Consider the following 120,648-nt stretch of genomic DNA (forward strand, 5'->3'; position numbering starts at 1 on the left):
AAGTTCGACTGAATTCATCCAGAAACAGGCTGACACAAACCAATCTGACTAATAAAACTTGACTGCTACTGTATTAATTTAACATATAAAACTACAGTGATCACCATCTGGAATATTCAATTTGGCATGATTAGTTTGTTCTCTCCCTATCAGCAAGGAATTAAAACAAGAAGAGTTAAAAAATGTGCCTCGGTAATATAGCCTGGGGGACTCCTATCCACCACAGGCAGCTATTGCCTTGCCAAGAGACACAGTATGCAGATTATCAGCTGAAATAACAAAAAAAAAACAAAACAGGGTGTGGTGAAGCATTCACTAATGAAGGTGTCAAAAAAAGCATTCCCTCATGATGGCGTCCATCTAAGCACTGACTAGAGGAGTGGGTAACCCGACACACCGGCATGAATACTGGCCTCCCTGGCAGAAGCCTCACAATTGTGAAGATGGTTGGACCAGGCTACCTGAATCACATGCCTTAAGACAGTTTAGTAACATAAACTTCCCTTGGCCTATTTTCAAGCTTACCAAGGAATCTTCTGATAAATTGACCTTCCCCTTGCCTGCCTATAAGAAGATAATGTACTGGTACAGCTACTGCAAACACCCCAGACTACTTCATTTCTAAAGCAGAGCTACTGACAACAGCTGAAAATCATCACACAACAGGGCAAACCCGTTCCACTTCACTATATTCTCCAACCGCACCTAGGCTTTCAACAGTATCCTCATGTGATATTAGGAGGGTGTACTCCTGGTTGGCTGCCTCTCTCTGTTCTCCACCTCAGCTATTTTCACCATCTTATTACTTTTTACTAGAATAGCTTGTATCTAATCACAGAGAAAAAAAATAGCATCCAACAGAAACTCTCTTAACTCCCTGTCTACCAATCCCTTTTTTATCCTTCTATACCTCTCCTCCCTTGTATACCTACTTAGCTCCAGATTCTGCTGAAAAGTGTTGTTGTTGTCTTTTACCTCTATTTAAACTAATCCTTGAACCTGTGCTCCCTTCCTTTGGGACCTCATCTATCAATTAACCACACTCTCTTCTGTAACTCTAATCTCAACTCCTCAATTAGCTCTTAAAATAAAAACGTACTCAAATGCTACCTTTTAAAAAAATCAACTGCAAGGAGTGGATGTGGCTCAAGCTGTTGAGTCCCAGGTTCATACCTGGGGCCTCCAAAAAAGAAAAAACAAGCAAACAAATTAAAAGAACAACTCAGGGGAGCTGACGTGTCTCAGTGGTTGAGTGCCAGCTTCCCAAATACAAGGTCCCAGGCTGGTACCTCAAACAAAAACAAAACAAAACAAAACCAATTGCTTTCCCTCAATACTACATCTCCTCTGGCTACTGTACATTCTTTCTCCTTCCCTCCACAGCCAAACTCTTAACCCATTGCATTCTGGCTTCTGCCATTATCTCCAAACCTACCATTGCCAAGGTCATCAATAACCAGTCTTTATCTTATAAAGAGGAAACATCCCAAATTGTGTTTAGGACAGCATAATCTTACATGGCAAATAAATCACATGAACATAAAATTAGAGGACAATCCCACTCATGAACAAATTGTAAAAATCAAATTTAATATAATAATTTTTTTTAAAGATTTATTTGTATTTATTTAATTCCCCTCCCCTCCCCCAGTTGTCTGTTTTCTGTGTCTTTTTGCTGCATCTTGTTTCTTTGTCCGCTTCTGTTGTCGTCAGCAGCACAGGAAGTGTGGGCAGCGCCATTCCTCGGCAGGCTGCTCCTTCCTTCGCGCTGGGCGGCTCTCCTTATGGGTGCACTCCTTGCGCGTGGGGCTCCCCTATGCGGGGGACACCCCTGTGTGGCACGGCACTCCTTGCGCACATCAGCACTGCGCATAGGCCAGCTCCACACGGGTCAAGGAGGCCCGGGGCTTGAACCGCGGACCTCCTATGTGGTAGACGGATGCCCTAACCACTGGGCCAAAGTCCGTTTCCCTAAAAGAATTTTTTTAAAACAATCAGGTTGGCTTATTCCAAGAATGCAAGGTTACTTTAACATTCAAAAATCAATGTAATTTCACAACATTAAAAAAAAAAAGGAAGCAAATCTTCTCAATTCATGCAGAAAAATAATTTCATAAAGTGCAATCATTATTAAAAACTAGCATCTGCTATAAATAGATGGGAATTTTCTTAATCTGATAAAGAATATCTACAAAAAACCCACAGCAAAAATCCTACTTAATGGTGAAATGCTGACAGCTTTACCTCTTATATCAGGAATGAGATAAAGATGGCTACATTCACCACTTCCATTCAAAATTATACTAGGCATTCTAATCTAGACGTTGCAATATGCAAGATAAATACTTAAAAAGTGCCTAGGTATTAAGAATTTAAAATTTCATTATTTGCAGACATTATTGTATAATAGAACATTTTAAAAATCCACTAATTCCCTACCTCACTACATGTACAAAAATTAATTCAGGGAAGCAGACTTGGCCCAATGGATAGGGCGTCCGCCAACCACACGAGAGGTGCACGGTTCAAACCCCAGCCTCCTTGACCTGGGTGGAGCTGGCCCATGAGCAGTGCTGATGCGCGCAAGGAGTGCCGTGCCATGCAGGGGTGTCCCCCACGTAGGGGAGCCCCATGCGCAAGGAGTGCGCCCCGTAAGGAGAGCCACCCAGCGCAAAAGAAAGTACAGCCTGCCCAAGAATGGCACTACACACATGGAGAGCTGACACAACAAGATGATGCAACAAAAAGAAACTCAGATTCTCGGTACCGCTGATACGGATAGAAGCGGTCACAGAAGAACACACAGAGAATGGACACAGAGAGCAGACAACTTGGGGGGGGGGCGGGCGGAGAGAAGGGGAGAGAAATGAAAAATAAATCTTTAAAAAAAAATTAATTCAAAATGAACAAATAACCTAATGTAAGAGGTAAAATGATAAAAACTCTTAGAAGGAAATATAGGGGAAGTTTTGTGTGGTATAGAATTACAAAACAGTTTCTTAGCTATGACACCAAAAATACAAGCAATCAAAGAGAAAAATAAGTAAATTAGACCATTGAAATTAAAAACTTCTGTGTGTCAAAGGACATTACCAAGAAAGGGAAAAGACAACCAATAGAATGGGAGAAAATATTTGCAAATCATAAGTAAGAAACTTGTATCTAGAATATATAAAGAACACTTACAACTCAACAATAAAAAGACAACCCAGTTAAAAATAGGGCAAAGGGAAATTGTGGGAAGATGGAGAGTAGGAAGCTCTAGATTTCAGTCCTTCCTAGAACTATTAATCAGACAGGAACTAGGAACAGTCTAAAACAACTATTTTGACATTCTGGAAGCCAAAAGAACATTGTACGGCATCCAGGGAAGAGTGGAAGGAAGAGGGTGGTGAATTACAGTAAAGACCAGTAAATTGCTCTCTCAGGGCTGAGGTTACTGGCACCCAACCCCCACTTTGGAGGCAGACTGCTCTGGGGTCCAGCCTCTAGCTAGCTTGCTGTGACAGAAAGGGATGTAAAAATCCTCTTCCCCAAGCCCAGGGGTGGGCACGGCTGATCATGGCTTTTCATCAGCAACTTTGGATCACTAGCAGCCTGACTCTGAGGGCTGCCATTGTTCCAACCCACCCTGGACAAAGGCAGCATCAGAAGCAGCTCAAAAATGCTATGCTTCCTCAGGGCTGTGGAGGACAGTAAGGACTGCATTTCCGGGGCAGGTCAAGAAAGCTCAGCTTTGGGGACCCATGGAAAAAGTTCCTGGTGTCATTCCTGATCCCCTCCCCAGGGTAATTTAGAGCCAGTGTGAGCTCCCTTCATAGGCCCCTGGTCCTGTTTCATCTGGGAAAGACAGAATTAGGAAACTTATCTCCGGCATACCCTCCCCTCCCAGAATTTGCCCTCTAGGTGAAAGCAGCTTGAGACAATGAAAGGAGTGTAAGAAACTCTAGAGGCTGGCCCTACATATCAAAGGCTTGCCTGCTTTAAATGCCTGAGAGAGGGAGGTCTGTCTCCTTGAAAATAGAGGGAACATTTAACTCCCATAAATGGGGGAACCCCCAAACAACTAACAAGCACACGACACAGGCTCAGAAAAGACAGGGAGGACGCTCCACACTGCATTTGCCTTGAGAGGTCTTCCTGATAGGAAGGCTGAAGCTCAAGAAAATCTCCCTTATCACCAGCTAGTTATAAAATCAATAATAAATCCCACAGTCAACATTTTAAAATATTAAAATGTATCATGTGCAACAAAAGAGTATAAGGCAAACAAAGAAATAGGAAATGATGGCCCCTCCAGAGAAAGAGCATGAAAATCCAGAAAATACCAACAAAGACCATAATGTAGATGTACCAAACAAAAGATTTTTAAAAAGTGATCCTAAAAATGTTCAAGGAGACAAAGGAAAATACAGAGAAAGAAGAAAAGGATATCAGGAAAACAAAGAAAGAGCAATAAGAAAGCCTTAATAAAGAAATAGAAAATTTTAAAAGGAATCAAGACTATAGGAGTTAAAGCCTATGATAACTGAAATGAAAAATTCCCAGGAGGGTTTCAACAGCAGATTGGAGATGGCAGAAGAATCAGCAACAACAAAGACAAGACAAATGAAATGAGGCAGACTGAGGAGCAGAAAGGAAAAATAATTATAAAAAGCAAAAATAGCCTAAGATACCTCAGAACACCACCAAGTGTACCAATATATGCATTATGGAGTCCCATAAGGGGAAGAGAGAACAATGTAGAAGTAATATTCAAAGAAATTTTGACAGAACTTCTCAAACTTAGCAAAAGATGTGAATATGCACATCCAAGAAGCCCAAAGAACACCAAACAGGATAAAAATGAAGAAAAGTATACCCTATCATGTACTGATCACACTATTGAATGCAAAGGACAAGGAGAGAGCTCTGAAAGCTGCAAGACTAAAGCAACATGTTATGTACAAGGGAGTTCCGATTTACACTGAGTGCTGATTTCTCATCAGAAACAACGGCGGCAAGAAAGCAGTGGGCTGAAATACTTAAAGTGCTGAAAGGAAACAACTGCCAATGAAGAATTTTATATCCGGCAAGATTCTTTCAAAAATGGAAATGAGATTAATACATAAAAGCCGAGGGAGTTCATCACCACTAGACAAGCCCTACAATCAATGCTAAAGAGAGTTCTTCAGACTGAAAGAAAGGACATTAGACAATGTGGAATAAAGAAATAAAGCCTAGCAAAATCAACCATTTGGATAATTACAATTGCCAGTATTACTGTATATATTGTTTTGTATGCAACTCCACTTCTTACTTCCTACAGGTGCTAACATGCAAATGCATAAGGCGTAATGATAAATATATGGTTTTGGACATTCAGTGTACAAAGATAAGTAAGAGGGGAACAAGTACAAAAAGACAGGGGGAGAGGCAAAGCAGAACGAAAAGTATATGTATATGCCATTCAAGTCAAGTTGGTATGTTAAACCAGTCAAAAGGCAGAGATTAGCAGAATGGATTTTTTAAAAAGCATGACCCAAATATATGCTGTATATAAGAGACCCACCTTAAACTCAAAGAAACAAGGAAGTTGAAAGTGAAAGGATGGAAAAAATATATACCATGCAAGTAGCAACCAAAAAGAGAGCTAGAGTAGCTATACTAATATCAGATAAAATAGACTTAAGTCAAAAACAGTCACAAGAGACAAAGATGGTCATATATACTCTTTAAAAGGCCACTTCAATAAGATGTAGCAATTATAAATATTTATGCACCTAACAGCTGAGCCCCAAAATATATGAGGCTAATACTAACAGATTTGAAGGGAGAAATTAAACATTGTACATTACATTAATAGTGGGAGACTTTAATAAACCACTTTCAATAATGGATAAAACATCTAGTCAGAAGATCAGTAAAGTAATACAAACCTTGAATGATACACTAAACCAACTACACCTAACGGACATATAGAATGTCTACCACATGGGAAGTCCTGGGTTCGGGTCCCTGTGCCTCCTAAAAAAGATGACCAGACGCTGCCCCTGCCACAACAAGCAGATGCCGCAATCCAGCAGGCATTGCAGCCTGCAGGGAGCAGATACGGCTCAGGCTGTTGGGCACTTAGCTCTCATGTGGGAGGTCTGGGGTTTGGTTCCCGGTGCCTCCTGAAGAAAGTGAGCAAACAATGAGTAGACAGACAAGACAATCACTGGGGGGGGGGGCACAGATAAATAAAGAATAATAAAGTAAATAAGTAAAAAAAAAATTTTAAATAACGTCATTGGGGAGCTCAGTGGGTGAGCACCTGCTTCTCATTCATGAGGTCCTGGGTTCAATCTCTGGTACCTCCTTTAAAAAAAAAGAAAAAGAAATATCTTGAGGCAAATGAAAATGAAATACACATACCAAAATTTATGAGATGCAACAAAAGCAATGCTAAGAGGTAGATTTATAGATCTAAATGCTTATATTAAAAAAGAAGAAAGATTTCAAATTTATGGGATGCAGTAAAGGCAGTGCTGAGAGGTAGATTTATAGCTCTAAATGCTTATATTAAAAAAGAAAGGTTTCAAATCAGAGACCAAATCTCAAAACTGGAAGAACTAGAAAAAGAGCAAACTAAATCCACAGCTGAAGGAAGGAAGAAATAAAGATTTGAGCAAAGATAAGTGAAATAGAAAACAACAAAAAATGATAGAATCAACAAATCCAAAAGGTGGTTCTTTGAAAACACCAATAAAATTGGCAAACCTTTAGCCAAACTGAAAAGGAAAAAAGAGAATACAAATAACAAAAATCAGAAAGGAAAAGGGGGGGCATTATTATCAACCCTACTGAAATAAAGAAGACTGTAAGTGAATACTATGAACAACTGTGTACCAATAAATTAGATAACCTAGATGAAATGGACAAATTCTTAGAAACACACAAACTACCTACACTGACTCAAGAAGATATAGAAGATCTCAACAAACCAATTACTAGTAAAAAGACTCAATCAGTCGTCAAAAACCTCCCAACAAAGAAAAGCCCAGGACCAGGTAGTTTGATGGGGGAATTTTATGAAACATTCTGCAATTCTGACGAAACACTTCCAAAAAATTAAAGAGGCAGGAACACTAGCCAAGAATGTAAAAAGACTCAAATGTAAAACACTGCTTAAAGAAATCCAAGAGTTAAATAAACAGGAGGACATTACATGTTCATGGATTGAAGGACTAAATACGGCAATACTACCCAAACAACTTATATTCAGTAAAATCCCAATCAAAATTCCAAAAACCTTCTTTGCAGAAATGGAAAAGCCTATCATCAACTTTATATGGAAAGGTGAGGGGCTCCAAATAGCCAAAGCCATCTTGAAATTGATTAATAAATTTGGAGGACTCACATTTCCCCATCTTAAAACTAATTATACCACTCAGCTAACATGGAGGTGAAGAAGGTCAACCACCACACCAGGGAGCCAAGAGTGCCTACAACTGAAAGGAGAATTGCATCCAGGATCCATGTGGAATCTAAGCCCCCTCTTGATATAGATGTGGAGTGGACACACCATTCTAAGGTCCACAGGATGGAGGAATAGAGTATGGATTAGAGTGGACTTACTGATATTCTATTCATGAACTACTGTGATTAGTAATAGAAGAAAATGTGGCATTGGTGTGGAGAAAGTGGCCATGGTGGCTGCTGGGGGTAGGGAGTGGGAGGAATAGATGTGATGTGGGGGCGTTTTTGGGACTTAGAGTTGTCCTGGGTAGTGCTGCAGGGACAGTTACCAGACATTGTATGTCCTTCCATGGCCCACTGGGTGGACTGTGGGAGAGTGTGGGCTATGATGTGGACCATTGACCATGAGGTGCAGCGGTGCTTAGAGATGTATTCACCAAATGCAATGAATGTCTCATGATGATGGAGGAGGTTGTTGTTGTGGGGGGAGGAGTAGGGTAAGGGGGGTGGGGGGTATGTGGGGACCTCATATTTTTTTAATGTAACATTAAAAAAAAAAGACAAAAAAACACTAATTATAAAGCATGGTATTAGCATGAGGACAGACATATAGACCAATGTCTAGCAGTTTTTCATAAAACTAAACAAGCATGTGACTCGGAATTCTACATCTAAGTATTGCCCAAAAGTAATGAAAACATGTTCACAAAAAGACTACTACAAAAATGTTCATAGTAGCTTATTAAGAATAGCCCCAAACTAGAAATATCCAGATTTGTATTAATAGGATAAACTGTGGTATATTCAAACAGTAGAATATTACTCAGCAATGAAAAAAGAAGGAACTATAATACATGCACCAGGCTGAATGAATTTCAGAAACATTTTGCTGAGGGGAGTGGATATGGCTCAAGCCATTGAGCTGTGGCCTCCCACATGGGAGGACTCAGGTTCGGTTCCCAGTGCCTCTGAAAAAATAAAAACAAAGAACAAGCAAAACAAACAAAAAAACCAACTCAGGGAAGCTAATACGGCTCAGTGGTTAAGTACTGACTTCCTACATATGAGGTCCTAGGTTCAATCCCTGCCCCCCAGTACCTAAAAAAAAAAAAAAATTATGCTGTTTGAAAGAACTCTTACACAAAAGAAAACATATTGCATGATTCAATTTCTATTTTTTTTAAAGATTTCATTTATTTATCTCCCCTTCCCCCCACCCCCACCCCAGTTGTCTGTTTGTCTATCTGCTGCGTGTTCTTCTTTGTCCGCTTCTGTTGTTGTCAGCGGCATGGGAATCTGTGTTTTCTTTTGTTGCATCATCTTGTTGTGTCAGGTTTCCGTGTGGGCGGTGCCATTCCTGCACAGGCTGCACTTCCTTTTGCACTGGGCAGCTCTCCTTAATGGGGCGCACTTCTTGCGCGTGGGGCTCCCCTACATGGGGACACCCCTGCGTGGCACAGCACTCCTTGCGTGCATCAGCACTGTGCATGGCCCAGCTGCACACGGGTCAAAGAGGCCTGGGGTTTGAACCATGAACCGCCCATGTGGTAGACGGACGCCCTAACCACTGGGCCAAGTCTGCTTCCCTTCTATTAAGTTTTGGTGGGAGCAGATTAACTAAAAAGGGATTTCCTAAGCTGTTGGTAATGTCCTATATCTTAACAGGAGTTTAAGTTATATATTTCTATGCATTTCTCAAAACTCACTCAATACACTTAAGATTTCTATATAAATTTCACTGTATGTAAATTTTACCTTAAAAGACAAAAATGTAAAACCAAAAATAAACTCTGATAAAGAAATATGTGTTGAAAACTACAGAGTGAAATTGTACATAGGCAAATAAATTCAATAATTTGGGGGGGAAATATAATTTAATGCAAGTATATGAAGTAACGGTCTGGACCCTTAGTGCACTTACCCAGATATCCACACGGCTGCTCCCTAGGCTTTCTTCAGGTCTCTGCTAAAATGCAATTTTAACAGAAAAGCCTTCCCTAGCAATCCTATTTTAAGTCATCCTCAACCCCTTCTAGCCTAGTGTTTTGCTTAACATTTTTTCACAGCCTTTATCATCACCACAGAAACTCATTTTTTAATTGCTTGTCACTAGAATGTATATTCCCAAGAGAGCAGGCCCTTCATTTTGTTTACTGTATCTTCCAAGTCTGATATCTTCAGAGCCTAGGGCCATAGCTGGCATTCAATGTTTGAGTAAACAAATAAATGACCACCACCAAGGAGGTAAATTATACCTGGGGCAAATATTACAAAGGACTTTGGGAATAGCATTCTTTGAACACATTATTTCATTTCCAACATACCATGCAATTTTAATCAACTGTGATTTGAGGTAGATTTTAATGGAAAGGTATTGTCTCCCTCCTTCTCTCATCTCTCTATTTACTAGATTCAGCCAACAGGCTAAAGTTTCCCCTGAAATTCACCTACACTGATTTGGTCTCTCTCCAGCCCTTACATAATTCCCCCTGGGGAAGGAAGAGTGATTTATCTTATAAATCAGTTTGATATTCTTTTGGGCCACATTTACTAGATTGTGTGATCACTGAGTTAACCTGGCCTATCTTCTAGTCAGCTTCTTGTCTCATTAAGGAGACCTGTAGATCTTGACTTTCTCATTGCCACCTATGCTTGGCTATGTGAAGCAGGTGTATAGGTCCTCCCATGCTTCTGGTTTAGTAATAAGTCCTAAGCTTTGCAAATCCAGTCAAGTCTCTGCAGGCAAGACTGAGCAGATTCAGGGTGGGAGGTTTCAGGCCTAAACCATGTTCTTGAGTCCAGCTTTACCTAAGAACCTCAAATTGAAGGTTACAGGATGCTTGCACAGATTAATAAAATTTGTACTCAAGTCCCATTTGGAGAGTAATCACTGAATACTGTAACAGTCAAAACACCCAAGGAAAGAGAGATCCACGATGGTAGAGTGGGGAACAGTAGGCTGCACTCCTCCTCCAGAAATTGTGGGAAGGTGGGCAAGTTTACCTGGCAGAAGGAAATCCACGGGACCACGGGGACAATCAGAGAGGGCAACTAGAGAGGGGAGACCCAGTTGGCTGGGGGAGAGGGAAGCCATGGGAGATAGGGCAGGCAAGTCAGTGCCCTGCCAGCTCAGAGAGGGAAGCTTAGGAAATGATTTGGTTTGAAAAGCAGTGCTCAGCCAGCTCAGAGTGAGGAAAGCCACCAGGCAACCAGGGGTACATCCTGGTGCCCAGCAGGCCCTCGGGGAGGGGGAGCTGCAGGGAAAACAGGTGTGGGGACTGGTACCCAGCCGGCTCAGGGGTAGAGAGGAGTGTTGAGAGAAAGGAGATAGGGAAGGTGAATTGGAACTCGGCTGGTTCTGGGAATAAAAGAGATACCAGCTGGCACTGAAGTGGCTCCAGGGAGAGGGGAGTGGGTAGCTGATCAGGAGGACTGTCATACGAACTCACCCTGGGAGAGAGGGGAAGTATTAAGTGGGGGGGAGGGACTGAAAGGCAGTCAACAGCCCTTGTAGAGGGGAGCCAGGAGAGGCAGCCAGTAAGCCATCAGATGCCCAACCAGCTTGAGGGAAAGGAGGGCAGGGAGGACAGCCAGCGAGCCGTCAGGTGCCCAACCTGCCCAGAAAAGAAGGGAGCTAAGATCAATCTAGTCAGCTGTCAGACACCCAGCTGGCTCCCTGGGGATGTGGGAGCAGGGTACAAGCAGCCTTGTAACAGGGAGCTTAGACAGATATTTTTGTTTTATTTATTCTTTTTTTTTTTTTCTCTACATCCAGTACCTTACCTGCAGTACCTAGGAATAAACTTAACTAAGGATGTAAAGGACTTATACACAGAAAATTACAAAACATTATGAAAGGAAATAAAACAAGGCCTAAACAAATGAAAGGATATTCCATGTTCATGGATTGGAAGACTAAATATCATGAAGATATCTGTCACAGAGAAGCGGATTTGGCTCAAATGATAAAGAGCATCTGCCCACCACATAGGAGGTCCAGGGTTCAAACCCAGGGCCTCCTGACCTGTTTGGTGAGCTGGCCCACGTGCAACACTGACATGCACAAGGAGTGCCGTGCCACACAGGGGTGTCCCCCGAGTAGGGGAGCCCCACGCGCAAGGAGCGTGCCCCTGAAGGAGAGCACAAAAAAAGCACAGCGTGCCCAGGAATGGTGCTGCACACACAGAGAGCTGACACAGCAAGATGATGCAACAAAAAGAGACACAGATTTCTGCTGCTGCTGACAACAATGTAAGCAGAGGAACACACAGCAAATGGACACAGAGAGCAGATAATGGGGGAGGGGGGAATAAAAAAATAAATCTTTGAAAAAGAAAAAAGATGTTTATCATACCCAAACTTATTTACATATTTAACACAATCCCCATAAAAATTACAACAGTACTTTTTACTGAACTGGAAAAGCCATTACAAAATTCTGGAAGGGCAAGGGGCCGGCCCCAAACAGCCAAAATCATGTTGAAAAAGAAAAACGAAATTGGAGGAATTACATTACCTGGTATTAAAGCATAATACAAAGCTACAGTGGTCAAAACTGCATGGTATTGGCACAAAGACAGACATATTGAGTAACTGAACTGAACTGAGAATTCTAATATAGACCCACACATATATGCCCAAATGATAATTCGACAAGGCCACCAAGGCCATTCAACTGGGTCAGAATAGACTTTTCAACAAATGCTACTGGGAGAACTGGCTATTCATACCCAAAAAAAAAATGAGGATCACCATCTCATGCCCTATAAAAAATTAACTCTTTCCAGGGCCAAGCGCAGCCTGCCCAGAAGTGGCACTGCATACACCAAGAACTGACGCAGCAAGATGACACAACAAAAAGAAATACAGATTCCCAGTGCTGCCTGACAAGAATGCAAGCGGACACAAAAGAACACACAGTGAATGGACACAGAGAGCAGACAATGGGGGCGGGGGGGGAGGAGAAATAAATAAAAATAAGTCTTTAAAAAAATTCTGCATCTTGAAAATAAAAAGACAACCCATTTTAAAAATGGGCAAGAGATCTGAATAGATACTTTTTCAAAGAGGAAATACAAAGGGTTAAAAAGCATAATGAAAAGATGCTTATCATCACTATTAGGGAAATGCAAATCAAAACTACAATGAGATATCATCTTGCCCCTTATAGACTGGCTGCTATTTAAAAAAACAGAAAACTACAAGTGTTGGAGAGGATGTGGAGGAATGAGACTTGTTCACTGCTAGTGGGAATGCAGAACAGTGCAGCCATCGTGGAGGACGGTTTGGCAGTTCCTCAGGAAGCTAACTATTGAACTGCCATATGATCCAGGAATCCACTACTAGATATATACCCAGAATTGAAAGGAGGGATACTAACAGATAGATGCACACCAATGTTCATAGCGGCATCATTCACTATTGCCAAAAGCTGGAAGCAACTCAAGTGTCCATTAAAAGATGGATGACTAAGCAAAATGTGGTATATACATACAAAGGAATATTACTCAACTCTAAGAAGGAATGAAGTTTTCACACATGCAACAACATGGATGAATCCTGAAGCCCTTATTTTGAGTGAAGTCAGCCAGTCACTAAAGGATAAATATTTCCTGACCTTGCTTCCATGACCTAAGCATATGACTGGGTACCGAGGGATTAATATCAAGCACTAGCCAGCGAGGCATTTGGAAAATGACCTTGACCAAAAGGGAGAAACACCAAATGCCAAAGAGTTTTTACAGATAAGAGCTTTCAAAATGAGTCGGGAGGTCATTTCAGAGGTTACGCTTATGCATGTGTCAAGCCGATCTTACTAACTGCCACTGTGAACAAAGCCTCAAATAGGGGTACCCCTGAGGGCTCTAAAGCCATCCAGACACAACAGGCACACAGTCCCTTGAAATCAGCACCCTGTTGGTGAGCCTTACCTTGAAATATATGACAACCTATTTCCCCAATGTAACAACAGAGTTAGATTCACTTATTATCCTTCTACCACTTTTATTTGAGCCTATAATGAGCACCCATTAAATACATATCTCAGAGAGTTAAACCTCCGTCTGTGCCAGATGAGCCAGAAGAGCTGCAGCCAACACCTATGCTCCAGATCATCAGACTCAGGACAACAAAGAAAATTATGATGGTGAACAAACCACATTCCAAAAAAGAGTGTGTGTCAACTACCGCAAGGAAGAGTTCCTTCCAACTGCCCCATAAGTTCTAAGCCCCCTCTCAGTCTGAGGCAGAGCAGGCATCTCCATCCCAAACTCCTCAAAGTTGAGGAATGTACAAACATAAGGGGGAATGCAACCAAAGACAAAGTAAACTTATTAATATTGTAGTAATGGAAGAACATGTAATATTCTTATAAAGATTGTGGTTACCAGAGGTTCTGAGGGGAGGGGAAGGGAATAAGAGTTAGAGCATAGGACATTTTTAGGGCATTGAAGTGTAAACCACAATGTAAATTATAGACCTTGGTTAGTAGCTATGCTTCAATTTTTATTCACCAATTGTAACAAATGTACCACATAATTGAAAGATGTTATTAATAGGGGAAGATGTGGGAGGAGGAAGGGAGGACTATGGGAACCCCTTTCACTGTAACTTTACAGCCAAGGAGTTCTGAACTCCTAAATCTAGAAAAACAGGAAAAAGATAAAATCATGTTAATACTCCATTAGTGCTAAATAATGTATTTTAATAAGTTTTTCATCAGTCCAAGCATAAGATTAGATCTCTACTGTTTCAACAACAGTTAAACCCAAACTTTAAAAATAAATCAAGGGAGCAGATGTGGCTCAAGCAGCTGAGTGCCTGCTTCCCACATGGGAGGTCCCAGGTTCAGTCCTAAGCCCCAGCACCTAAAAAAAAAAAGTCAATACTCAGTAACATGTTAAAATTGAGAAGTTTTTTTTTAAAATATTTGTTTGTATTTATTCTCTCCCCCTGTCCCCCAAGATGGCTCCCTCATCTGTCTGCTTATTCTCTGCTTGTCTTCTTTAGGAGGTACTGGGAACTGAATCCAGGACGTCCCATGTGAGAGTGCCCAACCACTAGAGCCACCTTCACTCACTGCCGATTGTGTCGTCTGCTGGTTGCGGTGTCTGCTTGTTGTGTTTGCTCGTTGTGGCGGTTGCAGCATCTGCTGGTTACAGCATCTACTTGGTTGCGGCGTCTGCTGGTTGTGGCGTTTGCTTGCTATGGCATCTGCTTGTTGCAGTGTCTTGCTGGTTGTGGCATCTGCTCATTGCAGCATCTACTCATTGTGGTATCTATTCATCTTTAGGAGGCACCAGGAACCAAACCTGGGACCTCCCATGTGGGAGGTGGTGCACAATTGCTTGAGCCACATCTGCTCCCCAAAAAGTTATTTTTAAGAATATAAAATATGATACAGAACTCTTCAAATATTCAATGCTTTCTGTCACCATATTTAAATTAAACTTCTAGCATTCTAAGGCTACCAAAGATTCCTCAAAAAAAAATCTCCTTTTTTTTTTTAACAAGTATAGTACCTGATTGTCATTATAGCTATGAAAAAATTTTTTTAAATAAATTTTAAAAAGCAACAACTTAACTTGAACATGATTTGAATACTTCTAAGCTATCCAGAAATGCCTGGTACTTACTTACTCTTTGCAGGCAGTAGATTCAGGGTCTTGGAAGAAATCATATCACAGAATTTTAAAGTTATAATCACAAATGAAAGCAAGAAAAATCTAACATTACTTAGTACTTTTTCTTGTTTGTCTTATTTTTGTTTTGCCAATAAGGAATCAAACTTAATGTCATCATTTTTCATTCAAATCAACTACCATATGAGGCTTTGATTTCTTGTTTCTTCCTCATTAGCTGGTTACTATTTACTGTCAAAGGACAATTCTCATGAGAGCTGAGCATTTTCACATAAAGATACTTACTTTTATTCTATAATAAAAGTAATAGTATATGTACATGAAGATTAAATATATCATAGCCACAAGCAAGCTAATGAGAGACATTCAACTAGAAAACTGAAAAAGTACCCACTTAGAAAAGAGACATAGAGGGGAAATTTAAAGTTGAGATGATACTTTTTGTTGAATCATTAAAATATCTACCACAAAGGTATTCAGAGCAACTAAGATCAAAGAGAAGTTTGGAATATGTGAAATGCTGAGAAAAATAATTTCTCCTATAACTAAAATAAATGTTTTAAGGGCAGATGTAAAAATAAGGTCCTAAAATGAAAAGAAACAAAACAAAACAAAACATGGGATTAGTAATTTATTATACATTATATCCCTGATTTTCTTTTAAGGAAAAAAACCCAGCAGCTTTTTTAAACAAGGGCATATCAAAACTCAAACTAATATTCTGGTCTCACTGAAAAATAATAACTCCAGAAATAAAATGTCAGGTATTGTCCATTTAATGTGGGCAAAAATATAAGGTTTATGTCTGAAATATAAACTAATAATTGATTTTCATTAATATAAAGTATTTGAGGAAAAGTTTATTCTTTTCAGTGCTCAAAATTAAATAGGAGGGAGTGGGTGTGGCTCAAGCAGTTGAGCACCCACCTCCCACATGGGAGATCCCAGGTTCAGTTCCTAGTGTCTCCTAAAGAAAAAACAGACATCAAGCACAAACAACGATCAAAAACAACAAGCAAAAACAATGAGCAAACAATGAGGGAGCCTTCTCAGAGGGTTAAAAAAAAAATTAAATAGGAATTGTTTTCCATACCTAAGATAATAATGGTAATGTGAAATATACACTTAATTCTGCTGACTAAAGCACAGAAAGATTCAAATAGAAAATATGTATGAAAATACCTAAAAAAAACAAAAATCTTTTAATTCTTATTTTGCAATGATGTAGGATTTACTTTTTCTATCATTTTAAAAAATCTAGCCTTATTTTATCAATATAAAACTATTAAAAATAATTACAATACTCTTATATTTAACTTTGAGAAACAATTTCACATGATACACTCACAACACCCAAGAATTACAATCCAGAAAGGGATAGTCTCCTTGAAACAGAAAGAAGTTCTTTCTTTCTTTTTATCACCTCCATTCCTTATATAAAATCTTTATTTCACATCATCTACATAGAAATATTTATCACAATCTGACAGGTAGAAAATAAAATCTTTTTTTTTTTCTTCTGGAGCTCATCAAGTTTATTCAGTCTTCTTAGTGTGTTGCTTTTTAACTTTTTCTGAAGTATCAGCTGTAGGTTTTGAGGTGGATGAATCAGTGCCATTGAAAGATGACTTAATTTCACTTTTCTTCTCACACGACAAAAATCGGTGCTGCCAGCCAAAGAGCATCCGGCCCAATATGTCCTCCAAAGGAGCAAAAGGTGTAGCAGAAGTCGCTGTAAGCATCATGGTTATCTGGTGGGAAGAAAGTTCAGTTATGATTTACGTATAAAGTTTTCCATTTCTTAGAATTGAGAAGGAAAAGTAAGTTCAAAAAGATCAAAAGTACATTCTTAAATTTAATCTGCCAGAAGCAAATTAAGCTAGGTTCTGGGCAAATCTCTGTTCTCAATAAATGGAAAAGAACATAACTCACTTAACGTAACACAAATACCACATTTTAGAGTGCCAAATAAGCAATATATTCTTTCCACAAAAATACATTTAGTAGTTAAAGGAAATATGAAGATAAAATACCATCTACCATCTACGCCAAACAACTATGTATGTGTTTACCACATGCTAAAATTGTGATGTGTTTTATATTTCCTTATTCACTTAAATTTAATCCATCTACTACTTTATTATGACCCTCATCATACAGATATAGAACTGAGGCCCTGACAAGCTGTGACTTGCCCACCGTCACAGAACTAATAAATTGTAAAGCAGTTTGAAACCCTCAGATTTTGAGTTCAATTACTAAATATACTGCATGCTATCATCTAAAGTCACAGTTTGGTGAACACTACCCCTAGGAGGGACTGAAAAATGCCTCTTGTTTTACATTTAAGGCAATGAGACCCTGAGAGTGCTCCCAATCCTTTACATGGCAAATGCACAATGTCCAAAGATGTTTAGATTTACTCAAGAAATTAGACTGGTGCCAAAATGGATCTGGGTGGAGAACTTTAAGGCCTAAATAGTTCTGTAAAATACAGGAATTTCCAAGAGTATTCTTCCAGCAGACCTCAGATAATAAATCAAACTAGAAACTTTTAAAATCAAATTTCCAGAAGATGCCCTTATATAATTCACTTACTTGAGGAAAATGGATGATTTCACTAATATGAATAATTATAATGAGAAAACTCATGGATATAGGTTACTAGGAGATAGAGGAGGGTAGAGATTAGGGAGCTAATGCTTAATTTGTGAAAAAGCTTTAATAAGGTTTATTGAGAATGTTTGGAAATGGATAGACATGATGGTAGCACCTTATTATGAATGTAACAGCACTGAATTATATGTGTGATTGTGGTTGAAAGGGGAAGTTTAGGGTTGTGTATATCACTAGAAGTAAATGTCATTTATGTCATGTATGTTTTGTGTTTTGTGCATGTCACTGGTGGATGAAACACGGGACTGCGTAACATGGTGAACAATGAATGTCATTAATAGTAGAAATATAAGAATGTTCTTCCACGAACTGGAACAAATGTACATCACTATTAAAAGGTATTAATAAGGTGGGATATGGAAAAAATACATCTAATACAAATCAGGGATTATAGTTAACAGTAATAACTTAATATTCTTTCAACAATTATAATAAAGGCATCACACCAATGCTAAGTATTAATAATAGGGGGGATAAGGGGTAGGGGTTTGTTTTTTTTTTTGAGCAATGAAAATGTTCTAAAATTGATTGTAGTAATGAATGCACAACTCTGTGATTATACTGAGAGCCAATGATTATATACTTTGGATGGATTGTACGGTGTGTGAATAAAACTGCTTTACAAAAATAATAGATTAAAACAATGTAATTGAGTAAAAAATAAATAAATAAATTCCTATTACTTGCAACACAGTCTAGGTAATGGTAAGTTGGAGCTAAAGTAGATGTCTATCAACTAGAGAAATAAGTAAAATGTATATTGTGCAACAATTGAAAGTAATGAATTAAGAAATATAGAAAGATTTTTAAAACATACTGTTCAGTGAAAATGAGATGTAAAACAAGATGTACAGTGCACTATAATTTATATAAATTAAAAATATGGGCAGGACACACAACACTTTGAATGCACTAAGAGCCACTGAATTGTATACTTTAAAATGGTTAAAATGGTTTAAAATGGTAAAATGGTTAATTTTGTATCTTCACCTTTGTCATATTCTATGAGCTAGAAGCCCAGGTCCTGCCCACATTCAAGGGGTGGAGATTATACAGGCCATGAGTACCAATGGGAATCCCGGGTCCACAGTTGTGATCCATCTGCCACATTTTCCTTTGGCTTAATCTCATCTTGACTTGGGGCTTGGGTAGCTAAATTCTACAGGTTGAATGATTTACACTTCTATATATGAAAATATACACAGCATTAAAGCTTTCCCTTAAGTGTTCAAAGGGTACAAGACGTATCAGTTTGTATGATGTGCATTTCCATGTATACTATACATGGACTGTTCGTGCTTGCTTCTTTTCTCAGCTCCTCCTAACTCCCAGAAACTTTACATTCACAATCCTGCAGCTCTCCCTTACAGAAGCCACTGCTCCTGGGAGCTATTATTTGGAATCAAAGGAGACAGGCTATAAGGGGCTGTATCATATCAATATTAAGATGCAAACTTTTCCTATGTCGAACTTTTTCTGTGTGTGAATTTTTTTAAAGGATTGTTCTTTTTGAAGTTATCTGACTGTGAAGTGACGCATTTATAGTTGGGTATGATTTCTTAGCAATCGTTGTGTGTATATGGGAATTCTTGAGGAATGAAAAAAAACCTAACCTTATTGTTTTCAAATTAATGAAACTGATTCTAAGTTTAAAAACTAATGAAGTGTATGTATGACTTTAATTAAATATTTAATTTTCTTAAAAAAAGTTTAATTCTGGGTACAGATGTAGCTCAGTGGTTAAGTGCCGGCCTTCCATGTATGAGGTCCTGGGTTCAATCCCCAGTACCGCCTAAAAAAAAAAAGTTTAAATTTATGCTATGTGAATTTCACCTTCATAATAAATAAATAAAGAAGCAAGGAAGAAAGCATGCACATAGACTTCAGAACAGCCATGCCTAAATGGCTTATATCATACTCTGTCTCTATCATAATTAATATAAAAGACAGAAACATATGAAATATTAAAAGACTAGAGAGAAACCAATACAGACAGAACCTAATGGAGCTATATCCCTAATTTCCTTAAGGAAGCGGAACAAGGTAAGGGCTGTATTCACGCTGGCTTTTTCTTTTGAAGATATATGCCAATTCACCACCTAAGGGACTAGAAAGCAGCAGTTCCACTGGGCTGAGACAGAGGTTAGAGTCTGAGAAGACCAAAACATCTGGATCTTAAGGGGCAATATCCCAAAGGAGGAAACCACATGGAAGTGAGCCCAAAAATCTACGTGTAATCTGTACTCAAAGAATTTACCAACTCCTAAATTGCACCTGCACATGGAGAGATTTTAAAAACCTAGCAGGAAGCAACAACTAGAAGGCCAAAGGTGAGCTGAAACTTCGGCAACCAGTTACATGGTGCACTCAAGAAACTTTTCAGACTAGTCAGAGACAGTCAAGTAAATCAGTAATTACAGAACAGTAAAAAAAAGTTCTGTAGGGGAAACAGATGTGGCTCAAGCAGTTGGGCACCCACCTTCCATATGGGAAGTCCCAGATTCAGTTCCCAGTGCCTTATAAAGAAGACAAGCAAGACAGCAATGTGATGCAACAGGCCAGCATGGTGAGCTGACACAACGAGCTGATGCCACCAGTTGAAGCGACAAGAAGACACAATGAGAAGCATGAGAAACACAACAAGCAGAGAGCAGATGTGGCTCAAGTGACTGGGTGCCTCCCTCCCACATGGGAGGTCCCAGGTTTGGTTCTCAGTGCCTCCTAAATGAAGACGAGCAGACAAAAAGCACACAACAAACAGACAGAGAGAGCAGATAGCAAGCACAAACAATGGGTGGAGGGGGAAGGGAATAAATAAATTAGTCTTTAAAAAAAAGAAAAGTTCAGAACCTCCAAGTTTATGCCATTATCAGGCAAGATCTAAGAAGAACTTCCTTATATTAAATTATTCTTTAGAATCAACAGTTACAGTGAGATGTACTAGCATAATTATCTTGGGAACAGCTTGACTTAATGGATTGGCAATGAAAGATACAAGAATTCACATGGGAAAAAATGGTCCATTGTCATGGGAGACCAGCCATGTCCTTTCACAAAACCCAAAAAAGAAGAGGAGTCTAAAACATTTCCTGAGAACATGAAGTATATTATGTATTTTTCAAAGTCGAGTGTTTTAATAGCATCTCCACTCTCAGTAGACTCATCACTCTGCTGAGAAGTATTGCTGGCATCAGAAATTACAGCTGAGATAGACTTAGGAGTTTCAGGGACAGACTTCCGTGATTTCAGCCTCTTATCGGACCTTGCTTCAGCAAGGTGACACAAATATTGTGACAAATGGAATGAGCCTTTATTCTTTTACAAAGAAAACATAAAACAGTATCCTTATTTAGCAATCTAATAAAAAGCATATTACCTAAATTAAATAGCATTTAACTTCATGGTCTCTTGTTTAACAAGGAAACAAAAAATGTAGACATCCCAAAAATAATTTGACATTTTTAACACACCGTAAAACAAAAAATAATTTGGGTAAAGATATTGTTTAAAGCACTGCCACATTCTTTACATAACATCTCAATTTAAACCATTTCAGAAATGTCTGAAAATTTAGCACTCGATATATTTAAGGACAGAGATACTTACATACTTTTATATTCTCTATAGTGCCTAGCACTGAGAACACAATGAAGGAATGAGCGTAACATTGACCTCACATGAATAATTCAAAGATTATTTATATAAAATATAGTGTACAAGTCTCATATTCATTTTTCAGACTGTATTATCTTGAATTTGAGCTTTATTCAAAGTTTGTATGCCCAATTCAAGTATCCCCCAAAGAGCCTAAGATAGTGACCATTTGCGCATGTATTCAACAATATATAATCTGAACACAACTTAAAAGGCACTCAGCACAAATGACCACTCCATCCTTTTTAAAACCATCTACTAGTCTACCTCTTACTTCACTGGCCACTCCTTCTCAGTCTCACCTTCTGGATCTTCCTTTTCTAAATACTGGATTCTCCACCTCTAAATACTGGAGAACCCCATGGCTCTGGCTTCAATCCTCTTCTCCCTATATGTAATATAACTGCCTCCCTAAGTTATTTAATACAATCTCAATAAAAATACCAAGCTATTTTATGGAGTTAGACAAATTCTACTGAACTTCATATCGTTTCAAGAATAGCTAGGGAAAAACCTGGAAAAGAAGAAGCATGTAAGAATATTCAAAAGCACTGAAAAAAAAAAAGAGCTACAAGAGTACCTCTCCATGGCTTCATCCAAAGAATGTGTTGCCAGACTTTTAAATTTTTGTCTAGTAAGTGAGAAATGGTATCTCCACATTATTTTAATTTGCATTTTAATATGTTTGAGGGACATTTCCATAGCTTTTTTGTGTGAATTATCCATTTATGACTATTTTTCATTTTTCTTTTAGGTTTTTTATCTTTTATCTTAATTATTAAGAAGTAGGAATATCAATCTTTGTGATATATTTTCACTTTTCTCTGGTGTTTTTTACCAAGCAACTATGTCTTCTTATAGTACTGTATGATTTTATTTTTTACATTTAGATCCCTAAAATTCACTTGGAGTTTATTTTTATGTATAGTGTGAAGTATGGATCTAATTTTACCTTTTCCATATTGGCTACACCCAGCTGCTCCACCATCATTTACTGAAATGTCCATCTTGCCACTCTCCAGTTATTTGCAATTCCACACTTATCTCATACTAAATTCCTATAAGTACTTGGATTCTATTTTGGGGTGACCATGGTTATATTTGTCTATTCATGTTCCAGTAGCACAGTTTTTTTTAAATTTTAATTAATTATTTTTATTTTTAAGGAGGTTTTAGGTTACACAAATGTTATGTTACAAATATTAGTGATTCCCACATGCCCCACTCCCTCCCCCTCCCACACTTTCCTACATTAACGATATCCTTCATTAATGTGGTACATTTGTTACAACTGATGAACCCATATTGACGCATTGCTACTAACCATTGACTACAGTTTACATTCAGTTTACACTCTTTCCCCCACTATTTTGTTGGTTATAAGAAAATATACAATGGCCTGTATCTATCAATGAAATGAATGCAGGATAAATCCAATGTCCCAAAAATATCCCCATATTACACTTATTCTTCCCTCTCCTATTTCTCAGAATCTCTGGTGACCATTGCCTTTACCTCAATGATAAGAGTTCTTCCATTGCTAGAATAATAAGTCTATAGTAGAATAATAATAAGTCTACTTTAGTCCATTGTTCATTCCCCAATTCTGAAGATTTGGGGATGGTAATGTCCACTCTCCTTCTAATTTAGAGGGTGCTTAGATCCCATGGGACAGATGGATGAACCTATCTTGCTTGCAGTTGTAGATACTCTCTGTTCCTTGGGATGGGAGGTGTCCAACATCACCTCCTTGTTAGTGGAACTGGGTAAGTCCAATGAACTAGAGAGTAGGTGTTGCAACTCTGCTGAAATTCAGGGCTCAACCAGCACATGAAGAGACCAATGATTTAAGTCTCTGGGACATACATTTATCAAGTATAGTGCTAATTATAGGTTCAAATAAAAGGGGCAGAAGAACCACGTGTAGACCTATAAATGAGCCTAATTCTGTTACACAGGGAGCATAAATTCCAAAGTAAGGTCCACTGACAGGGTGCCAAATTCCTGAGCTATATGCCCTGCTTATAGTGTCTGGATATTTCTAGAGCCCTCAGAAGCTTAAGCTATCTGAGGCACTGTTTACTGTGGCAGTCAATGAGATCCTCCTGAGACATACATAAGCATAACCCCTGGAATGACCTCCCAACTCACTTTGAAATCTCTAAGTCATAAAAACTCATTTGTATTTACCATTTCCCCCTTTTGGTCAAGGTCCTTTTCCAGATGCACTGCTAGCTGGTTCTTGGTAATAATCCCTTGGTTCCAAGGAGGCTCATCCCACGCTGTGGGGAAGATAGTGTGTTTATATGCTAAGTCTGGCTTAGTGAAAGGCCACATCTGAGCAACAAGGAGGCTTTTAGGAGGTAACTCTTTGGCAGTACACTCTTTCCCCCACTATTTTGTTGGTTATAAGAAAACATACAATGGCCTATATCTATCAATGAAATGAATGCAGGATAAATCCAATGTCCCAAAAATATCCCCATATTACACTTATTCTTCCCTCTCCTATTTCTCAGAATCTCTGGTGACCATTGCCTTTACCTCAATGATAAGAGTAATACTAGGCTAAGTTTCAATTTCACAGAAAAGATTCTAAGTACAATCATCAATGTCAAAGGTCTGGCAAAATGAACTGTCTTCCTTCACTAAACATTGCCCTTGTACTCAGGGGATTCTTGCTACCCTATCAGAGAATGTAGCAGAATGCCCCAGGATGAGAATTTAATATTCTTTTGGTTATAATGTGGATCTCCACCCACTAAGACAATGCCCCATGAACACCTGAACATATTCATATGTCTTAGAAACATGCCCCATGTAAAGCCCTTCCCAAGCATCCCCACATCACTGACACCCTGCACCAGTGATCCTCCCCCACCATTGTTGTGACCCTTCTGTGATCCAAAACCTCTCCAAAAATGAAGCCAACAAAATAACTGAATAAAATTAATAAAATGAAATAATTTTAAATAACCAATAATATACAAAAAATTTTAAAACAATTCGATAAAAAAAAATTTAGACATTGTGTCTTTCATCACTGTAAGATGTGTTTTGTTGTCTTGTATGTACAGTGACATTTTCTTCCATATAGTCCCCCAATGTCTTATTTTTCTTTCATTTTATCTTCAAAGAAGCTTTAGAACACAGGAAAGTCACATAGAGAATATAGGGGATTCCCATATACCCAACACCCTACCCTTTTCCCCCTCTCCTTTATTAATAACATTTTACATGTGGATGGTACATTTGTTACAATTGATGTACAAATATTGAAGCATGGCTACTAACCACAGTCAATGGTTTACACATTATGGTTTACATTTCAGATTGTACACTTCTATAGGTTTTGACAAAATTTGAAGTGGCCTGTATCCATTATTGTAAGATCACAGTGAACAATTCTAATGCCCTAAAAATGCCCTACATTCCATCTATTCTAATCTTCCCTCCCCCTCCCCTCGGAACCTATGGTAATCACTAGGTTCAATTTTTAAAGAATTAGGTTCATAGTTACTTGCAATAATATTAAAGACTTGACACATTGTTCTGTTTTCTTCTATTAGGCACTGCCTATGTTTTGGAGGGATTCTTGTCCCTCTAATTGAGAACATAACAGGACTTCCCTGGACAGGAGTTGATTATTATGTGGCTCTCCACCCACTGATACAACACACTATGACAAAATGAACACTTACATATTCCATAGAAACCTACCTCAGATAGTAGAACAGTTTTAATTATAGAGGCTATATTGTTTGTTTTAATGTCTTGAAGGGCAAGCCCATCCCCAAACAACAGAATGTACAGTCTTTTAAACTGCAGGTGGAATATTTATCCAAACAGAACATAGGCTGGTGCTGAAAATAAATCTCCACAAATTTAAAAGGATATATATTATTGTGGATAGACTCTAACCAGACAGAATAAAATTAAAAATCAATTACATGAAAATATCTGGAAAATTAAATAATATGCATCTAAATAAACCCTGGGTCAAAGAAAGAGACCAGAAGTAGAATTAGAAAATATTTTGAATAATATGGAAACTCAGCATATCAAAATTAGTGAGATACAACAGTACTTAGAAGAAATCTGTAGCTTTAATGTTTATATTAGGAGGAAAAAACAGATAAAAAATAAAGATCTAAAATTGTACTTTAAGAAGCTAGAAAAAGGACAAAGTATGCCCAAAGTAAAGAGAAGGAAGGACATTTAAAAAAGCAGAAATGAACAAGATATAAAACAGAAAAACAATGAACCAAAAGCTGATTCACTGAAGTAAATCAATGAAATTGATAAACCTCTAGCTAGACTGATTTAAAAAGAGAAGGCACAAATTAACAATATAAGGAATGAAAGTGGGGACAAATCTTACAGGCATTAAAACTATAATAAAGAACTATTAACAATTTTATGCCAACAAAATTGAAAACTTGGATGAATTAGCAAATTCCTTGAAAAACACAGCTTACCAAATAGACATAAATAAAAGAGAAAATCTGAATAGCTCTATATCTAGTAAAGAAATTGATTTTGTCATCAAAATCCTACCCTCAAAGAAAATTCCAGGCCCAAATGGCTTCACTGACAAATCTATAAACAATTAAATAGGTACTAATAACAATCCTACACCAACTCTTTCAGAAAGTAGGTAAGACCTGAACATCTCAACTTGCTTAATGAGCCCTGTTTTACACTGATTAGAAAGGAAAAATAAATAAATACAAAAGAAAACTACAAGCCAATAGCCCTCATGAATACACAGGGGAAAAAATCTCTGAGAATTACTAGCAAATTGAACCCAGCAATATATGAAAGGGATATGGCATCATTACCAAGTGAATTTATCACAGAAATGAAAGGTTGACATAACATTTTTAAAAATCAATCAGTGTAATCCACCATATTAACAGAATAAAGGAGAAAAAACATAAGATCATCTTAACTGATGCAGAAAAAAAAATTAAATAAAATTCCACACCCTTCTATAATAAAAACTCTCAGGAACTTTCTCAACCTGATAACAGGCAACTGTAAGTAACTTATAAGTAACATCATATTTAAAGAAAAAGGCTGAACATTCCCCCCTAAGGTCAGGAAAAAGACAAAGATGTCCAATATCACCACTTCTATTCAACATTGTACTGGAGGTTCTAATCAGGATAATAAGGCAAGAAAAAGAAATAAATAGCATCCAGATTAAAAAAGAAGAAGTAAAACTGTCTTAAGACAACATGATCTTCTAGATAGACAGTGCTATAGAACCTACACAAAATCTACCAGAACCAATAAATGAATTTAGTAAGGTAACAGGATTTAAGAATAATATACAAGAATCAACTGAATATCTACATATGACAATGTAAAATTTAAAATTTAAATTTTAAAAATTATTCTGTATTAAGGCATCCAAAACATGAAAAAGTTCAGGATAAATTTAAATTTAACAAAATATGTGCAAAACAATGAAAATTACCAAATATTACTGTAAATAATTAAAGACTTAAATAAATGGAAAGATATACCACATTCATGGATTGGTAAATTCAATATTATTTCTCCCCAAATTGAATACAAACCCAATTCTAAAAGGCTTCTTCTGATAGAAAGTGACAACCTAATCATAAAATGTTCATGAAAATCTAAAAGACCTAAACTATCCAAAGAAATCTTGAAAAAGAACAAAGTAAAGGACTTATGCTGCCGGATTTCAAGATTTACTACAATTACAGTAATTAAAATAGCTTGGTATTGGTTAAGGACAGATAAATGAATCAACAGAATAGAACAGAGTCCACAAATAGACCCACACATGTAAGATCAATGGGCAAACATGCCAAGGTAATTCAAGAGAGGAAAGGAGTCTTCTCAACAAATGGTACTGTATCAACTTCATATTCACATGGAAAACAATAAACCTTGACTCTTATCTAATGCCATTCATTTTACTTTTAAATGGGCCATAGAGCTCAATGTAAAAGCAAAAACTTTTAAACTTCTGGAAGACAAAATGGGGCGGGGGGGGGGAGAAAGAATCTTTACAACCTTGTAGCAAGGAAGAATTTCTTACATAGGATACAAAAAGCAAAACCATGAAAGGGATATTTGATAAACTAAACATCATCAAAATGAAGAGAGACATTGTTAAGGAAATAAAAAAGGAAAGCCACAAACTGGAAGAAAAATACTTGCAATACATATATCTGAAAAAGAATTCGTGTCCTGAATATTAAGAGAATGATCACAACTCAGAAAACAAACCAAGTTTTTTAAAAAGGCAAAAGATTTGAAAAGACACTGCTCAAAAGACAATATATGAATGGCCAATAAATACATGAAAAGGGGTAGTAGACTTGGCCCAATGGATAGGGCATCCGCCTACCACATGGGAGGTCCACGGTTCAAACCCCAGGCCTCCTTGACCCATGTGGAGCTGGCCCATGCGCAGTTCTGATGCACGCAAGGAGTGCCCTACCACGCAGGGGTGTTCCCCGCATAGGGGAGCCCCACGCACAAGGAGTGCACCCCGTAAGAAGAGCCGCCCAGCACGAAAGAAAGTGCAGCCTGCCCAAGAATGGCGTCGCACACATGGAGAGCTGACGCAAAAAGATGGCGCAACAAAAAGAAACACAGATTCCCAGTGCCGCTGATAAGGATAGACGTGGTCACAGGAGAACACACAGTGAATGGACAGCGAGAGCAGATAACTGGGCGGGGGGGGGGGGGGTAGAGGGGGGAATAAATTTAAAAATTAAAAAAAATATATATACGAAAAGATGTTCAACTCAGTAAGTGAAAAATAAAACTATAATGAGATGACAGTCCATACCTATAAACTGGCTAAAATTAAAATGACATACAAAACCAAATATTAGCAAGGATGTAGGACAACTGGTACTCTCATCAGTTGCTGGTGGGAATGTAAAATGGTACAAATTTTGGAAAAGTTTGTCACTGTTTTCTTAAAAAATTAAACATATGTTTTCCATATGACCCAGCAATTCTACTCCAGTTATTTTAAGAAGAGAAATAAGAATATATGTCCACACAAAGATTTGTACATGTGTTCATAACAGCTTTATTCACAATAACCAAAAGCTGGTACCCATCAACAGGTAAATGGTTAAACAAACTGTGATATGTAATGCCACTAAACAATAAAAAAGAAAGATGCAACAACATGAATGAACCACAAAAATATTGTTGAGTAAAAAAAGCGAGACACAAAAGAGTACATATTGCATAATTCCATTTATATGTAACTGAAGAAAAGATTAATCTACAGTGATAGAAAGTACACAAGTGGCACCTTAATAAAGTACATACGCAGTGGTACCTTGGGTGGTGGCTGGAATTTACTGGGGTAGAGCACAAGGGAACCTTCTGAAATGATAGAAACGTTCCCTACTTGTGGTGGTAGTTATACAGATGTATATATTTGTCAAAACTCATTGAAATGTCCCCTTAGAATGAGTATATTTTATTGTTTATATCTTAAAAAAGTTGATTTTTTTGAAAGTTTAAAAGTGAAGGAGCCCATTCCTAAGTAAGTTTCTTACAAATGAATGTAAAATATTACTTGGCTAAAACATGTTTAAAAAGCAATTGTGGTGAAGTTGGGCCCTGTACTACACCTTGGGAAATAACTGCTGTCAATTATACCTACAAATGGAACTGCTGCATCACAAGGTAAGTAAATGTTCAACTTAGTCAGATATTGTCAAATTGCTTTCCCAAGTTGTTGTTCCTGATAATAGTTTAAACAGTCATCATGTCCTCTTATTAACCTCAATCCATTACAATCATTTTTCTATTCCCTATCAGCTGAGGGAAACTGCTTTTACCAAGTTCACCAAATACCTCTTAATTTCAAAATCTAATAGCCCTCTTTTCAGCTTTAATCATTCTTCACTATTCAATTCTCCTTCTGCTTCTTATGACACAACTCTTCTTTTTCTCATCCTCTTTCTAACACTTCCTTCTCAATAAATAAAATTAATAATAGAGCTAAAAATTTATTAAAGGTCTATTGCATGCCAGTCCTTGTAACTTAATACATATTTTCACAATAATTTTATATTACGGATACTGAAGAGCTAACAGATAATTTACAATTCTCAAACTCTTCTTGAATCACCTCTGATGGGAGCCCAAAATACCCAAAGATAAAATGTCATATTTTACCTTATTTTTTTAAATATATGTGAATTTTGAACTCTACTCTACAACTCTACTCTATTCATATTTAAAATGTTTTAAATTAATTACTATCAAGATCAACCAATGGCATAAAATACATCACATGTATATTATGACTTTGTACATCTAATGCCAAAAGCCATGTATCCCTTGGGGTATGTATAACACCTATGTTCTTATGTTAAGAAACATAAATGACTTGTTCAAAATGGTAAAGACTAGATTTCAACATAGGTCTGTGTGATTCCAAACTCCATGTGTTCCAAACATCTATATGGGATAGCATAACAAGTCTTCGGCTTAAGGGCTGGGATGGACATATGCAGAGTGAGGCTATCTGAGGCTTAAAACAGACCAGGTGTTATGAGGTTTAGATGATAAAGATACTAGATGTTAGGCAATGATGAAGCATTTACTTTGTGTTTTTCTTATGGAACACTATATTTAGACTTACAGCTATCTGTGTGCTTGTCTTACTTTTGGTAAGATACTCTCTTTGAGAACAGAAGTCATATTTATTAGCATCTTTATAAATACCAAAACACTGGATTTTATCCAAAGCAAACACAATACAAATGTACTGACTAAATAAATACATAGGAAAAGAAAGGACAAATTAAAAAATCACTGCCTTTTCCTCTGTGTATCCCTGTCAATTCATTCTTTTATACTTAAGAAAGAAGAAGCTACAGGTTACTGGGGAAGTCATGGATACACTTAGTAGCCATCTCCTAGCCCCACCACCTCCTTTTCCATTGTGTGCATGTTTCAATATGTTTCCATTCTGCAGTCCAGCGCAGACATTAGGTCTAACAAAGCAGCCTGACCATAGCTTAAACTGGAAACCAGGAACAAGCAGCCTCAGTTGCTTACCAGGGCCAGAACTCCCAATGGCAGGGACCCCACCCCCTGAGTTGTTTGAATACCCTCTCTCTGGCAGCACAGATTTGTCTCTCCTTTCTGATGCAAAATGGGGCATGTAGAGTTACCATCTAAAGTCCTAATCCGATAACCTAGCCTCCCTGGGAAACCAGCTCTTTTGGACCTTTGTGCCTTGTAAGTAATAAAGCAGTTACTTGCTGAAAATTTCTGTTGTGCCTGAGCCTGTGTTCCCACAATGAACCATTATAGCAACTTGCACCACACAGATAGCTACTCAAAAACACTTAAATGACACACCATTTTACATGAGTTTATGTCTAAGGGGATTTAGACAAACAGATGAGTTAAAAACGAATATTCTACTAGAAGTTTGTGGATATACTTCTAATTAGTAAATGTTGGGGAATAATTGAAAAAGGATTAAGATTGTATCCTTATCTTTTCTATTTTAAAGTTTACTTTTAATTATGACCTTGAGATGTGGTATTTAAATTGAGGCATTATGATAAAGAGGTAGATTTCAGGCAACAAATATAACAAAAAATATCATTTTCATTCCACGAATGAGACCTTGATACTTGTATTTCAAAAAACTTAACAGGCACCAGTGCTACCTATTTTTACCACACCCACAAAATAGGTTCATTTTCTTTAAAGATTAAAGTTAGAAGCTCTCAAAAACTATACAGCTCCCAACACTCTTTTACAATACAAAACATTCAAAGAATTAAGAATAAAAGAAACTAATTTTCTTAACTTGGTAAAAGGCATCGACAAAAAGCCCACAGCTAATGCCATACTTAATGGTGAAAGACTGAATGCTTTCCCTCTAAAATAAGGAATAGGACAAGGATGTCCACTCTTACCTATTTTATTCAACATGACATTAGAAGTTCTGACGAGGACAATTTGACAAGAAAAAGAAATAAAAGGCATCCAGATTGGAAAAAGAAGTAAAACTATCTCTATTCATAGATTTCATGATCTACATACAGAAAATCCTAAGAACGCTATAAAAAAAATAATCTACTAGAGCTAATAAATGAGTTCAGCAAGGTTGAAAGATATATGATTCATATACGAAGTCAACTATATTTCCACATATTTGCAACGAACCAGGAAATGAAATTAAGAAAACAATTCTATTTACAATAGCATCAAAAAGAATACTTAGTAATAAATTTAACCAAGGAAGTGTAAGACTTGTACACTGTAAATTATAAATCACTGAAAAACAATTAAAGATGACCTAAATAAATGGCAATAGATCAGAGACTGGAAAAAAGGGGTGGCAATGAGCCCAAAATTGATCTACAGATTCAATATAATCCCCATCAAAACCCCTCTCAAAAGAGGGGTCTTCTTTGCAGACATTATCATGTTGATCCTAAAAGGCATAGCAAAATTCAAGAGATCCAGAATACTCACAACAATCTTAAAAAAGAAAAACTAAGTTGGAGGACTCACGCTTCCTCATTTGAAAGCTTTATTACAAGGCTGCAATAATCAAGACTGTGGTACTAACACAAGGAAAGATAGAGATGAATGAAATAGAAGTTAGAGTCCAAAAACAAATCCTCACATTTATGGTCAATTCGTTTTTGACATGGGTGCGAAGGCAATTCAATGTAGGAAAGACTGGTCTTTTCAACAAATGGTGCTGGAACAACTAGATATTCACAGGCAAAATAATGAAGCTGGACCTTTCTCATACCATACACAAAAATGAACTCCAAATGGATCATAGATCTAAATGTAAGAGCTAAAACTAACACTACAAAACTCTTAGAAAAAAACATAGAAGTAAATCTTCATGACCTTGGATTTGACACCAAAAACACAGGCAACAAAGGAGAAAATAGATAAACTAGACTTCATCTAAATTAAAAACATTTATGCTTCAAAGGACACTGTCAAGAAATTCTGCAGGAAAAGGCATCCCACAGAATGGGAGAAAATATTTATCTGATAAGGGGTCAAATATTCTGAATATATAAAGAAACCTTACAATTCAGAATACATGAAGAATCCTTACAACTCAACACTAAAAAGAGAAATAACCCAATTAAAAATGAACAAAGAATCTAAACAGACATTTCACCAAAGTAGATATATAAATGCGCAATAGGCACATGGAAAGATGTTAGCATCATTAGTCATCAGGGAAATGCAAATCAAAACCACAATGAAATATCACCTAATACCCACTATGATGACTATAATAAAAAACTAAGATAATAAGCATTGGAGAGGATGTGGTGAAACTGGAACATACAAACACTGCTGGTAGGAATGCAAAATGGCACAGCCATTTTGGAAAATAGTCTGTCAGTTCCTCAAAAGGTTAAGCTAAGAGTTACCATAACACCCAACAATACCATTTCTAAGTGATAAACCCCAATGAAAACATACATGTACAAACAAAAACTTGTAAATGAATGTTTACAGCAGTATTAATAATAGTCAAAACATGAAAACAATCCAATAGTTCATCAACTGAGAACTGGATAAACAAAATGTGGTATAGCTGTACCATGGAATACTACTCACCCATCAAAAGGAATGTAGTACTGGTACATACAACAATATAGATGAACCCTGAAAACATTATGCTGACTGAAAAAAGTCAGACACACAAGGCCACCTATTGTAAGATGCCATTTATATGTCTAGAATAAGCAAATCTATAGAGACAGAAAATAGATTTTCTTTGGCTAGGACAGTTGGAGGAAAATGGGAAGTAACTGTTAATGGCTATGGGGTTTCTTTTTGGAGTGATGAAAATGTTCTAATATTGATTGTGGTGAAGTCTGTATAACTGTGAATATACTAAAAATCACTGACTTATATACTTTATATGGATCAACTATATGGTATGTGACCTATATCTCAAAAAATGTCATAAATAAATATATATTCAGCTTAAAATTTGAAAACTGGGAAGGGAGGGTTTATGGAAACATATTATGCCTAAGGTATTTAAAGTACTTGAATTATGGCTACAGATCACCTCCATTGCAAATTCCTAAATCTTAAATAAATGATCCCTATAATGACTTTGCTCTTTCTTAGCTATAAATTTATATATTATATATTGCATTCCTTTTAAGAATTATATGTTTGATTTTTTGGTCAAAAACATCTATCTAAGAGTTAGCCATAAAATGTGTCTAGGCTTAAATAATCTTAAATCAGCTGTTTACTTGTGAATAGGGAACAATGCTTAATAACGGTAATTAGAATTAGCTTCATGATACAGCTGCAAATGAAATTCGTAAGAGGTGTCAGACATAGTGATAAACGACATGCATCATCTCCAAACCACTCAACAATCTTACAATGAAGATGAGGAAATTTGCATATTCAAGGATAACAAAGCTAGGATTTGAACCCAAGCCTGGCTGTCTCTAATACCTATGCTCTTACACCATACTACCTCCACTTCAAGAAGGAACGACGGGGGAAGCGGACTTGGCCCAGTGGTTAGGGCGTCCATCTACCACATGGGAGGTCCACGGTTCAAACCCCGGGCCTCCTTGACCCGTGAAGAGCTGGCCCACGTGCACTGCTGATGCGCACAAGGACTGCTGTGCCACGCAGGGGTGTCCCCCACGTAGGGGAGCCCCACAAAGAGTGCACCCCAAAAGGAGAGCCGCCCAGTGCAAAAGAAAGTACAGCCTGCCTAAGAAAGGCACCGCCCACACAGAGAGCTGACATCGACAAGATGATGCAACAAAAAGAAACACAGATTCCCGTGCTGCTGACAACAACAGAAGGCGATAAAGAAGACGACACAGCAAATAGACACAGAGAACAGACAACTGGTGCAGGGGTGGGGAGGAAGAGGAGAGAAATAAATAAATACATCTTTAAAAAAAAAAAAAAAGAAGGAATGACGTTTCCAACCTGGCAACAATAATGGAGATCTGGAAAGCAGGCATGGCTGGGAAGTGGATGTGGTTCAACTGATCACAGCATCCATCTACCATACGGAGAGTCCAGGGTTCGATCCCCAGGGCCTCCTGAGCCGTGTGGTAAGCTGGCCCATGCACAGTGCTGCTACACAGGGGCACCCCTGTGCAGGAGTACCCCACACACAAGGAGTACACTCTGCAAGGTGAGCCACCCTGCATGAAAAAAGTGCAGCTCACCCAGGAGTGGGGCCACACACATGGAGAGCTGACACAGCAAGATGATGCAACAACAAAAAAAAAGACGCAGTTTCCCAGTGCCACCGGATAGTGCAAGTGGACACAGAAGAACACACAGCAAATGGACACAGAGAACAGACAACAGGGGGAAGGGAAGAGAAATGAATAAAATAAATCTTTAAAATAAATAAATAAATAAATAAAATAATGGAGATCTATCACACATATACTCCTAATATAAAATCTTGAAATTTTAGAGCATAGATGAACTTCAGAGAACATGTAGCCCAAGTACCTCATTTTAAAATGAGAATGCTCTGTCTTTGCAGTCTCTGATCAGCATTGGCCATCTCCACTACTTGCTGACCTCCAATATACTCCTAGGCTATCTACAAGTTTTTCTTAATAGCTTCTGCATTCAGCGGAAGAGCAAGCACAGAAAACCTATGTTTCAAAATTTAGAAAGTAACAGATTTTTCCAAATAAACTCCCCAAATTCATCTTTTTAGGTTCTAATAATTATAAAAATGAACTTTTTTCTGTTACATGCCTCATACACAGAATTCTATTAAAGGGGAACAGTTATACAGGATTTATAAAAAATTTATGAAAGCTACTTTGAACTCTTACCTTTGTGGTTACAAGAAAGATGGTATAAAAGAACATAAGATTATGCTTTGATATTGACAGATACTTGATGTGCTGGAATGTGAAGATAACTGATCCCAGCAGGGTCACCTTGGCAGGGCTGAAAATAAAACAACACATTTTAAGTTAGTAAGTAATATATATGATCTAGCTTGATAGTTTCCAAAGAATGCTCTGCAAAAAATTAATAATGGGTTATTAAAAGATGTAACAAAAGGGAAGCAGTTATGGCTCAATCAGTTGGGCTCCCACCTACCATAGAGGCGGCCCTGGGTTCATATCCCTGGGCCTCCTTGTGAAGGCAGGCTCGCCTGCACGCTACGGAGAGCCACTGGCCCGGGCGCCGCACAGCCCACAAGCACCGCGGAGAGCCGACTCAGCAAGGTGATGCAACAAAAAGGGAGAAGAGCAAAAACACAGAAGAGCGCACAGTGATGGACACAGAGAGCAGACAGCAAGCAAGCCACAGGGTGGGTGAATAAATGAAAATAAAATACAGACACAGAAGAACGCACAGCGAATGGACAGAGAGAGCAAACAGCAAGCAAAAAAGCCTCAAGGGCATTAAAAAAAAAGATGTAACAAAAACTGAGTTCTATGAAAGTACAAAATTTAGGAAATGCTGAGTTAAATAAAGTTAAATAGATTTCTTCACAGCATAAATTATCAGAGTTTATTTGTATATATTGAGACTCTAACGAGGAAAGGAAGTTTCAACATGCTATATTTCTGAAATATGTTTGACCATATAGTACTTTTTCACAAAGGATTTAAAAGTCTCATTTTCCACAGCATAATTTGGGAAAAGTAGATTACTTCTGAAAAACGTTACAGTGGTAAACCAGCTCTCCAGAGGGGGTAAGAAAAAGGAAAAGAAAGTCCTGATTTGTAGTAGTTGCCAATTTCCATGGTGTAAATGCTACCCTCATGATCAAAATTTTAGGCTGCCAGCACATCACTTCATATTGAAGTCAGAAGAAATGCACATGCTTGGCTCTTGTGAACAAGTATAGGCTGTTCCCCCATATCATTATTTTTAGCATGGTTAACATTTTAATATTAAACTTTTTAAGTATATAAATAAGATGCTAAGCTGAGAGCATTTTTTTCACATCATGTATTTATCATATATTAAAAGTATATCATTGTCTTTATGATCACAACGAGAAAAAGATAAATAATAAACCCTTAGAATGCTACATTTGCAAAATATGAAAAATGTTAAAATCCCTATAAGTCATTTTACAATGTGAAAAATAAGTGATTTATTTATTGCTCACTAATGAATGAATGGGGTTAGATCTAGGCAACAAGGGTTTGGAGCTCACATAATGTGACTGAACAAGATTCATATCTTAGAACAGCAATCTGTAAACTCTTGACTATATGTCCCTGATGATAAAAAAAATGTTTTAAGACATTCCCAATATATGTTTATCATCTGACATAAATTACATACATTTGCAACTATATTATAAAATGTACACAAAATCGTGTACATTTTGTGTACATTTCTACAAGGATGAGATAAAAAACAAACGAAATTAGACCTGTTGATGTTATTTTGCTACTGCTTTTCTAACACTTTGCTTCCTGTGACACAGTTATTAATCATAGGTTATCACCTTGGCATCCATACAATCCGTTCTGGGCAGCATTCTCTTACAGCATGAATTCAAAAGTCTTGAATCTAAGCAACAAGCATTTTGTAGACAATAAATTAGGGAAGAGAATAGGGGAAGGGCTGGAATTTAGGGAAAAGTGAATTTTAAAGCCATGCTATACCAAATTATTATAAACTTGCTGGCTTAAAACAACGGAAATTCATTTTTTTCACAGTTTTAAATGTCAAAAGTCTAAAATCAGTATCACTGAGCCAAAATCAAGGTGTCTGCTGGGCCAACCTCCCACCAGAGTCTCCAAAAGGAAAATTACTCCTTGGTTCTTCCAGCTTCAGGTGGCTGCTGGCATTCCTTGGCTTGTGGCTGCATCATTCTAATCCCTGCCTTTTATCACATTGCCTTCTCCTTTTCTATATGTGGTCAATTCTCCCTCTAACTCCCTCTAATAAGGATATATGTAACTGCATTTAGAGCCCACCTGAATTATAATACAGGATAATCTCCCATCTCATGATGCTTAATTTAATCACATCTGCAAAGACCCTGTTTCCATATAAGGTAACATTTAAAGGTTCCGGCGATTAGGACTTGGTATATTTGGGGGACATTATTCCATATACTCCATTCTATCCTCTGGCCCCCAAAGATTCATTTCTGTCCCACATACTATTACATTCACCTCAAGTCAACAACCCAAAAGTCTCACCCCATTATAGTATCAAGTTGAAATCCCAAATTTCATGTATACATCATGAGCTCAAAAGTCCCAAATGTCATCATATAAATCAGGCTTGGGTGATACTCTGGGTATGATCCATCTGGAACAAAATTCCTCCTCATCCCTGGACCTATAAAACTAGTAAACATGTTATCCTGATTCTAATACAATGGTAGGACAAACATGGAATAATAATAGATATTTTTATTCCAACAAGTAAAAAATGGAAGAAAGGAACAAAGTGGCCACTGATCCTAAGCAATTTTGAAATCTGGCAGGGCAAATTCTAGGAGGTTTCAGGCCTGGAAATAATCCTGTGGCTTGCGGCTTTGTCCTCTGAACTCTGTGCCTGTGGCTCCTACCTTGGGATCATTCTTCCTTTATTTGAAAGGCACCACACGTTTGCAGATGAGTCATTTTATCAGACTGTTTCTTGCCTGTAGAATTGGGGAAATCCAATTCTCTGCCCTTTCCAGTCCAAGCTGGCAAAGTGTTTCTGCTGATACAATAGTCTCAAAAATTGCATAGGTCTCTCATATATGTCACAGGGATCTATGCCATTAGATGAGACATAGATATTTCCTAAATAATCACATCTCTATTCCTGGCTTCTGTTGAGATGGCATTTCGGAGTCACAGACCATGTATCTTATTTCTTCAAGGTTGCCCGGGTACAACCCTTCCTTCTCTCTAGAACATGCTTTCCTAATAGAGATTATCTAGATTTTCACATCTTTTGCAATCTAGATAGGCAGGGAATTTCCCAAATCATCAAGTCCTGGTTTCTACTTAATAGTTATTCCCTCAATTCATCTCTTTCCTCTCATATTTTACTATAACCAGTAAGAAATTATGCATACTGTACCTTCAACCTTACAAATTCTGCTTTCCACGCAACTGTAAGACACAATTTAGCTAAGCTTTCTGCTACTATATAACAAGTATCACTTTTCCTCCAGTTTCCAATAACATGTCTCTCATTTCTGCTAAGCCCTTACCAGAAGTGCCTTTAAACATCCATATTTCTACCAACTGTCTATTTAAGGCAGTTTAGACTTTTTCTATCATATATCTCAAAACTCTTCTAGCAGTTTCTGAGGAGAGAGAAAAGGAAAAAATAGGTGTCATACGAGGGCATTTTTGGGACACTGCAATTGTCCTGAGTGACGCTGCAATGACAGATACAGGCCATTACATATTTTGCCATAACTTACAAAATTGTGTGGGACAGAATTTAAACTATAACATAAACTATAATCCACACTCAGTGGCAATGCTCCAATGTGTTCATCAATTGTAACGAATGTACCACACTAATGAAGGATGTTGTTAATGTGAGAAAGTGTAGGAGGGGTAGGGAGTGGGGCATATGAGAATTCCCTACATTTTTTATGTATCATTTATGTAATTTAAGTATCTTTAAAATTGTCTTAATAAATAAATAAATAAAAACTCTTCTAGCATATACCTGTAACACAATTCCAAAGCCGCTTCCACATTTTTAGGTATTTTTTTGTTACAACAGAACCTCACTTCTCAGTATCAAAATCTGTGTTAGTATCCTGTGGCTGCTTTAATAAATTACCACAAACCTGTTAGTTTAAAACAACAGAAATTTATTCTCTGACAGTGTGGAAGCCACAAGTTCAAAATCAGTATCACTGACACAAAGTCAAGGTGTCAGCAGGGCCATGCTCCCTCCAGAGGCTCTAGAAGAGAATCCATTCCTTGCCTCTTTCAGCTTTCTGTGATTACATTGCCATCTTCTTCTATGTACATAGTCAAATCTCTTTCTGCCTTCCTCGTATAATACATGTGATTGCACTTAAAGTCCATCAAAATAATCCTGAATAATCTCCCATCTCAAGATTCTTAAATTAATCACATCTGCAAAGACCCTGTTTCCACATAAGATAACATTTAGCAGGTTCCAGAGATAAGGACCCAATTTCATTAGGGAAGATTATTCAGCCTGCACACTTACATGAAAATGTATTTATCCAGAAAAAAAATATATAGGAAGAAATACACAGACTATTAACAGTATTAAACAATATTTGCTACTAAACAGTAAATTATGAATTATTGTTCTTTTATGTTGGCACTTTTCCAAAATTTCCATAATGCATACATTTTACTTTTCTAAGATTCAAAGAAAAAGGATTAAAAAAACTCTAAAATAGTTACTGTGTAAAGAAGTGAACAAGACTGCCTTAACTTCCCTCCAGTTTTCCTAAACTTCAAACAGGCTTCTCCCTAACTCTAGGCCCCTGACCTCCCTCTCACCCTAGCCCTTGCGCTACTCAGACCTGAGAAGTTTCTAGCTAGGTAGTTCCTTATCTCCCTCTTTCTCCCTCCCAGAAAATATTTAAATCCAATTGGTCCTAACTGCAACCTCAGTAAATCACTGATTCATTCTAGTGATCAAACTTCATTACTATCTTGCAGTGCTTTTCCTCCAGCCCATTTCCAACCCTTAAAAAACTAACTGACCTTTGTTTCAATGGCATAGACCTCTACTCTCTCTCCCCTGCAATAACATTTCTTGAATAAAGTCATCCTTGGCTGTTTAACATTGCCCAGTACAGTTTTTTCCTTGACAGGAAGAAGGCCTGACTGTCTTTTTGTAGGACCACACATTAAAAAACAATGAGAAGCGGTTGTGGCTTAACTGACAGAGTGCGCCTACCATATGGAGGGTCCAGGGTTCGATACCCAGGGCCTCGTGACCTGTGTGGTGAGCTGGCCCACGGGCAGTGCTGCTGCACACAGGGAATGCCGTGCCACATAGCAGTGTCCCCACATACAGGTGCCCCAAGCACAAGGAGTGCACCCCGTAAGGAGAGCCGCCCCACGAAAAAAAGCATAGCCCACTCAGGAGCAGCACCACACACAGAGAGCTGATGCAGCAAGATGATGCAACAAAAAAAGCAACACAGTTTCCCAGTGCCACATGATAAGAATGCAAGCAGACACAGAAGAACACACGGCGAATGGACACAGAGAGCAGACAATGGGGAAAGAAATAAATAAATCTTAAAAAAAAACAAACAACTGGGGGCAGATGTGGCTCAAGCAGTTGAGTGCCCACCTCCCATTGTGGAGGTGCCAGGTTCAGTTCTTGGTGCCTCTTAAAGAAGACAAAGCACAGACATCGAGCAAAAACAATGAGCAGATAGCTAGCAAAAAACAATGAGCAGAGAAACAGATGTGGCTCAACCAGTAATTTTTATTTTTTATTTTTTAAAAATTTTTTTTAATTTCTCTCCCCTTCCCCACTCCCTTCCCCTCCAGTTGTCTGTTCTCTGTGTCCATTCGCTGTGTGTTCTTCTGTGCCCGCTTGTATTCTTGTCAGCAGCATGGGGAATCTTGTGTCTCTTTTTGTTGCATCATATTGCTGCGTCAGCTCTCTGTGTGTGCGACACCACCCCTGGGCAGGCTATGCTTTTCTCACGCGGGTGGCTCTCCTTACGGGGTGCACTCCTTGCGTGTGGGGCTCCCCTACGCACGGGGCACCCCTGCATGGCATGGCAGTCCTTGTGCACATCAGCACTGTGCATGGGCCAGCTTTTCAGACAAGTCAGGAGGCCCTGGGTTTGAACCCTTGACTTCCCATGTGGTAGGCGGACGCTCTATCCATTGAGCCAAATCCACTTCCCAACCAGTGATTTTAATAGAAACTTCTCAAAAGAAGAAATACAAATGGCTAAAAAGCACATGAAAAGATGCTCAACATCACTAGCTATTAGAGAAATGCAAATCAAAACTACAATGAGATATCATCTCATACCCATTAGATTGGCAGCTATTAAAAAATAGAGGACTACAGGTGTTGGAGAGGATGTGGAGGAACAGGAATCCTTATCCACTTCTGGTGGGAATGTAGAACAGTGCAGCCATTGTGGAGAACACTTTGGTGGTTCCTCAGAAAGCTAACTATAGAACTGCCATGTGATCCAGCAATTCCACTGAAAGCAAGGACACAAACAGATAAATGCACGCCAATGTTCAGAGCAGCATTATTCACTTTTGCCAAAGTTAGAATCAACCCAAATGCCCATCAACAGATAAATGAATAAACAAATGATGGTATATACATACAATGGAATATTACTCAGCTGTAAGAAGGAATGTAGTATTAACACACGGTATAACATGGATGAATCTTGAAGACCTTATGTTGAATGAAGCAAGCCAGACACTGAAGGACAAATATTACATGACCTCACTGACATGAATTAAGTAAATTGAGCAGACTCACAGAGCTAGAGTCTGGAAGATAGGTTTACAAGAGTTAGAAAGGGAGAAGAAGATTGTGAGGCAATGCCCATATGGGCAAAAATCTATGGTAAGGTGGAGGTCCGTAGTTGTGCTGTGGAGGGGCAAGACAGTGGTACAGATACTTCTGGGTTGGGCAGTGCTGGTTTGTCAGGGCAGTAGGGTGGATAGGATGGGTTGGACTGTCCATAGAACTGGGGGAGGGTTTGGGGAAGGGGCAGGTAAACACTGGAGAATGAGCAGTACGTGGTTAAAACTACAATGCTGGGAATGTTCTTCTGACAACATGGCAGGGAAGGTTACCGGTTTAGGGTATTGGATGTGGGGGGCCATTCTGGACAGGGCACGCCTGCAGCAGGCATCTAGAGAGTGTGTGAGTGTTCATCTTGTCAAAAAGGGTTTTATCAGTGGGTATGCCACATCTGCTCCCTAAGCTCAAATTTTAAGATGAAACCAAGCAATTAAAAGTTTTATGAGGGAAACCGACTTTGGCCCAGTGGTTAGGGCGTCCGTCTACCACATGGGAGGTCCGCGGTTCAAGCCCCGGGCCTCCTTGACCCGTGTGGAGCTGGCCCATGCGCAGCGCTGATGCGTGCAAGGAGTGCCGTGCTACACAGGGGTGTCCCCCGCATAGGGGAGCCCCACGCGCAAGGAGTGCACCCATAAGGAGAGCCGCCCAGCGCGAAGGAGGGAGCAGCCTGCTGAGGAATGGCGCCGCCCACACTTCCCGTGCCGCTGACGACAACAGAAGCGGACAAAGAAACAAGACGCAGCAAAAAGACACAGAAAAAACAGACAACCAGGGGAGGGGAGGGGAATTAAATAAAAATGAAAATAAATCTTAAAAAAAAAAAAAAAAAAGTTTTATGAGGACTGAACTTTTAAATATTTTTCATGCCAAACCCTCAAAAGCCCAAAACTTCAATTTTTAATTTTATGAGTGTTGTAATCAGGTTATAGTCATAATAAAAGCTAAATCATTTTTAGCATAATATAAATGCCTACACAAATATTCACTTGGTGAACAATTACAATATCATGGTTAGCAAAAAATGAATTTCAACATTTTTTTAAAATCCTAATATTTTTAAAACTACTTTTAAACTTCAAAACCATATCATATAAAACATACTTTGGCTCATAGGACTTTTGTTTTGTTTTTCTTCTTTTTTCCTAGGTAAAGTTACATGAAAATAAAATTTGCAAAGATATACTGTTCTTAAGCTTTTTTGCTGCATTTTGTTGCATTCCTCTATGGGAGTACATGTGTGTGTATAATCACTTGAAGTCTCAGATTTCTTAGAGTATTATCAATGTGGTATAGTAGAAAAACATTGGTTTTAGAACCAGAAATCCTAGATTCAAATCCTAACTATTAGTTCTACTTCCAGCATGGGAAAAAAAGCTAAGACATTCACCCTCCCACAGTTAACAACTAAATCTATGAGCAAAATACAGAAACCAACTACTTTAAAGCTCTGGGGAGTAAAGAAAAGTAGGCAGATTTTGGGAGAGGAGTCAAAACTTAAAAGGGATAGGCACAGAAAGAAATTCCATGATAAGGCTTTAATCCAAGAACAAAACACAGTCATGGCATGCTACAGGGAGGCTATAGAAAACACACCACCTTTCTGGTTTGCAGAACCACAGGACAGAACCTAGGCAACCTCAGCAGAGAAAAGGCGAGGGAGAAATCTCAGAAAGGCAAGAATCAAAGAAAAGAAGCTCTAAATTGTGTGTATACGGTTTTCCCAAGACTTTGGCTGACCCCAGAACCATGCATATATGAAGTAGTTTCAGACTGTAGCTAAAGCTAAAAGATTAAAGATTAGAGTTGCCACTCACTGCAGGCAAGAAGGAAATCTGTTTGACTCCAACCAAGTTAATTGCCTGCTAAAACAAAAATATGAATATTTTTCAAAGAAATACAAATTTAACATAATCTTGTATATAATCCAAACTTATACAACATACAAAGAACCACCATAATATAACTTATTCTCAAGGTAAAAGAATCAACAGATACCAACTTAAGATGTTCAAGAATAAAGAAATTTAAGCCAGCTATTTTAACTATGCTAACAAGGTAAAAGGAAAAAATGCTTGTCATGAATGAAAAGATATAGAATATCTTAGCAAAATTAGGAAATATTTTTTAAAAATACAAAAGATATCATATATCTGAAAAACTACCTGAAAACAAAAATTCAATATATATATAACAGAGGCTACTACGGGCTGGAGTAGGTGAAACAGAGTTACTGCTTAATGGGTACAGAGTTTCTGCTTGGGGTGATGAAAATTTTCTAAAATAGATAGTGGTGATGGTTATACACCATTTTGAACGTGTTGAATTGTAAACTTAAAAATGGTTAAAATAGCTAATTTTGTTATATATATTTTTTATTCCAAGAAAAAATAATAAATTTTTTTAAAAAAGATTGTTAGTTTGTTAGAATAGATAAAAATGCAGGGTACAACTACATGCTGTCTACCAGGAATACTTTAAATGTAAAGATACATATAGTTGAAAAGTAAATGGACAGATAAAAATTAATACCATGGAAAATAGTAAACACTTGAAGGTTTAAAAGGTTCAAGGGAAAGAATACTACCAGAGATTAAAAAAAGGGGGGGGGAGTGGCGCGGGGCATTTCATAACAATAAAATAATCATCAGGAAAACATAAGATTGTAATTATAAAAGTCTTGAAACACATGATGCAAAATTAGAGAAACAGACAATTCCAAAATCAAAGCTGAATATTTTAACATTCCCCTCTCAGCAATTGATAGAACTTAACAACAACAAAAATTCGAAGAGACACAGATGATCTGAACACTACCAACCACAATGACTTGCAGAATACATTCTTTTCAAGTGCACAGGGTACATTCACCAAGATAAACTAGGCTGTAAAACAAACCTCAAAAAATTTAAAAGGACTAAAATTCATACAGAGTTACATCTTTGACTATTAGAAATCAATAGAAAACCCCCAAATTTTAGAAATAAAACTGTCTCTATTTACAGCTGATGATTACAAAATTTATAGAACACAAGATTAACATACATAAAATCAATTGTATTCTTACATATTTAGCAACAGTCAGAAAACAAAATTTTTTAAAAAGATTTATTTATTTATTTCTCTCCCCTCCCCCCCCCACCCCAGTTGTCTGTTCTCTGTCTATTTGCTGCGTCTTCTTTGTCCGTTTCTGTTGTTGTCAGCAGCACAGGAATCTGTGTTTCTTTCTGTTGTGTCATCTTATTGTGTCAGTTCTCCGTGTGTGTGGCACCATTCCTGGGCAGGCTGTACTTTCTTTCGCGCTGGGCGGCTCTCCTTACGGGGCACACTCCTTGCACGTGGGGCTCCCCTACGTGGGGACACCCCTGCATGTCAGGACACTCCTTGCATGCATCAGCACTGCGCATAGGCCAGCTCCACATGGGTCAAGGAGGCCCGGGCTTTGAACCGTGGACCTCCCATATGGTAGACGGACACCCTAACCACTGGGCCAAGTCTGCCGCCAGAAAACAAAATTTTTTAAACTTCCATTTATAACAGTTAAAAATCATAAAATACTTCAGTATAAATGTAATAAAACATACGCAAGACCTCTACACTGAAAACCACAAAATACTACTGACAGAAATTTTTAAAGCTCTAAATAAAGGGAGACATATACAATGCTCATGTTTGGAAGACCTTACATTGCTAAGATTTCAATTCTCCCTAAATTGATACAGAGATAAAATACAATCCCAATAAAACTCCCAGCAGGCTTTTTATAGACATTTACATGCTGATGCTAAAATTTGAAAATACAAAAAAGCTAGAATAGCCTAAGCAAAGAAAACAATAAAAGAAAGAACAAAATTGGAAGATTCACATTATCTGATTTCAAGACTCACTATAAAGCTACAATAACTGAAATAGTGTGGTATAGACATATAGAATAACGGACAAGAATATAGAGGTGAGAAATAGACCCAAAAAATACGGTCAATTGATTATCAAAAACTATAACAAGGCAATACAATGGGAAAAAGAAATCCTTTTCAAGGAAAAATTGGGCATTAGTAAGGGGAAAATAAACATTTAATCTTACATTATATCATATACAAATATTAACTTGAAATGGATCAGAGATTTAACTGTAAAAGCTCATGGTAGAAAACTTTTTGGAGAAAACAAAGGGGACTAGCTTAAGAATTTTGTGGAAGATAAAGATTTCTTAGAACACAAAAGTATGAAAACTTGTGCTCTTACAAAATGTTCATACAATGAAGTTAAGCCACAGAATGTGAGAAATTATTTGCAACACATACATTTGCCAAAGAATTGGAATCCAGAATATATAAAGAACATTTATAACTCAGTAATAAGGCAAATGACACAATAAAATAATAAGCAAAGATACGTACAAACACTTCTCTAAAGCAGACATACAAACGGCCATCAGGAACTTTCCCTTGAATATCCCTAATATCCTTACTTATAACATTATCAATCAAATCCCCCTTTGTTTCATTTCTAAAGTACTTCATTAGAGTTTTAAGGGATACTTTCCAAGTTAAATATCCTGGAATTTGTTGGTTCATTCAAACAGCATGAACATACTTCGTCATTCATACTGCTTTCCAACCTTCATTTTAAACCATTCTAATGAGTTTATTTTCACATAAAGTCTTTCATCACCCTGCTTATTTAGGTCTCTAGTCCCTAAGAATTTTCCTTCCTGAATTGTGGTAATAGTAACTATATCCCTCTTCATTTTCAGGGATAAATCTATGATTTATTTAGGATTGGGTCAGTGTCTTGAGAGAACACCTAATAATTAGATTCTCTTAAATGGACACAAAAGGTCCATCATTTAAGGCCTTTAAAGTACCGAGTGGGTTATTTCCTCTAATCTTTTTACTTTTATATGTAATAAAGTTCAGTTACTTTTTAAGCAACCCAATCCACAGGGCTTTAGGATAATCTATTGATTTGTTTCCATAGGCTTGATATTTTACTACCAGAACTATGTAAAATCTGAAAACTAGGTGATAACACAGTCATTAGCGAAAATGCCAAGAACCTGTACAATCAAATCAACTGCATCCAAAGAAGTCTGTTGCTACATGATTCTCTCTTCATAAACATACATCCTACCTACAATCTTGTAACTAACCCAGTGGTTTATTTTGTTTTCTGAGAGGGACCCACGGAGAAGGGACTCAGTATTTGTTTTAAAAGTATATTTGAGATCGCAGACTTTTTCAAAGCATAATGTTTGCTGGTTCTCAGCCCAAGTATTATTATTTGTTTTAGCAGCTATACTTCCTCCATTTTTAAAGTTCCCAAAATTGATAAGAATACTAAGGACAGAAAGCAAGGTCTCAGTATAGTTCATGCCAACTTACTAGGACAATTTCAGCCATTCTTCAGTTTCCGGTTTCCAACTTCCTTTTACCAACTGTTCAAATTTCGTGACAATGCTACCACCTGCACCTAAAAATAGAAAAAAAACAATATGTAGGTAAATTTTCTTGAGAAAATAATGGCAGTGGAATCAAAACTCTATCTCTTAATTTAAAATTCTAAGAAGACCCCAAAACACACTTTCTTGAGAAGAAGAAAAAAGTTGCCTTATATAGTTATGGTACTGGGACAACTATAATTTTTTTCCCTTCACCAGCATGGCAACTGTTTGTTTTACTGTAATTAAGGTTATAATTGGGGCCTCAAGTACACAGATCTGCCTAGAGATTTGTTTCAGGACTGGGAAAAATAAAGAAAAACAAAACAAAACAACAAAAAACACTTGCTTTGTCATTTCCTTCCCTGATGTGACTGGTTGTAGGTTCAGTACATTATATCTCCCTAACATGAAGTTAGAGAAATAGCTTCAACTTGCAGTACAAAACAACTCAATAATAAAGGCAAGTGATACAGCATGATTATGAACCCATAAACCACCATATTTACGATTTTTAAGTTATTCAGGAAGAAAAAATAACAGAAAAAACAGAGGAATAAGTTTTATCTACATGTACCACATAATTTCTTATATAAACTTGTTTCATTTATGGTAGACCACACTTAATTAACTCTGAATCCATCTGGTTCTAGAGTTTCTAAGCAAAGAGATCATAAAAATTTTATATCATAAGATAATCAGGCTCAAAATAATGACTGATGACAGTGAAAAATACAAATTTTGAATTAACTTTACTAGACAACAGAAATATAGTTTCTGACTTCCAAAAAGACTTATTAAAGTATATTGCCACCACCACTATAACTATAGAATTGTTCATTAGTTGTGGTACACCAATAACAGAATGCTCATGAACACATATTATTAACATTACCTCGGGCCCATCCAACAGCTATCATGACTATCCAGCCATTTTTGTAATAGTTATTAGCATGTGTGACTCCACCTACTATTTTCCAAGTTCTGGTCACTTCCTTCATTCCTGCAGCCAAGAGTTGAACAGGTAGGAAAGAACAGCCCTGGAAAACTAGGTCACATGGGCAAAAAAATATAATATACCTGAAATTAAAATTTAAATATTTTAATACGTGAATGGAATCAAAAGAACAGAAATAAAAATCCAGCATATCAGTAAAAACAATTTGGTAAAACACAACAAATACTCATATAAACATGGAATTTGACTTCCAGAAGAGAACAGATTTGGTAGAGTTGATTTTTTAAAATCACATGAAACAAATATATAATCTGCCAATGATCAGAGAAGAGTGCAAATTTTGGACTTAAAATATTTTAAATATGCACAAAGTATTTGCTAAGCTCGTAACTGGTGCCTATATTATTCTAGAAGATAAGTGCCAAATCCACTATAAAAAAGCAAATGGATAATCACTTCTAAGGTAGGGGTTCCTCTAGCAATACAATGTCTTTGCCTTCTGGGCAAAGAAATTAGAAAAAGATCCTTGGTAGCTGAATGAAGGCTGCACTTGAACCTCCAACATCTTCATCTGATGTTACCTAAATGGCAAGCCATGCAAAGACAGGTCATAACTCTAAAGAAGCCAGATTTATGTGAAGGAAAACACATTTTTGTACAGCTGAAGAACAGCTTGTTCTTTAGTTAAGTTCATAAACAAATAGCAATGTTAGTTTAAGAATAATTCGCCTTCCTAAGGTGAATTTTTTAAAAGCTTCATTTGTTCTAAACATCTGTTCAAAGTTTGCAGTAATATTTACTGGAAAATACACTACTTTTTTCTCTCCATTCCTAAAAACTCTCTTGCAGACAACTTTATACTTAAAGCAGAACATACCTTCTTTCTAATGGGGTGATATGGAATACACTGCATCAAAGAAGTACAGTGTATCTCTTTTAACAGAAGCTATTAATCTTATTGCAATTCATGATTCATAGTCAGAATTCCCAAAAGCATTCATGGACTATCAAATCTGTTTGCCAAAATACTGATTCAGACTCCAATACAAAATGCAACAGTTTGTTCAATCTGAACCACCTTTTCTTTTTCATCTCCACATAACAATTCCTTTCTATTTTTAAAGGTCCCACTCAAACGCTATCTTACCCATGGACTTTGTAGGTTTTGTTTTTTTAATCTTCTCAGCTGGTAGGTTCAACTAAAATACTTGGTTTCTGTGCTTCAACACAGCTCTTCCTACATTCTTCCTTATATAAAAGGTTGTAATACTCATAATAAATCATAATTATTTATATGCATCCTTAAATATAAATAACTTTAAATGAATGGAAAGAACCATTCATCTTGTAACTCTCTAACCTAAAATTCAGCATGAGGAAAATGAAAAGTGGCCCTGAATTCAATCATTTATTAGCAATCTGGAAGCAAAATACAAAAATGTATCAAATTTAAAAATTAGTTGATAATTAAAGAGTTGGAGAGAAATAAATTACCTACGAGTAGTAAAAGACTTTTTGGAAATGACCGATATGACTTTTAAAATTCATATGTTTATATAATATTTTGCAAGTATCTATATACTACTCTTTCTAAATATATAACTAATATTCAAGAAGTCAGGTACTGTGGAGAAAATGATACATACACTTAAATAATCAATGTGAAATATATTTTTAATAAAATATTTTGGTATATACTGTAAATAAGATTAAGAAAGGGGTACTTGGTTTCACTTTAACTATAATTAATGCTCAAGTAAAATATTCAAACAAAGAAAGAACAGAAACAAAAATACAAATGATTCCATTTTCATTGCCTAAACTGAAACTATCTTTAACATGAGTTAAAAACTCACTATTATAACAGCAATCTTTGTTTATAATGGCATATGTTAGAAAATTTGGAACTATTACTGCTATTTCAGAATAAATGTTTATTTTACTTAGTCAGATATATCTAAAGTATAACTACAATTAGGTAACATTTTAAACAGGAAACTGTTCTCATTTCGAATGTTTAATGGCCACCAGGAAAAAGAACAACTGCTTATTGTGCTCAGAAGACTTTTAAGTGAAGGTATTAGACCAATGGCTCCCTAAACAACCAATCCTGTTCTGTAATAAAAATCTTTTTTTTTTAAATTTCCTTAATGACTCATTCAACCAACAATCATTGAGTAATTAATCACCTTCTATAATATTTATTTCACCTCTAACTAAAATTGTAAGGTTAAAGATAACTTTAAATTGTAAAGTACCTAACAGAAACATAGAGAAAGAGAGAGAGGAAATGAAACAAGAAGACAATTGTTTTCTCATATAATTTTAAGTCATATAGGTTAGGTCAATGGAGAGGAAAAAAAAAGACAAAGAACAGTGCTAAATAACACAAGTTAGTCTACAACACGATACAAATGAAGGGCTAGGAAACTAACACAGATGAAAGCTAAACCAGTTCAGGTAGAAAAGGTAAGAGCAGAATTTAGGTTAATTCCAAGAGTTGAATGGAGAGACGCTTCCCACGGTTAGTTACTGAGAATTCAGTTTTTATTCTACCAATAATTCCACTCAGACTATAAAATAAAATATTACGTAACCAAGCAAAAACATAATGGTAAACTAGAGTTCATATTAGTCCTATATAACAACTTTTACTGTAGACCTATAAAACTGCTATACCTTTTCTTGTATTTTTATTCATCCAAACGTAGTTTGTTAAACAAATGTGCAGTATATAAAAATTGATACTTAGGAGTTTAAGGAAACTAAAATGGGGCACAAAAAGCAATACATAGAAGTATAAAGTATTTATTTCCCCCAGAAAGAACTTCTCAAAACAAAAATCAATCCTATGAAAGTGTCTTCCAAGCAATACTGTAGTGACATACCAAGTTATTGCTTCTCTTTACCAGTAGATGGTGCTTGTCTCCAGAAATGTGCCCTGAGCTATTCTGCTAAATAAAGATGACCTTTCCAACAAGCGCATTCATAGAATCCCTTCCTTCAGCTTGCTAGTTTTAAGTATATTCCAAATATTATTTCAACCCTCAAATAAAATCAAGTTAAGAAGCAATTACAAATTTATACTCAAAATTTTAAAAAAGAAAATGTTCAATTTTTTTTAACATGTTAGGGTTTCTGAGAACAAAGACCATTTTTGTGTTTCTAGTGAATAAAACAATACAAGGCATAAGCATAGACTTAAGAACTAGGTGACCTAGGTTTGAATTCTGGCTTCAACTACTCCGTAACTGGAGTGGTTATTTAATCCCTCTGTGTTTCAATTACATCATCTGTTAAGTGTGAATAAGACAGTGCCTATTTCACAGGAATCCTGTGAGGTTTAAGTCAGACTATATAAGTAAAGCACTTAGAAAAGTGCCTGAGATAGAGAGTAAATGCTATATGAGTCATTACTATCATCGTTGTTGTTGTTGAATACCTGGCAAAACACCTAAAACTAATACAAAAACTCAAAAGAATAAATAAAACATAGCCTATTTATACAATAGAGTATTATAGAGCAGAAAGAAGGAATATAATACAGCTATGTACAAAAACACAGATGAATCTTAGGAACATAATGTTGAATAAAAAAGTCAAGCACCAGAAATCTATACACAGTATATATATATCTCTCATTTTGAAATAGGTTCAAAAACAAGTAAAAATAAAAATCTACTGTTTAGATATTATATGTATGATACAATTTTTTTAAAGGCAAGATAAACACAAAATTCAGAAGAAAGGTTATCCATGAGAAAAAAGCAGAAAGATGAGAAAAAGGAGGAGAATATATGAGTATATGCTGTTATTGGTAAAGTCCAGTTCTTAGGTTATGTGGGAAATTCAACATGTTCTTATACTGAAAAAATAAAGAGGAACATCCATGACTGATGAATTACTGTGTCACGAACCAAAGATTATAATTATTCCAATTCTATGTCCATGAGATTTAAAAGAAAATTAAAGAGAGGAGGTCTAATATACCTTTCCCACAGTCTCTTTAACCAAGACGACCACATCTGCTGAAACCAACTGAAAGTTCTGAGTATAATATGAAAAACCTCATAAATCCATCCATAATCTGGACAAGAGCAAGCAATTCTCAGGTCGAAAATTAAGTGAAGGCACAAACTCACAGAGCTAGCAGTCCACTCAATCCAGTTTTCACCTTGAGAGTATTTGTTACATATGGTAAACTTAACTTCAACTTTCATGTCTTCAGACATCTCAAGAGATAAGAGACAAAACCCAGGGCCCACCTAAGGTAAGGAATCAAAGAAGAAAACTACCTCCAAAAAGCTACAAGTTCAAAGGTCTTATACCATCAATATAAGGATATATCATAAATTATTCACCCTAAGGAAGGCATAAAAATTTGTTCCTTGGGACCTTGGTACTAAGTGGAAGGGGGAAATAATCTTCCCTGGGAATTCATTGTCACAATGAAGAATTTTGTTTAAAAAGATTCCAAACTTCTACTTCTCCCAGGCAGTTAAGAGAAGCAAAATAAAATCCTCTCTAAAGAAATCAAGACATTCGACAGAGTCCTCAAAGAATTCTCATAAAGTTCAAAGCAAAATGTACAATTCACTATCAGAAATGACAAAATATACAATAGAAAGAGATACACAAAGATTCCAGGTATAGAATTTATCAAAAGAATACATTTACTATGTTTCAAGAAATAAAGGTTAAAATTTTAATTTTTAAAAAAATTAAATGAATATTTAACATTTCAATATTCATTGAAATGAATATTGAAATTCTAGAAATAAAAATACAAAAAACAAAAATAAAAACTCAATGGATGAGTTTAACAGCATACTAACAACATATGGAAAGTATCAGTAAACTAAAGGAAGTAATTTACGAAATTATCTAGGATACAAAGCAGAAAAGGAAAGAAATAGAAATATGATGACAATTAAGAGACACAGATGAAAGTGTTAGAAAGGAGGAAAAAGGATTACAGAAATAGTTGAAGAAATAATGGCAAAGAATTTTCCGAAACTAAAGAAAGATACCTGTCCATAGATTCAAAAAGTACAACAAACTTCAAGCAGAATAAAATGAAAATTTTACCTAGAAGCAACGCAGTAAAATGCAATTAGACACTGAATCAGAGACCAAGTCACTTCATCAATCTCTGCCTAGTCTTGCTCAGATCTAAAATGCAGATAGTAACAGAACAGTGCCTTCCTCATGGGGAGTTTTGTGAAGACTAAAAAGAGCTTGCCTACAAGGAGCAATGGCACAGGACCTCACTCAGAGCAGGTGCAGTAGCAATAATTGTCATCATCAGCCACTGTGGGCTGGGTGACACTATATGGGTCTCCTGTCCATTTATGAGCAAGTTGGCTGGCATAGTCTCCAAGGCATCTACCAGCTCTCACTTTCAAGGATACCAGTCCAGTTCTCAAGCCACCATTTACAGTAGCATCAAAATATATAAACTACCCTAGAAAAATACAATAAATGAATAAGACATGTATGGAAAAAATATAAATTGTGATTAAAGATATTCCATAAAGCATAAGTAAATGAAAAACTATCCTATGTTAAAGGACAAACTTAATGCCAGTAAGATTTCACTACTTGGGAAGTGGATTTAGCTCAACTGATAGAGTGTCCACCTACCACATAGGAGGTCCAGGGTTCAAACCCAAGGCCTCCTAGTCCATGTGGTGAGCTGGCCCATGCACAGTGCTGATGCGCACAAAGAGTGCCATGCCACGCAGGGGTGTCCCCTGCATAGTGGAGCCCCATGCACAAGGAGTGCACCCCTCAAGGAGAGCTGCCCTGAGTGAAAAAAAAAAGCACAGCCTGCCCAGGAGTGGTACCACACACATGGAGAGCTAATGCAGCAAGATGACGCAACAAAAAGAGACACAAATTCTGGGTGCCACTTGACAAGAATGCAGGTGAACACAGAACAACACACAATGAATAGACACAGAGAGCAGACAATGGGGGCAGGCGGGGAAGAGGAGAGAAATAAAAATAAACAAATAAGTAAAAGACCTTAAAAAAAAAAATTTTGCTACTCAGTAGCATTAAGATGACATGTCCTAAAATTGATCTACAGATTCGATGTAATTACACTCAAAACCTTAATAAGGTTTTTGTTTATTTATGGAATTTGAAAGGCTAATCCTAAAAAAGTTGTATAAAAGAATTAAAAAGGCTAAGAATAGTTAAGAGACCCCTGAAAAACAATAACAAGGGGTGAGGGCCTTCCTACCAGATACTGTGACTTCTTATACAGTATAATAATTAAAACAGGGAAGCAGATGTGGCTCGAGTGATAGGGCCTCCACCTACCATATGGGAGGACCCGGGTTCGATCCCTGGGGCCTCCTGCTGAAAAAGAAAAAGAGAAAGCATGCGTGCGTGGCAAGCCAGTGCCCACGAGGCAAGCTGAGTACCCGTGCAGTGAGCCATTACCTGCACAAGTGAGTCAAGCAACAAGATGATGATGCAACAAAAAGGGAAACGAAGGGGAGAGTCAAGGTGAAGCGCAGCAGAGACCAGGAACTGAGGTGGCGCAATTGACAGGGAACCTCTCTCCACATCAGAGGTCCCCAGGATCAAATCCCAGTGAATCCTAGAAAAGAAAGACGAGAAGAGAAAACAAAAAGAGAAAGAGATACAGAAGATCACACCACAAATGGACACAGACAGCAAAAATAGCAGGGTAGGGGTGGGGGTGGGGGGCAGACAAAGAAAAAAAACTTTTTTTTAATTAAAACACTGAAACAGTATAGAAGGAACACAGGGAACTATAAAATGACCAATATAATAGAATAAAGAGGCTGGAAATAAATTCACAAATATGTGAAAACTTGACTTATGACAGTCTTAAGTGTTTAATTGCTCAAAAGGAAAAAGTAATCTTTTCAATAAATGGTGTTCAGATGACTTTTTATCCATACAGAAAAAAACAAAATTGACTCCTTCTATACATTATGCACAAAAATCAATTATAAGTAGATTAAAGATTGTGTAACCACGTAATAGACTGTCCAGACAGACAATCACTCTGAGAGTAAAAGGAAGCCCTAATTTGACAGGTCACTTAGGCAACATGCAAACCAGCAAAACAGGACATATGGTCCCTTAATTAAAAACCTAAGTACAAAAGACATAACTAAAAAGTTTTAAGAAGACAAAAACATCTTTAAGACGAGGGTAAGAAAGGCTTGCTTAAAGACTCCTAGGCAAAAAATCACAAACCATAAAGATAACACTGATAAATTCAACTATATTAAAATTAAGATAATCTGCTTAGCAAAATTTATTGTAAAGAAAGTGAGAAGCCAGTCCAGAAATGAAGAGAAGATATTTGCAACATGCATAACTAATAAAAAATTACTACATATGCAAAGAATTCTTCAAATTTATCAGTAAGACAGCTCCGTTGAAAAAAATGAGAAAATTACATGAATTAGCACTTCAATGGAAAAGAAACCTAAATAACCAATATACTTACGAAAAAATGCTCAATCCTATCAGTAAACAGAGAAATGTTAATTAAAAACTCAAGAAGAAACCAAATCACACCACCAGATGGGCAAAACTTTACACTGTGATAGTATCAAGTTTGGCAATGATATGAAATAACCAGAACATTCATAAGATGAAGTGTAAATGTAAGTTAATATAAGCACTTTGGAAAATGATTTGGCATTACCTAGTAAAGTTTAAAATCAGTTTCCCTATAACTTAATAAGTCTACTCCCTTAAGCATATACTAAAACAAAATCCTGCTCATGTACACTAGTAAATACATACAAGAATTTTCTTGGCAGCATTGTTTGTAACAGGAAAAAACTAGAAACAACACTGTCAACAGAGGAAAGGATGAACAGAGCATGACATTAATACCAGTATATCATAAGGCAGTAAAAAGTAAAATTAGAACCATACACAATAAAAATGAACCTTAGGAACACAGACTGAATTTAAAAAACAAGTCACAGAAAAATACATACATATAATTCCATTTGTAAAAACTTTCAAAAACTCTATTGTTTAGAGATAAAAGCACAGGCTAAAATTTTAAAGATAAGCAAAAGATAAGCACAAAAATTAATTACGTCTGAGGAAGGAAGGAAGAAAGGGGATAGAATCTGGGGAAGGGTAGTATGCAAGGGAGAACGGCAAGTCTTCGGGGAAGATGGTGGCAATAATGGTAGCATAAATTTTGATCTCTTCAAATCGCCATATAAAAAACAGAGCAACTAGATAGCAAAACCAAAATTCCATGGACAACACTTAACTACAAAATTAGGTGACAAGGTATCCCTTCAAATCCTAAAATGTATGTGGTTAAGGACAAACCACCAACATCCATTAAGACTTGGCATGGCTTGACAAGGAGGCAATATGCTGGCAACTAATGATTTAAGAATAGAACAATTCCAAAATAGCTAACAGGTATGTGGTAATTTGAAATTCTTTTATGAATCCCAAAAAGAGAACTAATCTGTTCCTGTGGGTGTGATACCATTTGATTGCATTAAATTCGTCTGAGGGCCCTTTGATTAGATAACCTGTTAAGACTGCTTTTAGTGCTTTTGATTCTACCACCAGAGTAAGGTGTGGTTCAGACTCGGTCTCCAAACTCTTGCTGAGTCTGATATAAACGGATACACAGAAGGAGACAGAGGAAAAAGGCATGTTTGATGCTGCCATGTGAGAGAGGTTTTGCCTACTGCTGAGCTGCAAAAAGGGAAGCCCCAGAGAGATTCAAGGAGTTCAGAGAGAGAGAAAGAGAGATAAGGCCCAGTAAGAGACAAGCCCTATGCCAGGTTTGCCTACACTTGCAGAAAGGCAGAGACCTCGGCAGGGATCAGTGGCCATCTTGTTTTGCCACATGCCCAAATAAGAGAATCAACAGTAGCTGAATTTGGTAAGAAAGCACCTCTTACGGCACCCTGATTTGGACTTTTCATGCCTTGGAACTGCAAGGTTTTACCCCAAATAAATCCCCTCTATAAAAGCCAACAGATTTCTGGTACTTTGTATATGCCACCCTTTGGCAAACTAAAAGTATTCTCTGAAAAGCACAGCAGTACAATTTGAAAACAAGCAGCTGAAACTGAGGAAGGTTTTACCATCTCCAAAACCAAGTGAGTGCAAAGGGTCCATGATAAGAAGGTCTAAAGGGGCTGAGGAATTTAGACCCCATGAACTTTCCAAACTGATCTACCAGGGTTTCTTTCTAGAATAAACCTACCCAGAGAAGAAACTGCTGAATTAGGATCAAAACTGAGCAGGACAGGAACAAGAGACAAAAGAAAAGGAAGGTCCAGCTTAAAGTGGGGATGGGAAACGCACCGAGAAAACCTGAGAAAGCAGATGACTATCTTTTAGAATGTCACATGAAAATAACATAATGTGAGCTCTGTGAAATAGGAAAAAATTCCTGAACCCCTCCCTTATTCTAAAAGGTCAAGAAAGCTAATTTCACATGAAATTAATTAACTGAACAAGGTCAAATGCCATATAAACTTATTACAAGAAAAAAAAAAAGGGAGAAGAATAAATCCTTCAGTGACAGTGAAAATACTAAGAAAAATGTTACCCACAGAATAAATAAAAACTTTAACCTACTATTTCAAAACAAGCTAAAGACTTCAACAAAGTGATATAAGACATGAAAGAACAACAACATCAGAATTAGTAAAACTAAGAACTGATGTTATGATACCTAGGAAAGAATTAGAAATAAAAGGAAAAAATTTTTTTCAGAAATGAAGACCAAACTAGAAGGAACACAAAGAGAAATAAATGTAACAGATAATGCTTCAAAGAAATAGAAGAAGGGGATAAATTAAAATTTTTAAATGACAGATAAAAAGGATTAAAATGAAAGGAATAAAAAGATAGGTAAAAGAGAACCAATTTATCAAGAATAGGAGTCCCTGAAGAAAACCAAAGCAAGAGAAAAAGTACAAATACTGAAATAACTTTCTCAATAAAACTTTCCCAATTAAAAAAATATGTGACGCTTCTAAAAAGTATACATTACATATCTGAGACTACTGAACCAAAATGATCAACACCAAGACATACTCTATTGTAATTATTGCACTTGAAAGAAAAAAAAAAATTCCTTTGGACATCTCAAAAAAGAGCACGTGATTTTTAAAAGAAAGAAAATTAAATTATCATCAAAATTTTGACAGCAATACTTCATGCCAGAAGAAAATGGAGTCACATATTTAAAACATTCAAGCACAGAAAGTCTAAGCCAATTATTTTACATCCAGTAAAACTAGCTTTCAAGTATAAAAGTCACAGACAAACCATTACCAACATATAAGAACTCAGGTACTACTGTTCCTAATGAATATACTAGAGAATGAATGTCAGAGAATCAAAACTATGAGAGACACACAGACATAAAGATGATGAACATTAAATATATAGTCAACTGCAAAACTGTGAATGAGGATTAAGAAGGGAATAGTACAGTACATAATGGCTATAACTATGACAATATAAAACAGTACATCTATCTTTAAAATGGAAACAGCACAAGAAGTGTATGAAAAAAATTCATGTTTTCTGTAATCACATTGGGTAGTATCAGCATTGTTACTCTACAATTATTGTGCTTAAAAGACAGGGTAAAAACAAATGAGTAACATTCAGATGTTCTAATTCTATCATCTCCTACGGGGTCTTGGATAAACACAATTCTTGGTATGAAGGTGAAAGAAATACATGTGTAACAAAAAGAGGTTAAGAAAAGCTCTATGATCTTGAACTGGAAGTATCAATAGGAAGTGATGAGTTATTTTATCATTATTTTTTCTAGCCCTGTCCACTGATAAGGTAGAATAAATGCTTAACCTAGTTACAATGAGCATGTCTTCCACTCAGATTGTGGTCTTGAAATACCAATTCACATTAAAAGAAACCATGACTTCTTAGAGAAATGAGTAATTCCAGAAAAGTACAAGATGAGCCTTACAAGATAATACCAGAAAGCAAGGAAGCTATCAAAGACTAAAATCTCAGAAGTCGACTTGAAGAGGAGCCCACTTTCCAAAGAAGGGACAATTTGAGCTTCAATAATGATAAAAATTGCAATGTATTGAAAACCCTTGAAATATTTATTAAATCTCTGAGTTTGTAATTATAAAAAAAAAATGTAAAGCATCGCTTTCAGAGGATGACAGGTGATAGGGACAATTCATTATCTTGAAAAGTGATAATGTTAATCACGCATTTATCTTGCCTTTCCTACATGAAATATACAGCTGGGTAACCAAAGTACATTTATGTATCTATTTACAGTAGTATTCTAACTAATAGAGAAAATTAGACTATCACTATTTTGTAATCCCTAATAAATTGATTCAGCCACTAAGTGTAAATGGGTGCTAATTTCACAAAAAGAGAAACAATCAGATATTTTGGGCTTTCCATAGTCTCACTAAAGAGATCAAGCTGAGTCTGATTTGGATTCTTAATCTATCTGCCAATTTTCCAGGAAACACAGAGAATACAAGAATATAATGATATGCATCATAAGTGTGTAATCAGCAAAACCAGTCTATGGAAAACTCTATATAAGTCAAATGGCTCCAGTTCTTCAACAGATAATCTAAAAGAAGAAAGGAATAGATGGGGAGCCTATAAAATAAAAGAAATTTAAGAGATATCACATTTTTAAATAGGTATGACTAAACTATAGTTATACATTTAGGTGATAAAATTATAAACCGATGTAAGAAAGTGATTACCATAGAAAACTTCCAGGAAAGATGGCAAAGTAAGAAGCTCCAGGACTCAGTCCATCCTCCAAAACAGCTGGTAAACAGGCAAGAATTGTATGAAACAATTGTTTTGGGGCTCTGGAGGCCAGGGTAGCACTGTAATGCATTCAGGGAAAAGGAGGACAGAGAGACTGACAAACCACACAAAGAACTGTGAGCAGCTCTCTCCATATGACAGCTGTGAGCATACATTCCTCACTCTGGCAGCAGGCCACCTCAAGAACCAATCTCTGGCTAGCTGCAGCTGTCAAAAATGAACATTAAAAAAAACACTCTTCCCTAAGGAAAAAAGGGGCATGGCCAAGCACTAATCAAGGCTTTTAATTAGTGAATCTAGATCCCTAGGTCCCGGCTCTGAGCTACTGTTTCAACCCACCCTGAACAAAGGGAGCTGGCAGCCAGGGTTTCAACCCCACCCTGACAAGGGCAGAGACAGTGGTGATTTTAAAGACACAGTGCCTTCTTGGGGTAGTGGTGAAGTTTGTTGAAGAGGATTGTCTGCTAGGCAGATCAGAAAACGATAGCTTCGGAGAGCTGCCAAAGAAATATCTGACACCCTTCCTGGTCCCTCCCCAGGGCACTTTGGAACCAGTCTATACCCTTGGTGGGGAAATATTGTCTTGGGAAAGTCCTCTCTGGAGTGACCCTCCTCCCAAAATTTGCCCTCCAATCAAAAGCATCTAGAAATAACAAAAGGAGTCTTTAAAAACTGTGAAGATTCCAATTAAGAGCAGAATGATGAGACTGAAAAACTCCAGTAAAAAACTGAGTGGCTCACCCTGCAGTGACTGCTAGCACTCATCACCCACTCTCAAGGTGTGTTAGCTAGGGCCCAGTCCCTGGCTTGCTACTATGGAAAGAGAAGAACATGGAAACCCTGCACCCCAAAAACTGGGAGTGAAGAAGCCCAGCTGAGTATTGATCATGCTTTTGATCAGTGAATTTAGATTGCTGGGGCCCAGCTCTGACCCACTGTCAGAAACTAGAAAAAGAATTTCCCAAAGCAAGTAGGAGGAAAGAAACAATAAAGATTAGAGCAGAAATAAATGAGATCGAGAACAACAACAACAAAAAAAAAGAGAAACTCAACAAAACCAAAAACTGGTTCTTTGAGAAGATAAATAAAATTGACAAATCCTTAGCAAGACTTGTAGAGAAAATAAGAGAGAAGATGGAAATAAATAAAATCAGCAATGAAAGGGGGGAAGTTCTGACTGACCCCACAGAAATAAAAAGGACAAGATGATATTATAAAAAACTGTATGCCAACAAACTAAACAACCTAGATGAAATGGACAAATCCTTAAAAATGCACAAACAACCTATACTGATGCTATAAGCATACATGAACTTAAACCAAAAACATTTAAAGAAATTAAATCGGTCATCAAAAATCTCCCAACAGGGAAACGGACTTGGCCCAGTGGTTAGGGCGTCCGTCTACCACATGGGAGGTCTGCGGTTCAAACCCCGGGCCTCCTTGACCCATGTGCAGCTGGCCCATGCGCAGTGCTGATGCGCGCAAGGAGTGCCGAGCCACGAAGGGGTGTCCCCCGTGTAGGGGAGCCCCACGCGCAAGGAGTGCACCCGTAAGGAGAGCCGCCCAGCGTGAAAGAAAGAATGTGCAGCCTGCCCAGGAATGGCGCCGCCCACACTTCCCCGTGCCGCTGACGACAACAGAAGCGGACAAAGAAACAAGGCGCAGCAAACAGACACAGTGAACAGACAACCGGAGAAGGGGGTGGGGGGAATTAAATAAATAAATAAATCTTTAAAAAAAAAAAATCTCCCAACAGAAAAAAAGCTCAGGACCAAATGGCTTCACTGGTGAATCCTACCAAGCATTTTGAGAAGAATTAACATGAATCCTGTTTGAACTCTTTCAAAAAATTGAAGAGGGAAAATTACCCAACATATTTCATGAAATCAACATCACCCTAATACCAAAGCCAGATGAAGACACTACAAGAAAAGAAAATTACAGACCAATCTCTCTAATGAATATAGATGCAAAAATCCTCAACAAAATACTTGCAAATAGAATCCAAGAGCATATCACAAGACTTATACATCACAATCAGTGGGACTTACTCCTGGTATGCAAGGGTGGTTCAACATAAGAAAACCAATTAATGTAATACACCACCTTAACAAACTGAAGGAAAAAAACTCACAAGATCATCTTGATCAATGCAGAAAAGGGATTAGACAAAATCCAGCATCTTTTCTTGATAAGAAAAATAATTTGTAAGATAGGATTGAAGGAAAATTTCTCAACATGATAAAAGACATATATGAAAAACCCACAGCCAACATAATACTCAGTGGGGAAAAGTTGAAAGTTTTCCTTCTAAGATTGGGAACCAGACAAGGATGCCCACTGTCACCACTGTTATTCAACATCCCTCGGCAGTCCTTCCCCAGCCCCCACATAAATACTAATCTAATTCCTTTTTTTTTTTTAAAGATTTGTTTATTTATTTTTAATTCTCCCCTCTCCCCCAGTTGTCTGTTCTCTGTGTCTATTTGCTGCGTCTTGTTTCTTTGTCTGCTTCTGTTGTCGTCAGCGGCACGGGAAGTGTGGGCGGCGCCATTCCTGGGCAGGCTGCACTTTCTTTCGTGCTGGGCGGCTCTCCTTACGGGGGCACTCCTTGCGCATGGGGCTCCCCTATGCGGGGAACACCCCTGCGTGGAACACCCCTGCATGGCAGGGCACTCCTTGCGCGCATCAGCACTGCGCATGGGCCAGCTCCACATGGGTCAAGGAGGCCCGGGGTTTGAACCGCGAACCTCCCATGTGGTAGACGGACGCCCTAACCACTGGGCCAAGTCCATTTCCCTCTAATTTCACCTTTACAAATTGATTTATATTTATATTTTATATAAATGGAATCACATAATATGTAGTATTTTACTAGAACAATAGGGGTGTGGAGTTTGTTTGTTTGTGTTTTTTTGGAGTAATGAAATTGTTCCAAAATCTTTCATGGTGATTAAGGCATAACATTGTGATCACACTAAAAGTCACCTATGATACACTTTGGAAAGACTGTATGGTATGTGCATATATCTCAATAAAACTGCTTAATAAATAAATAAATGTGCAAGAATAGCCAGAAATAGCAGCTATGTAGAGCAGAGAAAGCATAAAGAGACTGAGAGGTGAAGAATATTCTTGTTTGTCTGCTTTTTGTTTATTATTATTATTGAAATAATGAAAATGCTCTAATAATGATTGAAGGGATGAATGCACAACTATGTGATTATATCAGATACCACTGATGGTATACTCTGGATGAAGAGTATGGCTTATTAATATGTATCAATAAAATTGATTTGTTTAAAAAAACACAGGTCATACTAAGAAACAGGAAGATATGGCTCAGTCAAGTAAAAATTTAAAATTTGGAGGAGACACATAACTTGGAACAACTAATCAAAGATATTCAAACAAATCTTCTAAATAAATTCAAGATAAAGGAAAACATGGCTAAGGAGATAAAGTGTATTAGTCAGCCAAAGGGGTGCTGATGCAAAATACCAGAAATCAGTTGTTTCTTATTAAGGGTATTTATTTGGAGTAGAAGCTTATAGTTACCAGGCCATAGAGCATAAATTACTTCCCTCACCAAAGTCTACTGCCACGTGTTGGAGCAAGATGGCTGCCAAAGTCTGCCAGGGTTCAGTCTTCCTGGGTCCTCTCTTCCCAGGGCTCATTTCTCTTTGGTTTCAGCTGCTCGGCTTTCTCCACAAGGCCAGCTGTAGAATATCAGGTCAAGGCTCTGTCTCTCTCCCCAAGAGAGAACCTGTGTTTAATGGACTTCCCTCCTCCATCACATACTTGCTTCTCTGTGTGTTTACTTCCTGGACTCCAAGATCAAAACTCCAACCTCCCTTCTCTGCGGCACAGTTTCTCTGTGAATCACCACCCACCAAGAGGGTGGGGACTCAATGTTCTAATGATGAGGCCCAACCAAAACCCCAAGCATTATTTAATCAAGTAAAAGTGAAACTTCTAAATCCAATATAATCAAATATGTCTGGAGAGACAGACCAATTTACAAACATAATCCAATATCTATTTTCGGAATTCATGAACAATATCAAAATGCCACATAAAGATATTAAGAAAACACTGGGTGAGTTTAAAGAATTTGAGTATGGGGGGGAAAAAAAACAACAAAACCGAACTTATGGGAATGAAAGAAATATAAGAGATTAACAATATACTAGAGGCATGAAATGGCAGATTTTAAAAGACAGAAGAAAAAATTAGCAAGCTAGAAGACACGTACACAACATACTCCAAACAGAATAAATCCTAACAGACCTACTCCAAGATACATACTAATCAGAATATCAAATGCCAAAGATAAAGAAAGAAACCTTAAATCAGCAAGAGTAAAGAGATTTGTCACATGTAAGGGAACAGCAATAAGATTAAGTGCCATTTTTTAATCAGAAACCATGGAGGTGAGAAGGGAGTAGAATGGTATTTTTAAGGTACCGAAAGATAAAAACTGTCTGCCAAGAATTCTTTATCTGGCAAAAATGTCCTTCAAAAATGAGGGAGACCTCTCAGTTGAGAGGTGGAATGGGCATCCACCATCCCAGGGTCCTCAAGATGGAGGAATAAAATATGGATTAGAGTAGACTTACTGGTATTCTACTATAGAATTATTCTGATTCTAGAAATGGAAAAAATTATATCATTGATGTGGAGACAGTGACTATGGGAGTTGTTGAAGGCAGGGAGAGGGAAAGGAGGTATGATATGGGGACATTTTCAGGACTTGGGAGTTGTCCTGAATTGATACTGCAGGACATTATATAACCTTCCATAACCCACTGAATGGACTGGGAGAGAGTGTAAACTACAATGTAAACTATAATCCATGCTGTGCAGCAGTGTTCCAAAATGTATTCATAAATTACAATGGATGTACCACACTAATGAAAGAAGTTGTTGATGTGGGAAAAGTGGGGGGTATGGGGAGTGAGGCATAAGGGAACCTTCTATATTTTTTAATATAATATTTTGTGTGATCTATGTTATCTTTTAAAAATAAATAAAAAATATATTTTAAAAAATAATAGGGTGGTTTGGGGGAAAATAACCAAATATAAGATATGGACTATAGTTAGTAGTAATACTTTGATAATCTTTCATAATTTTTTACAAATATTTCACAAGTCAAGGTATTAATGGTGGGGTGATGTATGGGAGCCCTTTATGATGCTATGCATGCTTGTTTTGTAATTTCACAACGTACACTGTGCACTTATTGTTCATGCATGTTCATGTATGAATGATATACTTCAATAAACAATTTTTAAATGAAAAAAGAAAGGATAAAAAAAGTTTAAAATATTCACAGATAAACAGAAACTCCAATTGTTTGTCAACAAGAGATCTGCCTTACAAGAAATAATGAAGAAATTTCTACAGGCTGAAAGGAAAAGGCAGGAAAGAGAGGCTTAGAGGAGAGTGTATAAATAAGGGTAACTGTAGTAGTTTGGTATCACTTATGAATTCCAAAAATAGATATTGGATTATGTCTGTAAACTGGCCTTTTGCATCTTAGATAGTGTCTGATTCAGACATTTCACTTTTACTTGATTAAATAACGGTTAAGGCTTGGAGTGGGCCACGTCAGTAGGATGTGTAAAGAAAATTACATGGCAGAGCATAGAAGGTGTTGGAGTTTTTCATTTTTGTTTTTTTTTAAGATTTTTTATTTATTTCTCTCCCCTTTCCTGCCTCCACCCCCCAGTTGTCTGCTCGCTGCGTCCATTTGTGTGTGCTCTTCTGTGTCCGCTTGTATTGTCAGCAGCACCAAGAATCTGTGTCTCTTTTTGTTGCATCATCTTGCTGCGTCAGCTCTCTGTGTGTGCAGCACCACCCCAGGCAGGCTGCACTTTTTCACGCTGGGCGGCTCTCCTTACAGGGTGCACTCCTTGTGCATGCGGCTCCCCTACGCAGGGGACACCCCTGTGTGGCACAGCACTCCTTCCGCACATCAGCACTGCACGTGGGCCAGCTCATTACACAGGTCAGGAGGCCCTGGGTTTGAACCCTGAACCTCACATGTAGTAGGTGGATGCTCTATCTGTTGAGCCAAATCCGCTTCCTGTGTTGGAATTTTTTGATGCTAGAATTTTGGATGCTGGAGCCTAGGAAGTAAGGACACAAAGGGGTAGAGAGAAGGCTTGATTAGACACAGCAGAGGCCCAGGAAGAGAGACGAGCTGTTCACCTGATAGTCTACAGCTGGCCTTGTAGAGAGAGCTGAGCAGCTGAGCCCAGAGAGAAATGAGACCCAGGAAAAAAGGAACCCAGGCAGCCATCTGACTCCAACATGTAGTGTTAGAGGAAGGAAAAATGACCTCAAGATACAGGAAGCAGACTTACAACCTAATTTCATAAAAGATACTCACTTGTTGGCTATGTTACCACTGAAATCATATCAAAGATTATCTACTATTCCTTTACCTGATAATAAAAACAAAGGTTCTAGGAATGTGTCTGGGTCCCTGAGCTCTTCCTAGTTGCCACCCTGGAATTGTTGGTTCTATGCATGGCATGTTTTACAGTGAGCAGTTGTATACTTTTTCTCCTTCCTTTCCCCCTTCCAATTTTGCAGGTCAGATTAGTGTTGGAGTAATCATTTTCTCCACAATCTGTTGTTTTTAATAGATCATTATTGTGCAGTTCATGGAATCATGGAATGTCAAACACATATCCAACAGATTAGAATGCAGTTAGACTGAGAAGTCTGGTGTGGATTTGAGGATAGACATGCTGAAAATGTTCTACTTGAAACCTGTAGACTTAACAGGACTGTAACTGGGTGAAAGAGCCCTCATAGAATACAGTGTGGCCACAAGGACCAAAGTATGAGTTGATCTCTTCCTATCTAGTGTGTTTCGAGTTTAAATGTATGGCTGAAGTCTCTTTCATATCCAAACCCTTTATAGTGTGAATTCTCTCATTTCAACTAAGGTCAGTGTATTAGTCAGGGTTCTCTAGAGAAACAGAATCAACAAGAGATATTGGTCAATAGTAAGCAATTTTATAAGAGTCTCTCATGCAGCCATGGGGATGCACAAGTCCAGGTTCTGCAGGCAGGCTGCAACCAGGGGCTCCAATGAGAGTCCAATGAAGGTTCTTGACGAGTTCTGAGAGATGGTGACTGTCCAAAGACAAGCTGGGAAATTCTCTCTCAATGCTAGAATCATTTCCCCTTTTAAGGCATTCAACTGATTGGGTTAAGCATCACTCATTGCTGATGGCAATCTCCCTGACTGATGTAATTGTAATCAGCTAGCTATGATTTAGTACTGCAGTAAAGTCAATGATGACTAAAGTCCACAAATGTCGTTGTATTACAGTTAGCCCAGTGCTTGCCTGACCAAACAATTGGGCACAATTAACTGGTTGAGTTTACACAATAGTCTGACCATCACAGTCAGCATACTGACTAACAGCTTTCACACATTGATATTATTCATAAGGACTATCTCAAATTTCGGTAGTCTCATGTTGTTTAAGGTTTGAAAAATTAAGGTTTTCCCACAGAGATGTTATTCTCATGGTTTCTGTCCTGTGCGTATTCTCTCATGTTGCCTGAGGGCAGAACTGAGTGAAGACTTTCCCAATGAGATGACAATCATGGCGTTTATCTCCAGTGTAAGTTGTCTAACGTTGTCTAAGATGATAATATTTACTGAAGGTTTTCTCACATGCATGACATCTATAGATTACTCTCCAGTGTGAGCTCTCTCGTGTATTTTAAGAGAAGAACTTTCACTGAAAGCTTTCCCACAAAGATAACATTCATGGAGTTTCTCTCCAGTGTGAGTTCTCTCATATTGTCGAAGGGCAGAATTTTGCCTGAAAGACTTCCCACATAGATGACATTCAAAGGGTTTCTCTCCATTGATTTCTCTCATACCATTTAAGGGAAGAGCAACGAATGAACACTTTCCCACATAGATGACATTTATAGGGTTTCTCTCTAGTGTGACTTCTCTCATGGTTTTTAAGAGAACGTTCACTGAAAGCTTTCACACATTAATGACATTCATGGCTTTCTCTCCACTGTGAGTTCTCTCATGCTTTCATAGAGCAGAATTTTGCCTGAAAGATTTTCCACATACTTCACATTCATAGGATTTCTCTCCATTTTGAGTTCTCTCATGTAATCTAAGATGATGATATTGATTGAAGGCTTTCCCACAGAGGTGGCAATCATGGGGTTTCTCTCCAGTGTGAGTCATCTCAATGTATCTAGGATGATAATATTTACTGAGGTTTTCCCACATCGATAATATAAAGAGTGTTTCTCTCCAGAGTGACTTCTCATGTTGTTTAAGGAAAGAACAATGAATGAAGGCTATCCCACATAGATGACATTTGTGCAGTTTCTCTCCAGTGTCACCTTTCATGGAGACTACGATTAGAATTATGACTGAAAGGTTTCCCACAGAAATGACATTCATGGGTTTCTCTCCAATGTGAATTTTTTCATGTTCTCTACGATAAGGATATCAACTGAAGGTTTTCCCACATAGATGACATTCATGGCATTTCTCTGCAATGTGATTTCCATTGTATTATCCGAGGCGAGAGCTTTTTATAAAGGTTTTAGCACTTTGGTCAAATTCACATGATTTACTCCTAGTGTCAATCTCCTTGTGGTGAATTAAAAGATAGACGGTCCCTGAGGACTTTTGCAAGTGGTCTGCTGAAATATGGTTTTTTGGTCATGTGGATTAATGTAGATTGAGTCACTGTAGATCTGTGAGTGGAATCTTCTTGCAAATAATTAAATTTAAAGGAATTCTTTTCAGTGTGAGATCTTTGAATTGACAAATGTCTTTCCTGCAGATAGATGACACAAATATAATTTCTATCATTTTTTATTTTTAAAGGCATAATACCTCCCCACAGAGACAAGATTATTGGTATTCTCCAACATCACTTCTCTGAAAAGCTTTCTCTATGATGTGTCTAGTAGGGCCCACTCTTCGGGGGGAATTCTACACACATATCTTTGAAGATCTCTAACTCCTGTGGTTGCACTGTCAATAGTTCAGCTTACAGCTATCTCCCTCTGGATTTTTACTCACAACTAGACAAGTAATAGGCAGGAAGAGTTAATATTCTTCTCATTCTTTAATTTAGGATTTGTGCAGTTCTTCTTCAGTCCCCATCTTCCACCAGAATTATGAAATTTGCCATTATATTTGCTGAATCTCTGGGGTGTTTTTTTCAGAGGCTCTCTTCCATTGCTGTGTTGATGACATCACTGTACCAACATTGATTACTGTTGCCTGAGTTTCCTACATTCTTCTCAAGTGGACAGAGACCATTCTCCAGGATAGACCATATGTTGGTCTCAATAAATTTTGAAAGATTGAAATTATATACAAAGCACTTTCTCTGACCACAATGGAATGAAGTTGTAGATCAACACCAGGTGGAGAACTGGAAAATTCACAAATATATGGTGGTTAAACAACACACTCCTAAACAAATGGAAAGACATCCTGTGTTGATAGATTGTTAGACTAAATATTGTCAAGATGTCAATTCTACCCAAAATGATTTATAGATTCAATGCAATCCCAATCAAAATACCAACAGCCTACTTTGTAGAAATGTAAAAGTCAATAATCAAATTTATTTGGAAGGATAAGGGGCCCCAAATAGCCAAAAACATCTTGAAAAAGAAGAACAAAATTAGAGAAATCACACTTCCTGATTTTAAATCACATAACAAAGCTTCAGTAGTCAAAAAAGCATGAAGATGGCATAAAGATAGATATATTGACAAATGAAATCAAATTGAGAGTTCAGAAATAGATCTTCACATCTATGGTCAATTGGTATTTGACAAGGCTGCCAAGTCCACTCAACTGGGAAAGAAAAGTCTCTTCAGCAAATGGTGCTAGGAGAACTGGATATCCATATCCAAAAGAATGAAAGATGACCCCTTTCTCACACCTCACACAAAAACTAACTCAAAATGGATCAAAGACCCAAATATAAAAGCCAGGACCATAAGAATACTAGAAGAAAATGTAGAGAAGCATCTTCAAGATCTTGAGGTAGACAATGGTTTCTTAGACTTTACACCCAAAGCACACACAATGAAAGAAAAAATAAGTGAGACTGCCTGAAAATTAAAAACCATTGTGCTTCAAAGGACTTTGTCAAGAAAGTGAAAAGAAAAGTTACTCAATGTGAAAAAATATTTGGAAAGCACGTATCCGATAAGGGTTTAATACCCAGAATATATAAAGAAATCATACAACTCAACAATAAAAAAGACAAACCAATTTAAAAATGGACAAAAGACTTGAATAGACATTTCTCCAAAGAGTAAATACAAATGGCTAAAAAAAAACATGAAAAGATGCTCAACATCACTACTTATTAGTGAAATACATATCAAAATCATAATGAGATATTATTACACTTGCTAGAATGGCCTCTGTAAAAAGAAACAGAAAACTACAGGTGTTGGAGAGGATGTGGAGAAAAAGGAACAGTCATTCATTGCTGATAGGAATATAAAATGGTACAGCCACTGTGGAAGACAATTTGGCAGTTCCTGAGAAAGCTAAGGTTAGAATTACCATACTAGGTATATACCCAGAAGAACTGAAAGCAGGGACTTGAACAGATATTTGTAATCCAATATGTTCATAGCACCATTATTCTCAACTGCCAAAAGACAGAGCAACCTCACGTGCCCATGAACCGATGAAGAGATAAACAAAATGTGATATATACTTACAATGGAATATTATTCAGCCATTAAAAAGAATGAAGTCCTGATACATGCAATAACATGGATGAACCTTGAGGACATTATGTTGAATAAAATAAGCTAGACACAAAAGGACAAATATTACATGGTATCACTGATATGAACTAATTATAATGGGCAAACTCATGGAGTCAGAGATTAGAATATAGGCTACCAGGAGATATACTGGGGTTAGGGAAAGGGAAGTTAATGCTTAACTTGTATAGCTTTTCTATATAAGTGATAATAAAGGTTTGGAAATAGATGGTGGTGATGGAAGCACACTATTTTAAGTGTAGTCAACAGCACTGAACTATAAAGGTGAATGTGGTTAAAAGGGGAAACTTTAGGATGTGTATGTTACTAGACTTAAAACTGAAGGATAAAACGTAGGATTATACAACACAGTGAACCCTTTTATACACAAAGGACTATAGTTAAAAGTCCAGGAATGTCATGAATTATAACAAATGTCCAACACTAATACAAGGTGTTAATAATAGGGTAGCATATGGGAAAAATAATGCACCTAGTATAAACTATGGACAACAGTTAATAGTACTATTTAATCATCTTTCATCTATTGTAACAAATGTTCCACACCAATGCAAGGTATTACTGGTGGGGTGGGGTATGAGATTCCTGTATTTTATGCATGACTTCTCTGTAAACCTACCTGTTCTCTAATTTTTAAAAAAATGTATGAAAAAAATACTAATAAATTAAAAAAATATTAATAAATAAAAAATACTAGTAAATAAAAAGATACTAATAAATAAAAGGATAATGGCTATTTTAGGTAGGTTAAGGTGGGAAGGGAGTTGGGATTAGAATGGGACACATAAAAAGGACTTCTGGGATGGGTGGCAAAGTTGCATTTTTTTACTTGGGTGATGATTCCAAGACTTTAATTTATAATAATTCATCAAGCCATATATTTAATTTTTGTGATTTTTCTGAATGTTTCATTTTAAAATAAAAAGGTTTTTTAAAACTAAGGGTAAAAAAAAAACTAAGGGCAATTTTTTTTCTTAAACTGAATAATGGATATATAAATTTTAATTATATCACAATTCATTATATTCTACATGTACTTTATAAATACCCTGTCCTATCTATTCAGTATTAATTGGAATTCATAAATTTAAAATCTTATTATTCACAGGAAAAACTCTTCTTAGTTAAGATGATATTTTAAATGCCTGGGTTGAAATTCAGACCCTGCCATTTATATATTCTTTAAGCTTCAATTTCCTCTTAGATCTGAGATTAACAATTAATTACTTTACTATTAATTAATGCACTGTATAAAAAAACACATCTTATTTTTGTTTCTAACATACCTTTTATTTTAAGCCAAGAAAGTACACTATATTTATAGACAAGCAATTTCCTTTTGTTTAAATGACTAGCTAATCAAGTTCTATAATTCCTGGCTATCCAATTGTAGAAGTCCTTTATATCACAGAATGCTTATCCCTTGAACTTAGAACAATACTTGGCACACAGTTACAAAACAAATTCTCTGCTCTGATAAAGCCTCATTCTAGTGGGGTGAGACAGGCTTAGGAACATAAAAAATAAATTAATAGGGAAGCACAATTGGCCCAATGGATAGGGTGTCCGCCTACCATACGGGAGGTCCGCGGCTCAAACCCCGGGACTCCTTGACCCGTGTGGAGCTGGCCCATGTGCAGTGTTGATGCACGCAAGGAGTGCCGTGCCATGCAGGGGTGTCCCCGGCATAGGGGAGCCCCACACGCAAGGAGTGCACCCCGTAAGGAGAGCCGCCCAGCGCAAAAAAAAGTGCAGGCTGCCTAAGAATGGCACCGCACACACGGAGAGCTGACACAACAAGATGACATAACAAAAAGAAACACAGATTCCTGATGCCACTGATAAGGACAGAAACGGTCACAGAAGAACACACAACGAATGGACACAGAGAGCAGACAACTGGGGGCGGGGGAGGAGGGGAGAGAAATAAAAAATAAATCTTTAAAAATAAATTAATTAATTAATATATAATATGTCAGGTAGTAATAAGTCAAAGAAAAAAAAGTGATAGAATAGTCATGAGAGCAGAGGCGTTCCTTTAGATAGATTCATCAGGGAACGCCTTTCTTATAAAGGAAAATTTGATCCTTTGGGGGGAACAACTTTCCAGGGAGGGCAGAACAAGAGCACAGGCATTGATTTAGTAGAAAAGAACCTTATGGGTTCAATAAACAGCAAATCCAATGTGGTTACAGCAGTGAGACAATAGATCAGACAGAGTGGAAGGAAAGATCTTATATGGTCTTTCAGGCCACAGTAAGAATTTTAGATTTTGTTCTCCGTAAGACAAGAAACCACTGAGCATAGGAGTGAGATGTTCTGAACTATTTTAAAATAACCACTTTGCCATGTAAAGAACAGACTCCCGGGGATAAAAGAAGCAGCAGCCAGACCACTTAGGAAGCTACTACAGTTGAAGTTATCACAAGGAATGGGGGTCAGGACTAGGGTAAGAGGAGTGCAAGTGATGAAAAGTGTCATATAGACACCGGGTTATGTAGAGAAGGCAAGATTGTTTTAACTCTTTTTATACAGTTTAGACAAACACACATATAAAAAAAAATGCTCAACTTTAAAAATACTGTTACAGAAATGAAAGTCCTTAAGAAAATCATTATAATAGCAATTGGAAGATTGTACTTTAAGAGATGGTTAAACAAATCTATAATAAGGGACAGTACATGTTTAGTTTGAAGGCTCTAAAGTGAAATTTCCTGGGTTTGAATCCTGGTTCAACCTCTTAATGATAAGAAAATGTTAGCAAAGTCTCTGTGCCTAAATTGTCTCATTTGTCAAATGGGAATAACAATAATAGCTACCTCACTGGGCCCTCATGATTAAGTATGAAAATAAATATAAAGAATTTAGATGGTCCATAGTAATGATGCAATAAATACTAGTTATCAAATTTATCATTCTACTCCTCCAAGTTTCCACCGTCACATTACTTTTCCTATACTACTATTTATAATCTTGTCATCACTTATTATATATTCATTCAAAAATTTACAATAAAAGTGAACTTAAAGGGAAGCAGCTGTGGCTCAATCAGATGAGCTCCTGTCTACCATATGGGAGGCCCTCAGTTCGCATCTGGGGCCTCCTTGTGAAGGCTCGCCCGCATGCCACAGAGTGCCACCCGGCCCACAGATGCCACGGAGAGCTGACTCAGCAAAGGTGTTGCAAAAAAAGAAGGGAGACAAGCAAGAACACAGAAGAGCTGGCAGCGAATGAACACAGAGAGCAGATAGCAAGCAAGCCACAAGGCGGGAGGGGAAAATAAAAATACAGACACAGGGGGAAACGGACTTTGGCCCAGTGGTTAGGGCGTCCGTCTACCATATGGGAGGTCCGCGGTTCAAACCCCGGGCCTCCTTGACCCGTGTGGAGCTGGCCATGCGCAGCGCTTATGCGCGCAAGGAGTGCCGTGCCACGCAAGGGTGTCCCCCGCGTGGGGGAGCCCCACGCGCAAGGAGTGCGCCCGTGAGGAAAGCCGCCCAGCGTGAAAAGAAAGAGCAGCCTGCCCAGGAATGGCGCCGCCCACACTTCCCGTGCCGCTGACGACAACAGAAGCGGACAAAGAAACAAGACGCAGCAAATAGACACCAAGAACAGACAACCAGGGGAGGGGGGGAAATTAAATAAATAAATCTTTAAAAAAAAAAAAAAAAAAAAAAAAAATACAGACACAGAAGAACATACAGCAAAATGGACACAGAGAGCAGACAGCACAGAAAAAGTCGCAAGGAGAGGGATAAAAAAAAAATGAATTTAAAGTGTTGCTAACATTACATATGTTTAAGATATTTTTTATTCAAAAGTAATATTTTGCTTCAGCTATAATAAAACACTCTGATTTACAGTATTAAAACTTTATATATCAGTCCTCTTAAGGATAACTGACAACAGCAAGAATTCAAAGGAACACCTATAACATTTTTTCTTTGCTTCAAAACTACAAAATTAATGTTTAAAGATTTCACAAGACTCTGAAAAATTCAAGAAGGATATAACAAGAACAATTATTAATACAAATCATCGTCGCCTGGACTTCTTGTTTAGTTAATCACATTCTTGATTTTATCCAGTTGTTCACCCATGTGTATGGGTTAGGTTCACAAAATAAACTGTTTAGGATCAAAGATGATGCCTTTTCGTACTGGAAAAGCTTCCACTAAAGATGCGTAAGACTACAGCAACAACATTGCCTCTGGGGGATGACAAGGAGAAAAGAGTGAGAAAGAGACATACCACATACTTAATACATTTGTCCTCATTTGGGTTCTTTCCTTGCATATGCATTACCTCTTCAAGAACATAAAATGATTTACAAAGAAAAAAATTTTATTTCACTAACAATTTACAAATCAATTTTTTAAATATCTCATAGTCCACCACAATCACAGCTTACCAGATTGAAGATGCCAGTAATATGTTAGTGTGGTTTGCAAGAAATCGCAAAGGAGGCTCTGCAAGCAGTATACAGGATAAAATTCCTCCACCAAAACAGTGGAGCATAGCCGTAAACCAACTTGAAAGAGGATTCTTCCATGCCACTGTCTCTGCTCCTGAAATGATAGATGGGATCTGAGATAGTGGTATATTAAGCAAGTCCAGCAGTACCAGGGGCACCTTAAGAAATTCTTAAATTCATATTTTCAAGAACTTCATATTACTCATACGTGTGACAATCACTATAAACCATATCTTTTGCTTTTTTAAAGCAAGATTGAAAACATTCTGTTAAGACCTGCGTGTTTGAGGGCACATTTAAAATATTCAGTTCAGGCTTTCATTTTTATAATAATACACTACTAGGGAACTGGCAATCTCCCCACCTACTGTCTCCTTTCATCCCAAACCCTTTTGTAAGTACTCCCACATGATATGTCAAAGTGATACATGAAGAAAGAATTATAATCTTAATTATTTTAAAAAAAAGGGTTTCAACTTGGGAGGCTAAAAATAGAATCACAAAATAAATCCAGAGATGAAAAGCTGATGAGGAAAAAGATACTTATATCTCAAAATACTCCTAGCTTATTGATTACAGAGGGAAAAATAATAACTTTAAAGAAAAGTCTTGTAGATATTCCCAAAATCAACATCAGGTGACTCCTGATATGATACCGTGAGAACACATCATCACTTCTGTGGTATTTCTACCAAAAACATATAACTTGAAACTAACCTAATCAGACAAACCCAAACTGAAGGCATTTTGCAAAAAATAATAATAAAAAATCTGGCCTAGACTTTAAAAATGTCAAAGTCAAGGAACAAACAAAAAAAAGCTTACGATGTACCAGATTAAATGACATTAAAGAGACATGACAGGACAATATGTTGAGTGAAGCAACTAGACACAAAAGGACAAATACTGTATGATTGCATTACTATGAACAAAATATATTGTGTAACATATTGTATGATTCAAAAAAAAATTTTATATATATCCAGTACATTTGACTGAGATATGTATGTTTTTATTCAAGTGTTTTATTTTTAAATTATTTTTATATTTTCAATTATTATATGTACAAAATAAAGTTTAAAAAAAAAGACATGCCAACTAAATTCAATAATTATACCAGATCATATCCTAGAGTGGGGAAAAAATAATTATAGAGGATGTTATTAGGACAATGATAAATTCTAAATATGGACTGTGGATTAGATAATAGCATTGTATTATTGTTAAACTTCCTGATTTTGATAACTATACAGTGTTCTTAGAATATACACACTTAAGTAATTAGAAGCAATGGGGTAAAGAACCTCCAATTTATATTCAAATAGTTCAGAAAAAATAGTATGCATAGATTTTTAAAATTCAGAAAGAGAGAAAGAAAAAGAGAGATAAAGTAAACAGAAAAAAACTATAAAAAACTAGTGACTCTGGGTAAAGAATAAATGGGGGTTTCTGGACCTATTCTGGCAAATTCTCTATAAATACAAAATCAAAGGGAAAAGTTACCAAAAAAAAGAATTAAAATCAAACCTAGAGAAATAGAAACAATTTATACAAATAAAAAGCTAAATAAATGACATAGAAGCCAAATTAGGGACACAATGGATAATCACTAAAGCCAACACAAAGCTGTTCTTTCAAAATACCAACAAAACAGCATTGTTCAGCAAGTTTGAGCAAAGGAGAAAAAATAAGAAAGAAAATAATACATGAATGTTTTTTTAAAGGAAGTAACTCTAATTAGATATTTGTTTTATATAGTAATAGGAAAACAACATATATTTAATCCATTAAATTCAAGGATATAGTTGAAATGGACAATTTTCTAGAAATTTTGTTATGGAATGAACTATGTCCCCCCAAAAAAGATATGTTGACATCCTAACCCCAAGTACTGCAGAATGTGACCTTATTTAGAAATAGGGTCATTAAAGATGGGATTAGGGAAGTTAAAATGGGTCATCCCAGAGTAAGGTAGGCCTTTAATCCAATATGACTGGTATCCTAAGAAGAGGACATCTGGACACAGAGAGATGGAATGGAGAGAGAGACATAGGGGAGAACACCATGTGACAAATGAGTCAGAGAAGCGACAGGTTGTCAGCAAACCACCGCCAGAAGTTAGAAGAAAGGCATGACACTACCCATATACCTTGGTTTTAAACTTCTAGCCTCCAAAACTGTGAAACAATAAATTACTGTTGTTTTAAGCCACCCATTTTTTGGTACCTTGTGACAGCAGTCCTAGGATGCTAAACAACTACAAATTAGCAAAAATTCCCTTAACAAGTAGAAACCTAAACATACATATAACTACAGAAAATAAATTACACAGCATCAAAGATCTACTCCAAGAAAGGTGCTAGATCCAAATAAATTAACAGAAAATATTTATCAAATATATTTGGATTACACATTATTATAATACATAACTAGTTCAGAGTATACACAGCAAAAGATGAAAAACTTAAATCATTCTCTGAGACAATACAATCCCAGCTTCAAAAACAGAAGATTTTCGACAGAGAGCAAGAGAAAAGAAGGAGGGAGGAAAGAAGGATGCACACTATAATTCTAACTTAGGGAGATAATGCATAAATACATTAATAACAAATTGAAAGTAAGAGTTTTTTTAAAGGATAATAAATCATGACCAAGCAGATTTTATCCTTCAAAGAGTTCAAGAAGATTCACTATTTAGAAACTCATTAAAATCATTCACTATATTAACACATCACTCGTTTGGACATTTGATAAAATTTTAACATTTCTGATTTTTTTTTAATCTAGCAATCTAAAAACAAAATAAAATAACCTGAAAAAAATCATGAAGGAAAAGACTGACAAATTGGACTACATCAAAATTTAAAACTTCCATATGACAAAAAACTGGGATAAAACGTTTTTCAACGTATATAAGGCACACTCTTACAAATTAATAGAAATAGATAACTCAAAAGAAAAATGGGCAACTATAAATGGCTAATAACATAGTACCCACCCACCAAAAATAAAAAGTCCTCACTAGCAATCAAGTATTAAAACGTTAACCTCCCTTCTCTGCAATGTGGTTTCTCTGTGCTATTGACATTGCCCAATCAAAGCTTTAATCATAATTTAATCAAGTAAAAGTGAAACCTCTGAATCCAATATAATCTAATATGCTCAGAAGTACAGAGCAGTTTACAAACATAATCCAATATCTATTTTTGGAATTCATAAACAGTATGAAGCTGCCACACTCCACCCTCTGAATTCCAAAAAGACATTACAATACTCAAAAACATCTTATTTCAGTAACAATATTAAGTACAAAATCATATCATAATCAGTTTAAAGAAAATACATTTTGTCTTGGGGCAAAGCCCTGTCTGCTGTAGAGCTCTGAAACTTACAAAACCATTTATCTGCTTCCAATATACAAATGGACAAAGCATAAACATTTACATTACATTAAGGAGAAATTGGGAGGGAAACATAAGTCATGGGTCTCCTACAGTTCCATAAACTTGCATGGCATACTTCATTAGGTGTCAAAGTCTGAGAGTCATTCTTAAGATGATGATTTCACCTTCCTGGGACCTTATGGGGACCCAACTTTGCCAGAGGCTTGCCCAACAGCCATTTTCTTGGTTCCACCCTCATCAAGCAGCTGGGTGGTGACCAAGCTCCAAACCTCACCCTCCAAGAGCACTGGGGTAATTGCCACACTCTACCCAATTTTTCACTCTACCCAATTTTTGGGTTAGAGACTTAACCTCCCTAGTACTGTAAAGATAACATCCTCCCTAACCTTTGGCAATACAGGCCCAACCCTCTCAGAGCAATGAGTTGGTGACCTGGCCTTCCCTAATCCATGAGGGACATGCCCACTCCTCTCAGACTTATGGGGTGGAGACCTTAACCTTGCTAATCCTTGGGGAATATGCTCCACCCTCTCTGTACCCTGGGGTGGTAAAACTCTCCCTGAAGAGAAGATGGGAACATCCACCCTCTTCAACTGCTGGGGCAAACTCACCCTCCCTATATACATGGGTGGCATTCCTCTCTTGGCCCAAGGAGACATCTTAATTCCAGATCTCAGCTTCCATGATTTTCCTCTTGAAGTTATTTCCCTTTCAAACTCTCCCTTCCATCTTCCTTTTAGTCCAGCTGACAATGCTTTTGTTCATACAGCTCTCTCAGAAAGCCTGTTGGTTTAGCAAGCAAGAAGCAGGGGTCCAAGCCATCAGACAGTAAGACTTTCACAAGTCTTTCCTAGATAACTGTATCTCCAATCCTGATTTACAAATTCCAAGTTTCGTTAAGTGCTCAAATGGGGCACTATCATCTGGGGACTTCATTTCCAGAGGCTTGGAATTTCTGAAATCAGTTTCTGATTTCTTTGTGCCCAAAGAGTCAGTTCTCAGCTTATCTCACTCCTCTAGCATTTTGCTATAAACTGCAAGGAAAAGTCAAGCAGCATTCTCCAAATTGACTTTGGAAAGTTCTTCGGCTAAATGCCCAGGCTAGCCATTTTCAAATTCTGCCTTCCATAAAACATACATTCTATAAATTCCTATTGTATGAAAGAAAAATATACGTAAAACATTTCAAAGGGTATTAAGCATTAGGATTTTACAACCATTCATGTCCTTTATGTAGTACTGTTATAAATTTTATAAATATTACTGTTTGTGACTTCTTGGTAGAACCTCATAACCTGTCTTGGTTTCAGTTCTATCTTTCATAAAATGTAAATAATACATACCTTAGAAAGATTTTAAATGGTAGAATATACATAAAAATACATACATTCCTACCTAGTATATGGCAGATAATCTGCTGAATCATTTATCTATTGAAGGGATTGATCATTGACAGTACAAAAAAAGAGGCAAATGAAACCCCTGGGCTGCTTCTAACAATTCTCTTAAGCCCAAGATATACAATTATTTTGAGTTCTTTCTGCAAAGCTGGGATGAGAATAAGACATCATGTTAGTGAAAGAGAAACTCAAAATTCCAATATCCTTAAATCAATGAGACTAAAATTTTATAAGAGAAAAAAAGGGGAAAAAACAGAGTTGAGGTGAGCAGATATGACTCAAGCAGCTGAGTGCCTGCTTCCCACATGGGAAGTCCCAAGTTCAGTTCCTGGTGCCTCCTAAAAATAAAAATAAAAATAAAATAAAAAAAACAAACAAACGAAAAAACCAACTCAGAGGAGCCAATGTGGTCCAATGGTTGAGTGCCGGCTTCCCACATATGAGGTCCTGGGTTCATTCCCCAGAGTATCAAAAAAAAAAAAAAAAACATAGCCTATTTTATCTATTTCAAGTATGCTTTTCTCATCAAAATTATTCAATAAAACTCTTATAGGCAAGTGAGCCTTGGGGATTATCTATGACACAAGTCAAGGATTTTTTTTTAGAAAGTATGAGGGCTTGAACCCAGGACCTTATACATGGGAAGCAGGTGCTCAACCATTGAGCCACATCCATTCCCCAATGAGAGCTGACCTTTTCATTTGTTTGATTTGTTTTCAGGCTATATTGGGGATCGAACCCAGGACCCCGTACATGGGAAGCAACTGCTCAAACACTTGAGCTACATCTGCTCCCTGAATTCAAGGATTTTTTATTCAAATATTAATCACTATAGGCTAAAGAGATCCACAGACACACCCTATGGTTATTTCCTCTGTTCCTTAATGTACAACTAGAATACACATACCTGACAACTACCACAATTGCCACATGAGTTCTATGATCCACGGTAAGGGCCATTATGGTATCAAGGGTCATGTGGAAACTACTACAACTTCCTCACCATGAGGAATACCAAAAGCAATACCAGACTGGTATTATAACCAAAGATTTGAAAGATGAAAAAGTGGTGACAGTTACCACATTCCATTTAACTTACCTCTTTGGCCTATACATAAGGCAGACAGATCTTGGAGAATGACTGTGGATTATCATAAACGTAGTCAGGCAGTGACTCTAATCGCAGCTGTTATCGAAGATGTAGTATTTTTACTAGAATAAAATCAATGTAACCTATAACCTGTCAAGAAAATGCTTTTTCTCCATATTAATTCACAAGAACCCCCAGAAATGTCTGTTGTTACCTGGCAAGATTAACAGTACATTATCACCATCTTGCTGCAGGTCTGTGTCAATTCTCCTGCTCTCATGGTCCACAGAGGCTTTGATCACATTGAAAAGTTCACACAATATCACACTGGTCCATTACACTTATGGCATTAAATTGATTAGATCTGATTAGCAGGAAGAAGTACTTTAGATATCTTAATAAAATATGCAAACCAGAAAGTGGGAAGTTAAACCCCCCTGCAGGGTTTCTATACCAGAGTCCAGTCATGAGACAATACTCCAGTTATTCTAACTGAAAGAATTTAATATAAAGAAATAAATCTGTATAAAATTATTAAGTAGGTTGTTGAAAAGGCAAAAAGTAAACAATAAGGTATCACAGAGGTATCAACTGCAGGAAAGTCTCCACTTTTAACGGGACAATGAAAATGGTTGAAATTATTAAAACTTAGAAGCTTGGAGGTAGAGATCTATAGAACTGAAACTTAGATGCCTGAGGAGGGGATACTGTTCAGCAGGTAATCACACCCAGCCCACTCATTTCACTAATAAAATACGAGTTTTAAGTTCTTATTCAAAGCTACCAAAAAAGTTTGTCATAGAGTTTGAACTAGAAGCTGACATCCTGACTTTATGAGCTCTTTATACCAAAACATACTCCCTGACTAATATTATTGTCAGGTCACGCAAATATTTTTATTTCCTTTCACTTAAAAAATATTAAAGATCATTAAATAAATGCTCTAAATTTAAAGAAGTAAATGATAGACTATTATTTCTGAGACACCCTTTCCCATCCTGCTATAGCTTTCTATAACATCATATAATAAAGGGGGCTTCTGGGGTATTGTGAATGTTCTATATTTGAGTGCTGACTACATGGATGTGTTCATTCTGAAAATTCATTGAGTTGTACATTTATAATTTTTACAATTTCCTGTGTTTTTTAATGTGAGGATTCACAAAATTGCAAAACTATGCTGCCATCATTTTCCCAGAGTCCCCAGAACTGATAAATTCTCGACCAATTAAAAATTTCATCTCCCACCAATATATAATATAATTCCTGATAAATAACAGTTTCAATGAATATTTGTTTAACTTAATGATGTATAAGAGAGGTTAGCAGAATAGTGGTGGCAGAATTCCAAGTAAAGGAACAGATTTCATGCATTAAAAACTAACAAAAATAACTGTAGTTTAAGTTTACAGGAAATTATACAAAAAAAATGGCAATAGGTATGAATGCAGGATTGAAGATAAGAGTTATTTTAATGCAGATAAACAAAGGAGATGGAGAAGACAGAGACTTAAAATGATCATAAGATATATCAAAATTGATGACGCAAATTTACTGTTAAAATGGCTTCGAACTAGAAATACCTAAATAATCTTTTTTTTCCAGTCACTTAATAAAATGCCCAGGAATATAGAGAAAAGAAAAAAATTAAACTACACAGCAAAAATTAAAAACAATAGACAGATGCCAGGGGTCAGGAAGAAATGGAATTAATTAGGAGACAAATGAAGGTAAACTGAAAAAACATATATTCCATTTGTTATACATCCTGGTGAAGCAGAATTCATGTAGAAAATGGAAGGGAAAGGACATCAGCCACATGGCAGAGGAAGAAACTCCAAACTCCCAATACCCTACAGAAACATCTAAAAACAGGTAGAAACTGTCAGAACAAACTTTCTCAAAACTCTGGAAAACAACATTTTACATCAATTATATGAACTCTGAATCAAGAAAAAGGCAAAATAAAAATGGTAAGAAAGGACACGATGGTCCCTCAGTCAAAAGATGGCAGCCTCAGCAGTTAGGGGTGCCATGACATTGCATGCAAGTTTTGGCCAGCCCATTCGTTTCGTCAGAAAAATTCCCTGGACTCCAGCTTCAAGTGAGCTGAGAAAACACTTTGCACAGTTTGGCAATGTATGAAAGCGCACTGTACCTTTTGACAGAGACTGGCTTTCACAGAGGTATAAGTTAGATTGTGTTTTCTATACAGGTTCAAGAACAAAGACGAAAACTTTTGCAAGGGGATCAAACAACTGATGAAGAAATAGATTTCTGAGACTATTACTTATAATTAAATGAGTAAACATAACTCTGAAAAAAAATGGTAGGAAAGTCTTAGGATGCTTTTACTAGCCCCTTCCCCACGTTCTCCAATGCCATGCAGCAGTCTGTAAGATGGCAGACAGCTTTTCAGCAGGAGTCCCTAGTCCCTGGTTCCAGGCAGAGTAGAGCACAGCTAATTTTCAAACAAGTGTATGTACTTCTGTTCCAGTCCCTCCTGGGGAATTTTAGTGACCATACAACACAAGGACTGCAGTCTCCACATACAAAAAAATTTGGAGGGAGAGTGTTTGTATTAAAAATTTCTTAAGAAAGAAAAGAGTTTGATAAAATCACTAAATAGGCTATACTACAGCCTTCAGCAATAATTTTTTTTAAAAGGAAATTCTGGGAAGTGGAAAATTTAATTTCCAGAATTTTCGCTAAATATTCAAATTCCAGATTTTGACAAAAAATTCTGGCAGCATACCAAAAAACAGGAAAGGAAGCCCATTCAAAGAAAAAAATAAAGCAACAGAAACCACTCCTGAGGAAGCTCAGACATTGGAATTATTAATCAAAAGTCAGGCTCAAGGAGTAACATGCTTTGTTGTGGACAAAGAGAAAAATAATTCTGATAGCAGATGAACTGTAGCTTTTTGTACTATACAGTCTGATTTCCAGAGAATGATTCTTTGGGGAATGGAAAAAGAGTAGAGATATACTAAGAAGAAAAAAAAATCTAAATTATCTGTTTCCCTTCCAACATAAAAAGAGCTTGAAGTTTTCACTCCTGTCCTACCAACAAGAAAACAGTTGAATAAACTGAAAAACAACAACTTTTCTTAGATTGGTCAAAGAATTGAGTTCATAGGGCAAGCCACTACCCCAAAATCTAGAGAGGCAAGTACAGAGAACCACAGAATCACAGCTTACCTAGAACAGAAGCCCAGAAGTTTCACACAGGTTCTTACCAGTAGCAACACTTAAACTGTAATTGACCAACTGCTGGATGTTCAGTGTGGACTAGCTTTGTAATTCATCAAAGCAGGGGCTTCTCTGCCGAATACACTCAAATAACCAACTCCTGAGATACCAGGTTTCAAAGGGAAAAGTTTATTGATAAGCACAAAGCAGGAGATCACATGGCCTATCAGCCTAAAATTTGTCTTCTGAAGTCTAAGGGTTTTTATGGATTCAAACAAGGGGAGATAAAGTTGTTACCATTAGAATAACAAGTATAAACGAGAACTGTACTAAGCTAGAATAACCATTAAAGTAGCTAGTAAAAACAAGGTCTGCAACTAGGTTTAAATAACTATTACAAGAGCAAGTATAATCACTGTAGTCAGCTTGATTAAAAACTCCATGAGGTCAGATATTAGGGGGATTCCCTTAGGGAGAACCCCAATAGGTTCTGTGAATATTGGAAAAAAATCACCTCGTGCTTCCAATAGGGAGAGGGGAAAAGTAATCATTTTGAAACATGCCTGAACTTGTTCTTAACCAATGTCTGTCCTCAAGGAAAGCTATTTAACCAGAGCCTAAGCAACATGGGGGAAAGGAAACATTCAACTCCAGGTCCCTCTAGCATTCTTGCCTCACCTATGGGGCTAGAAAAAAAAGACAATTACTTGTGAGTCTTCCAAATGCTTCTTTCTCCCTTCCAATCTTGTTAATTTCAACTCTGAGTATCCTGGTCTTTTAAAGGAAAGTCCTTCACAATTAAAAAAAATTGGGGGTGCTTCTCTCTCATCTGTGTAGTTGATAGTTTGAGTAGTGAAGAGATGGTTGAATGGCTGCCATTGTCAAAACCTTTCTTCAGGACTTCGGTAGGGGAATCAAAGACTCCATCTGGGGTATTTGTACCATCTCAAAGCTAGATGCTTGAATCCAGCAAAAGAGAGAGGAACAGTGTTAGAGAAGAGCAAGTAGCGTCTTGGCCCAGCAAAGGGCCCAGTGCATAGAATGGAAGCAGGAGAGCGAACCACATATTGTTAGAATTTTCCAGTGCTGTACTTGGAATGCCAAATATTCTGGTTTAATTTCCTCTTGTTTTATTGAGTGTTTATTCCTGTGCTTCAGTCAGTAACAGCACAAATTACTGGTGATCCAGCACTATATGGAGATGTTTGGTTGTGGCTGGAATTCTTCCCTAAAGCAATTTTCAGTGCTCTCTGGGTGCTCCCCATTTGCGTTTATTAAAGTTATCAACGCCATTTGGTTTCAAGACACATCTGATCTGTCATTTGAGGTATCAGGGAGGAAGCCTCACCCATTCCCTAGTGTCAGCAAAATAGTTGCTGAGGTAATCTTCAACCTTTTGCTGCAGGCTCTTTTCCTCATCCAGGGGATGTTTGCAAGTCTCTTTCCAATCTATCTTTTTGATCAGCTGGTTAGTCTCCTGCATATGTCCCTTCTCTACTCATTTTACTACTTCAAAGATCACTGGTTCAAGAAAGGAATTGAAATGCACCAGCAGCTGTCAAATATAGAAAGGGACTGGCCTTTTTACTTTGGATTTGATTTGCCCTTGGCTTTTCTCACAGTGACACAGTCCTCATACATTATCAGAGGTTACCTTTTCTCTATCTTCTTTCCTATATTCATTATCAGCGCCAATGAAGCAAAGACACCTGGCAAAGATACCTTTTCCAGCCACGCCTCTTTTCCTCGGTGGTCTTCTTCAGCAACAGACTCTTCCACAAGACAGTCTATCTGCAGTCTGCCCTGAGCAGCTCAACCTCTGCAGAGAAGTTCTCTTCAATGCATCCATCAGAGGCCATATTGAAGGCTGCTGCAGGCCACTGAATCTCCTGCCATTCGAAGGGAGTAGGTGGGATTGGAAGGCTGCGGCAGATCTTTTCCCTGTTCACCTTCCCCTAACCAGGGAAGGAAGGACTCACTCTGCCAAGGGCCCCCTTCATATTCCCTTCTTTCTGAGGAACTGGAATTTTTGTCTCTGGTGCACATATGGGAGAATCTCCTGGCACCAATACGTGGATTTTTAACACCACCCTAAGTCTGAAAGGATCACAGGTTTTTCAGCAGCTATTTTCTAGCTTTGGCCAGATGCCATGCCCGGGATGATCTGAATTCTTGTTTTTCTCCCTGTGCCATTTACCCTCCTATCTCCCCTTCCTGCTTTCCACCATCTTTGAATGAATGGATTTCGTAAATCTAGCTGTTGTAATTTGTGGATTTGTTTTTTGTTGCTGTTCTGTGAAGCACATACATCGGATGTGGGCTAAAGGAGTTGCTCCTGGTCACTCCCTTTACAGCCATTACTGTCCTGTTTCTTGTAACTCACGTTAGGTTTGGGTCTCTTGCTTCACTGCAAAAAACAAGCCTGATAAAACGGCACAGGAGAAAAGACCTCCCGGCCAGATCTGATGGGTTTTGAGGAGCGATTTTCTCTCTTCCCATTGAAGGGGGAAAAGCTTTTTTTCACTGGCACACTTAAAGTTCCCCAAGTGTGGGGAGGTACCAATTCTGGACAAGTGCCACTGCAGTAGAGAATTGTCAGAGAACCTAAACATTTAAACACTGAGAGGTACGAAATTTACTGTTGGCCACTGCCACGTCTGTCTGGTATTTCAAAGGAATATTGGGTATTGCAAATAGGAACTGAAGGGGTAATTAAACACATTAAACCTGTGAGGGGAAAAAAAGAAATACTTGTGAGGGTCACAGCCCAGAGGCACAGGCTCACAAAAGGACTGAGACCTAATTTTAGGTTACAGAACATTTCCAATTCCCCAAAATTTTACCACATCAACAGGACTTTGGCATAACAGGAAATTACAGCTGAAAAGAATAAATAAATCAATGGAATAGAATAGAGAGCCGAGAAATAGACCTCCACAAATATATTCGATGGATCTTTGACAAAGGAACAAAGACAATTCAACAGAAAAAGGATTGTCTTTTCAATAAATAGTGCTGGAACAACTAGACACCCATAGACACACACACACAAAAGAAGCTAGTTACAGACCTTACATGTCTCACAAAAACTAACTCAAAATGGACCTAAATATAAAACACAATTAATCAACTTCTAGAAGATAACATAGGAAAAAGTCTAGGTGACCCTGGATTTGGCGATGACTTTTTAAATACAACAAAATTTGATCCATAAAAGAAAAAATTAATAAACTGGACTTAATTGAAATTGAAAAAAAAAAAAAAACTTCTGCTTTACAAAGGACACTGTTAGAACAAAAAGGCAAACCACAGATTGGGAGACAAGCCACAGGTTGGGACAAATATTTGCAAAACACATATCTGATAAAGGACCTGAATCCAAAATACACAAAGAACTCTTAGAAGTCAACAATAAGAAAACAACCAATCAACTGAAAACAGGGCAAATTTCTGAACAAATACTTCACCAAAGAAGATGTACAAATGGCAAAAAAGGATAAAAGATGTCATTATGGAATTGTTAATTAAAACAATGAAACCACTGCACATTTATTAAATGGCTAAAATCAAAATTGACCCACCACCAAATGTTGATGGGGCCATGGAGCCACAGGAACTCTCATTCACTGTTGGTCAGAAAACAAAACGTTACAGCTGCTTTGGCATACAGTTTGGCAGTTCCTTACCAAGTTAAACATAAGCTTACCATACAATTGAGCAATTATGCACCTAGGTAGTTCCCTAAATGAGTTGAAAACTTATGTCTACACAAAAACTTGCACATTAATGTTTATAGCAGCTTTCTTCATAAATACCAAAAATTGGAAGCAACTAAGATGTCCTTCTATAGGTGAATGAGTAAACAAACTGGTACAGCCATACAATGGAACATTATTCAGTGATAAAAAGCAATGCGCTCTAGGGAAGCAATTGTGGCTGAACTGATGGAGCATCCACCTGCCATATAGAGGGTCCAGGGTTTGATACCCAGGGCCTCCTGACCTGTGTGGTGAGCTGGCTCACGTGCAATGCTGCTGTGCGCAAAGAGTGCTGTGCCATGCAGGGGTGTCCCCATGTAGGGGTGCCCCACATGCAAGGAGAGCCACCCCAGCAAAAAAATGCAGCCCGCCCAGGAGTTGCGCCGCACACATGGAGAGCTGACGCAGCAAGATGATGCAACAAAAAAAAAGCAACACACTTTCCCAGTGCCGCATGACAAGAATGCATGCAGACACAGAAGAACACACAGCAAACAGACACAGAGAAGGCAACAGGGGGAAGGGGAGAGAAATTTTTAAAAATAAATCTTAAAGAAAAAAAAAAGCAATGCACTCTCAAGCCAGAAAAAGATGGTAGAAGAACCTTAAATGCATACTGCTAGGCAAAAGAAGCCCGTTCTGAAAAGGCTACATACTCTATGATTCCAACTATGTGACATTCTGGAAAAGGCAAAATTATAGACAGTACAAAGATCAGTGGTTGCCAGGGATTCAGGGAGAGGGGAGAAGGGATAAACAGGTAAAGCATAGGGTTCTTATAGGACAGTGAAACTGTTCTGTATGATACTGTAATTGTAGAGACATTAGATATTTGTTAAAACCCACAGAACTACACAATACAAAGAGTAATCCCTAATATAAACTATGGTCTTTAGTTAATAATAAATTATCAATATAAAGGTTTATCAACTGTAACAAACATACCACAACTATGCAAAATGTTAATAATAGGGGAAACTGTGTAGGAAAGTGGGGGTAGGGGGTACATGGAAAATCTCTGTAAGTTTTGTACACTTTTTCTGCAAACTTAAACTGCTCAAAAAATAAATCCTATTTTTAAGAAATCTAACAGAAACTAGACCTTGGACTAGGAGAAGTACACATGCATCGGTCAGCTCTTCAGTTCCATTATGAAAAAGGATTACAATGACTACACTAATAGAGAGCAATGCAAGCTACTCACTGTGTATCTGCTCAGAGAATCTGGACGAATACATCGTATTCAAAATAATTTGAAAGAGAAAAAGACACATGTGCACCTATAAAAAATTACAATAGGAAGCTATGATGTAGATGAACCTAAAAAACATGCTAAGTGAAAGAAGTCAGACACAAAAGACCACAGACTATATGATTCCATTTATATGAAATATCCAGAATAAGTAAATCCACAGAGACAGGATGTGCATTGCTGGTTGTCAGGGGCTGGAGAGTTTCCTTTTAAAGGTGACAAAAATGTTTTTGGACTAGACAGAAGTTTTAGTTGTACAACATTGTGATTATACTTAAGACCACTGAATTAAATGGTTAATTTTATGTTATGTGAATTCTACCTCAATAAAAAATAATAATTACCATAAGATATAGGAAAGTGACTAAGATCCAGAAGATTCAAATGAAAAGCATAATATTTAAGAATGAAATACTGAAGAATCCAGAGAAATTTTCTAGAATATAAAGTGTACATCTACCCCCAATAGATTTGGAAATCTAAAGGAAACAGATGAACCTTCAGGGAAATATAGATTACCAAAATAACTTAAAACTTGATTGAAAAAAAGATTAAGGTATTAAGATTTACCCATTAAAATGCACCAATAAGCAGATGGTTTCTTACTGACATCTACCAAATATCAAGGAACAAACAATGTCTATCAAATAAACTACCTTGAGATTTAACATGGAGAGCTTCCCAATCTATTCTCCAAAAACAGCATAACCTTGATACCCAAACTCCAAAAGTATAACACAGTAAAAGAACCCTAATATCCATTATAAACAAAAATGTTATATAAAAATCCCTAAAGAATTAAAATAATGCATCATAATCAAGTAGAGTTCATCCAAGAATGCAGGGATCATTCATCATTAAAAGAAATATATTACGTAATTCATCACATTACATTTCTAAATAGGAAAACCAATACAATCATCTTAGAAAAATTTTTTAAAACTGCATTTGATATAATGTCACCTTCTTTACCAGTATGGGGTGGAAAAGTACAGAGACATCCTAAAAAGTTAGGAACAAAATAAAATTTCCTTAGACTAAGAGACCTATGGCAAACATCACATTTGATACAACTTTAGGAGCATTCCCATACAATCAGGAATAAGCCAAGTCCACTCCCTATCACCACTACTTTTCAACATTCATCCCAAAGGACGTAGTTGATGTAAAGAGGCTAGAAAAAGAAATGAGGGTTATTCATTATAAACAAACAAAAAAACTACTATGACAAACTTAAAAGGAATTTATTAGAATATCAGTAGCTCACAGAAAAAATGAGAGGCCAAAGGAAACAAGCAAGAACTAAGGACGCTCCAGAGAGCTAACAGAGGGTATAATCTTAATAACTGTCTGAGAGCAGAATCAATCCAATGAGCTCACTCTGCTGAGATCACTGAGTTCCAGCTGCACCTTTCACCCATGCATCATTCACTTAAGATTCAAGACTTAAAAAGAAATGTCCATACAAGACAAAAATACTACAGATAAAGTACATATACATATATTTTAAGTATAGAACTTATTTTTCAGAAGAATGAAGGTGAATATTTGTATAATCATAGGATTGGGAAAGCCCTTCCTAAAATAACATACAAATCCCAGAAGTCATGAAGAAAATAAAATTAACAAATTTGTCTATGGAAAACTAAATAGATTTTGCTATGAAAAATCTAAATCTTCTGCCATAAAAGGCAGCAAGAGTTAAGAAAAAATGTTTACATATATGAATAGAATCAAAATCCTAGATAGGAAAAACAAATCAACAAAACAAAAGAGTAAGAACTACAGACTGATAGAAAAATAGGCAAAAAGTATTATTACAAGCAACTTGGGGAAGTGGAAGTACAAATAGTCATAAACTTAAGAAGCAAAAACCCATTAATAACCATAACAAATGCAAATGAAAACTATGTCAAAATACTTAAGATAGATAACAGCCAATACTGTCAAAGGTGTTAGCAAACAGGTACTCTAATACTAATTTGGTAAATGTTTTTTTTGTTTGTTTGTTTTTTTTGAGAGCTAGAAACTCTTTTTTATTGGGAAAGAAAGTGGATTATTTCATACATATGTCAGGGACATATATCAGGGAAGTGCCTGCCTGGCCTGGCCCACTGAGGTTGAGGTGAGCAAAACTACTTGGCCAGGCAGACCTGGGAAGGGGGACCCTGAGCTGGCAAGCATCGGGGCCATTTAGAATTTCCCCTTTGGAAGTTGGGTCCCTTCTGCATACTCCCCAGAAGGGCTGAGGCAGCTCTGTTCTTCACCTTGGCATCCATAGGTGTGTTTTGCTTCAGGAGAAGAAAATGGTGATGAGCTGAGGGATCCATAGTGTAGTAAACTTTTGCACTGTGTGGGATCTGCAGCACTCTTCCCCTCGGTTCCTGTTCCTTCAGGCCCTGGCCTCCTGGCTGCTCCTGGGGCTGCCCAGCAGGTAAATGTTTAAATAGATGCATTGTGTTAGGTCATTTGTTAGATGCTATTTAAATAGCAGGCTTAAAATTCCACTTCTAGGAATCTACACTAAAGAAATATTTTCACATGTGTATAAATATGTATAAGGATATATAACGCAAAACTGTTTATAATATGGATTGTAAATAGGCCAAAAGTCCATTAATAAGGGAATGGTTAAAATACTATTTTTCATAAAACTGAATGTAATGCAGCTGTTTAAAAAGAAAACTATCCTGGGGAACGGATGTAACTCAAGTAGTTGAGCGCCTGCTTCCCATGTACAAGATCCCGGGTTCAATCTCTGTACCTTCTAAAAAAAAAAAAAACTACTATCCTTTCCCTATCAGTCCAAATAGATGTGTGTGTGTATATGTATGTTCATATATATACATAAAACCATTCACGTAAATATTTAAAAACAAACAAAATACTCTATGTATACGTGTATACACACAGAGAAAGGTCCTACAGGACGTACTGGAGCCTTGCCTAGCATGTTCACTCACGTCTCCCCAGCACACAGAGGCTCTCAACAAATTACTACAGAATGAATCAATGAACAAACAAATCACTACATACGGAATTTCCTCACAGAAAGTTACTTTTTTCTCTGCCCCCTCTTTTTCAGCTTCATGGCCTTTGCCTCAATTCTCCCTCTCTACACAATTTTCTCTAGATTACTGCCTCCTAAAACGGCCTACTAGGAAACTCTCTAAATCTTATCACACCAACAGTTTTTCTAAAACTCAAATTTTAATCAAAGTAATTACCTTACTTAAAATCTGTTAAAGGCTCATAACAAAAAAATCAAACTCCACAGTATAAATTAACAGGTCTGGTCATCACGTCAGAAGCAGCAGCATAATGCAATGGTTAGGGGAAATGGAAAGGAGAAATGAGTTTATATGGCTACGAGTTTCTAAAAAAGAGTCTGGAGGCTGGCAGAAGGTTTGCCCTCATGCACAACTGAGCAGAGTCAGAGAGACAGATAAAGCAGATACAACCCCCAGATATTGGTTCCTTTGAGGGCTAAAGAGACCCATGGGAGTTATGGTCATGGCCGATGGGGTTAACTACCAGGGCAGATGGCCCCTCTTTGGAAATGGTGTTTATGTGTGATGAATCTGGACTCAGATGGGATCTCCCTTCATAAGACTTTCATGCTAATGTGCTGGAGGTGCAGTTAATGTTGGGGTTTAAGATATATTTAGGGGATTTGAATCTCTGGACTGACAATGTGATAGCCAGATCCTGAGCCTCAACAGACTCCAGCACCTACAATCTGATTTATTGGACTTACCACACTCAGCTAAGATGGAGGTGAAGAAGGACAACCACCACACCATGAAGCCTAGAGTGATTACAACTGAAAATGGGAGGATTGCATCCAGCATCCAGGTGGAATCTGAGCCTCCTCTTGACATAAAGGTGCAATGGACACAACCAATCCAGTGTCCACATAGAAGAGGTGGCATTGGATTGGGAAAAGTGGACATAATGGACAAAGGGTATGGGGAAAGGCAGGAAGAGATGAGAGGTGGAGGCGTCTTCGGGACATGGAGCTGCCCTGGATGGTGCTTCAGAGGTAATCACCGGACATTGTAAATCCTCACAGGGCCTACATGATGGAATAGAGGAGAGTATGGGCCATGATGTGAACCAATGTATATGAGGTGCAGAGGTGCCCAAAGATGTACTTACCAAATCCAATGGATGTGTCATGATGATGGGAACGAGTGTTGGTGGGGGGGGGGGAGAGGGGGGGTGGGGGGGTGGGGTTGAATGGGACCTCACATATATATTTTTAATGTAATATTATTACAAAGTCAATAAAAAATAAAAAAATTAAAAAAAAAAAAAATAATAATAATGCAATGGTTAAGTGCATGGGCTTCCCAAACAGACAGCCTAGTTTCAAATGCCAACTCTGCCACTTAATTACATAAAGGACTTGGACAAGTACTCAACCTTTTCAAGCATGCTAGATTTCTGTGAGAATTAGAGGAGTTAACGCATATATAGTGCTTAACAACATGCCCAGGGCTCGAAAGATTTGCTATACATATGAGTACTATTATGTCCTTGTCTATCTCTATAATCTCATCTCTTGCCACTTTCTGTATTTTCCCATCTCCCTTCCCCCCACCTCATCTTGACACCATATATCATGCACCAACCACACTGAGCTGCTATTCAAGCACACCATGTTATTTCACCTCTATGCCTTTGTTCGTTCTGTTCCCAATGTATGAAAGACCCCTCTCTCTCTTCTCTACAAAGAGTACCTACTCATGACCTCTGTGTAGTCTTTCCTGACAAACCCAGTGGTTCTTTCAAATGCAGTCCCATAGTACTTTCTTTATTCCTGTAGGACCGAACGTATACCTAGTTGTATTGTATTTCTTTAGCTGTCACTGACTGTGAGCAAAAAATATCTTATGCATTTTGCATCCTCAGAGGCCAGTAGTGGATAGTACATAAAAGATGCTCAATAAATCTTGTTGATTGAATAAAGGATAAATGGAATAATGAAAGAGAGGAGGAGGTAGAGAAAGAAATGGAAGACAAAGAATGGATATTACAAGTTAAGTCAGAATAACCAAGAAAAAAATTTCAGAGAAAGAAAAAGGCCAACAACTCCCTCTACACAGAACACCATTCCCCACTTGTTTCAACACACACACTTCAAACAGTATTTTCTTAGGATCATTTAATTGCCATTTGTATTGGAAGGATTCTTTGAGGAAATGAAGTTGATGTGAAAATAACCCATAAAATAAGATCTGCCTAGATCATCCATTTCAGAATTTAGCCAACTTGAAAGAAAAAAAAAAAACGTGTATGTGGGCTTTTGTGTGTTTCACATGTTAAATCAGGGTTCTAAAAACATTGAGAACTCATGAAACCACTAAATATTTTTACGCTAAATTCTATCATTTCTATCTCTTTACAGGTACTGACCCAAGAATATAAAATTTTTTCACACCACATATAATACTGCCTTGGCATTCAATTAGCTTAGCAGTTCTCAACTTTTTGGGTCTCATGATCCCTCCACATCCCTAGAACTTAGTGAGCAGATGGATGGTTGCCAGGGACCCAGGGAGGATTTATTACGAAAGGAGCTGAGTGTATCTTGGGTGGATGACTAAATTGTTCTATATCTTGATAGCGGCGGTGGCTACATGAGCGTAAAGTTTGTTTGACCTCATTCAGCTCAAAATTTCTTGCTTCCCCACACCCAAAGAGTCAGACTGAGCTACAAACTTAAATGGAAATGAAAAATATTTCTGAGGATCAAAGGTTTAAATGTCCAAAAGGGGAGTGGATGTAGGTCAAGTAGTTAAGTATCTGCTTCCCATCAAAACAAAGGAAAAAAACAACTCTCACTGCGGAGAGGACAGAGCTCGGTGGCTGAGCGTCTGCTTCCCATATACCAGGTCCTGGGTTCAATTCCAGGTACCTCCTAAAAAAAAAGGCCATAAAAGACGTATAGCACCATCCTTAGGTCCTCATTCGTCGACTGTTGGACAAGCAGATAAGACAGCGTGAACACACAGAAAGTAGAAAAAGAGATGCCTGCCTCAAAAAAAAAAAAAAAAAAAAAAGTAAAGCCATCTAGGAACAAACACACCCTGAATGGAAAATACAAATATTTCTCCCCGATCACACAATTAAACGAACTCAAAATGCTGTGTTGAGATTTTATCCCCATTCTACAGACGGGCCGATGAGCCACGGGATTTTTACTTGTACAATGTCACTCAACTGTCACTCTGAAATGGACACCCCTTCGCGTCCCAGCATTTTGGTAGAACGCGTCTTCACCGGAACCTCGCTGAGGCTTCGTGTTTAAGTGTTGATACAACTTTCAGAACTGAAGAGGAGTCGGTGAAGAGTCACTGCTCCAAGTGACTAAATCAGAGACTTGCTGTCCCTGGGAGTTTCGTACTCAGGTGACTTTTCAATAATTCCCGGGGAAGTGGTGTAACGCCAGGAGACCGCGAAAACCCGCGCCGGGCACCGGCAGAGCCTTGGCTCCCAGAGGCGACAGCGGCTTCCCCGCACCTGCCCTGGACTCCGGGCCCCGCACGGCCCTGCGCAGAGTCGGGGGCCCGAGGTCGCGCCGCCCTCCACGAGCCCTGCCTTCGGTTTCCCCATCTGTCCTCAAGCTGTCGCACGGACCGGCCCCCGCGCCCCTCCAACGGGAAGTGACCGCGCAGGCGTCCGCCCGGCCGCCCACCCGCCTCGGGCCGTCCGCGCCGCGAAGGGGGACCTGAGGGGGCCGGTCCCGGCGTCCCACACTCACCCGGCTGATGTCTCATGGCCATCAGGGACACCAGATAGTGGGCGATGTCAAAAAAGGGGAACATGGAAGTGCGGGAGAAGGCAAGAGTTAGCTCATCCCACGCCGAATCCATGACGACTACCGTCCGCGGCGGCCGAGGCGGCGGCGGCGGCGGCGGCGGGTGCCCGGGGCGCGCGGGGCGCGCTGGGGGAGGGAAGGAGGCGGGCGCGCGCGCCTCCGCGCGGCCTCGAGGCCCGCGCGTGCGCCCTAGCCCCCAGCGGCGGCGCGCGCGGGGCGGGGCCGCGAGTCGGCAGGCTCGAGCGCCGAGGCCGTCGGCAGGTGGGCGGGGCGAGCGGGTCCCGCGCGGAGCCGACTGCGCGGTGCTGCCGGCGTCGCCTTAGAAGGAGCCAGCCCTGCCCGCCGCTGGGCGCTGGGCCGGACCCCGGGGAAGTGGCCGCGCGGATATAGCACGGCCCTGCAGGCGACACGCTCAGACTCGGGTTTATTTTTGTAAATTGATGTCATTCGCCCAACATGTATTGAGCAACCACAATGAGCAAGTTACACACCGTGACTTATTGGAGACCCAAAAAGGAATAAAATAATAACCTTCTCTCAAGAACCTTAGCGTTTTGCAAGAGAGATTTAAAAAAAGAGAGAGAGAAAGAAAAGAAAAACTCACGGAATTTGTACAAAGCAAGTAGAAGCATCGGTGACTGCTAGGGCAGTTCAAAGGAGAGGATTATTTCAGGCACGGGGATAAGGTGTCCTGTGAGCTGGACTTTTAAAAGCCCTGTGAGATCTGAACGTGCAGACATGGAGGGAGATACTTGACTAGACTAGGAAATGAGCAGTGAGGCTGAAAAAAAGTCTTTAAATGGCAGACTAGGACTCAAAAAAAGTATTTTACTGTTGCCAACAGTGAAATCCAAAGTTTTGAGCAGGGGAATCAAATCAAGCAGACGAGAATCTAGTACTTAGTATGTGCCAAACTGTTCTAAGCACTTTACACATGTTAACTCATTTAATCCTCAGGACAGCCCTGTGTGGTGGGTACTGTTTATTACCCCCTATTTGACAGATAAGGAAACTGAGGCACACTGAGGTTAAATAACTTGCCCAGACGTATCAGAGCCAGAATCCATTCTCCCATTCTCTTAACCACTTTGCTAAGCAGGTTTTGCGGGGAGGCGAGGGTGGTAGGTGGGATAGGGGAGGATGGGGGATCAATCAACTGAGTTAGTGATAGACTGGTGAGAAGAGATTAGAGATAGGAAATAGAAAATATGCCAAGTATCCACCCATCAAAGGAAAAGGTAGTGGAGGCTGAGGGCAGTAGTTAAAGGAAAGAGGATCCAGATCAGAAAAGACACATTAATGTCAAAGAAGGAAATGGGCAGTGGGTAAGTAGGAGGATTGTGGTTGCATTCAGAAAAATAGGAATCAAGGAGAAGGAGCAGATTTGATGTAAAAGTACACAAGCTTAGTTAGGCACATTTTTGTTGGATGTGTCAACAAATCATGCTGGCACAAGGATACTGGAAATACATGGAGAGCTGCTGTATAAGAGCTGTATGGGCATATCACTGCAAAAGAAGAATTACACTGATATTTTTCACGAATATTTTTTACGAATATTTTTTTTTAAGATCTATTTTATTTATTTATTTCTCTCCCCTTCCGCCTCACCCCACCGCGCCCCGCCCCAGTTGTCTGTTCTCTGTGTCTATTTGCTGCGTCTTCTTTGTCCGCTTCTGTTGTCAGCAGCATGAGAATCTGTGTCTCTTTTTGTTGTGTCATCTCGTTGTGTCAGCTCTCCGTGTGTGCAGCACCATTCCTGGGCAGGCTGCACTTTCTTTCGCACTGGGCGGCTCTCCTTACGCGGCGCACTCCTTGCACATGGGGCTCCCCTACGCAGGGGACACCCCTGCGTGGCAGGGCACTCCTTGCGTGCATCAGCACTGCGTGTGGGTCAGCTCCACACGGGTCGAGGAGGCTGGGGTTTGAACTGCGGACCTCCCATGTGGTAGACAGATGCCCTAACCACTGGGCCAAGTCCACTTCCCCCAAATATTTATCCATTAATTTTAACTCATTCAACAAATCTATGTGTGTGTATGCCTACTATGTACTAGTCATTCTACTGGATATCAGAGGTATTGTCCTAGACACTGTTAAAATCAAAGGAAAATTGTAGTAAATCTCTACATTTCATTATTTATCAAGAAAGATTCAGGCGGCGGACTTGGCTCAGTGGTGAGGGCGTCCGTCTACCACATGGGAGGTCCGGGGTTCAAACCCCGGGCCTCCTTGACCCATGTGGAGCTGGCCTACGCGCAGCGCTGATGCGTGCAAGCAGTGCCCTGCCATGCAGGGGTGCCCCCAAGTAGGGGAGCCCCATGTGCAAGGAGTGCGCTTCATAAGGAGAGCGGCCCAGCACCAAAGAAAGTGCAGCCTGCCCAGGAATGGTGCCGCTCACACGGAGAACTGACACAATGAGATGACGCAACAAAAAGAAACACAGATTCTCATGCTGCTGACAACAGAAGCAGACAAAGATGCAGCAAATAGACACAGAAAACAGACAACCAGGGTTGGGGGGGAAGGGGAGAGAAATAAATAAATAAAAGAAAGATTCAACTATATAAAATATTTTTCATATGTAATTTTCAAGCCAAACACTACCTACAGAGAGAGGTCTTTAGACCTTTAACCAAACTTCCTTGCAAAATCAAATAAAAAAGAAAAGCAGTGGTGATTAATTTACTTTTTTGTTTGCATCAGTTCTCCCTTACTTTGTATACATTCCCTTATCTTTGGAATCATAGTGTTGTGAATTTGGGGACAGAACTTGGATATTATTTCATAAAAGATTTTACATTATAACAGTCTTAAATTTCAGAAAACATGCGTTTCATCCTTGGACTTGAAAAAACTAAATATGAAGTAATCCTTATATGGATTATCTCTAAGTCTTGAGTCTATGCCAGTATCATTCATGGGTATAATTAAAGTTCATTATTAATATCAAAAAGGCAACAGCAAAAAGCATCAGATTTTTGTTTTAAAAGAAATTAACCCAAGTATTTTTACATAACCTAAACAGACAAATTCCAACAGAAGGGAATTAATCATAGACTCTATAAGTGATCTGAAGTTTGTTTCATTTCAAAGTTGTAAGAGTAAGCTTGGCCTCATCTGCCTAGAGCCTAAAAAATTTTTTTTAATCTAAGGAAAATGAAATAGTAATCTCTAGCTAAATTTTAAATGTGTTCACTATAATTGCTTCTGGCTAATGCTCGAGTTATTTAGCCTAACAAAATGGGGAAGAAAAAGGGGAATGGAAAGAGGGAAGACTTTGAATTGGTAATGAGAGCAGGGCAAGACTTGGGCAAATTATGTGTGAAAATTCAAAAATTTTCCTTACTTTGGAAGCTGTTTACAAAGTTACATAATTATTGCAGATAAAATGAATCAAATAAAATATAGTTATCCACTGGAAAATGAAACTAGTCTAACTGTACAGACAGGCGTTTTGAATTTTTTTGTACGTTCAAACAATGCAAAATTCCCTTATTTTTATAAAGGCTTCTCAGCAGCAGCACTGTAGATATTTTGAACTGAATTTGTGATGGGGGTTGGGCTGTGCATCGCAGGTTGTCGGACAGCATCCCTGGCTTTTCCCCACTAGATGCCAGTAGCACACACACGCCTCCAGTTGTGATAGCCAGAAATGTGTCGAGACATCGCTAGATGTCCCCTGGAGAGGAGGGGGCAAAATTATCATTGGTTCACAAACACACTGTTTATAAATATATACACTATTTTCCAGCCGTATGAATCTTTATTATCCAAACCTGGAACATTAAGGTCATATCACTAATAATCAACACCAGGTTAATTCTAGAGAAATTCACTTAACCCATCTTGGTATCAGCATGCTCATCCGTTCCTTTGGCTCCTGCTGGCATCGTGCTGGAAACCCAGCATCAACAAATGCAACCCCGGCTGCATGTTCCCTGCAGTACTGGTATCTATCCACTGGGTGACATACTTTTCATTTTGGGACATCAATACAGTATGAAAAACTTTTTTTTAAAGGACCATAAAGAGTTCATATCCAAGGAACCAAATGCACTTCCAAACTTTCGTATCTTGGTTAGGCATTTTTCATTCTAAAGTTATTTTGATAGGCACTTGAAAGTTACACCGTATTGAATTACATTGTAAGAAAATGTGACATTTAAGATAAAATATGTTTAATTTGAATTCAATTTTTTTAATGTGTGGTATTATCAAGGAGATTTAACTAGAGAGCAGCAGTTGCCTTCCTAATGTCTACTGAATTCAATCGTACAATGAGATCCTGGTATATCTGAGTATGAGATTTGAGTGATAAACCAATGCAAGTATACACTGAACTCTTTAGATGCAGTATTAAAAGCTGACTTGGCTCACTTATTTTTTGCACTGGAAACTAAAATCTTTCTATAAACGTCACTTAAAACAAACTATTAAACCAAAATATTCTCCATACTGTAGCAAGAGCAAATTTACCGACCTGAAAATCTGATGCTACTAAAAAGAGTATTTCCCATTTCAGTCCATATAAGGACTGCCAAAACTGCAGCCACCCACCAGTGACAGGGCTACCACGTGGCTGTGGTTACCAACACCCATCGCTATGCAGGAGTAGCAGGAACCACCAAATCACAGGCAAACAGACTTTTAGAAGTTGAAAAGAGCTTAAAAATCATTGTGTATGGTAGCTATGTAAGACAGGCAAGGCACAAAGAGATTGAGAGGAGATGAGTTTTGTGTTTGTTTCTTTTTGTTTATTATTATTGGAATAATGAAAGTACTCTGGGAATGATTGGGGTGATGAATGCACAAATATGTGATTATACCAACTATCCTTGATTATACACTTTGGATGGATTTATGCTTTATTAATATGTAACAATAAAACTGATTTCTTTTGAAAAAAATCATTGTGTAAGTTAGAGTACCTTGGATTGCAAGTAATAGAAAGTAGCTCTGGGAAGTTTAAGCAAAATGAGGAATTTACCGAAAGGTTCCCAGGGAAGCTCATGAAAACCAAGGAAGAGTTGAGCAGTCAAGTCCCAAGAAGAACAAGAAGCAGGGCATTTCTGAGGCCAGCAGCAGTGGGCAGGTGTGGGCTTCTCGTGGTCCCTCATGAGAGCCAATGCCAACCCCCCTCAGATTCTGCGTCCCCCTAATCCGTATTGCCTGGCCTGGGTTAACGTACCCCTGGGTCAATCACATCTGGAGGGAGGTCCAGACCCACAGCTCCCACTGATCAGGGGCAATTTCCTAAGAAAGGAGGGAGCCAGGCAGCCATCTCAAGAGGTGGCAGTTACAGTCATCTTCTCAGCCAATTCATTTTAGAGTGAGGAAACTAACGGCTAGCGAGGCCACAAGGCAGGCAGAGACGGACCAAGATTTGTTGTTATCCCCTTAAAATCAGTCTCCCCCAAGTCCTCTTTGCTGGGCTCGCCCCTCGGCCAAATGCTTCTAAAGTGTTTCTTTTACTGATAGGCCCAGCATCCCTAAAGCAAGGGAAAGCCAGGAAGAGCCATTAATAGCCAGAGGCAACAAGTCCAGTTTAGAGAAGCTCGTGGTTGCCAGGATAACCAGTTTGTTTAAGAGGCTCAACTCAGTGGGGCACAATCAGGAAATAGATTTATTTTTTCCAAAGCCCCCAACCATGATACTATGTCAGATCTTCCCTTCCCAGCCTTTAACCTTATCTCAGCAGATTTCACTGCTTTTTAGTCATTAAAGAGTGGGGGCGGGGGGGAGGGGGTTGCGGAAAGCCCAGGCCAGTGACAAAGTCAATTTTGCATCCAATTCAGAGCTTCTCTCTTCCCACCTGCTCAGGCCTGCCTGGTCCAGAGACCGCCAGTGGGGCGGGGGGAGAGCATGACATGGTCTTTCATCTTTTCCTTATCTTCTGACTCTGTCATCTTCTAAGTTCTCCAAGGCCAAGGCAGCAGGGAGAGGGATTCAAGAAAAGGAACAAAGGACTTTTTAGTTAGCAACAATTGCTTATAAGTTGTATTTGGCTGTTGAAACCCTTCTCTCTGGCAGGCTCCCAGTGCTGACTCATTCACCGGGCACATTTGTGATGCCATGGACTCTATAAAGCACAGTTTATTAGTATCTACAGTTATGACAGGCACCACTGCTTGGCTAACCCGGCACACATACCCAACTCTGCATGCTGGATTAAAACATTAAATATGGTTTTTCTAGCCTCTCAGCAAAGGTTGCCAATATATCACACTACTGGCAAATGAGACTAAAGGGAAAGTCCACTGAGGCACTTCTGAAAGCAATATGGGCCCCTCATAAAGGGGACCTATATCTTTACAATGCCCCTTCTCCTTTTATTGCCTTGAGCCATGGCAGCCATCTTGTGACCATGTGGGAAAGGTCAAGAAAAGAGCAACAGTTGTAAACAAAACCTATCAGGGATCTCTCAAACTTCCTGTTATGTAAGGGGGAATATTCCTTTTCTTGTTTAAATAGAGTCTGAGTTGGCTTGGGAGGTGGAGTCACCTCCTTCCCCACAGAGAGAGGAGAAGAAAAGAAAAGCACTCTATTCCTATGAGTTCCCGTTAATAAATTTTCTTTCAAATGTTTGCCCTCTTATGTAGGCTGTTGAGAGTGAAGGTCTCTGGACCAATTTTTGTATTTTATTAAGTTCCACATAAACGATCTGGCCTTTTTCTTTAGAAGGTAGAAGGAACATCTTTTGTCTTTGGGGGCTCTGGATGAATAGCTGAGACAATAAGTCTCAATTAACATCTTGTTACATGAGAAGACAGGCAAAGGAGAGAGATTTGAAAATAAGGTAGACAGCAAGGTTTGAAAGACACAGCCATGACCAGAAACACACAAAAGGTCAGCGATTTGTGTAGGTAGATAGGTTGACTAAACCAATGAGAACGCAATGTGCACCTGCTTCTTGTGAAAACAAAAGTAATATTGCCTAGAGAATCATAAATACGTCCAAACAGCAGGGCATGTGTGGACAGGAAGGCCCAAAAGAGAGGGACAAAGGCAGAGGCAAGACAATTTTGTAACGATCAAGGTGGGAAATGACTCCAAAGTAAAGCATTTCTAAGTCACTACTTGTCAATAATTACAAGTCTCTCTGGTCCAATTTTAAAGTCAATGTGCAATTAGTGGAAGCTGATGGAATGTATATTCCAAGGACTGCTTTGATCACTCCATGCCTTTTAAATATCTAGAAACTTGTATAAATCATTTAAATGTAAAATCTGTGAAATGTAAAGATCTATTAGTATGTTATTTATTTATCCATTAAGCTCTTTATGAAGTTCTGCATACAAGAATATTAAGTTTCCTTAGTCTAAAAGTTTAAGTTAAACAGTTTTTAAAATAACAGGCCCTCGCTTAGGCACTATGATTTTCCATGGAAAACTCTAGTTGCCCCCCACACCCCATACCCCCGCATCCAAGCAGCTCATGAAACTGGAAGCCCAGCTTGGAGGACACTGGCAAAAGCTTTACCCAGCAACACCAATTTAAGTGGACGATGGCGCTATTTATAGCATTCACTCACTCAATAAGTCTGTATCTCATCTTTCAGATGGGTTCCATCTGACCGTGAAGGTGAAGGCTTGCCCTCCAGCTACTTCTCTGATAGGCTTAATCAGCCATTAGCAGCATATCAAATTGCATTCTTGACTTTATACCATTGGGGAAACGTTCTCATCTTGGGAGGCAGGGCAACATAATGGTAGCATAAAACACGAAGGCTTTACGGTCAGAGGGTCTACTTTACTGGGAAGGAATTCCCCCCTAAATCTCTGTAAGCCTATGTCTTCCTCTTTACCACAGCAGTTACAGTCCTTACTTCACAGCTGTTAAAAGTAAAAGGGAGCATGAATAGAACTTGCTTGGCACAATGCCTGACTTGTGGTAAGTGCTTGATAAACCTTAGCTCCTACTCCTCTCCAATGATATCCAGATCTCTTAGAAAGGACTTTCCTGCTGTTTTCTTAATTACTAAAATTATATAAATTATATTGATTTTAGAGGCATAGTGGGTAGGAGTGCAGGGGCTGGAGCCACATCCTGGCACTGCCACTTGCCAGCTGAGTTACCTTAGGCATGATTCTCTGCACCTCAGTTTGCTCATCTCTGAAATGGGGGAAACAGTATTCTTGACCCCCTCTGGGAGTTTTGTGAGGATTATATGATAATACACGTAAATCACTTGGTGCAGGGCCCAGCACAAAGAAAGCCCTCAATAAAAGTTGGTTATAATTATTCTGAATTTATTTAACCAATATAAAAGGACTTTCTAAAGTTTTCTCGTCTTAAGTGGAATTCAATTTGGACCTAATTTCATAGAAAATATGTACATATAAAAGCACTCAATTTTTATTTATTTATTTATTTTTGAGGTACTGGGACCGGGCATTAAACCCAGGACCTCATATGTGGGAGGCCAGCGCTCAACCATTGAGCCACATTGGCTCCCCTGAGTCAGCTCCCCTGAGTTGGCTGCCTCAGGTCGGCTCCCTCGTATGATTGCTCGTTGTTTGCTCTTTTGCTTTTGTACATTGTCTGCTCATGGTTTTTTGCTCACTGTCTATTTGTTGTTTTTCTTTAGGAGGTACCAGAAACCAAACCCAGGACCTCCCATGTGGGAGGCAAGTGCTCAACCCCTTGAGCCATATCTGCTCCCGGCTCATTTGTTTTTGCTCATTGTCTGCTCATTGTTTTTGCTCATTATCTGCCCATTGTTTGTTTGTTTTCTTTAGGAGGCATCAGAACCAAACCTGGGCCTTTGGATGTGGGAGGTGGGTGCTCAACTACTTAAGCCACTTCTGCTCCTCAGCACTAAAATTTTGAGTTCTACTATACTGTCCTATTTGACATACTGAAATCATGAACAGAATGATTGATGAGCAATTAAAAAAGTATGCTTAGACAACAGACTTTTTTCAGGAACATTATTTATAGTTTCCAAAAACAGAGATTTTTCCTTTTAGTTTTCTCTCTTTTGCTTTTTGTTTGTTTGTTTGTTCTTATGTTTAATGTTATACCTGGGTAATAAGGTGTACCCAGATAAGAACAAGAATAATGCTTCCCTTGATACCTGAAGACAATGCTATTGACGAGACTAAAAGCTCGTTTTGGAAGTTTTTTCTAGGAGGATAAATCCATCTGGGCTTCTCTGTCCACATTCTCAACCAGAAGTCATCCATATTGAAGTCTGCGAGTTCAGGTCCGAAAAGTCTCTGACGCAGCCTCCAATCCTCTAAATTCATCTAACTTTTGAGTGGACTAAAGTACAGAAAGGGGTAGCCAGGGTGCATTCCAGGGAAGGACTGGGAACTTCCCTACCAAAAGAAGGTTAGGACGCCTGGGCCAACAGGCGTTGAGAATTCAGGCTGAGGCTAGAATTCCATCTAGAGATGGTAAGGCTTGGCAAGAGCCAAGAAGGATTTCTCCCAGACATTCAAAAGACACCCTCCAACAAAAGCGCTAACCAAAAATAAACATTGATAAAGAGGATTACACTAAAATTATGAACTTCCAAACATCGAAAGACACTATTTAGATAATAAAAAGGCAAGCCACAAAGTGGGAAAAGATACTTGCAATACATATATCCAACAAATGACTCAATCAGAAAATATTAAAAATGCATAAAAATCAACAATTAAAAGACAACTGGGAAGCGGACTTGGCCCAGTGGTAAGGGCGTCCGTCTATCATGTGGGAGGTCCACGGTTCAAACCCCGGGCCTCCTTGTCCCATGTGGAGCTGGCCCACATGTGGTGCTGATGCGTGCAAGGAGTGCCCTGCCACATAGGGGTGTCCCCTGCGTAGGGGAGCCCCACGCGGAAGGAGTGTGCCCCACAAGGAGAGCCGCCCAGCACAAAAGAAAGTGCAGCCTGCTCAGGAATGGCACCGCACACACAGAGAGCTGACACAATAAGATGATGCAACAAAAAGAAACACAGATTCCTGGTGCCGTTGACAACAGAAGTGGACAAAGAAAAACATGCAGCAGGGCAGTGGACTTGGGCCAGTGGTTAGGGCGTCCGTCTACCACATGGGAGGTCCACAGTTCAAACCCTGGGCCTCCTTGACCCGTGTGGCAAATTCCCTTGCTGCTGACAACAACAGAAGCGGACAAAGAAGACGCAGCAAATAGACACAGAGAAGAGACAACGGGGAGGGGGGGGTTGGAGGAAGGGGAGAGACTTAAATAAATAAATAAATCTTAAAAAAAAACCACACACAGCAAATAGACACAGAGAACAGACAAATGGGGTGGGGGGAGGGGAAATAAATAAATCTTTAAAAAAAAAAAGACAACACAATTTTTTTAAAAAAGAGCCCAATTCAGAAAATGGGCAAAAACGTGAACAAGAGATTCGCAAAAGAGAATATCCAAATAGCAATAAACATGGGAAAAGAGATGCTCAACTTCAACAGTCATCAGGGAAATGTAAATTAAAACTACAAGATGATACTACTATATATTCACCCAAGTGGTTAGAATGAAAAATGCATAATACCAAGTGTTGATGAGGATGCAAAGCAACTGGAATTCTCTTATTCTGCTGGTGAGAATGTAAATATGTACAAATACTTTGAAAAACTGGTGGTGTCTGCAATGATGAATATACACATACCTTTAGACCCAGCAGTTTCTTGCCTAAACATATATATGTTCACCGAAAGACATGGGTAAGAATGTTCTTAGCAACATTATTTGTAATAGTCCCAAGTTGAAACAACCCAAATGTCCATCAAATATAATATAAATGAATAAATTATCATATAGACTTGCAATATGCATACAAAATACTATGCAGTAATGAAGATGAATGAACTACTGCCCCTTGCATCAACATCAATATGTTTGCATCACTCACATAATGTTGAGAAAAAGAAGCCAGAGATAAAAAGAGTACAGAGTGGTTGGTAGTACAGATGCAAGAGTGTCCTTTGTGAGCTAGAGCAAATGTACGTCACTATTGCAAGGTGGTGGGAACGTGGAGAAGCATGAGAAAAATACAGCTGGAGTAACCTATGGACTGCGGTTAGCAGTAATAATGTAATATTCTTGCATCTATGCCAAAGATGTATTGTGTTGATAATGGGGCATATGGAAAATGTGAGTCAAATGTACACTATGGATGTGGTAACAATCAGATGATATTATCTTATCTGTAAGAAATGTTCAATCACAATGTGGTGTGTTGATACAGGGGTGTTGTTTGGGAATTCTGCACATGTGCATGATCGTTTTGTAAGTTTACAATTTCTGTCATAAAAATATATTTAAAAAATAATAATAGGGTGGGTTGGGGGGAAAACACACCAAATGTAAGATAAGGACAATAATAATTGACAATATTCTTTAATTTGTAACAAATGTCTCACAACATTGCAAGGTGTTGGGACCCCTGTATGATGTTATGCATGTTTGCTTTATAAGTTCACAACTTCCATTATACACTTATTGCTTATTTTTTTCACTTATTGTTTATGTATGCTCATATATAAATGATATAAAGATAATAATAATAGGGTGGGTTGGGGGAAAGTACTTTGGTTCGCAGTAATATTTTGATGATGCTCTTTAATCATTAGTTAAAAGTATTTAACAACAATGCAAGGTATTGGTGGTAGGGTGAGGTATGAGAGTTCTGTATGATGTCATATATGTTTGTTTTGTAAGTTCACAACTATTACTATACACTTTTTGTTTATGTATGTTTATGTATGAGTGATATACTTCAATAAATAAATAAAAAGAATAGGAAGCAAATACAGTTCAAATTGAGTGCTGCTTACCCCATACATACAAGGTCCTGGGTTTGTTTCCTGTGCCTCCTAAAAATAAAACAAACAAATAAAAAAACCAATTTGGAGGAGCCAATGTAGCTCAGTGGTTGAGTGCCAGTTTCCCATAGACAAGGTCCCAGGTTCAATCCCCAGCTCTGGTACCTCAAAAAACAAAAAAAGGAAAAGAGCATACATTCTGTATTATTCTATTTAAATAGAGTTTGGGAACAGTTAACTAATCTATAGAGTTGAAGTCAGGATGGTGGTTGCCCTTGGCGATGGGAAGAGCAGGACTCTGGACTCTTGGTAATGTTCTCTTTCACCATCACACTGTGCTCGCTTCGTGAAAATTCATAGAGCTGCACTCTTAATCCTTGTGCACTTTTTCTATGTGTGTTATACTTCAAAAAATTTCCATGAAAAGGAAAAATAAATGATATCTTCTAACAAACTTACTAGGCAGCTTGGGCTTGGAAGGCCATTTGGCCTTGTCTGGGTTTTCCTTCTCTCCAGAAAAGGTCCAGTTGCTGTGGAGGTAACATGCTGAGACAAGAGATAAAAGTCTGTTCAGGAGAAGCAGATTAGGCTCAACTGATAATGTCCACCTACCATATGGGAGGCTCAGGGTTCAAACCCAGGGCCTCCTGACAAGTGTGGTAAGCTGGCCCACGTGCTGTGCTGATGCACAAAGGAGTCCATGCCACATAGGGGATCCCCACACGCAAGGAGTCCATGCCACATAGGGGATCCCCACACGCAAGGAGTACACCCCTTAAGGAGAGCCGCCCAGCACAAAAAAAAAGCGCAGCCTGCCCAGGAGTGGCACTGCGCACACAGAGAGCTGACGTAGCAAGATGATTCAACAAAGAGACAGAGATTCCTGGTGCCACTGACAAGAATGCAAGCAGACAAAGAACACACAGCAAATGGACACAGAGAGCAGACAATGAAGTCAGGGGGGAGGAAGAGGGAAAAAAAGTCTATTCTGCTCTGTGATTACATGTTTATAGTCCAATCAAGGACATCGCTATGTCATCAGCTCATTGAAAGCTTTCTCTGGAACCCTTAGCTATTGCTAAGCAGCATGCAGTATCCTTAGTTCCACATTCCCCTGGAGTCTATTTTCCTGAAGAGCTCCCTCCAGAGCAGATGAGGTTAAGAATTATCATCCTGGAGTTGATCTTTAGGTGCTACAAACTGAAGATCTAAGGCCTTAAGAATGTTTGGCTCTTTCAGTCATTTACTTCTTTAACAAATGAGAGCAGAACTGCTTTTAAAAAGGAGATGGAGGGGCACATGGGGCCAAGACCCCCTAGCCCTGCCCTATACCAACTACATATTAGGAGTTCTCAAAGGCCCACTACTATGTCCACTGAAACCTCCTGTGGGCCCTGGCCCAGGACACACACATGGACCAAGGACTAGCCTCAGAAAGCAGACCGTCTCTTATATCCTTTGGAATGGTTAAGAGCTCAAAGATTGGGGGCAATTGCAATATGTAGTCAACTGGAATTGGGAGGTAGGGAATCGTCAAAGAGTGAAACTGAAAACTTGCTGCCAATTTCTGCAACACATCAAACATATGGCAGCCTTCCATTCCCACATCCCCAAAAGTCCAAAGATCAGCCACTACTCTGATAGGAGAACCGGGATAGAGTTGGGGGAAAGAACAGCACAGTAGCTAATGTCCCACGGGAAGCTAGTGTCCCACACTAGTCCAGAGAGCTGGGTCTATATATAATGGAGGACAGTCACAGGGGTGGGACTTTATAAGTAACCCCAAAATACCAAACCAGCAGATCTGATCATCCATCTGGAGTTTTCTCTTTGTTAACTTTTTCTGCTTTTAACCCCAGATGTGACAATGGACTTTGATTCTTATAATGCACTTGCATTTGGTAATTTCCATGGTGCCTTCCCAGAAAATGATCTTAGGCAAAATACGCAAAGCTATTTAGACTTGGTTTTGGCATGCTGCACATTCTACCCTGATAGGGAAACTTCCTTCCTGTTCTTTGTTTTCCCTTTAGTATGCTTGTCACAATAGCAGTAGTTCTTAGAGACTGCGCCCTGCTATATAAATCAGGTGGGGAGGACTATTCACATTATAGTCTACACTGAAGGATCAGCTGAATTCTGGCTTTGGGGAGTTCAGGAGTTGTGAAACATAAAGGGAAAAAACTACGAGAATGAATTCCATAATAAATTTTCTAGCATAATAATAATACATATTACTAAGCCTTGTGAAATAATCTAATTTATACAACGCAAGCATTTTCTATTCAACAGGTTTTGTTTTAATGTCAACCAGTCAATAAAAAAAATCTCTTTTAGATTAAAAGAAAAATCTATATCATTGCAGTATCCACACAGAAGTCAACTTTTTCACAGAGTTGTGTCCGTGACACTTGATTAGAATAAACACAAGGCAGTTAGCTCAGCAAAGTCCTAAAACTAGAGCCCACATCCACCCTAGCCCCCAGCCCTTAGTTCATTAGGGGAATCTGACAAAAGAATGTGGATGGAGCACATAAAATCCAATAGGGCAGCATTATGCTGGCAAAAGAAAACCATCAGAAGAAAAATTATCACCAAGATTAATGTGTTAAAATACTTATCATTGTTTAGATTGCTGAGTATTAAACTACTAGCAAAATTCTGGAATTGGTTTATAATATTCAACCATACAAGTAAATTAATTTAAAACTCTTAGTGGAAACTTGGTATCCTCAATCAAGTATAAGTTAAGAGAAACATTTTGGGTTATTAAATTATTTAAACTCCTCTGAAATCCCCCACCAACCCTGCACCCTTCCACCCTACCCAACCAAAGGCTATGAGGTTATAAGAATGTGCTTTAGGCTTTTAACAAAGCAGGGAGGTGGGGGCTGGCAATAAAGAGAGGAGAGTTTAAACATGGTTTTTTTCTTCTCTTGATGGAAAACTGATTATCTCTGCATATTGCAGCTGAACTTAAAAGGCCTCCATCCTTCATTAATTTCAGGATGGTCAATCCTTTCAGCTTCATAAATGACCTGGAATTAGAAGAGTCTCTGAGATCAGAAAGAGGAACTCAGAGAAAGATCCCAAAGGGAATGATGACTGTGGAATAGTAGAACGACTCGTTCCTCCGCCAGCTATGACAGGGGCAGGCATGTGGCAGACAATGTGCAGGGAAGATGGTTCCAACCTCTGGGGCTTAGTCACTCAGTCCCAAAACCAGGTTAGGGACTAATTAGCCAAAGCGTCAAATGCCAACCACCCAGGGCAGCGAGAACCTGTTAGCGGAGGGAGTTGATCCAGATTCCAGAATGGGTGAAACGCTCAAGAGCAGCGATAGGAAAGGTAAAACCTAAAAATGACCCACAGTTTCTCAAAAACTAGATTATTCCTGATGAACAAGTCCACTTACCCTTTTGAAAATTCAAATTAGTATTTTTTTCCGGCTACACAATGCGTGAAGGCTTTTTACAGGCTATGAGTATAAAACTGTACCACTCTGTGTACGCACAGACCTGTCAAGGACAAGAGGACAGAGTGGTGACCTCCTGAGGTCCTCTACGGCCTCGGGGACTTGGGGAGGAACCAACCAGTTATTAACCAGAAGACTCTTCTTGGGTGAGACATTTAATATCTCCACGGCTCAGTTACATCACTTGAAAATGGGTTTACAAATAAGTTTCATTTATCTCGAGTCTGTTATGAAGATAGAGTCATCTCCTTGCACTCTATGCCTTGATAAAGCATGAAGACTGTGAGGAACATCACTTCTTTTTTCAAATCCTCTGTAGAAGTTTGTGGAAGATGACTAGCAGGGGCAGCAGGAAGCAGACAGAAAACATAGAGGACTTGCAATTGCCTCACTGTGGCATTTTATCATTTCCCGGCCTAAAACCTCTCTCTCTCCTAGAGGAAAGGAGTACTGAAGGGCAAGGACCACGTGTTAGACCCTCTGAGCAGCCCACAGGGCCGAGAAAAGTCCTTCATGGGTTGAATTGCACTGTCTTCGTTTTCCTAGGGCTGCCAGTAAAGTACCACAAAATCAGTAGCTTTAAACACCAGAAAAGCCTGGCCGCCTGGTCCTGGAGGCTAGGGGCCTAAAACCGAGGTGTCGGAAGGGCCAGGCTGCCTCTGACATCTGTTCCAGGCCTCTCTCCCGGCTTCTGGTAGTGTGCCCGACCCTGGCCTTCCTTCACCCTGACCTAACTCAAGCTCTTCTCTCTCTGTGCTCCTCCCGCCCCAACAGGACCCCTGTCCTATTGCTTTCAGGACCACCTGACACCAGTATCATCTCAACTCGCCTAATTCCTCCTGTAACGACCCTATTTCCTAACAAGGTCGCATTCTGAGACGGTGGGATGAAGGACTCGGCATTCCTTCTCAGGGGGACACAATTCCACCCTACCATGCACCAACTGGCCTCAGCTTCCACATTTCCATACTGATTAGCCCAGAAGGAAAATGCAAGTCAGTTGGGAAAGGGGCAGAAGAGAAACACAGAAGCAGGTGAAAACAGCCTTTTCGCTGGGGTCCCCACAGGGCCTGCCCTCTGCTGCCTTTCCTGGTCGCAATGCAGACGGCCTCTGGGCGCTCTCAATTGTCAAGAGCTCCAGGGACTTCCCCGACCAGCAGCTTTAACCAGCTAAACACAGAACATACTTTCTCTTTGTGCATTTTCGGGGGTAAGTTTACTGACAAAGTCATTGTCCCTCTCTTCCTGGCTGGGGGAACACTGAGGCTCTAGTTCGGCTGTTTAGGTTCAGGAAGTACACATTAGCATAATCCGATTAGATTAGCTGCTGGATGGAGGGGCTGTCTTTGGCTTAAAAAGCAGAGAGAAGAAAAGTGTCTCACAAAGAGGGGCGCCTGGAGGATGGGAGGGGAGGGGCGACAACTGCTCCTGTGCTGCTCCCTGAAAGCGTGCACCTGCAGCAGCCCTCTTGTAAACAAGGACCCTTAGATGGCATTAAGCAGGGCCTGAGGAGCCTGGGGAAGCGTGGGGAAGAGAAAGGCAAGACAGCAGCTCTGCATCCCATTAATTGATTTATCTAGATTGGCAAAGCAGGGCTTGCTGACAGTGGAGAACGTCCCCTTGATTCCTACTCAGCCCTGAGAGTGGGTCAGCCCCCTAATCGGGTCTATCGAGATAAGCGTTTTAGAATCTCTGCAAGAGACTGATAAGGGGTTTACTTGTAGGGAACAAAACCCACTGGATGTTTGATTTCAGTGCTTTCCAAATTGAACTTCTGTATCTTTTCGTTACTGCAGGGGGAAAGAAAGCTAAGTGATGGTAGTTGCTTTAGGCCTTTGCGTAAAGTGTGCTTAGAAGCCACAAAAGAAAAAACTGCACAATGAACTTGTTGTCGTAGATGAAGTCAGAGAAAAATTTGACAGAGTGCACTTTTCTCCAGGATGGACAGTTTACAGGCATGATTGGGGTTTCCATTATTTTGAAAAACAGGGAGGGGGCCCTAATCTGTGAGTGCAGTACATGCTGAGTTTCAGGCCATCAAGCAAAGGATGGAAGAAAGACGTTTTTCCCCGAAAGCTGAAGAAGGCCTGAGATGCACATGTCCCTGCCCTCGCCAGGTCCCTGCCCTCGCCAGGTCCTTTGACTTGAGCGCCAAGGACCATCAAAATGTGTCTAACTCAATGGGACTAAAAGGAAGCTTCATTTTAGGCTTCACTTACAATGTACATCCAAGGTCAAGGGCCGAAAGGGAAAAGGAGTCGCTGCAAGGTGGAGAAGGCTCATTTTTGTTGACACATCTTCTGCGGTGCCCTTCAATGTAATTGCAATGCCGAGAGGAATGAAATTCCCGTCACTTCTGTTAGGTGTTGACTCGTGTCCCCCCAGAAAGACACATTCAAGTCCTAACTACCAGTTTGTGAATGGGACCTTATTTGGCAATCGAGTCTTTGCACATGTGATTAATTAAAATGAGGCCAAGCTGGATTAGGGTGGATCCTAAGCCAATATGGCTGGTGTCTGCGTAAGAAGCCAGGGGAGAAACAGGCGCCGGGAGGAGGCCCTGAACCCCTGAGGCCGCTGAAGCCCAAGGACTGCTGGCAAACCACCAGAAGCAGGATGAGCAAAGGATTCTCTACGGATTTTGGACTTTGAGGCTTCAGAACTGTGAGACAATAGAACTCTGTTGTTCTTCTGCCCTAGAAAACAAAGACAATTTCTTTTGGATAATTTCTCCTTTACCAGATACTTTTCACTAATGGAAAGCCCACATCACTAACCAAATTACTCTGTCATTTCTTTTTAAAATTGACTGCCGGCAATGAGCGTTTCCTTCACCAGAGGTTTCTATTCTTTGAGACAGAAGAACATAGAGAAAAAAATTGGACCTTTGTTGAAAGGTGGACTTGGGCTCAGAGTCTCTACCTGTGAATCTCAAACTTGCCTCCTAAACTCTTAAACTATAAATTGAAGACAACGTCTCCATCAATTGGTTGTTAGAAGGATTAAAGATGGTTTTTATAAAATGCCTGGCACATAATAGGGTTCCAATGAATTATTAATAACCCTTCCTTAAGGTTTTTATGCTTTGACTCTCTCCCCACCCCGAACTTGCTATATTTAACATTTATGTTATAGTTCCACGTAAATGCACTACAAGACTCAAGCATAGTATGAAGAGTTTACTTGTCCCAAGGGATGTCTTTTTTCAACTTTGACTCCCCTGTCTTTTCACCAGTACATCTCCCCTTCATAATTTCTGTGAGGGACCATCTTTCCTCCTGGAAGGATCCAGAAGGACACCACAAGGAGACACTGCGAAGTTGTCTTCTGAATCTTTGGAATGTGGAATGTGGGGAGGCAGCAAAGGGAAATAGTTTCTACCCACTAGAAGCCAAGGTGAGCATTCAGTGTACCTCAAGTGGGAGCCAGGGATCTGGAAGCATCTCGCCCAGAGGAAAGGCTAAGGCTCATATCCAGGAAAAGCCTGAGATGTTTTTTAGCTTTGGACACTGACAGCAAACAGCTGCATCTCATGAAATGCAACCTCTTACCTAGACTGAGTGATTGAATAGAGTAAAAAGTGGGGCAAGGTGTCTCTAGTCAGGCAAGATGCTATACATTCCATAAATTAGTTTTGTGTTTTCCCTTTGGAAAAAGCTTGACATTTTCAGAGAGATTTTACATCATGGTCAAGATAGAGATGGGAACATAATTTGGCAGTAAATGAAAAGAAAATTAAACCATGACCAAGTAAGATTTATCTAAACAGGGAAGCAGATGTGGCTCAAGTGATTGGACTCCTGTCTACCACATGGAGAGTCCTGGGTTCAGTTCTGGGGCCTCCTGGTGAAGGCAAGCTGGCCCATGCAGTGAGCTGGCCAGTGCAGAGAGCTGCCCCACATGGAGAGCTGACCCGTGCAGTGATCTGATGCAACAAACTGATGCAAAAAAAGTAACACCTAGGAGAGACAGTGAGAGACACAACAAACCAGGAAGCTAAGGTGGCTCAAGTATCTGAGTGCCTTTCTCCCACGTTGGAAGGTCCTGGGATCAGTTCCCAGTGCCTCGTAAAGAGACGACAAGAAAGAAAAGACAAGCAGACACAGAAGAATGTGCAATGAATGGACACAGAGAGCAGACACTGAGTACAAGTAGTGTGTGTGTGGGGGGGTAGAATAAATAAAAATAAATAAATAAAAATACATCTTAAAAACAAATTTTATCCAAACCATGGAACAAAACATATTATTAAATACCCCGTATTCCATTAAAATTTCACATCTGGCCCTTTAGTGTGAATGGGGATGGGGCTAGGGAGGTAAGAACTCTGCCTGCTCGAGTCCCAGGCTGCTGACCTCTAGAAACCCCAGCCTCTATCACTCTGGCTCCCCTGCTGTCTGGGTTCAGCCTGTGGAAGGCACTGGCATGAAATCAGAGGGTGGGAGGATGGGAGCAGGAGACTCTGACCCAATCTGTCCTGGTTTGAGTGTTTTGTGACCCCAGAAAATGCTGTTCTTAAGCTAGTCCATTCCTTTGCACGCAAACCAATTGTATGTAGGACCTTTATGTGAGACTGTGGGACCCAGAGTGGGTCTTAATCCTTTCACTGGAGTCTTCCATAAACGGCGGCAGAGAGAAAGAGAGAGAGACACCTGCCAGGTGACCCTGCCATGTGAGAGAAGACTCGAGGATCGCCTACAGCTGCAGGAAGACAGAGGAGCCCTGAGAGGCTGGGGGAGAGGCCAGAGGCTGGAATCAGCGAGCAGCCGGAAGAGAAGGAGGGAGAGAAGAGCCGGGTGCCTGAGCAGCCATGGCGAGCTCCTGGAGAACAGGAGCTGGAGGGGAGCGCAGGGACCTCAGCAGACCCCCGCCTCCGTTTGGCCCTGCCATGTGGCACCCCAGGACGACCAGCAGCTGGTAAGGCAGCATCTCCTATGGTGCCTTGATCTGGACATTCTCACAGCCTTGGAACTGTCAGGTTTTCCCCTAATAAATTCCCATTATAAAAGCCAATCCATTTCTGGAAATGTGCTCTCGGCTGCTTTAGAAAACTAAAACACCACCTCTTCACAGCTCTTCTTTCCTGGGTTTTGAGCCGTTGTTGATCTGACCCTCTGTTTCTTGTTTGTGTTGTGTCCTTCCTTCCTTTTGGAGGTTTCTTTCTCCTTCTGTGGCCTCTTAGCTCTGCCGGGTTAGCGTGGGTAGGGCTGACCTTTAGCAGACCTGGTGGGAGCTCCCCCTTCCTTGTATAAGAGTTCCAGGGCAAGGTTTTGAGACTCCTTTTTATTAAAGCCAAATTTAGGATTTGGTGGAGGATGGATTTTTTCTTTCTATTTGAATATATTTTAAATACAACACTTCCAACTTAAGTAAATCCTCCTTATTAAAGGCGAGGAGAGATTCAACCTCCCCATCACCACCACCACTTCTTGCCTCAGAAGCCTCAAAGATAGGGCCTTGCAGAAAGACATTTTTTTTAAGATTTATTTATTTATTTATTTCTCTCCCCCTTCCCCCCAGTTGTCTGCTCTCTGTGTCCATTCGCTGTGTGTTCTTCTGTGACCGCTTCTATCCTTATCAGTGGCACTGGGAATCTGTGTCTCTTTTTGTTGCGTCATCTTGCGTGTCAGCTCTCTGTGTGTGCAGCACCATTCCTGGGCAGGCTGCACTTTCTTTCACACTGGGTGGCTCTCCTTACGGGGTGCACTCCTTGCGCGTGGGGCTCCCCTATGCGGGGGACACCCCTGAGTGGCAGGGCACTCCTTGCGCGCATCAGCACAGCGCATGGGCCAGCTCCACATGGGTCAAGGAGGCCCGGGGTTTGACCGTGGACCTTCCATGTGGTAGACGGATGCCCTAACCACTGGGCCAAGTCCACTTCCCAGAAAGACTTTTAAACTTATCCAAAAGGACAGAAACCTCAGAGCAAAGGAGGACTTTCTATGATTCAAAAGCCAGAACCATAAAATTGATAAATTCTACTACACAAAAATCAAATTCTTATATATGCAAATAAGACAAATAAATTGCGGGAAATATTTACAACTCATGTCACAGAAAAAAGGTTGTACTCTTTCATCCATAGAGTATTTAGAAATTGGGAAGAGAAAGACCAACAAATCAATAGAAAAAAGGGCAAAGGACATCTACAGCCAGTTCACAGAAACAGAAATACAAATGACCCATAAACATATGCTAAGATGCCAGCCTCACTGATAATAAGGAACAAAATTAAAATCACATTGAGATAAGATTTTCACCTATCAGGTTGGCAAATATCCAGAGATTGCTCTATAGGTAGATTTGTAGGGAAACCAACACTCCCACATGTTGCTGCTGAGTACAAAAGTATCACTCCCAGGGAGAGCAGTCAATACTGCAAATGCACTTTCCTTTTGACAAGCCTTCCCACAGACCCTACAGATATACTTGCATACTTGGGAAATTGCAGGTGCTGAAAGTTATTCACTGAAGCATTGCTTGTATTAATAAAGGTCTGGAAACAACCGTGTCCCTCAGTCAGGGACAGATTAACTATAGCACATCCATGTGATGTAATATATACAGATGTTAAAAAGAATGAGACGCAATTGTTTAGAAAATAGGTAAGTAGATCGATAGTAGGATGGATAGAATACTACAGCAAATGTGGCAAAATATTAAAATTTGGTAGGAGGTATGGTAGAGTTCTCGCTATACATTGTGTATAATTTTTGTAATCGTCCTGTATGTTCAAAATTATTTCAAAATAAAAAGTTATACATTTTTTAAAAAGAAATAAAAAGAATGAGATGGAAGAGTTATTGCTTAAAAGCAGGTATAGAGTTTCTGTTTGAGGTGACGAAAAAGTTTCAGTAATGGATATTTGTGATGGCAGCACAATAATGTGAAACTAATTAATACCACTGAATTGTACACTTGAAGTAGTAGAAAAGGGAGCATTTGACTTGTATATATGTTACTACAATAAAAAGTTTTAAAAATTAAAGTTAAAAAATAAATTGATCTATGATGAGGGAGGCTCTCTAGAATATAATGTTAAGAGAAAAAGCAAGGTGGAATAAAAGGAGGAAATAAGAATAGATAGTTGAAATTGCATCAAGAACTACTAAAAGATAAGAAACTATGAAAAGAAGTTAGGTAGAATGGAAGATGCAGGGTGGAAGTAAGACTGTTCAATATACATTTTTAATACAATTTTTATTTACCATATGAATAAGTTATCTATTCAAAAATATATTTTAAAGATTTATTTTACTTCTTTATTCCCCCTTCCTTGTTGTTTTGTGCTCACTGTCTGCTCTCTGTGTCCATTCGCTGTGTGCTCTCTGTGTCTGCTTGTCTCCTGCTCGCATCTTTTCTTTAGGAGGCTCAGGGAACCAATCCCAGGACCTCCGATGTGGGAGAGAGGCCCTCAATCACCTGAGCCATACCAGCTCCTTGGTTTGCTGTGTCTCTCATCGTCTCTTCTCTTTGTCTCTTTCTGTTGGGCCAGCTCTCCGCACAAGCCAGCTCACCTTCACCAGGAGTTCATTTTCCAGGGCCTCCCATACGGTAGACGGGAGCCCAATTGCTTGAGCTACATCCACTTCCCTCAAAAAATATTTTTAAAAGAAAAAAAATACCACTCTTACTTACCCCACTCTTCCCTCGCTTTTATTTTTTCTTCAAAAACAGCCTTGACAAATGACTTTTTGGTAACCATATTTTGGGCTCATTATTTCCCCCTATTATCTCACTCATATTTTTAATCCATTGCTTCTGAGGTCAGTAGAAAGAGAACATGTGCAAACACATAGACAGGTGTCCACACACATGCACGCACACACCGTGAGGTTAAATGAATCCTGATTTAGTGAAAGAGACAAAAACTTCCCTGGAGGAGCAGGCAACTGGCAGGGAGGCTAGGCATTTCAGCACAGAACGCCACTGGCTGCCACATGGGACGAAGGTCCCAGCAGCCGTGAGACAATGTGCATGGTGGGGTCTCACTGGGTCCAAGAAGCTTAATTCTCCACTGACCCACAAACCTTTTAAACCTGGGACTTGCATCAGAAGTCAGAAAGGATTCGTACAGTCTAAACTGAACATACTTTCATTAGAGCCACTTCTACACATGGAGACCCTCTGGTTTCTCAAGGCAAACTTAAAATTGAGCCAAACCACATCTCATCCAGGGAAAAGGAAGGCCCATGCCCAGTCCCACTGCCTCCTGCTAGCTGGCGTTCTGACAGGTCCAGTTCCTGCACCTAACCAAATCCGACAACACAGTGAAGGAGTCACCCCAAAAGGCAAGAGATTGTTAAGTACCAGCACATCTATTAGTATTTCAGTGAGGAACAATTTCAGTACATGTGGAATAGACTTTCAGTAAAATCCACATTCATCCTTTTTTTTTTCTTCCTTATTTTCTTTTAAATGTTACATTCAAGAAATATGAGGTCCTCATATACCCCCCACCCCACCCCCATCCACATTCATTCTTGATTTTTTAAAAAGCCTCCTTGAAACTTGGGTATAATGTAAAACATTCGTCTTAAAACCAAAAGCCAGCATTACACTTAATTGTTAATCTTGAAGACTTTTCTATTTAAGTTGGAATAAGATAACAATACAATTGTAAACATTCACACAACCACTGAATGCCAAAATTTGTTTTGAACACTATGACAGATGATTATTTAACATCATTTTGGGAAAGAGCAGAGACCAACATCATCATACATGGAGCAAAACCTAAAGCTCAAACTTGCGGAAACTAAAGAATAAAATTACCATTGTTTGCAGATAATATGGTCAATAAAAGCTAAGAAAATCAGATAGAGGAATTCCTAAAATAAGGAAGTTTAGTAAGCTAGTCAAATAGATATAAATATTAAGAAATAAGATTGCCAGTAAGATTATATGGGAAAATATTCCACTTGATACGAGAAAAGAAAGAAACCACAAGATACTAGCAGAAAGCATGGGTGAATATTTAGTTCTTCT

General features: G+C 38.6%; 1 protein-coding gene and 1 pseudogene across 1 annotated transcript; one reads left to right on the top strand and one right to left on the bottom strand.

The window, feature by feature from the left end:
• Positions 1-15,697: 15,697 nt before the first annotated feature.
• TMEM38B (transmembrane protein 38B) lies at positions 15,698-96,560 on the bottom strand. Its single transcript, XM_004462353.4, has 6 exons — positions 96,345-96,560; positions 75,420-75,576; positions 48,278-48,462; positions 47,327-47,414; positions 35,279-35,396; positions 15,698-16,831 (listed from the first exon to the last, which is right to left on the bottom strand). The coding sequence occupies exons 1-6, from the start codon at positions 96,454-96,456 to the stop codon at positions 16,616-16,618; spliced, it is 876 nt and encodes a 291-aa protein (XP_004462410.2). The 5' UTR covers positions 96,457-96,560; the 3' UTR covers positions 15,698-16,615.
• On the top strand, positions 85,384-86,452 carry LOC101426869 (etoposide-induced protein 2.4 homolog pseudogene; annotated as a pseudogene).
• Positions 96,561-120,648: the final 24,088 nt, after the last annotated feature.

The sequence above is a fragment of the Dasypus novemcinctus genome, chromosome 8 (assembly GCF_030445035.2).
Source record: "Dasypus novemcinctus isolate mDasNov1 chromosome 8, mDasNov1.1.hap2, whole genome shotgun sequence".
Classification (NCBI taxonomy): Eukaryota; Metazoa; Chordata; class Mammalia; order Cingulata; family Dasypodidae; genus Dasypus; species Dasypus novemcinctus.

Coding starts and splice junctions, on each gene's coding strand:
- TMEM38B (XM_004462353.4), bottom strand. CDS start 96,456: ATGGATTCGGCGTGGGATGAGCTAACTCTTGCCTTCTCCCGCACTTCC. Junction 75,577..96,344: donor GGCCATGAGACATCAGCCGG/GTGAGTGTGGGA, acceptor CTATCATTTCAG/GAGCAGAGACAGTGGCATGG. Junction 16,832..35,278: donor TCTTTCTTGTAACCACAAAG/GTAAGAGTTCAA, acceptor TCTTCCCACCAG/ATAACCATGATGCTTACAGC.